The following is a 132309-nucleotide window of genomic DNA, read 5'->3' on the forward strand; positions in this document are numbered from 1 at the left end:
TAGATATTGTTCTCGTTTAACATAGTTCATTCATGCGCTTAGAGGTTAGCTTCTCTTATAAAATTGTTTGTGCATGACTTTTTTCTATTAGTTTTTGCGTGGACTCCTTGGTTAATCACTGTGAAAATGATGTTTGAATTTGAAATGGGTCAACATCAAACCTTAGTGACTCCTTCAACATACTGTCTTTAACTAGTGGGAGGAGTATATTGTTGCTCAAAGGTTATTCACTGGGATTACTTTTAATTTATAGTGTACAATGATTGGTTTCCAAGTCAATATTTCAAAAATTATCTGATAACATTCACGATAATATTTCGAATATATCTGTAATCTCTTAATGGAAAAATGGTCGAAGGGGATTTAACATGTGAATCGTCGACATACAAATAAATTGGGTTCATCAATATTATTACCAAGGACGATATATTCACTTACATCCTATGCTAGACAAGGGGGCTCTCATGATTGTTATTTTTATAGCTTGGTAATGCACTGGATACAGAAATTTGTTAGATAGTGTTACCTGATGCATAACATGATTTGTGATGGAGGAAAATTATTCTTCGTCGATCGATCATCGTTTCCTCGATCAAAACGTACCCATAATTTTCGTAAGGGAAGTTGGGACGAGAGTTGCTTGGAATTTATGGCGAGTACTCTTCGTTGGTTGAGGTATGATGTAAATAGGTGCTACTGGGCTATATCTGCACTGGTCTATGTATTGTCCTGATTAGTTTCTGATATGCCGTTCCAATTCCTGGAATAAAATAACGAGGCAGAGTCACACGTTGTTTAAAAAAAGTAGTCATAATACAAATAGGTCATGTACCTTTGGGTAAATGAATTTTTACGCTACATGACAATGTTACACAAATACACTAACATTATTACACACAAATTGATTTTTAACGAAACGATATTATTATCATGTTGGTTGAAACATATATGAAGTTTCCCTTGAGAACTCTAAAACATAAAAATTTCTTCTAAGTTGTTATGGCATAACGATGATATAAGAGATTAACTCTTTTAACTTTAAGTGAGGTCTCTTATTATGCTCTTTAGTATGCGCTATTACATACACTTTATTTTGATTTCTTGCAACACTTAATTAATTTTACATTATATTGAAAATAATCGTTTAAACATAGTTTACGCTACATTTTTAAATTTGAGGTCTAATTTTACAACATATTTCATGCCTGCATTGTTCACACACGTCCGTGCTGTTTGAGAAACGTATGTTGCAGCGTCGAAACCGCACGGTTTTGCGTAAACGACACTTACATTGAGGGAACTAGACATAGTAAGGATGAGTTTAGACCTCTATACCCCCCTCGTTTTCTAATGTCGTCTCTTTTTATTGGCTTAGACGTTTTCATGGGGTTCTGGGTTTAACTACTGCATTTCAACCATTTCCCCGTGTTTCTCCTTTGGGTTTTGCCTTCTTAGACCCAAAATTCTTCCATAATTAAAAGTCAGTAAGAGTCTAATAGTCCAGGAAATGGCGAATACGAAACATATAATCAGTAGTATGTTCCACCAAAGATTGGTTTAGAATAATCCGTACTTATTATCTACTTACGTTAGTCTCTGGTCTTCATTAGTAAATATGGGGATTCGGGAATCTAATGCTTGTCTAATTTTTATATGTGGCAACGTTCCTTTATTCTTCTCTATTTTGAACGATATTGTGGTTTTCCTTTCCTCACTTTATGCATTGGGAATAGTGTATGACAGGTTGATTGCCTTAAAATTGATTATTTTAAGACTTATTATATTTGTACTCGTGGTAATTATCGGCGTTTGAACTGTTGACTCTTTAGTTACAAGTTGACATCCTTTTCTTATGGTTATCGTACCCACGTCTTGTAATAATAATTCGGTCCTGTAACATGGATCGATTCTTAAATTTCGAACTGTTTTATGTCATATGCCAAACAAAACTGATTTATAAGTGCAGTATATAATTTCTGTTTATGAAAAATATGTTTCGATGTTTTAAATTATTTGTTGAACTTGTTTCAATAAATCTATCTTTGAATGCCGTTAACAATTTTTCTATTGTATTTATCGGCAAATTGGCAAATAGTATTTATCGGCAAATTCTAATGGGGGGAGGGAATACATTGGGTTGAATTTAAACTTGAATTTCCTCGCAAGGTCATCAACCCAAGAGTGCCATCATTCTTCGTAAAATTATCAGATTCCTTATGAGCACTTCCAATATAGTACAATTGAACTAGTTGTCTACTCTGGGGTTCTAGATACAGACACATAAAATAAAACAACACAAATAGAAAAGTAATAGATTTATTAGACTTACGTATCTAATCGTACAGCAATGTAGTTCAAAGCATAGATCTCTGAGCTAGAATAATCATAGTCAGAATTATTCTTAATCATCAATGTTACTGTCTCGAAAATACTTTTTCACTACCTTATAACAGAGGTTCTGATTCTGCGCAATAATCACTACTTCACAACTAGCCCAGCTCCTGTTGGACGGCCCGCTATTTTCTCATTATGCTGACAAACTGGGTTCATTATGTTGACTGCCTACCCAATAGTTTTTTCCGCAATATTTTGATCATTCAATATACACATTCCTAAGAGCACTTCTAAACTTCTAAACTAAGTTTTAAACAATGTCCCACTATGTTTTCCAAAATACTTAAGCAAAATTCCGATCCATCTCATTAGTATTGTACTTACAAAACAAACCATACTTTTTTGCCTTTCAAATCTAGCAATAGCGTCTGGGAATTTTTAAGACTCCTTTGTTTTGTAGAACAAAAGTTTCACAGAGTACCAAAGTGTGTTCTTTAATTAATCATGTCTTGCTTTGAACTTTTTAACGGGATATTTGGCTGATAAATAAATTTGGTTTTTCTTTCTCTGTTTGTGAATTTAGACGAGAGTTTGAAACGGAATTTAAACTCAATTAGGGGAGTTTAATTTACATCGGAAGTGTATATACAACGAATTTTTTTTTCATATTTTAAGCATATATTATACACAGTACAGTTCATATGGAAGAGATACTCGTATAAACTCCAAAGAGGGCTCACATGTATGGTTTTATGGAAGGAATGCTCCTATAAACTTCAAAGAGGGCTCATTTGATTGAAAATTGAAAGTTCTACTTCGTCTGCATTTTTCATCAAAATGGTTTTTGAAATCAGGGAAGAGATTTGGAAATGCTTTGATGTCAAATTCCTCTTAATAGATATCTAAATAGATATTCACCCCTAAACCATGCAATATTTTCAATTGAAATTGGTCATTCTCAATGTTTTTATTGTTCTTGAAGTCATCAATAAAGTCTTTTGGCTTTGACGAGTCAAGTGATTGCACAAAGAAATGCTCTACTAAGTATGATTTGACATCATTTGCAAGTTTTTCTAAAATATCCCCTCTGGTACTTCATGAGCACGAAATAAGTTATATGTTGGTTGTCCGTTGGCAAGTATCACAAAGCTATCAATATTTAGCAGCTCATCTGGTTGTACATTTGCATTTGCTTGAACATCTACAGGTAGATATACAATTTTTCCTTAAGAGCCTCAGTCAATTCGTTTGCAGGTCTTTTTGATGCCATGATTTGTCCAAGCCAAAAACAGTTAAACATGGCCTGAAAAATTATCTGATTATTCAACTGAAACTAGAATAGTTTCTAGAAAATTATATAAGAAATTTCACTTAACTGCAAACTGCAAAAATATTTATGGCGTACGAGCAATAATTTTAATTTTTTAATTAAACCAGAGAAATGGCTGAAAATTTTTAATTATTTTTTTTTAGGTTTTAGATTATTTTATCATATGCAGATAGTGTATTGCCCCCCCCCCTGACACCCTTTTTTCACAAATGTATTAAATATTAATTTTGAGATAGCCATTTTGTTAACAATGGTTGAATGATCCGATAACAAAAACTCCGGTGTCGAAAAAAGACCCAAAGGCCCGAGAGAAAGCTTTGTAAGATATACCCCGGTGGCATATATAGTACATATGGAAAGGATACTCGATTAAACTTCAATGAGGGCTCATATATATGGTTTTAAGGGAAGGATTGCTTGTATAAACTTCAAAGTGGGCTTATTTGAATAAAAATTGAAAGTTGTACTTCACTTTTTCAGAGTAAAAAGAAATTTGAGGGTAACCAGCCCCCTGCTCTTTTTTTCCCAAATAAATCAAATAAAAAAAATTTTATATCCATTTTGTTAAAATTCGTTTAAAGATTATATAATAAAAACACCAGTGTCGACACAACCCCCCAGGACCCAGGGGCACGCCTTCTTTTTCCAAACCCATCTGATGAAAATGTTGAAATATAAATTTTGGCAATAATAGCTCAAAGGTCAGATAAGAAAAACTCCAGCTTCAATGCAACCCCCCAGGGTCCTAGGGAAGCCGTTCTAAGTTATGCCCTGAATGTATGGTTCTTATGAACGGGATGCTCGTATAAACTTCATAAAGAGCTGTTTTGATTGGAAATTTAAAGTTCTAGTTCACTTTTAAAGAATCAAGAGATTGAAGGAGAACTAGCCCACCCCACACTCTTTTTTCCCCAGACCCATCCACTACAAATTTTGAGAGAGCTATTTTTTATAAATTGTTTCAAAATTAGATAACAAAAACTCCGGTGTCGAAAAACCTCCCAGGGCCCAGGGGTAGGCGTTGTAAGTGTTGTCCTGGGTTTTACATGGTTCTTATGAAATGGATTATCATTTAAACTTCAGAGAGGGCTCATTTGATTGGAAATTGAAAGTTCAAGTTCACCTTTTAAGAGTCAAAAGATATCCGAGGGTAACCAGCTAAAAAAACCGAAGGTTTTTGATGCAAAATGTGGATTATATCAAAGGGCGTCTTCTTAGTAGACACCCGCAGTTTAGTAGAGACAAAAACTATTGCAATATAACAAATTATGTTCAGGTTTCATTTACTCCTTGTATAAGGTTGGATTTTAATCCTCTAACGGTGTGTCATATTGTTTGGAATAAGTTAACTGAATCAGCTAAAAGGTGCCACTCAATCGCTTCATTTAAAAAAAAATTGTTAAAAACTCTTTAGCTTCTTAGAGGTCATTTTTATCCATGTATTTTTTTATTATTGTTATTATTTTTGGGAGTCTATTTAATCTATTTAATATACTTAATTAATTTAGTCTATTTATTCTATGTATCTATTTTTTCTATAGTTTTATTTTATTAATATTTTCTTTTCTTCTCCTATTTGCTCTTCTGTCTGTGAGTAGGTGATCATTTTAAATTTCCTTTTGTTTTTCATCTCTGATTAGTGACTCATTTGTCTTCCCCCTTCTTTACAGGCCAATGAGCCTTTGGGGGAATAGTTACATGTCATATTGTATGTGTATTTAAAGAAGAATAAATCTTATCCATCTATCTATCTATTGATAGTCGAAAGCGATCAGAGCTCTCCCTCCAATCATTTCCTCCAGAACTTCCGATCAACATTTTGATATAGCCATTCAAAATGTAGGCCTATTATGTACATTGCTTTGTTTTTCCAAAAAGGTATATTTAGCTGTTCTTACATTTAGGACTTGAAGTATGTGAAAGTAGATGCAAAATTAGATAAAAAAAGATATTATGTAACAGCATTCTATTTATCAACTAAAAAATTAATCTAAAATTAAGTAAATAGTCAGTCAATTCATTACCAGGTCTTTATGACGCCATGATTTGTGCAAGCCTAAAAACAGTTAGACATGGCATGACAAAATATCTGATTATTTAGCTGAAACTAGAATAGTTTCTTGAAAATTTAAATGAAAAATCTTATTTAACTGCAAACTGCAAAAATATTTATGGTGTCCGAGCAATAATTTTAATTTTTTATTCAAACCAGAGAAATGCCTGAAAATTTTAAATGAATTTTTTTTGCTAGGTTTTAGGTTATTTCATCATTTTACAAATAGTGTATATGCCCAATCATTCATATATTATTAATGTTCAAAAATATTCCCATATCACGTGTCGAGTATCTAAAACCTAGCAAAAAAACAACAAATTTTAAAATTTTCAGGCATTTCTCTGGTTTGAATTACAAAATAATAATTATTGCTCGGAAACCATAGATATTTTTGCAGTTTCCAGTTAAATAAAATTATAATATCGAAAAGACCGATGCCATGATTTTGATGCCATGATTTGTCCAAGCCTAAAAACAGTTAGACGTGGTATGACTAATTATCTGATTCTTCAGCTGAAACTAGAATAGTTTCTTAAAAAAATATAAATAAAATAATTTTATTGAACTGGAAACTACAAAAATATTTATGGTGTCCAAGCAATAATTATAATTTTTAAATTCAAACCAGAGAAATGGCTGAAAATTAAAAACTTTGTTGTTTTTTTTTGCTAGGTTTTAGATACTCGACACTTGATATGGGAATAATCTTGAACATTAACAAAAAATATGAATGATTGGAAATCTGAACTATATATTGCTGCATATTATAGGGCAAAGAGAGAGAAAGAAGAAGAGAGAGAGAGAGAAAGAGAAAGAGAGAGAGAAAGAGAGATAGAGCGAAGATTGAGAGGGATTTCGAAAGAGAGAACAATTTTAAGAGCTAGACGGAGGATAGTAAAATAATTGATTTAATTATCGGATGATTCCTAGTCCACGGAAAGTTTTCACTCTTATTTCCTGAAACCATCTATTATCTTTTGACCCTTAATTTTATTTTTTTTTTTTTTTGCTAGGTTTTAGCTATTCGACAAGTGATACGGGACTAAATTTAAAAATTAACAAGATATGAATAATTGGGCATCTCAACTTATTATTGGTGAATAATATAGGGTAAAGAGACAGGAAGAAGAGGGGAGAGAGACAGAGAGAAAAAGAGATAGAGCGAAGATTTAGAGAGGTGTTGAAAGAGAGACAAATTTTAAGAGAAATACGGAGGATAGTAAAATAAACGCTTTAATTAACGGATGATTCTAAGTCCACGGAAAGCTTTCACTCTTATTTACTGAAACACATCATTTAAACGATAAGTTTTTATCAACAAGAACTCCCAGGAATCACACATATCAATCCGGGGGGGTGATTTATGGAGTCTCTTGGTGCATGACGCCCAGTTATTGTGGGGAAGCTTATATTTGTATGAGAACATATAAGAAAATTCCAGAAGAATAAACTATTAAACACTAACATCAAATACAATGCAACAATATTTGCCTACAACAAATTAATCCATTTCATAATTAATGATTATTTTATCATTTCATAAATAGTGCATACCCTCCCTAACGCCCTTTTTCCCAAATACATTCGATAAAAATTTTGAGATAGGCTTTTTGTTCAAAATCGGACAATGTTTCTATAACAAAAACTCAAGTATCGAACACAACCCCCAAAGGCCCGGGAACAAGCGTTGTAAGATACGCCCTGAGGTCATATATGCCCCCAATAAGAAAGTACGACTTTTTTTACATTTAAAGCTAGTTTATTTACGTCGAACCAATTGAGTATGTTCTCAGTCATTGCTTGAAGCTTTTGAATAAGGGATGATTCATCCGGAGCCGCAGGACATAGAGTAATGTCATGTGCAAATGCCACCAATTCTTCTCGATTATCAGATATGAACGCTATATAATCATTTGTGCTCGATATTCATATGTACAACGCTGGTACAAAAATAAGAAGGCTCTGGATGCTGAAAGTTGAGAAATAGATAGTTTTTGTCTCAACGAAACTGCGAGTGTCTACCAAGAAGACACCCTTTGATATAGTCTGCATTTTGCCTCAAAAACCTACGGTTATTTAAGCTAGTTCCCCTCGGATATGTTTTGACTCTTAAAAGGTGAACTTGAACTTTCAATTCCCAATCAAATGAACCCTCTCTGAAATTTAAATGACTATTCGTTTCATAAGAAGCATATACGCCCCCAAGACAACACTAACAACTACTACCCCCGGGCCCTGGGAGGTTGTTCGACACCCGAGTTTTTGAATAAATTATAATTATTGCACGGAAACCATAAATATTTTTGCAGTTTCCAGTTAAATAAAATTATTCTATTTATATTTTTTAGAAATTATTCTAGTTTCAGCTGAAGTATCAGATATTTGGTCATGTCATGTCTAACTGTTTTTAGACTTGGACAAATCACAGCATCGAAATCATGACATCGGTCTTTTCGGTGTCATGATTTTTTAAGGGAATAAGTTAGAACGCGTTCCCCCGGGCTCTGGGGGGTAGTATTGATACTGGAGTTTTTCTTATCTTAACTTTTAGCTATTTTTAACAAAATTTCTATTTCAACATTTTCATCAGATGGGTTTGGAAAAAGAAGGCTTGCCCATAGGTCCTGGGTGGTTGTTTCAACACCGGAGTTTTTTTAATATCATCTTTGAACTATTTGAACAAAATGGCTATCTCAAAATTTTTATCGGATGTATTTGGGGAAAAAAGAGCAGGCGGGGCTGGTCTTTTGACTCCAATATCTTTTTCTCTTAAAAAGTGAAGTAGAACTTTCAATTTTCAATCAAATGAGCCTACTCTGAAGTTTTTTACGAGTATGTCTTCCATAAAAACCATATATATGAACCCTCTTTGAAGTTTAAACGAGTATCCCTTCCATCTGAACCATCTATACCCCCGGAGAATATTATACAATGCTTGTTCCCGGGCCTTTGGGGGTTGTGTCGACACTGGAGTATTGTTATAGGATCATTGAACCATTTTTGACAAAATGGCTATCTCAAAAGAGCTCATAACCTGTTGTTTTTTAGCATAAGAAATTGCTGAAGTGATAATGACATTTGCATCAGGTGATGTAGTAAGTATTTTTCTCAAAATGAAATTCGATGGAGCTAGTTGTAACTTTATGTCAATCTTGACACTGGGAGGCAACCATTGGGATATATTGAATATCTCATGATTTAATTTACCAACTAGATGATACTCCTGGGTCACTGCAGCTGTTAACTCACCGTCAGTATAAACTTACTTTACTTTACTTTCGGCGGGAACCAGACGATGAACTGTCCTGCCCGGCACCAAAGGATCTTGGGATGACTTCCGACGACCACTTGGACCTGTCGGCTGCAGCTTCTCCGGCAATCTTCAGCCAGTCTTTGTCCCATCTCCAACCGTGTCTTCTGAATCCCCCTCACGGTTCCAGGTTCTCATTGAATTTTTGCCACAGGTTTTTCTTATGTCCTCCTGGTTTACGTTTCCAGGAGGGGGCTGCTTTGCAGACAAGGACGTCTCGACATATCGTGCCTTCGGGACGGCGCAATTTGCGGCCGAGGAGCTTCAGGCGACATCTTTTAATGATAAGCGATAGCTCTTCTGATTGGCCACAGCGACTCCTTACTTCACTATTGGAAATCCTGTCCCATCTCTTAATGCGGAGGATGTAACGAAGGCAGCGGTGGTCAAACACGTCCAAAGTTCTCGCATCTTCAGTCTTGATCGGCCATGTCTCGCAAGCATACAGAAGTACTGCTCGAACAGTTTCACCATAGATTCTGACTTTTGTTTTGGTTGAGATCTCCCGTCTGGTCCATAATGCTTTTTTCAGACTAGTAAACACTCCCCAGGCTTTTGCTATGCGGGCAGAGATATCCCTTTCAGCTCCGCCATCAGGTGTTATGATAGAGCCAAGATACTTGAATTCCTCAACGCTTTCTATTGGCTCACCGTCGAGGGTAACTTGGCAAGGAGCAGGTTGGTTGAGAGCCAATACTGGTTGGGGCCAACCATAGCTTGGGAGCACTCGTGCTTATCATGCCCTGATTCTCACCTAGGAGGTCGGAAGGTTGGAGTTGGAGTATTAACACCTGATCTATATTCATAGCCCAATGACTGTCCCAATTAATTTGTTTGAACAAGTTTTGTAGGATACAGTTTTCATAGGACAGGCCATTGACAGCAGTGGGAGTTGTATTGTCTGACATTTTCTTCACCACAACATTTAAATCAATAAATGTTGATGATAAATCAATGAAATAGTCAGCTCTGATATTACATGCTCTGCTAGAACATCACTGCCTGTGTCCTTATGTACCCTTTTAATATATGCATGCACATAGGTTTTTGTTTTACTGAAACTCCTCCCACAAGGTCCCCGAAAGTTTCAACTTAATACCATTAATATTATTAGTTATAGTAACAGTAGAAGTAGCATTAAATGACTACACACAGTGTCTTCTGACTAGCGCAACATCCAAACCCTCCGAAGGTCTGAAGGTGATATTTTCAGAGAATATTTCTGCTGTACGGAAGACAACCTGCCATGCTTATGCAGGTTTTCAAAAGAGCCTATCATTGTTATCTTAGGAACTGTTTCGTGTGTGAAATGCTTGTGTCAAACTCACAATGCTTACTGTGGGGGATGTTGAACTAACCAAAAGACAATATCTGCATTGTAATACTAATGCTTCTACTCCTACAACTACTATTATTTCTACTACTACTTCTGCTACTAAAGCAAAGATCACTTCTCTTAACTGTAGTACTACTGCTACAACTATTTTCACTGGTGAAACTACTAAAACTAAGAAACATAAGGATCTTAAAGCCAAAATTTGGGCAATATTGTATCTTTAATGAAACAAATCGAAACACACAATGTCCACATAGGTTTTCAAGAGGATGTAGCAGCAATGCTTCAGTACTGGTTAATGGTATAATTTAAAATTTTATCTTATAATGAAAGGAATGTTGAAAAAAAGATACTATTTGCATACTACAACTAATGCTACCACATTTACTACACCTGTTGCTCGGCATAATTACTGAACCTTTCAACAAGGTTTAAAAAATTGATATCTAAAAACTTTGTTTAAATATTTTCTTATGGTAAATGATGGGCGTGAGTTGAGAGAGGTCTCTCTCAAATTACTTTGACACTTAAAAAGCGCACTATAACTTATGATTACTAATCCAATAAGTCCCATACAAAGAATATACGACAACCCTTTGTATATAAACTTATATTCCCCAAGGGCATAACTTATAACCCTTTGCCTGAGAGCTGTAGGGGGGAGAGTTGATCCTCAGAGAAGTAATTTTCGAAACCTTCAACTACCATAAATCAAATTGTTATCTCCAAATTTAAGGCAAATTCTTAGCGTGGGCGGGGCTGTTTGCTCTTAAATCACTTTGACTCTTAAAAATATCACTATAAAGTCCAACTTGAAATCAAATAAGCCTCACCTGATGTTTATACGACATCCCATTCAATAAAAACTTTATGTACTCTCATAAAATAACTTATGACCCTATCTCCAAGGCGCTGGAGGGGTTGTGTCATCCCTAGATATATTATTATATATTCCTTGAACTATTTTGAAAAAAATCGCTATCTCATAATTTCTATCAGATGCGTTTGGTGAAAGGAGGGGCTGTAAAAGAGGGACGGGGGGGCTAGACGCCATCTATAACCTTAGACGTTTAAAAAGGAACTAGAACTTTCAATTTTAAACCAAATGAACCTCTTCAAAAGTTGGACAACCATCCTTTCAATAAAAACCTGAAAGGCACCCTCGAGCTGATTCAGACCAATTATTCCAAAAAATATAACACACCATTAGAGGATTAAAATCTCACCTTATACAAGGAGTAAATGGAACTTGAACATGATTTGTCATATTGCAAAGATTATAATTATTTTTATCAGAGGTAATAGATAGCAGAATACTCGAGGACAGGGGGAGGTCACCATGAAGCTGAGAAAAAATAAAACATGCACATGAAAGAATGTATAGTGACTCGGGATCAAGTAATGGGATAACAAATGAATAATTAGTTTCCTGAATGATTTATTTAGCTTTATTGTAAACCTTAAAAAGTGGTTTTAACAGTAATGGAAAGGTTGAAATCCACACTATTTGGCGGTAAGAGACATAATATTGGATCAAGTAGTGAAAAAGGATTTTTAAAATTGATTTAGGAAAATGTATTTAAGTTTCCTTAGAATAACAAGACTCTTGCATATCACCATTGTAATAAAATCAATGTGATGTTTCAAAGATAAGTTTTCATCAATATCAACAACCGAAACGAACATATCAGTCTTCAGATCTGTGAATTATGTGAATTAATCAAGGCTCTGATTTGCAGTTCCCCGAAGTGTGAAGTCTGACGTCATCAGCAAAACAAACAAGGACATCAGAAGGAGGTGAACTATAGTTGCCATTATGGGCAAAGGAAGTCTTAGGATGACAAAGTCTACAGCAATTAATAATTTTCTGCTTTTCTACAATATAATAAAGATCATTTACATAAATTAAAAATAGCACTGGCCATAAAACACATACCTTGGGACGCCAAAATTCACTTGTGAGGATGACCGGAATAGAGGATCAATAGAAATTAACCTATTCTTCAAATAATACTGAAACCAAGAAAATACATTTTCCCTTATGCCAAAATGAGATATCTTCGATAGAAGAATTTCATGGGTTGAGGAATCGAAAGCCATGTGAATTTCCAGGAATATAGCAGCCGGAATCAATCCCAAATCTAGCGCAGAATGATTAAAATTCAAATGGGTCATTCAGAGATGGTCAAGGATGTTGATTTGAAAGAGACCTCCCTTACCTCCCACCCCCATCATTTACTATAAAAAAATAATTGAACGTAGTTCTGAGATATATTTTTTTTCAACCTTGTTGAAAGGTTCAGTAATTATGCCAAGTTATAGGTGTAGTAGGTGTGGTAGCATTACTAGTCGTAAGCAAATAGCATCTTTCTTTCAACATCCCTTTCAATACACACTGAAATTTTAACTTAATACCATCAACCAGTCCTGAAGCAATGCTGCTACGTCCTCTTGACTACCTATGTGGGCATTGTGCTTTTCGATTTATTTCAGTACACTTACAATATTACCCAACATTTCCGCCTTAATATCCTTATGTTCATTAGTTGTAGTAGCACCGTTGAATATAGTAGTAGCAGTAGAACTACAGTTAATAGTAGTAGTCTTTGCTTTAGTAGCAGAAGAAGTAGTAGCAATAATAGTAGTTGTAGGAGTAGAAGCATTGGTATTACAATGCAGATACTGTCTTTTGGTTAGTTCAACATCCCCCACAATAAGCGTTGTGAGTTTGAATTTCACACACGAAACAGTTCCTAAGATAGTACTGATAGGCCATTTTGACAACCTGCATACGGATGGCAGGTTGTCGTCCGTACAACAGAAATGTTCTCTGAATATTTCACCTTTATAACTTCATAGGTTATGGATTTTGAGCTAGCCAGAAGACAATACTACTTCTACGGTTACTGTGACTAACGATACTAATGGTATTAAGTTGAAACTTTTGGGGAACGTTTGGGAGGAGTTTCAGTAAAACAAAAATCTATATGCATGCAGATATTAAAAGGGCATATAAGGACACAGGCAGAGATGTTCTATCAGAGCCTGTAATATCATTGATTTTTTAAAGGAGATAATTTTATTAAATAGCAGGAAAAACTATTAATTCTTAAAGAAAAATCGGAAAGATTCAAACTATTATTTTTTTCAAACAGTTCATGGTAACGAACTGTAAGTAAGGAGCGACCCTGCTCAATGGTAACCTGAACTCTAAAAAACGGAATTTTGATACCAATAGATATTCTGTTTTTTAAAAGTTTCGATTACTATTGAGCCGTATCACTTGGTTTTTACTGTTTTTTTATTACGTATATGAGGGGGGTTCTCCCTTAGTCAATACCACATTCTCCATGCTAAATTTTAAATTTCATTTAAATCACAAACCCCTGAATCATTTTTAAATAATGTGGGGGGAATCCAGTGCCCCCCTCATAGAATTGACCCTTAACCCAAGCAAACATCCTCCACGGAAAGATTCTCCCGAGTAACCCCTCCTCAAGAAAAAATCCTTCCTGAGAATGTCTGTATACTTCCCAATAACCAATCCACGGGACAGGTTCCCTCCACCCCCGGAGGTGTAGACTGAAGACCCACCATAGGAGGGACCCCCCCCCTATTCCCCGGGGCCGCAGGCCGAAGACTGGCCACGGACCACGATCCCCCACCCCAGGGGCCACAGGCCGAAGGCGGCAGAGTCGGGTTAGGTTAGGTTAGGTTACCTAACATTTCTAGGGTTAGGTTAGGTTAGTTAGGCTACCTAACATTTCTAGGGTTAGCAGGTTAGGTTAGGTTAAGTAACCGGTCACTTAACCTAACCTAACCTAACCTGCTAACCCTAGAAATGTTAGTGTGATCTCTGTGCGTGTGTCGTCGCTATGTGTGTGTCATCTCTGTGTGTTTGTGTTGTATCCGTATGCGTGTTGTCTCTGTGCTTGTTGTCTTTGTGTGTGTGTGTGTGTCGTCTCTGTGCGTGTATCGTCTTTATATGTGTTTCGTATCTGTGTGTGTCGTCTCTGTGCGTGTGTCGTCTCTGTGTGCGTGTAGTCTCTGTGTGTGTCGTCGCTCTGCGTGTATGTCGTCTCTATGTGGGTGTGTCGTCTCTGTTTTTGTGTCTTCTCTGTATATTTGTCGTCTCTGTGTGTTTGTCGCATCTCTGTATGTTTGTCGTATCTGTGTGTGTTTCGTCTTTGTGTGTGTGTCGTCTCTGTTTGTGTGTAGTATCTATGTGTGTGTCGTCTCTGTGTGTGTGTTTCGTTTATGTGTGTTTGTCGTCTCTGTGTGTGAGTCGTCTCTTTGTGTCTGTAGTCTCTGTGTGTGTGTCATCTCTGTGCGTGTGTCGTCTCTTTGTGTTTCTCACATCTGTGTGTGTGTCGTCTCTTTTTGTGTGGTGTCTCTGTATGTTTGTCGTCTCTGTTTGTGTGTTGTCTCTGTATGTGTGTGTCGTCTCTGTGTCTTTGTTGTCTCTCTGCGTATGTCGTCGCTATGTGTGTGTCTTCTCTGTGTTTGTGTGTTGTCTCTGTGTGTTTATCGTCTCTGTGTGTGTGTCGTCTCTGTGTGCGTTTCGTCTCTGTGTGTGTCATCTCTGTGTGTGTGTCGTCTCTGTGTGTGTGTCTTCAATGTCTGTTTGTCGTCTCTAGTTGTGTGTCGCCTCTGTGTGTGGGTCGTCTCTGTGTGTGTTTCGTCTGTGTGTGTTTGTTTGGTCTCTTTGTCTGTGTTGTCTCTATATCTGTGGTCTCTGTGCGTGTGTCTTCTCTCTGTGTGTTGTCGTCTGTGTTTGTGTGTAGTCTCTTTGTGTCTTTCGTCTCTGTGTGTTTTTCCCTCTGTGTGTGTCTCTGAGTCGGCTCTGTGTGTCTGTCGTCTCTGTGCGTGTGTCGTCTCTTTGTGTGTTTCGTATCTGTGTGTGTGTCGTCTCTTTGTGTGTGTTGTCTCTGTGTTTGTCGTCTGTGTTTGTGTGTTGTCTCTCTATGTGTGTCGTTTCTGTGTGTTTGTCATCTCTGTGCTTGTGTACTCTCTATGTGTAACTCCTCACTTTGAGTTTGTCGTCTCTGTGTGTGTGTCGTGTCTGTTTGTGTGTCGTCTCTGTGTGTATGTCGTCTCTGTGTGGGTGTTTGTCACCGCTTTTGTCCTAAGCTCCTGCTGAAGATAACTTCGAATATTGAACTTTTTAAAAGTAAAATATCACAAAAAGGTATTTTTCAAAAACTAGGGGGGCAATTAATCTCTATCTCTCAATCGTCACCGCTTTTCTCCTAAGCTCTCTGCAGAAGATAGCTTCGAATATTGAACTTTTTAAAAGTATAAATACCACAAAAAAGTGTTTTTCAAAAACTAGGGGGCAATTGCTCTCTATCTCTCAATTGTCACCGCTTTTGTCCTAAGCTCCTGCAGAAGCTAGCTTCGAATATTGAACTTTTTAAAAGCATAAATACCACAAAAAGGTATTTTTCAAAAACTAGTGGGCAATTACTCCTCTATCTCTCAATTGTCACCGCTCTTGTCCTAAGCTCCTGCTGAAGATAGCTTCGAATATTGAACTTTTTATTTTTAAAAGTATAAATACAACAAAAAGGTATTTTTTCAAAAACTATGGGGCAATTGCTCCTTATCTCATAATTATCACCGCAACTGGTCTCAGTGATTTATTTCTCGCTCCAATTATATATCTCTGATATAATGTTTCTGTCCATAACAAGGGAAAATACAAAAACTAGGGGGGCACTAGATCATGTTATCTCAAGGGTAACCGCTTTTATCATAAGTTCCTTAATTATATATCTTATAATATTTTAATATTTATATTTAAAAAACAATACACATGTAATTATATAAATCTAGGGGGGCACTAGATACTATTCTCACACTATTAAACGCGTTTATCCTCATTAACTTATTTATAGATCTTAGAAAATATAAATTATGTAAAGTAACATTCAATAAAACGTAAAATTAACTCCTGGAGGGGGGCAAGTTCTCCTTTTCTTTCACTTGTCAACGCTTGTGTACTAATTTCCTGCTGAAGAGATCTTCGATTAAAGAACTTTTTAAAAGTATAAAACAATAAATAGGTATTTAAAACTAACTAGGGGGGCAATTGCTCCTTTTCTTTCAATTGTCACCGCTTTTGTCCTAAGTTCCTGCTGAAGATAGCTACGAATATTGAACTATTAAAAAGTAAACTAACACAACTTGTTGTTGTAAATAATATAGGGGGCACTTTCTCCTTTTATATCCATTTACACAGCTTTTGTCCTAAGTTCCTGCTGTAACTAGCTACGAATATTTAATTATTTAAAAGTAAAATAACAAAACACGTGTTTTTAAAAAATATAGGGGGCAATTGCTACTTTTCTCTCAATTGTCACTGCTTTTGTCCTAAGTTCGTGCTGAAGAGAGCTTCGAATATTGAACTTTTTAAAAGTAAAATAACATAAAAAGGTATTTTTAAAAAACTAGGGGGGCAATTTCTCCTTTTCTCACAATTGTCACCGCTTATATCCTAAGCTCCTGCTGAAGATTGCTTCGAATATTGAACTTTTTAAAAGTAAAATACCATAAAAAGGTATTTTTTCAAAAACTAGGGGGCAATTGCTCCTTCTCTCACAATTGTCACCGCTTTTCTCCTAAGCTCCAGCTGAATCTAGCGTCGAATATTGCTCTTTAGACAATTTAAATTCAACCCCCAGGGGATTTTAATACTAGTTTGGCGATAGAGCTCGTAGTATATCACGTTACACCGATTTTTTTATAAGTTCCTGCTGACACAAGATTAGATAATTTAAATTTATATATTTAAAAAACCACACACAGGTGTTTTTCAATAAATAGGGGGCAATTTCTCCTTATCTCTCAATTGTCACCGCTTCTGTCCTAAGTTCCTGCTGAAGCTAGCTTCGAATATTGAACTTTTTAAAATTAAAATACCAAAAAATGGTTTTTTTAAAAAATTTGGGGGAAATTGCTCCTTTTCTCTCAATTGTCACCGCTTTTTTCCTAAGTTCCTGCTGAAGATAGCTTCGAATATTGAAATTTTTAAAAGTAAATTAAAACAAAATGTTTTTTTAAAAAAACTTGGGTTCAATTTCTCCTTGTCTCTCACGTGTCAATGCTTGTTTCCCAATTTCATTATGAAGAGATCAACGTCAAAATTTAAATTTTATATAAAACTTCCACCAAAATTTGAATTAAATCATCTAGGGGAGCAATTGATACGTTGAAATATAGTTTATAAGATTTTTTCATCAGTTCCTTATGAAGCGCTAGACTATACTTTAAATATAATATTTTTATTAACACCACTAAGTTGATGTACAAATAATAGGGGGCCCGTTCTCCTTTTCTATCAATGGTCCCCGCTTTTGTCCTAAGTTCTTGCTGAAGATAGATACGAATACTGAACTTTTTAAAATTAAAATACCAAAAAACGGTTTTTTTCAAAAAGTTGGGGGCAATTGCTCCTTTTCTAACAATTGTCACCTCTTTTTTCCTAAGTTCATGCTGAATCTAGTTACGAATATTGAACTTTTTACAAGTAAAATACCAAAAAATGTTTTTTTTAAAAACATTGGGGGCACTTTCTCCTTTTCTCTCAATTTTCACCGCTTTTGTCCTAAGCTCCTGCTGAAGATAGCTTCGAATATTGAACTTTTTAAAAGTAAAATACCACAAAAAGGTTTTTTTCAAAAACTAGGGGGGCAATTGCTCCTTTTCTCTCAATTGTCACCGCTTTTGTCCTAATTTCCTTATTAATCGATCTAATAATATTTAACATTTTTAAAGTTAACTTCCACCCCCAGGTGTTTATATCAAAATATGGGGGCAAGTGATCATAGTATCTCACTTGTCACAACATTAGTCATATGTTAATGCAGAAGCGCGCTACTAATATATAACTATTTATATGTAAATAAAAAAACAAAGGTGTTTTTAAAAACCTAGGGGGGCAATTTGTCCTTTTCTTACAAGGGTAAACGCTAGGTTCCTAAGTTACATATTATGAGATCGACTTTTAAATATAAAAATATTAGTATAATTCAATAAAATGGAAAATTAATAAATCTAGGGGGGCACTTTCTACTTTTCACACTATTGAAAACGCTACTTGTCATACGTTCAAGAAGATGATAGCTTATAAAAGATAAAATTTTAAAATGAAAATTCAATAATCATGTATTTATAAAAAACTAGGGGGGCACTTGCTCCTTTTCTCTCAATTGACACCGCTTTTGTCCTAAGCTCCTGATGAAGATCGCTTCGAATATTGAACTTTTTAAAAGTAAAATACCATAAAAAGTTTTTTTACAAAAAATAGGGGGCAATTGCTCCTGTTCTATCAATTGTAACCGCTTTTGTCCTAAGTTCCTTCTGAAGATAGTTACGAATAATTAACTTTATAAAAGTAAAATACAACAAAATGGTTTTTTTCAAAAACTAGGTGGCACATTCTACTATTCTCTCCATTGTCACCGCTTTTGTCCTAAGTTCCTGCTGAAGATAGCTTCGAATATTGAACTTTTTAAAAGTAAAATACCATAAAACGGTTTTTTTCAAAAACTTGGGGGCAATTGCTCATTTTCTCTCAATTGTCACCTCTATTGTCCTACGTTCCTGATTAAGTTAGCTAGGAATATTTAAATTTTTAAAAGAAAATTACCAAAAAAATTTGATTTTCAAAAACTTGGGTGCACGTGCGACTGTTCTCACTAGGGGCCCCGACTTAGTCAGAAGCTACTTATTTTGCTATCTACGTATATTTTTCAAATAATAAGAATTATTAAAGACAATGGTGAAGTAAAAAAAAAAGGGGGGCAATATATACTGTTATCATAATTGTACCCGATACTATCAACACCTCCGTAATTCTCGATCTTCTTATATATTACATTATTAATTTTTATGAAATATAAAATTTTATGTTAAAAAACTAGGTGGCAAGTGAGAAAGTTATTAGCAGGATCTCCTATAGGTTCAAAAGCTAATTATGAAGCTATCTTCGAAGTTATAAAAATTAATAATAATATAAAACCCCACAGGAGTTGTAATAAATAAAGGGGGGCACTTTATACTTTTCTCATCAATTATCACCGCTGCTCTCCTAAGGTACTGCTGTATATATCGTAGAGTCGTGCACATTTATACAGTATTAATCAACTCCCTGTTGTATGTCAACAAAGTTGGTGTAAAGTTATCCTGTTATCAGAAGGGACACCTCTTTTTTTATACGTTATGTCTTTTGCTCTCAAAGAATATTTTTCTAATAAAATGTATATTTCAACTAAATGGTAAATTTCAAAAACTAGGGGGGCACGAGATACTTGTATATCACGTGTAAAATCTTGTTTCCTAATTGACTTATGTAGCGAGAGAATTATATATTAAAAATTAAATTTAAATTACCCCAACATTGAAAATAACAAAAACTAGGGGGGCAATTGATAATTTTAACTCAAGTGTCACCGCTTTTTTCAAAAGCTACATAAGTAGATATCTTCTTAGATATAAATTAATTAATGTATAATTAAATAAAAGGTGAATTTAAAAATATTTTTGGGACCTATCTACATTACTTAGAATATTAAACGCTTTGGTAAAACTCGACTGATGAATCGATCTTCGTATAAGTCACTATATTAAATAGTATAAAACTAAACAGTAAATTTTATAAAAATTATTGGCAATTTATACTTATATAATCAGTTTAACCGATACTCGACTAAGCGAGTGAAGAATAGATCTGAGAATATATAACAAGTTAAATAAAAAATAAAATAACAAGTTATTTATAATAATATAGGGGGCAATTTCTACTTTTCTCTGAATTGTCACCGCCTTTATCCTAAGCTCCTGCTTTAGCGAGATTAGTAGAAATATCTAATTATTTTTAATAGTAAATCACAAGTGAAATTAAAAAAACTAGGGGGCACGTTCTAAGGAGATAATACTTTTCACCGATAAACTACAACTCTCCTGCTTAATAGATGGTAGAATCTATACAAATTAACTCGAACAAAAAAATACAATGGAAAATAGAATAATATAGGGGGGCAATATATACTAATCTCTTAATTGTCAGCGCTTTTATTCTACGTTCCTGCTGAATCGAGGTTCTTATCTAGAACAAAATAAATGTTAAAGAACACACAAATGTTAATATACTGATATAGTTTTATCTTTATACTGATATAATAAGGTTCACCTATACTATCAGACTCGGCGTATGTATAGAGGTTAGTGGATATACAAATATAAAAGAACAATTAAACAAAATTGGGTATTAAATCAACAATGGGGATAGTTCTACTTATCTCTCAAGTCTCAGCGCCAATATACACCTTTACTGCTGTAGCGATCTTATTAGAATTAAAAAATTATTTGTAACATAAACTAAAAAGTTTATTGAAATTCACGAGGTTTTACGATATCATGAGATATTCAGTTTAAAATATACTCTCATAAGCACCAGAATACTAGCTGTTATAATAAATACAAAAAAACAAGTAAACAAAAAAACAATGGAGAATTAAAAAATATAGGGGGGCACTAGAGCCGTTTCTCACTCGTGAAAACTCTTTAGACCTAATCTCCGTATTTAGCTCTCGTATAATCTTTACAAAATAATTATAAAAATTAAATTCAAAGTTCTATTTAAATAAATAGGGGGCCCTTGCTCCTGTTCTCATACTTGTCACCGCTACTATCCTAAGCTCCTGCTGAAGCTAGCTTCGAATATTGAACTTTTTAAAAGTAAAATACCACAAAAAGGTGTTTTTCAAAAACTAGGGGGAACATGCTCCTTTTCTCTAAATTGTCAACGCTTTTGTCCTAAGCTCCTGCTGAAGATAGCTTCGAATATTGAACTTTTTAAAAGTAAAATACCATAAAAAGGTATTTTTCAAAAACTAGGGGGGCAATTGCTCCTTTTCTCTCCATTATCACCGCTTGTGTCCTAAGTTCCTTCTTAAGATAGCTACTAAAATATAAATTTAAATTATAAAATTTAAAAAACCAGTTTTTTTAAATAAACGATTGGTCACGTGCTAATGTTCTCTTACTTATCAACTCTATTGTAATACTTTCCTGAAGAAGCTCTGGGATAAGATATAAATTTTAAATATAAAATTAAAAAAAAAATTTTTTTTAATAAAAATAGATGGCCATTGCACCGTTTATATAAATTATAACCGCTGTTGTACTAAGTGCCTGATGAAGATAGCTTCGAAAGATGAACTTTTTAAAAGTAACATACCACAAACAGGTGTTTTTCAAAAACTAGGGGGGCAATTGCTCCTTTTATCTGAAATGTCAAATCTTGTTTTATTAGCTCCTGCTGAAGATCGCTTCGAATATTTAAAATTTTAAAAGAAATAAACAACAAAAAGGAATTTTTCAAAAACTAGGGGGGCAATTGCTCCTTGTCTAACTAGTATCACCTGTAGTGTCCTACTATCCTTCTGAAGCGAGAGTAGAGTTTCTAACTTTTCTATAGTTTAAATCCCCAAACATGTAAAGTTTAATAACGATGGGGGCAAGATCTCCTTTTCTAAAACTTGTAAACACTTTTGTTATTTCCTCCTGATGTTGATAGAGAATAAATTATAAATATTTAAAATTAATTTACAATAAACTGTTTTTTTTAAAGAAATAGTGGGCAAGTGCTCCTTTTCTCTCAAGTATCACCGCTTTTGTCCTAAGCTCCTGATGAAGTTTTGTACGAATCATGAAATTTTTAAATGTATAATACAAAATCTAGTTATTTTTAAAAAACTAGTGGGCACGTTCTAATGGTATCTAAATTATACCCGCTTATGTCCAACGTTCCATAAGAAGAGCTTAAAGTATTTATTTAAATTTAACATTTTTAAACCAAACACAGGTGATTTTAATAAAATAGGGGGGCACTTGCTCCTGTTCTCAGTCTTTTAACCTACTTTATCAAACGTAAATGAAGTTGCGATCGTAGAAGATATCAAAATTTATAATGAATATTAAATCAACAGGTAAATTAATAACACGAGTTGTTAATTGATACTGTGATAATAAGTTAACCATAAAAAATACACATCCAGGTATGACGAACTCTTAGAATCGATAAAAAGATAATTGAAAAAAAAAAACCACATGTATTTTTCATAATCTATGTGGTAAATGATCCTTATCTCTCAATTGTCACCGCTTTTGTCCTAAGTTCCTGCTGAAGATAGCTACGAATATTGAACTTTTTAAAAGTAAAATACCAAAAAAAGGTGTTTTTCAAAAACTAGGTGTGCAATTGCTCCTTGTCTCTCCTGTTTCACCTCTTGTTTTCTACGTTACTGATTTATAGATCGAAGTTTAAATCAAATTTTAAAAGTTAAAATCCACAACAAGGTGAATATCAAAAAATAGGGGGGCACGTGAGAATTGAAACTCACTTTAACCTCAGGTTTTTATCAGCTCCTCCAGACCCAAGCGTATATGAGATATAATAATAAATTTAATATACAATAAATAGTTGTATTTAAATATATAGTTTTGCACTTGCTCCTTGTCACTCAAGTTTCACCTCTTTTTTCCTAAGTTCCTGCTGAAGATAGCTACGAATATTGAAATTTTTAAAAGTAAATTACCAAAAAAAGTTGTTTTTCATAAAGTTGGGGGCAATTGCTCCTTTTCTCTCAATTGTCACCGCTTTTGTCCTAAGCTCCTGCTGAATATAGCTTCGACTATTCAAATTTATAAAAGAATATGCAACATTAATGGTTATTTAAATAAACTAGGGGGGCAATTGCTCCTGTTCTCTCAATTGTCACCGGTTGCTTCCTAAGCTACTGATGAAGAGAGATTCGAAAACATAAATAATAAAAATTAAAATACAACACAATGGTATTATTCAAAACACCGCTTTAAAATTTCGTATAGGAATTCTGGGAAATAACCATTTCTTGATGGAGACCATTTAAAATGCCTTCCCGAAAAATTAACCGCGGACAATTCCATCCTCACTGAATACCCCCCACACACACACACACACACAAACACACGTACATTTTTTTTTGCAGATGATTCCACCAGAAAATTTTTCCTCATACTGTCATTCGAAAAAAAAGGCTTTTTATTGAATTTCTGGTTGTTTTTTGTATTCACACTGGAAATCCCCCCTATGTGGAAGATTTTTCCTAAAAAAAAAACTGGAAACTTTTTAGTATAAGGTTAAACTTTATTTTAAATTGACAACACGCCCAAACACCAGTTGTGTATTATACAGTACACATCGAAGAAGTAAAGCTAGGTCAACTCATAAGACCATTTTATCATCGTTAACCGTTTCCAAGGATTGATATTGTTCCAAATTTATAATAAATAAGGTATGAATTAACATGCTCTTCAGGGTTACCTTAACTGCTAATCACTTTAACCCTTTTTTTTCTACATCTTCAATTCGCAAATGTTATCTAGCTCTTTTTCCCTATTATTCAAATAAGATCGTTCGCATAGTCCAATTCACGAATCCCTTACCCCTTTTTGCAAATGTCAATCAAACAATTCTAATTGTAACATCCATTTTTTTTTAAATAACAAACTACTCTCGGGTTAAGGCAATTAACATTTGTCAATATCTGCTAAGGCATATACCGGTCGTGATAATACTTGAATTATGTCAGAAACCTGTCCCTCATCGCATATTATGCAATCAGTGGTGAAACCAATATATCACTGTCCTTGGTAAGTCAATGCACAGGTTAGACTACTTTTTTGTGAAATTCAATGTATATTTTCATGTATATTTTCAATCAATTACACTTTTGAGCATATTCTTGTAGGCGTGAAACTGTACTGTATATTCTTGTAGGGGTGAATGTAGGTGTGAAACCTTTAGAATAGATACTACTAACATCTTCCTGGAGCTACTTCAGTCTGCATATTATTTCATTTAATTACATTTAAAACAGATGAGCTTTTTATTTTTTGCCAAAGAAAATAGCTGGCACTTCATTTTTCTTCATACCGAATAAACCATTAAGTGTTTTTTGTTTCATTGTAATTGAAATGTTCTCATGTGAAGTGTTCATCATGTATTTTTCAATTTGATAAATTTACTCCTTTTAGATGCAGTTTATAATTTGACTGATATTAGGTATTTATATGTTTATAATTTGGAATGAATCCCCAAAATAAAAAATGAATAATATCCAAAAGAGCAACCAAAACCAATAAAAAAGCAGCAGTTCAGCCTTAGCCTACATAACATATATTCTATAAAGAAGCCAAAAAAATTTCAAATGTATTTTTTTAAAATTATTATTAAAAACCAGTTTTTAATACAAGAAGGCTTTTTAGGAATCCAAAAGAGCAAAAAAAACCAATCAATATCAAAGTCACCCATTTCAACTGTTTTGAAGGTGACAAAACAGATATAGGCAAAGGGCAAATGAAAAAATTAAGCTTCTAAGTCCAAACTTATATTCATAGTTTTTACCCAGATAACTGACGAATTTTGTGATACGGCATTTGAAGTTTTGTATGCAGTAATGCTCGATGAGAAAAACTACTAGTTTTTATAATTGTTTATGTTAAGAATACATAGCTAATAGATACTTCAACTACTCGTATTATGCAAGGGTTCTGAAACGTCACAGCCATTTCGTTTCTACCAGATTTCTACTTCTCTTGATGAATAACGAAGAAGACCAGTTTCCATCCAGCGACTTGTGAATTTTTGAACTCATGAATAGGTTCGAAACTGTTGTAAATTTAAGCTGTGATTTGAAAAAGACTGATGAAAACATTAACGTTTGCGGTCAACATTGATCGCGCCGTCGGCGCGCCGTCGGCGTGCCGTCGGCGTGCCGCCGACATTTTACCGGAGGCGTGGCGTGGCGCGCTATTTTTTTCCCCACCGCCGCCGGTCTTCCCTCATCGGCGCGGCGCCGGGGTCTAACTTCAGAGCTTTTCCACTTAAGAAGTGGCGCCATAAGTTTTGTTTTCAGTGTTATATCGCACTTACGAATGTAAAATTTAAAAAAAGCACGTATGTAAGAGTAATAGATTTTAAAGGATTCATTGAACATCAGTTTTGTAAGTTCTGCAATCCCAATAGCCCAACACTATAAAAAAAATTGTGCGAGATTCAACAAAAATTGTTCGTATTGCTTTTCAAAAACATAATTGAAATTTCGATTGCTGATATTGAGTATTGAAGACCATTTTGGAATTCCATGGATCTTTATTGAATTTCTAATTTGTTGAGAAACAAAAATGTTGAATTCCCATACCCAAATTGAATTTTCATATTGTTGACAAAACAACATGTTGGATTTTAAGATCCTGATTGGATTTCCATCTTGTTTGCTGGATAGAAATGGATTTTAAAGCGTGGTTTGTTATTGGGTTTACAATATTTAAACTATTGTTTTTTTGGATTGAGGGTGATAAAAGGTACCTAGGTTTGGTTTGGTATTTAATATATGCTATGCTTTACACCCCATCCCCCCCTAATGTGCAAATATATAGCCGAAATTTGTTTCTAAACTATTATATTTTTATACTATTTTGTTTTACTTCATTAGCATCAACCAAACTTCACTTTTCGTGTGTGTTCCAGATAGAATATAAGTACCCATACCTTAGCGTGTATACCCATCCCTGACAGTTTCATTTTTCCTAACCTAACCCCTTTCCAAGATAGCCAAAACTGGCTACAGTAGAATTGGTATTGTTCTATTAGATGTAAGCCACGCAAGATAGATGATAAAAGAAGCTAGTCAAACAGGTTCTTTCAAACTAGGTTAGTTTACATATTTAATATATGCTATGCTTTACCCCCCAGCCCCCTAATGTGAAAATATATAACCGAATTTTGATAGTAAATTATTACATATTTATCGTAGCTTGTTTTATTTCATTAGCATTAACCAAACTTCAATTCTTGCATGGTTAACAGTTAATAGAACAGTACCGTAGAATTGTACCAAACTTCTTTTTTATTTATAAACATATTCTATCTTTAAAATTTTGGGAAACATAAGACACAAATTATCAATATTAATAAACTAAACTGAATACTTACCATGACAATCAGACTGTCTTCTCTCTCTGATATCTCTGAATCAGAATGTCTTCTCTCTCTGATCTAAATGCCCCCTAGGCAAAATCGTCACTTCGTCGTTTAAAGGTCTTAACATTAAATCTACTTTTGTATTATACGTTTGTAGGTAGTTGAAGGAGACGATTTTTTTTGTCAAATTGATCTCAAATTAAAACGTTCAAAAACGAAATAAGAGACAAATTAGGTCTTGGGAGGAGGTTTAGTCGTCCTCTAATCTTCACGGTCTCTTAAAAAGGACACTAGAACTAAAAAAAAAAAAAAAGAAACGCATCCGTGATCAGTCTTCTGGCAAAAACATACAATTCCACATTTGTGCAGATGTAGCGATACAAATTTATAGACTGAGGCAATTGCGGTAATGTAGATTGACCGCGTCAAATATAATATTATGCATAAAAGCGGTGTACCGATCGCGCCGCTCGCCGAAGGCGAGACAATAAAATATGTATGTAACCTCTATAAATGTAATATAAATGTAACCTCTTTTCCTTGAGTTATCTGGAAATCAATTACCTCTTATATTATGTAGAAATCAGATCCCTGGGAGTGCTACCTTGGAGGCATACGAACTAATTACCTGTCGTGCGACTAGATACATACATATAAAATAAAATAAACACAAATAGAAAGGCAATACATTTATTGTGACTTACATTTAGGTGTACAGCAATGCTCACTTCAATTGACGGCAATTAGGAGCAGAGATAATAAAAATCACTGAATTGCAATGCCTGAGTGCCGAAATAATTCTGATCTTAATAATTTTCCACAAAGCACTTTTTACCCCACTATCAAACATAGTTTTTTGTCCTGCGCTCTAAGAGCTGACCCACAATTGGCCTAAGTGGCCCAAGGATGCGAACTCCTCATCCAATAAACTGTTTTAAATATTTCTGATGATTCAAGCGTTCACATCGCTCTTATAATTTAAACTTCCTGAGATTCCCTTTTTTTATTGCCCACTATCTTAGCGAAATCCAAAACTGGATAGCGCCGTTCTTTGTCTGAGGCTAAAATGCAATTCTTCTTTTTGCTGATTAAGAACTTTTCTTTTTTTGAAACTAGATTTAAACTTAATTAGAGGAAGTCGGAATTATCTTTAGAAAGAAGGAACTTTATTTTTGTATTTTAAATTTATCACATTTTACTCACGGTACACAGATAGGAGATCAAAACCCCCACAATAACATTTTCTGATACGCTGCATCTGAAGGTCTGATTTACATTAAGATTTATTGCCTTTTTGGGAGGTGTTTCTCCCTTTTTCGAAAATCAGGCTCCCTGTTTTCCGAATCTCTTGATCCATGAAATTCCATTTTTCTTCTGATGCTTGGAGCCTTTGGTGGGTAGATATTAAACGTAATGAAATTTATATATTTACAATCTGCATAAAAACCCAATTCTTAACAATTATTTTCAAGTTCCATTTTTGAGTTTCGGTTACAATTGAGCTGAGCCGCTCCTTAATTACAGTTTAACACTATAAACTGTTTGATAAAACTTACTGGGCTAACTTCCTATTTTTTAAATAAGCATCTAATGCTGCCTGAAGTCTATTTATATGCACAATGTTCAGTTTCGCAGCAAAGCATGACTGCTCCTCAAATTTAAATTTGCTCAATGATATCACATATCTAGCATACATATCATCCCATTCAAGGCTTAGTCTACATCCTCGTGTTATTTCAACAGCCATGTTTGGTACCCTTCTATCATTGCTCTTACCTGCTCCACCATCAAGCTCCAATAGTGTAAATGTTCCACTCATTTTCTTTACTAATATCGTCTCAAATAAACTATTATCTCTGAATTCAAGTCTCTTACTAATATGAACTACAATGAAAATCACTCCATTTATTTGAATCCAATTACTAATCAAGTTATCGTATATGGATTAGCCTCCGCTCTCTCTGATTGACCCTAAAAAAATGGGTGTTGCCTCAGAAACCAGTCTAGCTGCATTATACCATCTCACTCCTAGTTCCAAGACGTGTTTGATCACTATATAGGTCTATAATATAAAAAGGATTGGTCGCTTTTTGCAATCTCGTCCCTAATCTCGTCCCGCGCCTTATACACTATCACTACTCACAACTGGTGTAAGATTATGAAAAGCTTTATAGATTCGTTTAGTGTTGTCAGGCTGCATACTCACTTTTGACTCTTATATCAATAATCCTGTTTTTTATACTTGACTTATGTGTTTTCAGTAAAGCGCTAGTTTTGTATAATCATAAGAGCATAGGGAAACATAATTAGTTGGTTTATTTGCACCAGTTATATTAATATATATTAAATAGGCTGTGAAGTAATAATTTTTGTCCGTTCTAAGTTTCAACTTCGCTCTTTACTTCCCTCGGAAAAGCTTTGTTTTTTTTTTAAATTAATTCAGAGTAAGCGACGATGAAACCATCTACAATAGTAGTGTTTTCAGCTTCTAACTAGCTGTATATATATATAACTAGCTGTATATGTATATGTATATATATATATATATATATATATATATATATATATATATATATATATATATATATATATATATATATATATATATACAATCTGCATAAAACCCATTATTATATATTTACAATCTGCATATAAACCCAATTCTTAACAATTATTTTCATGTTCCATTTTTGAGTTTCGGTTACAATTGAGCTTAGCCGCTCCTTAATTATAGTTTAACACTATAAACTGTTTGATAAAACTTACTGGGCTAACGTCCTATTTTTTAAATAATCCTGTAGCAAACGGGAGTTTTTGGAGCACGATTCATGCTATTTAAAGTGTAGTATTTCTGAGTCCAGTTGAAATGTGCACTATTTTAGAAAATTATCTTTTTGGGGGAAGCTTTTGGTTCCTTTACGTGTACGTAAAAGACTGAAACACCCTTACATGCGTCTTCTTTTTTCGATATATTTGCGTACTTGGTTATCCAGCGTAAGCAGCACATTTATGGCAAATCCATCGAAGAATTTTTTTTTAAACGCTTTTTGGGTCTCATTACAAAAATGACGTTCATCGCAAAAACATAAGTTGTTCCCACGAAAGGATTTTCGTTATTAATTAAAAAAAATTGAATTCAGAAAGTATTATTTTAACCGTTAGTACTGTTAAGATTAGAGTAGCATCGTAAGAAATTTTCTACTTACGGAAACTCACAAAAAATGTATTTAAAAAAAGCCAATGTAAAAGTTAAAAGATAATTTTTGTACATAAATTTCTGCGTGTTCATTTTGCAGACAAGAAAACTCAACTTATTTCAAAGTAAAAATATATTTCCTTATTTTTATAATTATCTTCGTATACTACAAATTCAATTAGCGTTCCCCCTTTTCTGCTATAATTCAAATATTTAAATTGAACTTATGCTGAACATATTACTTTCAACGGTCCAATAGTCAAATTTAAAATGATAATCAAGAAACTTCAAACTACTGTTGAAGTTCAAACCGTGTCGATTGATATAACATATTTACGGTGAAAATTACATTTTTCTACTGAAAAGTGCATAAATCTTAATAATTTCAATAATTTGTTGGAATTCAATTAGCAAGTCACAATTCCAACAGAAAAATTGGATTTTTTTTTTTTTTTTGGACTTGTTTGAATTCAATAAGCAAGTCACAATTCCAATAGAAAAATTGGATTTTTTTTGACTTGTTTGAATTCGAGCAAAACATTTTGTTGGAAATCAAATTTTTTTTACAGTGCAGCTTTTCCACTTGAGACAAGACACCAAAAGTGCCGTTTTTAGTGCCATTTTAACTTGATGATGGTGGAATATATATGAAGGACATAGATATGTGCAATATCTTTTATATTAGCTATAAAAGATCTGTCAACGATGCTCGGGTGGCCTTCTAGTACCACCCTCTGATAAATAGAAGAAAAAGTGACATTTTAGTGCCATATGGCACTTGCAGATGGCAGAATTTATAAACAGCACCTAAATATCAGAAATTGCTTTTGAATGAGCCATTAAGCATGTCTATGATGTTGTGGTAGCCCGCTAGGCCTGTTGAAAAAAAAAAAAAAGAAAGAAAAAAAAAAGAGAAAAAAAAAACGGGAGACAGATCAGTGCTACCGATGCAAAAAAGTGATGTTCCTTGCCTTTCAGGGAGGGGGACTGTAACTTCCCTGTACAAGGTTTCGACCATGTTGATTCCAATGGTACACTTTTCATTTTGATCTGACGCCATTTTCGAGGGGTTTGGGGCTTTTTTTCGAAATCACCATAAATTTCTTTTCACAATAAACTTTTACTTTTGAGACGAACCGAAATAATAGTTAACGTTCCTGAGTCAGTGTCAGATGGGAATTTTCTTACACTAGGCAGTTTTTTTCAAAACGCGTTTTTAACTTTTGCTTACTATGGGCTGTAGTTCGCTCTTTACTAGTTTGCAGCTGCCGCTGCAACCATGTGAAAATGTAGATGTGAAAAATAGCTTTTGAATGAGCCATTAGGAATATCTCTATGACTGATATCGGGTAGCCCGTCCTAGGACCTGTTGGAGAAAAGTAGAAGAAAACAAAAAGTTTTTCTAACAGAAAACGGGAGACAGATCAGTGCAATCGATGCAAAAACAGTGATTTTCCTTAGTTGTTCAGGGAGGAGGACTGTCAACGTCTCACCTCTACGCTAAGGTTTTGACCATGTTGATTCTAATGGTACACTTTTAATTTTGATCTGACGCCATTTTCGAGGGGTTTGAGGCTTTTTTTTAAATCACCATAAATTTCTTTTCGCAATAAACTTTTACTTTTGAGACGAACCGAAATAATAGTTGAAGTTCCTGAGTCAGTGTCAGATGGGAATCTTTTTTCACCAGGCAGTTTTTTTTTCAACTAACGCAGTTTTTAACTTTGAGTTACTATGGGCTGCTGGTTCGATCTTTACTAGGCTGCAGCTGCCGATTGTATACTATGGAAAACTCCTGCATGGAGAATTTAAACTTCTAAATCAGGGTTCTCAGATACGTTCAATCTGATGGTTTGATTTTTAATAAGATCCCAATATTGACTTTTAGAGGCGATTCACCCTTTATCAAAAATCAGCCAGATTTTCTCAGGTTTGTAGCTTTTTCTACGAACCTGCTCCTTATATTGCTCCTTATCCGCACTTCGTTACCATGAACTGTTTTAAATAAGTACCAAAATCCTAGTTTTAGGACCTTTGTACAACGTTGAACAAAATGGCTATTTCAAAATTTTGATTGGACAACTTTGGGGTTGGGGCTAGCTGCCCTCCAATCTTTTTGGTTCCTTAAAAAGGGCACTAGGAAATTTAATTTGTTTTCAAATGAGCAATTAAACATGTCTTTATTATGTTCTCTCACCCCCTAGTCCTTCTAGAAAAACATGAAAAAGAAGACACATCAGTGCTATCTGTGCAAAATATGATCTTTCTTGTTGTTCAAGGTGGAGGACTGTAATTATTCCATTTAAGGTTTTCTTCAATTGTGTACTTTTTATTTCGATACGACGCCATTTTCCAGGGGTTTCAGGCTCTTTTTCGAAATGACCATAATTTTGATTTCGTAAAAAACTTGTTCTTTTAAGATTAATCCGAAACACCAGTAAGCATTCCTGATTCAGTTTCAGATGGTATTTTTTATCATTGGGCAGTTTTTTTTTAAACGCGTTTTTCAACTTTTGATTACTATGGGCTGTGGTTCGGTCTTTACTAGGTTGCAGCTACCGCTGCAACCATGATCATAGCTTGAAATTCACTCTTGTATAGAGAGAAATAATCGGATTTCCAGAGTTCATATTATGTCTTATTTGATCTTCATTTCAATTGATACTAAAGCATTTTTCTTACAAGTTAAGACTATTTATTACCCACTATTGGTATTATAGCTGGTGAGAGCAAAATGCTGCTTGATAAATCAATCCAATATTTCTGTACGCTGTTCAATTACTTCGCGGTTATTAAAAAATATATAGTTTTACGCTTATGTTTTAAGATAATTTTAATTGTATACTGAAAGTTACTAATGTCACAACTGGTGTAAGATTTTGAAAAGCTTTATAGATTCTTTTAGTGTTGTCAGGCTACATACTCACTTTTGACTCTTAAATCAATAATCCTATTTTTTATACTTGACTTATGTGTTTTCAGTAAAGCGCTAGTTTTGTATAATCATAAAAGCATAGGGAAACATAATTAGTTGGTTTATTTGCACTATTTATATTAATATATATTAAATAGGCTGTAAAGTAATAATTTTTGTCCTTTTAAGTATCAACTTCGCTCTTTACTTCCCTCGAAAAAGCTTTTTTTTTTTTTATTAATTCAGAGTAAGCGACGATGAAACCATCCACCATCGTAGTGTTTTCAGCTTCTAACTAGCTGGACAAATTTATCACAAAATCAATTTAGTGGCGCATCTATCACAAACCCCCGTAGGTGATTTTGAAACACATTCATATAGCCAAATGTACTTTTTAGACCTCAGTGAAGCGGATAAAGGGCACCTTTCGTATCATTTAGGTCTTGGGATCGCTCGCAAGCCATGAGATCTCTTAGAAGAAATATTCCAAGATACAAACAACTATGCTAAAGGTTACATGAAAATGTGAGAAGTGGAGGGTTATTTAAATCAACCTGTTGCTTCACTATACCAACAATCTCGGATAATAGACAAGTGACAATAAGAATCAATATCTAAATGCCTGCCGCGTAGTTGGTGGTCTCCCGTTAGTATATATATATATATATATATATATATATATATATATATATATATATATATATATATATATATATATATATATATATATATATATATATATATATATATATATATATATATATATATATATATATATATATATATATATATATATATATATATATATATATACACACATATATATATATACATATATACATACATATACATATATATATATATATATATATATATATATATATATATATATATATATATATATATATATATATATATATATATATATATATATATATATATATATATATATATATATTGTCCGTCAGGAGTTATCCCAAAAATCTTGATCATCCCTTAGTTCTATGACTATCTATCTTGATTCTGCTCTAGGATGGATGGATGAATGGATGATAGACTATCTATCAACAAGTGAAATGACATCATTTTTATACAATTCTGAAAAAGGTTCATGCCAGATTTGCCCTCCAATTGCCATGGCTTGATGACAACTTGATTTCAATTCAAGTTGGTATAATAGTCTATCACAAATCATTTGTAACAGCAATATACCCAAGTTTGGTTTAGACTTTTTCTAAAATGTGGTATAGTCTAGTGCATGCATAATTTCATTTCCTTTTAAAAAGCTAAGTGTAGGTGCAATAGTAGTAAGTTTACACAGGTGGGAGTTGCGCAACGAAAGTAGAAAAGCTTAAGCTTACAATTTTTTCTACCCAGTCAGGAGTTTCACTTTCGCTATTTTAATTAATTTTGCCTTCTCTGTGGCAAACAAAAAAACGGAAATAAAAAAGAGAAAAGTGAAGGATTTGCATTTATCGTTTTACAACAATGTTTGTTAAAAACATGAAAATTAATTACCTTAAACTTTTAAGTGCTCTAACTAACTAATGTGAGAATAATGCCTGTTGTGATAATGGTAATAGGGACAAAAATAAAAGCAAATGTGAAATGTGAAAGCCCTAGCCCATTCGATGGGGATGAAAGCCCGAGCTACCGACAGAGTAATTTCTGTTCGTTTTGAGTTTCATTTATTTATCGATGCTGATTTGTGGTAGTTTCGAGCTTGGTAGATTATTTTTTTTTTTCTCATTTTTTGTTTAATGGAGTTCTTTACTTTTCTATGAAAAACTTATTTTGTGGAAAAAGTTTTTTTTAATTAATCTAACAAAGAGACAATAATATAAAATAGTTTTTCGTTTTCTTTGTTTGTAAGTTTGCTGTAATAAATTTTTTTGTACTAGAATTATTGTGTTTGTATTATTTTATAAAATAGAAGGGAGGCGCTGCGTAAATAGCAGTACAACCATGCATATTACAAGCTGTTATATTTTCACTATCTGATAGCCATGTCTCTGTTAAGCCAATTACATCAAAAGGGCAAGAATTATCAGACCACAAGTAAGATTTCAGACTATCCCACTTATCTCTTATCCCAAGCAGATTCTGACCAAATACGTTAAAGCTACTATTTAAAGAGAGTGAAGGCATAATTGTATCTCAATAATTTTTAAGGGATCTGTGGTAAAATGAAGGCTGGAAACTACTGGCGTACTCTAAGGTCGGCATACCATTCAATGAGAATAAATGCGAAATATCTGCATTTGATCCATATTCTCAAGAGTTTTCATACTTTTTTTTAAGCAGGGAACGCTTGATGATTCGTAGAGCTTTGAGTAGTTTTAGATATCTAGGGCTCCAAGCAGTCTCTAACCATATATTGACTCGGTTTCACTTATTCAACATTCAGCTGAAAAAGCTTGCCCGAGGCATAGACACCTTGCTAGTTAAATAGTAAATTATAGTTATTTTTTTTTATTTGCCTGTCTTTATAATGTTGTTGTCATCATAAATGTTTTGTAGCTTTCTTATTTCTAGCTATTTTTTTTAGGTAAGTGATGAACGAGCTCTGCAATCTTATTGTGATAAGTATACTGAATTTCTAATGTATCTTCCGCCTTTAGCCAGGAGTTATAAAGTAAAATTTAAGTACGTTGCCAGTTACTCTTTGACAGCTGTTACCGATAAGATTCAAAATTTAGATGTTTGATTGAACCAGTTCCATATTTCTTTCATATTTTCTCTTAATCTTTTTTTTAGATAGTATTCATGCCAGTAGCGGTTTTAGGCCTTAGAATCGGGGGTGAGGCAAGGTATACCACAGGAGTGTAAAAACATAACAAAAGCAGTTTAATGTCAATTGCCAAAAAATGGGGGGGGACAATTGCCCCCCCCCCTGCCAAGGCCTAGAAACGCCAATGAGTCACACCCTGAAATTATGACATTAAATGTAAATACACCCTAATATATCTTACGCCTTTAGTTATGAGTTCTTAAGTAACATTTAAGGGTGTTGCCACTTACTCTTTCACAGCTGTTACCGATAAGATTCAAAATTTTGAAGTTTGAATCACAGTAGTGGTTTTAGGCCTTATAATCTGGGTGGAGGGGGGGGTAGTCCCCGATGCCACGCCTGATTTCTTTTCGGCGGCAAATAGTTGGACCAGAGGGATAAATGATGGTGCATCGGCGATTTTTCTCCAGTGGTGCACAGCCTGTTGAGGCCGATTTTTCCTATTAGGAAAGAGTTTCAAACCTATCCAAAATACCACAAGGGACGTATCGTTCAAATAAAAACAAAACTCAATGAACTTTAGGATCAAGATTTTTTCTTCAGATTTTTTAGTCTCTCGCTTTTCAATAAAAGGTTGTGTTCGCTTTCCTCCGTGTCCTTGTTTTCGTGATGCTTGTCATTTTACTCAATGAAACCCATTTTCAGTAGCCAATGTTTGACGCGCAATGGGCCTCATTCATTTTTCGTCTTCAGAAGGTACTTCTGAAGGGGAAACTTGAAACTTTGGAAGTTAAAAATTAAAAGACTCGTCACAGGCGATAAAGTCTTTTCAGGGTAACTGCATTGATTTCCTAGAAGGTTTTTTTTAAGGTTTTTAAAGCCGATATTACGTGTTTTTTTTTTCTCGCCAAAAGCAAAGAGAAATACCGCATATTGATATGCCTCCTTCTTAGTCCTAGGCCACTGAATCTTCTATTGATCCATGTCAAGACGAAGTAAAGCAGGCCGATGATAACATGTTTTGTTGGAACATGGACATGGCGCCCGACTGGCGTGCTGCCGAAAACGGTTTTTCTTTTGCGGAAACGGATATGGATGCATAATATGCATGCAATTTAGTTTGTTTTGAATAGAAAAAAGAACAAAAAGAATGCTAATCATTTTCCTAGATGGACTTAATCCTGCACCAGCTTGTAGTTGTCATGGATGAACTGTAGCTGGTGATTCTCGTTGGAGCAATTGGGAATCTTTTAGCAGTGACAACCAGACCAATCTTTGAGAAGTGACGCTTGGCTGTCACGCTCGTGGCTGACAGAAGTAGTATGCGCCTTCTGGATTTGCCTAGACTATGTTCCATCCTGTGTATTTGTCCCACTTTATGTTCCATGGCACCTTCCCATGGCAGATTACTAGACTGATTATTGCTATTGTTGTCAATTGAATATGGAATTATACAAAACCTACCAGACAAGTTTCCGAGCCAACCAGACATGTTTCTGAGCCAAGCAGACAAGTTTGCAAAAAGGGATTCGCAAATTGGACACTATGAACGATATCAATTAAGGTTGTTAATAATAGAAGCGTGAATAATTTCAATTAGTGATTGGATAACAATAAGGGGGAGAAAAAAAAGGATTGAGCTGATTAGCGGTTAAGATAACCCTGAAAGAGATGTTAACTCAGGTAATTTGTTATAAATTTGATACATCATCAGTCTATTAAAACGACTAACGACGATATAATGATATTGTGACTTGACCTAGCTTTACCTTTCCGATGTGGTCTGTATAATACACAAGTGATGTTTGATAAGTATTGTCAATTTAAAATAGGGTCTAACGTTTTAGTATACTAAAAAGCTGATACTAAGAGAGATGTAGATGGTAAAAAAAGAATTTTAATAATGAAATTCAGAACAAACCTTAGAAATCCTTGCAAATCAAGTAGTAAGGTGTATGTGAGTACGAACCATCAAGGATCATAAGCACCAACGACTCTAACCAGCAGATACATCAACTCCCCAAAGGTCCCTTATCCCCCCACTCGAAGGGGGCCCCCTCCCTCCAACTTTTTGCCCCCCCCCCTCTTTTTTTTTCTTTTTTTTTTTTTAACATGATATATTTTTTTAAACTTTTTTTTTACATATCTTCGAATCAGATGAAACAAACTTAAATTCAGTAGTGTTTTGTCGTGGTTTACCTTGTCACAGTTACATTCTCTTAATTTTTCAAGGTTCATTTTGAAAATCTTTCATTGAAATGCAAGAGTTGGAATATTTCAGTAGTGTCTTGTTATGCTTTACCTTGTCACTGTCTTATTGTGGTATACTCTTTCAAACTTACATTTTCTTGAATTTTCAAAGCTCATATTGAGTTTTCTTCGTTGAAATGTAAGAGTTTGAATATTTCAGTAGTTTCTTGGCGATGTTTACATAGTCACAGTTATTTTATTTTGATTTTCAAGTGTCGATTTTGGATTTCTTTCATTGAAATGCAAGCGTTGGATTATTTTAGTAGTGCCTTGTTATGCTTTACCTTGTCGCAGTTACATTCAATTTTATCTGACATATCCGACAAAGGATGTTGATAATGAATTTATTCATTCTGAAATTTAGATTTTGTCAATTTTATTTGATGTATCTGACAAAGGATGTTGATAATGAATTTATTCACTCTGACACTTAACGAAAAATGGTATTCCAACTCTTGCATTTCAAGGAAAGAAATCCAAAACGAACTTTTGAAAAATCAAGCGAATGTAACTGTGACAAGGTAATCCATAACAAATCGCTACTAAAATATTCCAACTCTTGCATTTCAACGATATAAATCCAAAAATGAACTTTGAAAAATCAAGAGAATTTAACTGCGATAATGTAAGGCACGACAAAACACTACTGAAATATTCCAACTCTTGCATTTCAAGGAAAAAAATACAAAATGAACTTTGAAAAATCAAGAGAATGTAACTGTGACAAGGTAAAGCACAACAAGACACTACTGTAATATTAAAACTCTTGAATTTCACGTAAGAAATTCAAAATGAACTTTGAAAAATCAAGAGAATGTAACTGTGATATGGTAAACCACAACAAAAAACTACTGAAATATTCCAACTCTTGCATTTCAACGAAAGAAATCCAAAATGAACTTTGAAACATCAAGAGAATGTAACTGTGACAAGGTAAAGCACGACAAAACACTACTGAAATATACTTACTCTTGCATTTCAAGGAAAAAATATCCAAAATGAACTTTGAAAAATCAAGAGAATGTAAATGTGACAAGGTAAACCACGACAAAACGCTACTGAAATATTCCAACTCTTGCATTTCACGAAAGAAATTCAAAATGAACTTTGAAAAATCAAGAGAAGGTAACTGTGACAAGGTAAAGCACAACAAAACACTACTGATATATTCCAACTCCTGCATTTCAACAAAAGAAATCCAAAATGAACTTTGAAAAATCAAGAGAATGTAACTGTGACAAGGTAAACCACGAAAAAACACTACTGAAATATTCCAACTCTTGCATTTCACGAAAGAAATTAAAATGAACTTTGAAAAATCAAGAGAATGTAACTTTGACAAGGTAAAGCACAACAAAACACTAATGAAATATTCCAACTCTTGCATTTCAACAAATGAAACCCAAAATAAAAAATTTTAAAAAATCAAGAGAATGTAATTGTGACAAGGTAAACTTCAAGGAAAAAAAAAATCCAAAATGAACTTTTAAAAATAAATATACTGTAACTGTGAAATGTTAAACCACGACAAACCACTAATGAAATATTCAAAATATTGAATTTCACGAAATAAATTCAAAATGAACTTTGAAAAATCAAGAGAAGGTAACTGTGACATGGGAGAGCATAACAAAATACTACTTATATATTCCAACTCCTTCATTTCAACAAAAGAAATCCAAAATGAACTTTTAAAAATCAAGAGAATGTAACTGTAACAAGGTAAAGCACGCCAAAACACTACTGAAATATTCCAACTCTTGCATTTCACGAAAGAAATTCAAAATGAACTTTGAAAAATCAAGAGAATGTAACTGTGACATGGTAAACCACGACAAAACACTACTAAAATATTCCAACTCTTGCATTTCACGAAAGAAACTCAAATGAACTTTGAAAAATCAAGAGAATGTAACTGTGACAATGTAAAGCACAACAAAACACTACTGAAATATTCCAACACTTTCATTTCAACAAATTAAACCCAAAATAAAACTTTGAAAAAATCAAGAGAATGTAACTGTGACAAGGTAAACCACGACAAAACACTACTGAAATATTCCAACTCTTGCATTTCACGAAATAAATTCAAAATTAACTTTGAAAAATGAAGAGAATGTAGCTGTGACAAGGTAAAGCACGACAAAACACTTCTGAAAATATTCTAACTCTTGCATTTCACGAAATAAATTCAAAATTAACTTAGAAAAATCATGAGAATGTAACTGTGGTAAGGGAAAGCACAACAAATCACTGCTAAAATATTCCAACTCCTGCATTTCAACAAAAGAAATCCAAAATGAACTTTGAAAAATCAAGAGAATGTAACTGTGACAAGGTAAACCACGACAAAACGCTACTGAAATATTCCAACTCTTGCATTTCACGAAAGAAATTCAAAATGAACTTTGAAAAATCAAGAGAATGTAATTGTGACATGGTAAACCACGACAAAACACTACTGAAATATTCCAACTCTTGCATTTCACGAAAGAAATTCAAAATGAACTTTAAAAATCAAGAGAATGTAACTGTGACAAGGTAAAGCACAAAAAAACATTACTGAAATATTCCAGCTCTTGCATTTCAACAAAATAAATCCAAAATGAACTTTGAAAAATCAAGAGAATGTAACTGTGACAAGGTAGAGCATAACAAGACAATACTGAAATATTCCAACTCTTGCATTTCAACGAAATAAATCCATAATGAACTTTGAAAAATTAAGAGAATGTAACTGTGACAAGGTAAACCAGGACAAAACACTACATAAATACTCCAACTCTTGCTTTTCACTAAAGAAAATCAAAATTAACTTTGAAAAATCAATAGGATGTAACTGCGACAAAGTAGACCTCGACAAAAAACTACTCAAATATTCCAACTCTTGCATTTCAACGAAAGAAATCCGAAATAAACTTTGAAAATTAAGGATAGAGTAACTGTGACAAGGTATAGCACAACAAGACAGTGACAAGGTAAAGCATAACAAGACATTACTGAAATATTCCAACTGTTGCATTTCAATGAAAGAAATTCAAAATGAACCTTGAAAAATTAAGAGAATGTAACTGTGACAAGGTAAACCACGACAAAACACTACTGAATTTAAGTTTGTTTCATCTGATTCGAAGACATGTAAAAAAAAAGTTGAAAAAATATATCATGTTAAAAAAAAAAAAAAAAAAAAAGGGGGGGGGGGCAACAAGTTGGAGGGAGGGGGCGCCCTTCGAGTTTGGGGATAAGGGACCTTTGGGGAGTTGATGTCTCGGCTGGTTAGGGTCGTGGGTTCTTATGATCCTTGGTGGTTCGTAGCCATATACACCTCACTACTTGATTTGCAAGGATTTCTAAGGACTTTTCTGAATTTCATTGTTAAAATACTTTTCTTATCATCTACATCTGTCTTAATATCAACTTTTTAGAATACTAAAACGTTACACCCTATTTTAAATTGACAATACTTATCAAACATCACTTGTGTATTATACAGACCACATCGGAAAGGTAAAGCTAGGTCAAGTCATAATATCATTCTATCGTCGTTAGTCGTTTTAATAGACTAATGATGTTTCAAATTTATAACAATTACCTGAGTTAAAAACTCCTTCAGGGTTACAATAAATGCTAATCAGGTTAATCCTTTTTTTCTCCCCCCTCATGAAATCTAATTACTAATTAAAAGCATTCACGCTCCTATTATTCAAAACATTAATTAATATCATTCAGAGTGTCCAATTTGCGAATTCATTTTTGCAAAATTGTCTGCTTGGCCCAGAAACATGTCTGGTTGGCCCGGAAACTTGTCTGGTAGGTTTTGTATAATTCCATATTCAATTGACAACAATAGCAATAATCAGTCTAGTAATCTGCCATGGAAAGGTGCCATGGAACGTAAAGTGGGACAAATACACAGGATGGAACATAGTCTAGGCAAATCCAGAAGGCGCATACTACTGACAGACCAAGAACCGTTGGTGCAATGGCTGCCACCAAAGGGATGCATTCTCTTTGGTTCTTCCACAACGCAATGCATGGGTTTTCATTTGAAGATGGCTTTAAGCTCATGCTTCACTTGCTATATTTTATAGGCAGCGTAATAGCGCTGCGTAAGTAAAGAACGATGTGGGCACAATGTATTATATATATATATATATATATATATATATATTTTTTTTGGTTTCTTGGTCTTAAGCCAGGGCACTTTGTATCGAAGGAGTTGTCGTAGAAACTTCGAAAAGGGCTCATTCGATTGGAAATTGGAATGGATAGTGCCCTTTAAATAGTCGAAAGTGATTGGAAGGCAACTAACACCTCTTCCAAGCCCACCATTTCCCCAAACACATCCAATCAAAACTATGAGATAGCCTTTTTGTTCAGCGTAGTTGATTTCCAGCCATAAACTATGTTTTTGAGGAGGACAATCCCCCACAGCCCTCAGGGCAAGGGTTGTAAGTTATGCCCTGTGGGCATACAAGTTTTTATAGAAAGTGTTGTCGTAGAAACTTCAGAAAGAGCTCATTTGATTGAAAATTGAAATGGCTAGTGCCCTTTATAATAGTCGAAAGTGATTGGAAGGCAACTAACACCCCTTCCACGCCCACCATTTATCCCAACACATCCAATCAAAATTTTGAGAGAGCCAAAGTCGTTTGTTCATTTTGTTCAAAGTAGTTGAAAGGTTCGTAAATTATATCTTTGAGGATGACACTCCCCCCACAGCACTCAGGATAAGGGTTGTAAGTCATACCTTGGGGGCAAATAAGGTTTTTATTAAAAGCTTTGTCGTAGAAACTTCGAAAAGGGCTCATTCGATTGGAAATTCAAAAGGCTAGTGCCCTTTTTAATAGTCGGAAGTGATTGGAGGGCAACTAACCCCCCTCTCACGGCGACCTTTTCCCCAAACACATCCAATCATAATTTGTAGATAGCTATTTTGTTCAACGTAGTTAAAAGTTCTAAAAATTAGGTCTTTGAGGATGATAACCCACTCAGAGCCCTCAAGACAAGGGGTTGTAAGTTATGCCCTGGGGGCATATCAGGTTTTCATAGATAGTGATGTTGTAGACTGCAAAAAGGGATCGTTCGATTGGAAATTAGAAGGACTAGTACTCTTTTTAACAAACACATCCAATCAAAATTTTGAGATAGCCCTTTTGTACGATGTAGTTAAAAATACCGGAAATTATGTTTTTGAGGATGACACTCCCATCAGAGCCTTCAGGTTAAGGGTCGTAAGTTATGCCCTGGGGGTATATAAGGTTTTTTCTTATAGACAGCGTTGTCGTAGAAACTTCAAAAAGGAATCATTCGATTGGAAATTGAAAGGGCTAGTGCCCTTTTTAATAGTCGACAGTGATTGGACGGCAAGTTACCCCCCTCTCATGCCCGCCATTTTCCAAAACACATCCAATCAAAATTTTGAGATAGCCATTTTGTTCAACGTAGTAATATGGTCCGGAAATTATATCTGAGGATGACAACACCTCCCACAGCCCTTAGGACAAGGGTTGTAAGTTATGCCCTGGGGACATGTAAGGTTTTTATAGAAAGCGTTGTCGTAGAAACTTCAAAAAGGGCTCATTCGATTGGAAATAGAAAGGGCTAGTGCCCTTTTTAATAGTCGGAAGTGATTGGGGGGCAACTAAACCCCCCTCTCACGCCCTCATTTTCCCCAAGCACGTCCAATCAAAATTTTGAGATATAAATTTTGTTCAACTTAGTTGAAAGTTCTGGAAATTAGGTTTTTGAGGATGACCCCCCCTCAGCCCCCAATGCAAGGGTTGTAAGCTATGGCCTGGGGGCATATAAGGTTTTTATTGAAAGCGTTGTCGTAGAAACTTCAATAGGGCTCATTCGATTGAAAATTGAAGGGGTTAGTGCCTTTTTAATAGTTGGAAGTGATTGGAGAGCAACTAACGCCCCTCTGACGCCCACCATTTCCCCAAACGCATCCAATAAAAATTTTGAGATAGCCATTATGTTTAACGTAGTTGAGAGTTCTGGAAATTAGATTTCGGAGGATGACCCTTGCGAATGGTATCAAGTTTTCTATTTCATGTCAACTAGAGGAGGTATGAAACTAAGTTAAACAGTACTATTTGTGTCGAGATTTTCAAAAGGTTGTATGTTGTTAAAAATTGCTGAAAATTTTTCTCCAGCATGCAAATAGCAGGCCAAACTATAAAGTCTAAAAAAACGAAAAGATTTAAAGTATTACTTTTTCTTCCACTGAAAAGATTATGTCAATATAAAACGAACAGAAATTAATTTAAAAAAACTTCTTCCACAAAATAAGTTTTTTAAGAAAAAAGTAAAGAACTCCATTAAACCAAAACTGAGCAAAAATAAAATCAAATAATCTATCAAGCGTGAAACTACCACAAATCAGCATCGATAAATAAATGAAACCCAAAACGAACAGAAATTACAATAAATAACCGAGTCAAACTCAAAACGAGCAGAAATTAACATGAGTAGGACTCAAAACCTCTATGCTTTCCCAAGGCCAGAATATAATTTTCACTTTACTGAATAAAATACAAATGAATGTGCATTGTCATTTTAATATACATACACTGATATTTAGTAATCAAAATGTAAATATTATTTGATTTATTAAACTTATAAACGTAAAAACATTTATATTTCTCTGTAAAGTGCAAATTATGTTCTGGCCTTGGAAAGGCATAGGGGTTTTGAGCCCTACTCATGTTAATTTCTGATCGTTTTGAGTTTGACTCGGTTATTTATTGCAATTTCTGTTCGTTTTGGGTTTCATTTATTTATCGATGCTGATTAGTGGTAGTTTCACGCTTGGTAGATTATTTGATTTTATTTTTGTTCATTTTTGGTTTAATGGAGTTCTTTACTTTTCTTTGAAAAACTTATTTTGTGGAAGAAGTTTTTTTTAATTAATTTAGGTACAAGTCAACTTGTTTTCCAACAGCTTCATTGCATATACAGCCCATTACTTAATAAGAAGGAGTAAAACTGCATTTGCTTTAGTTTCAAGTTTCAAATCTCAAAATCTCCTTGAGTCGAAGTTTTTGATTAGTCTACTACCTAATCATTGTTTATTTCTTCTTCTTCTTCTTCTTCGTTTAAACTGAATAAGACGAGCTAATGCCGTCAGATTAAAACCACAGAATTCGCACTCCAACTCCAACAGCCAAACTGAACAGAAATTTCGACAAAAGCGAAAGATCGGACAGATCGGAAGCCCATCGCCGTACCGAAGGTACTGGTGGCGCGCCACTAGATTTTTTTCTACGCCAGTGCGTCTTTCATCGGTGGCGCACCGTCGATAAATCGGCATGGCGTTGGGGTCTACGGGGGGCGGGGGGAGGAGTGCAAGGTATAGCACAAGAGTGTAAAAATATAACAAAAGAAATTTAATGTCAGATGTCATAACTTTTCCATCGAGGTAGGGGGTATTCAGGGGATAATATCCACAAAAGGGGATTTCTGGCATAATTTTAAAAACCATCGAAACATGAAAAAAAAAATTTCACATGAAAGTAGGCTAGGGAGAATTTTCCAGGCGCATTGTCTGAAGAAACTTCCCGGGGGTAATTTTCAGCGAGGATCGAATTGTCCGGAGGAATTTTTGAGTGAGAATTTTGAACGAGAGAAACTATCCATCAAGAATTCTTTTGATGAGGGGATTATCCATGGAGGGGAAGGCAGATTTCCCAGCATTATTTGAAAAACGATCAGGAATCAAATTAAAAACAAATTTTTCAACTGAAAGTAAGGAGCAACTTTAAAACTTGAAACAAAAAGAAATTATTCCGTATGTGAGGGGGTCTGCCTCCCCCTCAATACTTTTCTCTGTACGCCAAAGTTCGACTGTTTGTCTCAATTCTGTAAGAACGACTCCTGAAACTCATGAGCCGTTTAATTAGAATAAGAAGATTTTATAAAGTACAAAAAAACTTTAGGGTGAAGAGTTAGGTATCGAGGAAGGGGTAGTCCCACTGTTGTACATAATAATTTCTGTTTGTTTTAAGTTACATTGTTGCTCCTTACATTCATTTAAAAAAAACTTGCATTTTGTTTATTTACTTTTAAGATTTAGCCGTAATGTGTCATTTCCTCGGCCATCTCATCCCTGTGTTTTAGTTTTCTGCGTATTTCATTGCAGAATTTTTGTTATTTTGAATTTTTATCTTCGACTGAAGTTTATCAGTTTTCGTCTTTCAAGTGACTCAGTATGTCTCGAAGCGGCAAAATACTTGGAATTTAGAGGATTACAAAGTGTCCTTATCTCTACATTTTCCTTTCTCCATAAAATGGCCTCACAACATCATTTATTAACAAAAGAACTGAACTACTTGAATTTATGATAGCATTGAAAGAGCTGCGACAATTTTAATTTGTTTCGAATTTTGGAAAGTAAATACGGGGGGGAAATACTTTCAATCGTTATGTTCGTTTTTCTTTAACGCAGATGTAAACCTTAGCTCTTGGTTGCAAAAGTTCAAGAGTATAACTTTAATTCAGGGCGTCTTAGAAATATTCTTAACTTAGAATTTCTCTGAGATTCTGTTGTAACCACCCCGTTTTTTCCCGAATTCAGGGTGATTTTGAACTTTGGTCCAAATTTCACCGAATCTCAAAATTTTGGTTGCTGCCCTCCCCCCTAAGTGACGTCCCTGCCTGTTACAATGGAGATAGAAAGCAGCATCCTTTTGCTTTTACATACATTGTTGCTTTCATTGTATAAACCTTGTCCTATTCAAAGTATCCAAACTATGTCTAACTTAAATGCCATAAGGTATTTGCAAGAAGTGGTTTTCTGCTGTTTTTCTTCCTCTTTTCCCAAATGAACTAAATCAGAGCCTCTTCTTTATTCTGCTGCATACGAATAACCAAAGCTGCTTCACTGTTGTGACACATACTGGGTTGAAAGGTGTGGTATCACAAAAATATGAACACGAAGGGAAGCAAAAACTATCGTTTATTGAAAAACAAGAGATTAAAAAGTCTGAAAAAAGATTTTTTTTATCCTTCAGTTTTTTTAGTATTGTTGCTTGTGTCTTGTTTTTCTCGAATTTAAATGTGTCATTATGTAGTAGGTGACTTTGGAGTTCTAAAGGGCTTTACCGGGCTTGTCTGGCTATTCGGATTTGAACAATATGTCACTTGGGGTGTTTTGAACAGATTTAAGACTCCTCCCTAATAAGAAAAATCAGCGTCCACCAGAAACGGCGCTGCATGACCGTTTCCCCTAAAAATCAGCCATTTGCCGCCCAAAAGAAAACCGGTGCGACGTTTGGGTCTAGCAACCTAGATAGAGTTGCAGGAAAAAATATAGAGGAAAATGAAAAAGTGTGATACCTTGGATGTGAAGGAAGATTTGTTTTGTGAGGAGGAATTAGCAACAGTACTAAAAGGATTAAAGAATAATAAGGCTCCAGGTGCTGATAGGGTAGTAAATGAGTTTCTTAAATATGGTGGCTCTGAGGTTAGAAATAAGTTATTGAAGATTATGAATATGATTTTTGAAAAAGGGGAAGTACCGAACAATTATAGGAAAACCTTAATTAAGCCACTTTATAAGAAAGGTGATAAAAGTGAGTGAGGTAATTATCGAGGCATTAGTCTGATCTCTGTAGGTAGCAAATTGCTTAGTAATATGATACTTTTTAGACTGAGAGATACTGTAGACAAAGTATTAAGAGAAGAACAGTGCGGTTTTAGAAAAGGTAGAAGATGTGTTGACCAAATTTTCACTCTTAGGTTAATAATTCAGAAGTGCCTAAGTTTTCAAACACCTTTGGTCCTCAGTTTTATAGATTATGAACAAGTGTTCGATTCTGTTGATAGAAGAGCTTTAGTAAAGGTTTTATCCTTGTATGGTATACCAGACAAATACATTAAAGTGATTAGTGCTATATACGAGAATAAAACTGCTGCGGTTAAGGTCGGACATGAGGTTCGCAGCTGGGTTTATATTAGATCAGGCGTTCAGCAGGGCTGTGTTCTGTCCCCCTGTGGCTGGAGTATTTTGATGGACTTTGTCTTAAGGAGCACAGGAAAGACAATGGGAGACCACGGAATCAAATGGGGAGGAAAAAGTCTCCTGGACTTGGATTATGCTGATGATTTAAGCATCCTAGATGAAAGTGTGAGCAAAATGAATGAAGTTTTAGAGGTTTTGCGAGTTCAGGGTGCTAGTATTGGTTTGAAAATTAATGTTAGGAAGACTAAGTCACTAAGGCTAGGAATAAGTGAAGATGAAATGGTGACGTTGGGTAATGAAAAGATTGATCAGGTGGGAAGCTTCACTTACCTTGGTAGTATTATTAGTAAAGATGGTGGGAGCAGTGAAGATGTTAAAAATAGAATAGCCAAGGCTCAGGGTGTTTTTTCACAGTTAAAAAAGTCTGGAAGAATAGAAAGATAAGTCTGCAAACCAAGATTAGAATATTAGAAGCTACAGTGATGACAGTGGTCAAATATGGCTCTGAAGCATGGACGCTCCGAAAAGCGGATGAAGATTTGCTAGACGTTTTCCAGAGAAATTGCTTAAGGATTGTTCTGTGTACCCGGCTGACTGACCGTATTTCAAACAATAGGCTATATGGAAAATATGGTTCAATACCGCTCTCTAGGTCTATAATGAAAGAAAGGTTGAGGTGGTTAGGGCATGTTGTGCGGATGAAGGATGACAGATTGCCGAAGATTGTTCTTTTCGGCCAACCATCTAGGGCTAAACGGAAAGCAGGTCGTCCCCGTCTGGGATGGGAGGACGTCATAAAGAAAGATTTAAAGGAAATGGGAACTTCGTGGGCGGGTGTAAAAAGGGAGGCTTTGAATAGATTGGGGTGGAGGAGGAGCGTGCGTGGCTGTGTTGGCCTCGGGCGGCTTGGTGCTGCGATGAGTTGTTAGTAGTGGTAGTAGTAATAACTACTATTGTGGTGTGAACGGTCTAAAACTAACAAAACGGCAAAAGAAAATGAGCACCGGGGAATGTCTTTTTGCGTATTTGCTGATGTGGCAATCTAACATTTTTTTATTTTTTTTTAGAGCGCGTCCAGACTATCAACTTTCCAGGAAATAGAACGGAGAACTGGGAGTCTAGACAAGCATTCTGGTCCTTTATTTTCATTTCCAAAATAGGTAGATCAAAGAGCCAGAAAATAGAAAATCGGAAAAAATGATAATGTGTACTGCTCTTCCTGAAAAATGACGGGAAAAAAAGATCAATAAATATACAGGTGGTTTAGAACAGAAGAGACTAGATATTCCTATTTCAAGTTTTCCGTTCCTGTTATCCAAAAAACGGATAGTTTTGACAAACTATCAGTTATGCCCAGGGGGCATATAAGGTTCTTATAGAAGGCGTTGTCGTAGAAACTTCAAAAAAGCCTCATTCGATTGGGAAATCAAAGAGCTAGTGCCCTTTTTAGAAGTCGAAAGTGATTGGAGGGCAACTAGCCCCCCCCCCCCACGCCCATCTTTCCCCTAAACACATCCACTCAAAATTGTGAGATAGCCATTTTGTTCAACGTATTTGATTTCCAGATAGAAAATAGATTTTTGAGGAGGACACTCCCCCTCAACCCTCAAGGGTTTTAAGTTATGCACCGGGGGACTATAAGGCTTTTGTTGAAGGCGTTGTCGTAGAAACTTCAAAATAGGCTCATTAGATTTGAAATTCAAAGGGATAGTGCCCTTTTTAATAGTCGAAAGTGATTGGAGGGGAACTAGCCCTCCCCACGCCCATCATTCCCCCAAAAACATCATATTAAAATTTTGAGATAGCCATTTTGTTCAGCATAGTTGATTTCCAGATAGAAAAGATGTTTTTGAGGAGGACACTCCCCGACAACCCTCAGGGCAAGGGTTTTAAGTTATGTCCTGGGGCATATAAGGTTATTATAGAAGGCGTTGTCATAGAAACTTCAAAAGGGGCTCATTTGATTGGAAATTCAAAGGGCTAGTGCCCTTTTTAATAGTCGAAAGTGATTGGAGGGTAACTAGTCCCACTTCCATCATTCACCCAAACACATCCAATCAAAATTTTGAGATAGCCATTTTTTTTAGCGTAGGCTAGTTGATTTCCAGATAGAAAATATATTTTTGAGGACACTCCCACACAACCCTCAGGGCAAGGGTTTTAATATATGCCCTGGGGGCATATAAGGTTTTTATAGAAGGTGTTTGTCGTAGAAACTTCAAAAAGGGATAATTCGATTGGAAATTCAAAGGGCTAGTGCCCTTTTTAATAGTCGAAAGTGATTGGAGGGTAACTAGCCCCTCCCACACCAATCAGTCGCCAAAGCATTACAAATCAAAATTTTGATATAGCAATTTGGTTCAGCGTAATTGATTTCCAGATAGAAAATATGTTTTTGAGGAGGACACTCCCCCAGAGCACTCAGGGCAAGGGTTTTAAGTTATGCCCTGGGAGCATATAATGTTTTTACAGAAGATGTTGTTGTAGAAATTTCAAAACAGCTCATTCGATTGGAAATTCAAAGAGCTAGTGCCCTTTTTAATAGTCGAAAGTAATTGGAGGGCAACTAGCTCCCCCCAAGCCCATCATTCCCCCAAACACATCCAATAAAAATTTTGAGATAGCCATTTTGTTCAGCGTAGTTGATTTATAGATAGAAAATATGTTTTTGAGGAGGGTACTCCACCACAGCCCTTAGGGCAAGGGTTTTAGGTTATACCCTGGGGGCATATAATGTTTTATAGAAGGCGTTGTCGTAGAAACTTCAGAAAAGGGTTCATTTGATTTGAAATTCAAAGGGTTAGTGCCCTTTCTAATAGTCGAAAGTGATTAGTATTATTTTTTGTTGTTGCTGTTGTTTAGACCAGGGCACTTCGTATCGAAGGAGTAGTAGTGAGAATGTCGAAAGGGGCTCATTCGATTGAAAATAGAAAGGGCTGATGCCCTTTTTTAATAGTCGAAAGTGGTTGGAGGGCAACTAATCCCCCATCCACTCCCACCATCCCATTTGCCCATTATGTTTAAAAACTAAATGTTGGCTTAAGATTAAATCAAAATGCACTGTGATAATGCTAATTCCCAATAAGGCATCTCAGCAGTATCCCAAGTTAGATAGGCAACACGCGAGACAGCCACTCGAGAAAAGCAAAGATCAAATAGGCATTACCCGGTAACTCCTATGAGACACTGAATAAACAAGGGGTTTCTCACTCCGGGAACTATATTTAAACTTTAGTTTTATGGGGTTTAGGAGGGAAAAGGTACCTAGGCTAGGTTACGTATATAATTATGCTATGCTTTACCCCCAACGCCCTAATGTGCAAATATATAGCCGAAATTTGTTTCTAAACTATTATATTTTCATCATATTTTGTTTTATTTCATAAGCATTAGCCAAACTTCACTTCTCGCGTGTTGCCTAGCTAATAGAACAGTACGAACACTACAACAAAGAATCATAGTAGGGGGGTCACACAGAAAGCATTATATCAAATACCTAACTTAACCAATCCAAAATACCATTTCTATATATTAAATATTTAATAAAAATATACATAAATATAGACTTCTACTGAGCCTAGGCTAATTTTCTTCAAATACTGACAGGTATAAATCTATTATTTTCTGATCTGTAGATCCAAATTCTCGAGTGTTTACCATATAATACACAAGTACCTAATTAAATTTATAAGTTTTGTGTCCCATTTATAAGCTAAGTCTCAAACTTCACTGGGGCTAAGTCGTACCAAAGAGGGGGAAGGTGGGGGTATTTTCTTCCAACCTTCGTGGAATTTTCTTGGTATTTTTATTGACAAATATTCTTTTTATGTGTTTGTTTAAAACATCAAAAAAATTGCCCCCATCCCTATGTTTTAAAAATATATTATGCCCCCTCCTCTCTACATTTTTGTGAATTGGCATTACTGGGTGGAAGATTAACTTAATTAACTCCTGTCTATATCGCTATAACGGTAGTCCTAGGACAATTGCAACATTTGCTCTAGGACAATTGCAAAAGTTACAACATAGATATGTGATGAACTTACATTCACTCTCGTTTTTTTTGCTGAGTCTCGATTTTCGTTGTCATCAGACTGAATGTTGCCTTCTAATCATATGACTTCTATATTTTATCAGCTCTTTGAATATCACATCATAACTTAGCCACGCCTCACGACATCACCAGACTGTACAGTTTTTCTCGTCCTTTTCTGCCATTAAATAAAAAAACAAACAAGTTCTTTAAACTGAAAGTAAGGAGCGACATTAAAACTTAAAACGAACAGAAATTATTCCGTATATGAAAGGGGCTGTCCCCTCCTCAACGCCTCGCTCTTTACTCTAAAGTTTTTTATTGTTTTAAAAAATAAATTTGTGAGACAGAGTCAAACTTTAGCGTAAAGAGCGAGGCGTTGAGGAGGGGACAGCCCCTTTCATATACGGAAAAATTTCTGTTCGTTTTAAGTTTTAATGTCGCTCCTTACTTTCAGTTTTAAAAACTTGTTTTTTTTTATTTAATTTCCCGATCGTTTTTTAGTTAATGCAGCTTTTATTTTGGCTCACCGTCATTGAATAAGTAAACAAAATTTGCATAAAAATTTTACTTTTCTTTTGCTAAATGGCTGTCTCTAAATTTGGGTCTGACGTAATCTACAAATTAACTTACGTAACGAACTTCTATATTCGTATATTTTTCTTCTGGCGAAAAATACAAAGTTGCAGATTTTTGCAGATATGAGCATGAAACCTATGTTATAGGGTTTTCTGATACACTGAATCTGACGGTGTAATTTTCATTAAAATTCTTTCACTTTTAGGGGATGTTTCCCCCCTCTTTAAAAAATCAGGTAAATTTTCTCAAGCTCGTACCCTTTGATGAGTAATACTAAACTTAATAAAATTAATATATTTAGAATCAGCATTATAAGCCCATTCTTTTGATACATTTATTGACATCAAATTTCCTTTTTTAAAAGTTTTGCTTACTATTGAGCCGTATCGCTTGTTTTTTTTTTTTTTGTTTTTTTTTTTTTTTTTTTTTTTTATTACGTATATGTTATTACGTATATGATGGGGTTCTCCCCTTAGTCAATACCACTTTCTTTACGTTAAAACTTAAAAAAAAATTAATTCACAAACCCCTGAATCACAAAGGCCGTTTAATTAGAATAGATAGCTCTTTTGAAAGCACTAAAAAAAAACTGTAGCGTAAAGAGCGAGGTATTGACTTGGGGGAGAACCCCCTCATATACTTAATAATTTCTGTTCATTTTAAGTTCTAATGTTGCTTCTTACTTTCAGTTGGAAAAACTTGTTTTTTTTAATTTAATTTCTGATCGCTTTTTAAATAATGCTTGGAAATCCGGCGCCCCCTTCATAGAAATGTCCCTTACCCCAAAGAAACATCCTCCACGGAAAGATTCTCCCGAGTAACTCCCTCCTCCCGCCCCCTTCCCCCCCACCAGAAAAAAATACTTCCTTAAAATATCTGTATACGTCCCAATAAACAATAAAATGTGTAAGCAATGGGCAAAGTTCATAACTTGCAGCCCTTCCCCTGGGAATTGTGGGGGATTAAGTAATCGTAAAAGACATATTTATTAAATTTTCGACTATGCTGAACAAAATGACTATCTCAAAATTTTAATTATATGACTTTGAGAAAAAAATGAGCGTGGGAGGGGGCCTAGTTGCCCTCCATTTTTTTTTTCACTTAAAAAGGGCACTAGAACTTTTAATTTCCGTTCCAATGAGCCCTCCTACGGTATTCTAGGACCACTGGGTCAATACGATTACCCCTGGGAAAAAGAAAAAAACAACAAAAAAAAACAAATAAACACGCACCCGTGATCTTTCTTCTGGCAAAAAATGCAAAATTCCACATTTTTGTAGATAGGAGCTTGAAACCTCTACAGTAGGGTTCTCTGATACGCTGAATATGTTGGTGTGATTTTCATTAAGGTTCTATAACTTTTAGGGGGTCTTTCCCCCTTTTTTCGAAAATCAGCCAAATTTTCTCAGGCTCGTAACTTTTGATGGGTATGATTAAACTTGATGAAACTTATATATTTGAAATTAGCATAAAAATTTGATTCTTTTGATGTATCTATTGGTACCAAAATTCCGTTTTTTAGAGTTTCGGTTACCATTGAGCCGGGTCGCTCCTTACTTACAGTTCAGTACCACGAACTGTTTGATAAAAAAAACACGTTTTTTTAACTGAAAGTAAGGAGCGACATTAAAACTTAAAACGGACAAAAATTATTCCGTATTTGAAAGGGACTGTCCTCTCCTCGGCACTTCGCTCTTTACGCTAAAGTTTGACTCTGTCTCACAACTTTATTTTTTTAAACAATATAAAATTTTAGTGTAAAGAGCGAGGCGTTGAGGAGGGGACAGCCCCTTTCAAATACGGAATAATTTCTGTTCGTTTTTAGTTTTAATGTCGCAGAATTCAATTAATGCAGGTTTTGATTTTGGCTCACCGTACATGAATATTATTGACTAAAAAAAACTTTAGCATAAAGAGCGAGGTATTGGCTAGGGGGCAAACCCAATCATATATGTAATGATTTCTGTTCGTTTTAAGTTTTGATGTTGCTCCTTACTTTCAGCTGAAAAACTTGTTTTTTCTTATTTAATTTCTGATCGTTTGTTTAAATAATGTTGGTAAATTTGGGGTCCCCTTCATAGCAATATCCCTTCCCTCATGAGAACTTCCTCCATGGAAAGATCCTCCCGCGTACTCCCGACCCAATCCCCTCTCCACTACCAGAAAATCCCCCTGAAACGTCTGTATACTTCCCAATAACCAATACTACATATGTAAACCTTGGGCGAAGTTCATAACTTGCAGCCCTTCCCCCGGGGACTGTGGGGGATTAAATCATCTTCAAAGACATAGCTATTATATTTTTGACCATGCTGAACAAAATGGTCATCTCAAAATTTAATTGGGTGACATTGGGAAAAAATTGAGCGTGGGAGGGGGCCTATTTACCCTCCATTTTTTTGGTCGCTTAAAAAGGGCAATATAAATTTTAATTTCTGTTAAAATGAGCCCTCCTGGGATATTCTAGAACCACTGGGTCGATACGATCACCCATGAGGAAAAGCAACAAAAAAACAAAACAAAAAAACACGCATCCGAGTAGAGAGGACCCAATAACTCCCACGAGTACAATATCCCTTCGAATCCCGATCCGGAAACTTTTTTAAAAACTCCCACGAGTGCACCATATATGGTCTTAGAGTCCATAGGGAGAACATCTGTGCTGTCAGTCCGACGGGGCACCATATATGGGCATGGAATCCACAGGGAGGACCATATAACTCCCACGAGTACACCATATATGGGCATAGAGTCCCTAGGGAGAACACCTGTGCTGTCAGTCCGACGGGGCACCATATATGGGCATGGAATCCCCAGGGAGAACACGTTTCCGAGAAATGTCTCCGGGTGAAGTTTATTAATGTCTTTGGTGTTCGTCCAGGAGAATTTTTTCCGGGCGAAGTTTATTAATGTCTTTGGTGTTCGTCCAGGAGAATTGTTTCCGGGTGAAATTTATTAATGTCTGACAGATGATGTCGAGATTAACGCGGGAAAGGGTTTCCTAGGAATTTCAAATGTGACAGCGCAGGGATTTCAAAACAAAAGGAACACGCTGAAATTACGTTTAGAGATTATTTGGACGAAACCATTTTAGGCATTTTAGGGATTATTTGGGCGAAACCGTTTTAGGCATTTTAGGGAATTATTTGGGCGAAACAGTTTGAGGCATTTTAGAAGATGATTTTAGAAAACAAAAGCTTAACTGTTAAAATAAAAACAAATAAAGTTAATTAAATAATTCAGTTGTTTTTTTTTTTTTGTTAAAAATTTGTGGTTTAAACTAGAGCGTAACTTGTAAATACCCACAAAGGTTAATTAATTATGTATTCTCTCTGTTTTTTTTTGTTAAAAACGAAGGTCTTTATTAAAATATGACATCTTATATTCGCAGCATATGAAGGTTAGTAAATGATTCCGTTTTTATTTTAAAAACGATTGGCTTAAATAAAATCGTAACTTTTAAAATAACAACAAATGAATGTCATTAACTATTTACTTTTTTTTTGTTAAATACGAGTGGTTTAAGCAAAATCATAATTTTTGTAAACGCACCAACCGAAGTTAAGTATAAATATTTCCTTTGTTTTTTTTGTTAAACACGATTGGCTTGTATAAAATCAGTAAATTAGAAATCAAAAAACCATATGGTCAGTGAGTGATTCCTTTTGTTTTTTTTTTGTTAAAAAATAGTGGCTAAAAAAAAAGCGTAAATTTTAAAATTATAACAACTGACAATAAGTCAATGGTTCCTTTTTTTTTGTTAAAAACGTTGGGCTTAAACAAAAGTGTAACTTTTAAAAAAAAAACGCCTGATGTTCAGTAAAAAATTCCTTTGTTTTTTTTTTGTTAAAAACTTTGTTTTTTAAGAAAAGAGTAAATATTAAAATAACAACAACTGAAGGCCATTAAATAATTCCTTTTTTTTTTGTTAAACACGATTGGTTGAAATAAAAGCGGAACTTTTAAAATCTTAACAACTGAAGGTCAGTAAATAATTCCGTTGTTTTTTTTGTTAAACACGATTGGCTGAAACAAAAGCGGAACTTTTAAAATCACAACAATTGAAGGTCAGAAAATAATTCCTTTGTTTTTTTTGAAACACTATTGGTTGAAACAAAAGCAGAACATTTGAAATCACAACAACTGAAGTCATAAAATAAACCCTTTGTTTTTTTTGTTAAAAAAGTTTGGCGTAAACAAAAAAGGAAATCATAAAATAGCAACAACTGAAGTTAATTAAATGATTTCTTTGTTTTTTTTTGTTAAACACGACTAGCTTTAATAAAAGTGGAAATTTTAAAATAACAACTGAAGGTTAGTAAATAATTCCGTTTTTTTTTTTTGTTAAAAACGATTTAATTAAATAAAAGCAGAACTCTGAAAATCAAAGCACCTGAATGTCAGTAAATATTGTCTTTGTTTTTTTTTGTTAAAAAATGTTTGCTTAAACAAAAGCGGTACTTTTAAATTCAAAACAAATGAAAGTCATAAATTAATTTCATTGTTATTTTGTTTAAAAACAATTGGTTGAAATAAAATCGGAACTTTTAAAATCACAACAACTGAAAGTAATTAAATAATTTCTTTGTTGTTTTTGGTATATACTATTGGCTGAAAAAAAAGCGGAACTTTTAAAACTAAAAAAAATGACGGTTAGTAAATAATCGCTTTGTTTTTTTTTTGTTAAACACGATTGGCTGAAATAAAAGCGGAACTTTTAAAATCAAAACAACTGAAGGTCAGTAAATAATTCATTTGTTTTTTTTCTTAAAAACTATTGTCTTAAAAAAAAGCGGAACATTTAAAATCACAACAACTGAAGGTTAGGTATTGATCTAGTTGTTTTTTTTTGTTAAACACGATTGGCTGAAATAACAGCGGAACTTTTAAAATCACAACAACTGAATGTTAGTAAATAATTCATTTGTTGTTTTTGTTATACACGATTGGCTGAAATAAAAGAGGAACTCTTAAAATCACATCTGAAGGTCAGTAAATGATTCCATTGTTTTTTTGTTAAACACAAGTGGCTTAAATAAAAGCTGAAATTTCAGAATCAAAAAAACTAAATGTCAGTAAATTATTACTTTGTTTTTTTTGTTAAACAAGATTGACTGAAACAAAAGCAGAACACTTAAAATAACAACATCTGAAGGTCAGTAAATAATTCCTTTTTTTTTTTTCGTTAAACACTATTTGGCTGAAACAAGAAGTAAATTTTAAAATCACAAAAACTTAAGGTAAGTAAATATTTCCTTTGTGTATTTTTTAAATCACGTTTTGATGAAATAAAAGCGTAACTTATAAAATAAAAACAACTAAATGTAATTAAATAATCCATTTTTTTTTTTTTTTAAACATGATTGGCTGAAACAAAAGCGGAACTTTTAAAATCACAACAACTGAAGGTCAGTAAATAATTCAGTTTTTTTTTTTATTAAAACCGATTTACTGAAAAAAAAGCGGAACTTTTAAAATCACAGCAACTGAAGGTCAGGAAATAATCCCTTTGTTTTTTTTTGTTAAACATTATTGGCTTAAATAAAATATGACATTTTAAAATCACAACAAGTTAATGTCAGGAAATAATTCCTTTTTTTTTCTCTTTAAACCCAATTGTCTGAAATAAAAGCGACTCTTAAAATCACATCTGAAGGTCAGTAAATAATTCCTTTGTTTTTTTGTTAAACACGATTGGCTGAAATAAAAGCTGAACTTTTAAAATCACAACAACTGAAGGTCACTAAATAATTCCTTTGTTTTGTTTGTTAAACACGATTGGCTGAAATAAAAGCGTGACTTTTAAAATCACAACATCTGAAGGTCAGTAAATAATTCCTTTGTTTTTTTTCGTTAAACACGATTTGGCTGAAACAAGAAGGAAATTTTAAAATCAAAACAACTGAAGGTCAGTAAATAATTCCTTTTTTTTTTTTTTAAACACGATTGGCTGAAATAAAAGCGGAACTATTAAAATTACAACAACTTAAGGTCAGTAAATGATTCCGATGTTTTTTTTGTTAAACACGATTGGCTGAAAGAAAAGCGGAATTTTTAAAATCACAACAACTGAAGGTCAGTAAATAATTCCTTTGTTTTTTTTTGTTAAACACGATTGGCTGAAATAGTCTCCGGGCGAAGTTTATTAATGTCTTTGGTGTTCGTCCAGGAGAATTGTTTCCGGGTGAAGTTTATTAATGTCTGACAGATGATGTCAAGGTTGATTGATTTGTTGGTGTTCATCCAGAAGAATTGACTCCAGGCGAATGTTTTGATCTTAGAGATGAAGAGATTAACGGGGGAAAGAGTTTCCTAGGAATTTAAAATGTGACAGCGCAGGGATGTCAAAACAAAAGGAACACGCTGAAATTACGTTTAGAGATTATTTGGGCGAAACCGTTTTAGGCATTTTAGGGATTATTTGGGCGAAACCGTTTTAGGCATTTTAGGTAATTATTTGGGCGAAACAGTTTGAGGCATTTTAGAAGATAATTTAGAAAACAAAAGCGGAACTTTTAAAATCACAACAACTAAAGGTCATTAAATAATTCCTTAGTTTTTTTTTGTTAAACACGATTGGCTGGAACAAAAGCGGAACTTTTAAAATCATAACAACTGAAGGTCAGTAAATAATTCCTTTGTTGTTTTTTTTTAAACACGATTGTTTGAAATAAAAGCGGAACTTTTAAAATCACAACAACTGAAGGTCTGTAAATAATTCCGTTGTTTTTTTTTGTTAAACACGATTGGTTGAAAATAAAAGCTGAACTTTTAAAATCACAACAACTGAAGGTCAGTAAATAATTCCGATGTTTTTTTTTGTTAAACACGATTGGCTGAAATAAAAGCGGAACTTTTAAAATCAAAACAACTGAAGGTCAGTAAATAATTTCTTTTTTTTTTTGTTAAACACGATTGGCTTAAAAAAAAGCGGAACTTTTAAAATAACAAAAAATGAAGGTCAGTAAATAATTAATTTTTTTTTTTTTGTTAAACACGATTGGCTTAAACAAAAGCGAAAATTTTACAATAACAATAACTGAAGGTAATTAAATAATTCCTTTGTTTTTTTTTTTGTTAAAAACTATTGGCTTAAATAAAAGCGAAACTCTTAAAATCACAAAAACTGAAGTACAGTAAAGAAATCCTTTGTTTTTTTTGTTAAACATGATTGGCTGAAATAAAATCAGAACTTTTAAAATAACAACAACTTAAGGTAGTTAAATGATTCCTTTTTTTTTTGTTTTTTTTTGTTAAACATTATTGGCTTAAACAAAAGTTGAAATTTTAAAATCACAACAACTGTAAATCAGTAAATAATTCCTTTTTTTTGTTAAACACGATTGGTTGAAATAAAAGCGGAACTTTTAAAATCAAAACAACTGAAAGTCAGTAAATAATTCCGTTGTTTTTTTTTTAAACACAATTGGTTGTCTTTTAACTGAAAGTAAGGAGCGACATTAAAGCTTAAAACAAAGAGAAATTATTTCGTATATGAAAGGGGTTGTCCCCTCCTCAACCCCTCGCTTTTTGCACTAAAGTTTGACTCTGTCTCAAAAATTCATTCTTAAAACAATAAAAAACATTAGCGTAAAGAAAGAGGCGTTGTGAAGGGGACAGTCCTTTCATATACCGAATAATTTCTGTTCATTTTAAGTTTTAATGTCGCTCCTTACTTTCAGTTACTTCTTTGTTTATTTAATCAAACAGTTCGTGGTAACGAACTGTAAGTAAGAAGAGTAGAGTAGTACATTATATTTCTAAGAGGCATATAGGAAAACATTTCTAAGAGGCATATACACCTTTTCAAAAAGAGTGAGTAGCCCTAAGAATCACAGTGCTATTTGCTTCATGCTCTACACTTTTTCAAAGAGAGTGAGTAGCCCCTCGCAACTAGGTAATACTTCTACGGGACCTCTATAGCTTTTCAAAGACAGTGAGTATCCCTTGCAATGTCGTATGGATTCTACGGGCTTATGTTCCTTAGCATGCATCAATTGATACGGACGGTACAAGTCTTGGCAGACATATTTTTTAAGTTCAATAACCAAAAACTAGAAATCGTCAAATTGCGTATTCAAAGGATGGTCTCATTCTAGAAATATTGGTTTACAGCTGGAGGGCTTATACTCGTGTTTTTTCGGTATAAATTAAGATGCAATTGGTCTTTCTGGATCAGTTGATTAATAGAACTTGTAATAAGCCTATTAGAATCAAATTCATTCGTTCTAATGGACAACAAAGGAATTATGGTGGTAAGTAAATACACATTATTCTTGATTTATCATAACCCCTTTTTTATTCCTATAGTTAGCAATTAACTATCTATCATCTGGGTTTCTCACAGAAAGCGAACTCCTGTAACTACATGACGCAAAACCTCGAAGTAAACAATCATAATTACATATCTACGATAAAATTTGCAGGCGCTATAACAGCTGTTTAGATATTTCAACTAAAAGGGTACTTTTGTCGCTTCTCGTCAAAATTCCAATCCATATTTCACTGCAGTCTTAATTAGGGAAACTCGATGAAAGGAACATTGTCTACTCAGCTAATAATCAGGGTAAATTATTGTAGAGAAAAAAGAAGAGTTGGGGAAGGGGTGCAATCCCCACCATTAATATTCTGAATAAATTTCAATCGTAACTAATACTTGAAATTGTATTTTTTTTTCATGTATCGTATTTAAAAATGTGTTTTATGGCATTCAATAGAGGTATAGGCTATTGGGCTTTAAATGTTTCTTATGTACCTTACAGAAATATCACGTTTTTAAGACCATAATTGAACAATACGTCTCCTTTAGATACAAACAATATCGTTAATGTATTTGGAGTGGGCTTTGGGGTGGTGGGAGGGGTGCAATCCCCACCATTAATATTCTGAATAAATTTCAAACGTAGCTAATAGTTGATGAGGGTAAAGTATTAGGTTAAATAATGCTAGGAGGGGGGAATTAAGTTTTGAGGGAGGTGTAAAATGGTACTTATTTAATACCCCGGTAAACATGTGACTAGAAAAGACTGAAATTGATTTTTATTTCCAGGACTCTGATATTCAAACATCGAGTCAAAAGCGATTAAAGCTCGATGGCGAAACTTGCACCACTGACACGGACACAATCAGAAGCATGAACATGGTGAGGAGAAGTGTGATCCATTTCGCACTTCGAATAGTTTATACCGAGCTACCTGTAATTTCCACGGTAAGCATCATTTATCAGATAGTTTTCAAGTTTATAACGCATTCATAATTTCGATTTGCAAATTCCCTTTTTAAACAAGTTGCTTTTCGCTTAAGTTTTACATTTGGCTCAGAGATGGCGTCCATGTAGCTATTTAATATCCGGTAAATACGCGAGTGGTACTATAACGAAATGGTTCATTGGAAAAGTGTGTTTGTGTGCTATTAACAAAATTTGTAATTTATTATGCACATGTTTTATAAATAATACTATAAGCAAAATTTTTAATTTATTATGCATTTGTTTGATAAATAATAATACGAATCCAACTAAGAAAAAAAAACATTTGTTTGATAAATAATGTGAATACAAATCCGACTAAGAAAAAAATAATTTCTAATCAGCTAATTTTATGCGCGCGTTTGTATTTACTCAAGGGGTAATTATTGAAGAAAAAAGAGTGTGGAGGGTTGGGGTAAAAAAAACCTTAATCAGATAGTGCCTTAACTTTGATATATAACTTTAGGTATTTATTTAGTAGCTGGTAAACATCTGACTAGACACGAAATAGACACGAAACCGGAAGAAAGAGTTGCTGTTTAATTTTTAAATTACATGAATTGTAAGTCCACCCTCAAAAGTTAATTTTCACCATTGAATTGAGATCGATAAGCTGATTATGATTCTGAACTGTATCTTTCGTGGTAAGGACGACCCGACAAACCCAACATATTGTCCCCTTTTCTAGTGCCCGTTGCTCCTTATCTGATAATGACATTGGGTAGTTGGTGTGACACAATCCTGAAATTGCACCGTTCGCTGTTTTTATTAAACACACCAATAATTCTTCCGTGCTACCCTCCTCATCCACAGTAAAAAAAAAACTCTTCCAATTGCATTTTATTGTTGGAATCGCGACGGGCATGCACATAGGAACACACAACAAGTTTGTGTCCCTTGACTATATTTGGCCTTGACGGGTCCGATACCTCCAACAGTCTTGATTCACAATCCAAAGATACTTTGTCAATCTGTAGCAGGGAATTTTGGAAGTTTTTAAATTGTAAAGTAGCTTTGTCCCCTGCCGGCATTTCTATTCTTTGATTGCCATGAAGTTTGCAATATCTCATGTGATTTGTGAATCTTCGTTCAGTTCTAAATGGGGAAAGACACATGGGGCATTAGTGACGTTCCCCTTTCTGAACGCCTTGATACATGATTCGACTTATTGACGTAACGGGGAAAAAATGACCATAGGAGTTTACATCTTTGGGGGGCTCATAGACAATCCAAACCCAATTTTTAAATTTATCTACCAACGGTGTCCTAACTGAATATAAAACCCTTTTTTATCTGGTTTCTTTCCCCCATTTACAAATTCCGTGTCATACTGAAGAACAACCACCCCCAACCCAAGATTTTTATTTGCTTTTTCAAACATGGTTATTTCTTTTAACAAAATCGAATACTTTCCCTCTAAACACTCAAAATTTAGTTTAGGAAAGCTTTTTCATCCATTAAGTCCAAGTCTGTCGAGATTTTTTATTGTTGACACATTTTTTAATATTATGTGGGCTTCCTCTAAAAATATGTACTTAAAGCATTGCAACCTTGTGTCAAAATTGAAACCCTGACCTCCTTTGGTAGCTGAACAATATTGGTGGCATTTTATTTGTCGATTACTACCCGCCCCCCTTAGAATAAAGTTTTTTTTTAATCTACTGAGATTCAGATCCATTTATTCAATGTATAAAATTGTGGACCCGCTCCCCCTCTCGTTGAATGTGTCCAAAGTTGATATTAGTTTATTGACCCAATTGAAAAAGTTACTCTCAAATTCATTTTGACCAGGGTAAAAAATTTGGTTGCCAGTTGAAAAGGAAAAATAAAAAATGTCCCCTGACGTCCCTTTTTGTAAATAAACTTTTTATTGATTGATGCCTTAATCCCCCCTGACCACTCCACATCTAAATCTGAATCTCAATAAGTGCTCGAATTCAGTCGATGTACGTATGACGAACATTTAAAGGATCTGTTAAAATGACACTCCCGTCAACCAAGTTTTCCTCAGGAGGATTAAAATCTACCCTATGTGTTTTTAAGTGACCTAGAGCAGATTCTAACCGATAAAATTCACGTAGTTCCGGGGACGCGACACTATTTGCATGTCCTGCACCTCTATGCACAGGACCCAATTCACTAATAGTAAATTCATCGTCAAAATGTCCCCGGAAACATTAGATCCAACAATTACCATAAGACTATTCATTTCTTCCGTTGTAAACTGGATATCCAGGGGGATACTAAATGACGTACCTTCACTAACATCATCATCTGATTGTTCCGACGAGAGTGGACAATTACCCATGATATTCTGAAGTCCTGGACCAGGGAAGGCAGTTGTTTTTGTAGCTTCCCCCGAAACTAAAATGAATGGAGTGAGTTTTTTTTCTTTGAGGAAAGTTTTATCACAGTTATTACACACTATTTATTTTTTTCTTAGTCGGATTTGTATTCACATTATTTATCAAACAAATGCATAATAAATTAAAAATTTTGCTTATAGTATTATTTATAAAACAAATGCATAATAAATTAAAAATTTTGTTAATAGCACACACACACACACATACACACATCGCAGCGTTTGACTAATAGCAATAAAATACAATAAGAAAATCAACTCAATAATTGTCTTAATACCCCATTTAAAAAAAAAAACCTGACTTTTTCCTGTAAATCTAGCCATCCATAAAAAATAACAATCAGACTAGAAACAGATTCCTTTTTCTACAAATCTACCCCCCGTCATTGATAATTCATTAGTATCAAGAGTGTTTAGCTAATAGCAATAAAGTAAAGTACATTATAAAAATATTTGTCAAGGAGCTGCCATTAGTTCAGTAAGAAGCAATAACTTATCTTTTTCGTAAATCATTTCGTGTCTAGTCAGATGTTAACCAGCTACTAAATAAATACCTAAAGTCATATATCAAAGCTAAGGCACTTTCTGATTAAGGTTTTTTTTACCCCACCCCTCCGAACTATTTTTTCTTCAATAATTACCCCTTGAGTAAATACAAACGCGCGCATACAAGTAGCTGATTAGAAATTATTTTTTTCTTAGTCGGATTTGTATTCACATTATTTATCAAACAAATGTTTTTTTTTCTTAGTTGGATTCGTATTATTATTTATCAAACAAATGCATAATAAATTAAAAATTTTGCTTATAGCATTATTTATAAGACATGTACATAATAAATTACAAATTTTGTTAATAGCACACACACACACTTTTCCAAAAAACCATTTCGTTATAGTACCACTCGCATATTTACCGGATATTAAATAAGTGCAAAAAGTCATGTAGCAAAGTTATGGTTTTCTTCCCCACCCCCCTTTTCTACAACATCCCTTTATAAAGTTAAAAGACTACCAATTTTTCATCCCCACCCTCAAAACTTAATTCCCCCTCCTAGAATTATATTGAGTAAATACTCGCCCCCCCCTGCCCCCTCACCCATATAAAGTACCCAAAGTAGAGCTTGATCAATTTTAACTTTCACCTTTTTTTATGATATTATTTTAACCGAAAATATTTGAGCAGAAAAAAGTCCGATACATATTCACTAGTTGCTATGACACACACACACAACACAACACAACGTTTGGCTAATAGCAATAAAAAAAAATATCTGTCGAGGGGTTAGCATTAGCTCAGTAAGAAGTGGTAACCTATTTGTCCAATGAACCATTTCGTTATAGTACCACTCGTGTGTTTACCGGGTACTGAACAAGTACCAAATGTCATGTAGCAAAGTTATGGTTTTCTTCCCCACCCCCCTTTTCTACAACACCCCTTTATAAAGTTAATAGACTACCAATTTTTCACCCCACCATCAAAACTTAATTCCCCCTTCTAGCATTATATTGAGTAAATACTCGCCCCCCACCCCCTCACCCATATAAAGTACCCAAAATATAGCTTGATCAATTTTATATTTCACCATTTTTTTTATGATATTATTCTAACGGAAAATATTTGGGCAGAAAAAAGTCCGATACATATTCATTAGGTGCTATGACACGCACACACAACACAACACAACGTTTGGCTAATAGCAATAAAAAAAAATATCTGCCGAGGGGTTAGTATTAGCTCAGTAAGAAGTGGTAACCCATTTTTCCAATTAACCATTTCGTTATAGTACCACTCGTGTGTTTACCGGGTACTAAATAAGTACCAAAAGTCATGTAGCAAAGTTATGGTTTTCTTCCCCACCCCTCCCCCCTTTTCTACAACACCCCTTTATAAAGTTAAAAGACTACCAATTTTTCACCCCACAAACAAAACTTAATTCCCCACCTAGCATTATATTGAGTAAATACTCGCCCCCACCCCTCACCCAATATAAAGTACCCAAAATAGAGCTTGATCAATTTTAACTTAGCTACATGGATTCCATCTCTGAGCCAAATGTAAAACTTAAGCGAAAAGCAACTTGTTTAAAAAGGGAATTTGCAAATCGAAATTATGAATGCGTTATAAACTTGAAAACTATCTGATAAATGATGCTTACCGTGGAAGTTACAGGTAGCTCGGTATAAACTATTCGAGGTGCGAAATGGATCACACTTCTCCTCACCATGTTCATGCTTCTGATTGTGTCCCTGTCAGTGGTGCCAGTCTCGCCATCGAGCTTTGGTCGCTTTTGACTTGATGTTTGAATATCAGAGTCCTGGAAATAAAAATCAATTTCAGTCTTTTCTAGTCACATTCTTACCGGGGTATTAAATAAGTACCATTTTACACCTCCCTCAAAACTTAATTCCCCCCTCCTAGCATTATTTAACCTAATACTTTACCCTCATCAACTATTAGCTGCGTTTGGAATTTATTCAGAATTTTATTGGTGGGGATTGCACCCCTCCCACCTCTCCAAAGCCCAATCCAAATACAGTAACGATATTGTTTTTATCTAAAGGAGACGTATTGTTCAATTATGCTCTTAAAAACGTGATATTTCTGTAAGGTACATAAGAAACATTTAAAGCCCAATAGCCTAGACCTCTATGGAATGCCATAAAACACATTTTAAATACGATACATGAAAAAAAAATACAATTTCAAGTATTAGTTACGATTGAAATTTATTCAGAATATTAATGGTGGGGATTGCACCCCTTCCCCAACTCCTCTTTTTTCTCTACAATAATTACCCTGATTATTAGCTGAGTAGGCGATGTTCCTTTCATCGAGTTTGCCTAATTAAGACTGCAGTGAAATAAGGATTGGAATTTTGACGAGAAGCGATAAAAGTACCCTTTTAGTCGAAATATCTAAACAGCTGTTATAGCGCATGCAAATATTATCGTAGATATGTAATTATGATTGTTTACTTCGAGGTTTTGCGTCATGTAGTTACAGGAGTTCGCTTTCAGTGAGAAACCCAGATGATAGATAGTTAATTGCTAACTTTAGGAATAAAAAAAAGGATTATGATAAATCAAGAATAATGTGTATTTACTTACCACCATAATTCTTTTGTTGTCCATTAGAACGAATAAATTTGATTCTAATAGGCTTATTACTAGTTCTATTAATCAACTGATCCAGAATGATCAATTGCATCTTAATTTATACCGGAAAAACACGAGTATAAGCCCTCCAGGTGTAAACCAGTATTTCTAGAATGAGACCATCCTTTGAATACGCAATTTGACGATTTCTAGTTTTTGGTTATTGAACTTAAAAAAACATGTCTGCCAAGTCTTGTACCGTCCGTATCAATTGATGCATGCTAAGGAACATAAGCCCGTAGAATCCATTAGACATTGCAAGGGATACTCACTGTCTTTGAAAAGGTGTAGAGCTTCCATAGAAGTATTACCTAGATGCGAGGGGCTACTCACTCTCTTTGAAAAAGTGTAGAGCATCAAGCAAATAGCACTTTGATTCCTAGGGCTACTCACTCTGTTTGAAAAGGTGTATATGTCTCTTAGAAATGTTTTCCTATATGCCTCTTAGAAATATAAGGTACTACTCTACTCTTCTTACTTACAGTTCGTTACCACGAACTGTTTGATTAAATAAAAAAAGAAGTAACTGAAAGTAAGGAGCGACATTAAAACTTAAAATGAACAGAAATTATTCGGTATATGAAAGGACTGTCCCCTTCACAACGCCACGTTCTTTACGCTAATGTTTTTTATTGTTTTAAAAATGAAGTTTTGAGACAGAGTCAAACTTTAGCGCAAAAAGCGAGGGGTTGAGGAGGGGACAACCCCTTTCATATACGGAATAATTTCTGTTCGTTTTAAGCTTTAATGTCGCTCCTTACTTTCAGTTAAAAGACTTGTTTTTTTATTTAATTTCTGAACTTTTTTGAATAAATGCAGCTTTGATTTTGGCTCACCGTACATGAATAATTAAAACAAAATTTGAATGTTAATTTTACTTTTTCTTTGGCTAAACGGCTCTCTCGAAATTTTGATCTGACGTAACTTACGAATTGACTTGCGTAACAAACTTCCACATTCGTATATTTTTATTACGTATATTAGGGGGCTCACCATCTAATCAATACCTCGCTCTTTACGCTAAAGTTCAAATTTTGTTCCAATTCTTTAAGAATGACCCTTAATCACAAAGGCCGTTAATTAGAATAAATAGCTTTGATGAAACAAAAAAAAATCTTTAGTTTAAATAGCGAGGTAATGACTAGGGGCTGAACCCAATCATATACGTAATAGCTTCTTTTCGTTTTAAGTTTTGACATTGCTCCTTACTTTCAGTTGAAAAAAAATTATTTAATTTCTGATCGTTTTTTTAAATAATGCCGGGAAATCCGGCGGCCCCTTCATAGCAATGTCCCTTCCCAAATCAAAATATCCTCCATGGAAAAATCCTCCCACGTAGTCCCCGACCCCACCCCCAAACTACCAGGAAAGATCTCCCCTGAAAACTTATGTGTACTTCCCAATAGCCACTACTATGCGTAAACATTGGGCAAAGTTTATAACTTGCAGACTTTCCCCGAGGACTGTGGGGGATTAAGTCATCCTGAAAGGCATAGTTTTTGTATGTCTCGACCATGCTGAACAAAATGGCTATCTCAAAATTTTGATCGGGTGACTTTGAAGAATTATGACCGTGGGAGGGGGTCTAGGTGCCCTCCTTTTTTTGGTCACTTAAAAAGGGCACTAGAACTTTTAATTTCCGTTTAAATGTGGCCTTCCGTGATATTTTAGTACCACTGGGTCAATACGATCACCCCTGGAAAAAAAAAATAAACACGCATCCATGATCTTTCTTCTGGCAAAAACTACAACATTCCACATTTTTGCAGATAGGAGCTTCAAACTTGTATAGAAGGGTTCTCTGATACTTTGAATCTGATGGTGTGATTTGTATTAACGTTCTATGACGTTTAGGGGGTGTTTCCCCCTTTTTCGAAAAAAAGGAAAATTTTCTCAGGCGCGTAACTTTTTATGGGTAAGACTAAACTTGATGAAACTTATATATTTAACTAGTACCAGGAACTGTTTGACATGCCACACCCCGCCCGGCCGGGAAGCTGAGTTTAATATTTTTGTTATAAGCAGGGTTGGCTGATACACTTTTGGAATCAAGTTCTCGTTGCTGAACTTGCATTCAACAAGTCCGTTTCATTCTCAGACATATAATATATTTATGCATATATATGGTACTTGTTTAGTATCCATTAAACACGCGAGAAGTGAAGTTTGGTTAAGGCTAATGAAATACAACAAAGTATGATAAAAATATAATAGTTCAAAAACAAATTTGGGCTATATATTTTCACATTAGAAAGGGGGAGGGGGTGGGGGTAAAGCATAGCGTATATTAAATACGTAACCTAACCTAGGTAACCTAGGTATATATATATATATATATATATATATATATATATATATATATATATATATATATATATATATATATATATATATATATATATCAGTGGCGGATCCAGGGGGATAAAGTAGTGTAATTTACTTAATTAACGCAAGTTTGCCCCCCCCCCCCACTAATGCTAAAATACATAGCCTAAATTTGTTTCTAAACTATTATATTTCCATCCTTTTTTATTTTAATTCCTTAGCATTAACCGAACTTGACTTCTTTCATGCATAGCGCGGGTTTAGTTATAATGCACAAACACTCAGGTTATAACAGTCAGTTATAATGCACAAACAGTCAGGTATATATATATATGTATTTAGCCTGTAATTTTTTCATAAGGTTTTTGCACTTTCATTAAAAGTGCAACATATTTAAACAACAGTTATTAAGTCAGTGTGTCTGGACATCAGAAATTGAGTGGACATCCGCTATCAACCTAAAAAGGGCTGTTGAATAATTACACTTGCCGCATTCACATTCGTAGACCTCTATAAAAATTCAGTATTTGATCGGGTACTGAACACTGAAGACTTTATTTGTCTGCTGGTTATACTGGAAGTAAAGTGATATGGTATAAGAGATGCAGTGAATGGAGACTGACCAAAAAGGAAACCGAAAACGTCGTTTCGCGGCTTTGGGATAAATTTCGTGCATGTTTATGTTCCAATACTTCCAAATAATATTGTCTTTTGGATACAATAATGATTTATGCATTGGTAAGTACTTTTTGTTCAGTATAAGGCAGCACATATGATTTTTTCGAGAAGTGAAGGCAATATTTGAAAAGAGAATGTGATAATCGTGACAAGATTCCAATTTCTTAGCTAATCACTATAATAACAAAAGAGTAGTGCCATTCGTTTTCCCATTCACAACATTTTCAAGTGTAATAATCAAGGGCAGATTTTATTCCAGGGGGGGGGGGATACCTAAAAATTTAGGTACTTATCGGTTATTAGAAACGCACCCAAAAAGTGAGGTTAGGTTAATTCTAATGAAAAATAACAAAACATGATGATAAAATAATACTTTAGAAACAAAATTATGGAAACCTTATCCAAACTAACCCAACTTAACCTAATCCGACATATCGTAACCTAACCCCCAACTCTAATCTGCAAATATATAGCCCAAATTATACAAGTCCAATGCATTCTGTCTAAGTCCAATGCATTGTATCATCCATTACTTGTTTTTGTAGCTATGAAACCGGTTTTCTGAGATGTAATCTAAGTGTAAATTTTGAATAGCCTATGTTCCCAATAGCCGACAATTACCAAAATTTAAATACGCATCAAAACTTTGTTTAAATGCATTTTTGTTATGTTTTACGAGTCGGAAAAAAATTTGAGGGGAAGGGAGTTCAAACCTGGTAATCCTCCCCCCTAGTAACCCGCCTTAATAATTGCATCTATCATGACAATTGTGTTCCAGCTCCCCAACCAATATTGGGGACTATTCTGTTGGTACATAAAACTTTGGTGTTCTGTTGCTCTGCATTAGTTCTTACAATAAGTTTTTGTATTCGAGAAAACAAAACAGATAACTTGTTTACACCCTAGGCTCTTTAGGTATACCTCTGACCTTATTAGGGGTGAAGGCTGCTACAGAATAATCATGGTAGTGATTTTATATTTGGAATGTTGTACATTGCCAGAATAACGACTATTATATTGCAAGGAACATAAAATAACGAATCTAATGGTGCTACTTTTATTTTAGGGCCTATTTACGTTACCTTCGGAGAAGCCCTAACTCCGTAGGGTTATCAACACTGTTTCCAAATGTATTGTTTGCTACCTGCAACTCCGTCTAATTGGGCCATATGTAGCCCAAGGCTATGTACAAAGCGTGGAAAAAAGTTAGGTTAATCCTAATGAAATAGGCCTATACCAAAATATGATGAAAATATAATAATTTGTTAACACAATTATGGAAACTACAACAGAGAATTGTGGAAAGTAGGCCGCCCAGGACACATTATATTAAATATCTAACCTAACCAACTCTCTGTTAGATATTTAATTAAAATATACCTGTAGAGTAGATTATCTCAGTGAGGCTAAGCTAATTATCTTCGAATGCTAATCGTAACCGAAATAAATGTAACGATAGCAACCGTTACATTTGGAAAAAGTGCTGATTGGAGAATATAATGAAACTATTCTTTTGTTATAATCGAGTTTATTCACGAATTTCAGCTTGGCGCATTATTATTCTGCCTTTTTCATTTTTGCTAGGCTAGTTTTACTAGGCTTAGTTTCTGTCCAGGTTTTGAACAGTTGATAACTCATTATAAATTTGAAGTAGGCCTACGTGTTACTGCATATTATACGACTGCGTACTTTAATTTAGTATTGGAAAGGGATCGACGTTTACTTGGGGTGGAGGGGTCCATAGATCCAGAGCTGATGAACCTGTGCGAAATAATGACCGACGAGGTAGGCATAGCCTATATTAAACACGTAACCTAACCTCACCTAGGTACCTTCCCCCCCCCCTTAAACCCAAAAATCGTTTAGATATTGTAAACTCAATGAGAAAACACGCTTTGCTATCAATTTAACTAGCAAATACACGTTTGTCTACTTTCGTGTCTGGTTTCCATGTACAGTCTATAGCGCTGGTTTAGTTATAATGCATAAGTTCCGACAACAATTATTACTTCATTATAAGCAGAATAATTGTTGTTATCACATTTCAAGTGCAGTTCCACTATACTTCATGCTTTTGGAAACAAGGCTAGGGAGAAAGTGAATAAATCACATGATGTCTTTTTATGCTCTAATTGCTCATGGAGAAATTTTTTTTCTTTAGCCCTTTAAGGGGCTTAAAACAGCCCATAGTAACCAATGTGTTAAAATATCACTATGCGGGAATTAATTAATTGGTGACAGAGCCAATTAGGTTTTAGAAATTTGTCGGTAAAAAATTTCTGAGTCAGAACACAATATTGGAGGGGGGTCAAGCCCTGTAAACCCCATGGATATGGCACTGCCAAGAAGGTAGGGATCCAGATACTTTTCCTTAAGAGACAAAAATATACAAAAAGCACGCAAGCGGTAGGCTAATATTCAGAAAATTTGCACCTTGCAACTTCGTATCGGTACCCTCCTCCAACAAAAAAAGATATTTGAAAATGTCCCTGAGTGCATTCCTTACTTTTTACGGTATTAATTTGTAGAAGCAAGATATTTTGGTTTAATTTGGCTCAAAATTATTGCTTTTTAGCACAGAAATGGTGAGAACGGCATTTAGTTGTGACACAATCTCATGTGCTGTTTAAAGAGGATACTAAAACTATAAGGTTATGTTTGAATATACCTCTTCTCTTTATTTTACCATTGTTTCGACCGACCCCCCAACCCCTGATAATAGTACAACCCTAAAATGATTTCAGGAGTGGGATCTGACAAAAAAAGACAATAAGTTAACATTTTTTCAACGGAAGTATTTTGTAAACAATACTCAGCCCATCAGAGTGAATGATATTCGTCTCGGTTTTACTACTACTATTACTACTGACGACTCACCGCAGCACCAAGCCACCTGAGGCCAACACAGCTACGCACGCTCGTTCTACATCCCAGTCTATTCAAAGCCTACTTCTTTACACCCTCCCAGGAGGATGACCTACTTTCCGTTTAGCCCTAGACGATTGGTCGAAAAGGGCGATCTATGGGAATCTGTCGTCATTCATCCATAGAATGTGCCCTAGTCGTCTCAACTTTTCTCTCATTATAGCCCTAGAAAGCGGGATTGAACCACACTTTTCGTAAAGCCTTCTGTTTGAAATACGGTCAGTCAGTCGGGTACCCAAAACAATCCGTAGTTAATTTCTCTAGAAAAGATCTAGCAAATCCTCCTGGGTTTTTTCGTAGGGCCCATGCATCAGAACCATACATGACCACAATGACTTCAGAACCATAGTCACTGTAATCACTGTAGCTTCCAATATTCTAATCTTGGTTCGCAGACTTATCTTCCTATTCTTCCAAACTTCTTTCAACTGGGAAAAAACACCTTGGGCCTTGGCTATTCTACTTTTAACTTCTTCACTGCACCCACCAACTTTACTAATAATGCTACCAAGGTAAGTGAAGCTGTCCCCTTGATCGATCATCCTCTTTCCAAATATATTCTAGGGCTACATCCGTTACCCAACGTCATCTTTTCATCTTCACTTTTTCCTAGCCTTAGCGACTAAGTCTTCTTAACATTAATTTTCCAACCTATTCTAGCACCCCGAACTCAAAAAACCTCTAAAAGCTATTCATTTTGCTCACCTTTCATCTAGGATGTTTAAATCATCAGCAGTATGTAATCTAAGTCTTGAATCCAACCAATAAAATCTTGAAGCAAATCCTAAATTTTGACTCTTTTCTTGCAATTGTCTTCATAAACCCCTTTACGATCGTCTTTGTGATGATCATCTCCTATCATTTATGCTCACCGGTATAAAATATAATCTTGAGACAGCCACGAAAAGAGACAAAGGGAGTATGCAAATAAGATATTTTTGTTATAGTGGGATGAGGGCTCTCTTGACAGAACCTAACTTTGTGTGTATCTCTCCCACTTCTGTGGAGATGAACGTATGAACTTCATATTCTGTTTCAAATTCACAATTTCCCCCATAAGGGGACTGCCCACATCAGCAACCATTCTTAACAGGTTGTCTAAATTCTTCTTTGAGATGAAATATCCTCTCTTGAGATAGATAGCCTATGGAGTACCTCCCGCTAAAACAAATGTTCTTAAAAGTACTTAATGTACCACTAAAAAGCTGATGTCCGTCAATGCAGTACTGAAGTCTCAAACGAACTACCTCTTTCAATTATAGCATCCCCAAATGCTTGTTCTTTCTCCAAGTGGCATAAAATCACCCTTACTGTATACTGTTTGCACAGCTTATTTCCTCCCTGCGAGGCCCCCCTTAAGATATAGTTCCTATTCCCTTAACTGCTTAACTTGAACGTAAACACCAAGAGACGTCGCCATGGTTCGAACTCATCTGCCCCGTTCTCTTGTAGTACTTTCTTTACCTCCCTAGACACAGAGCCTACTTCTATTTCTATACCTCCCATGCCACAACTATTCAACATTTTAATTGTTTGTTCCGGCCAAGAATCTTTCCTATTATCATGTATGATTTCTCTACAAACTACCTTAGCTAATCGATCCTCATGCGACAATAAAATCCTCTCCCAAAGCTTAACCATTCTCACTAGTTTCTTATTCTAAAGAACTTGAGTTCTGTTATTTCAGCCTACTAGACCTATCATTTATGGCTGGAAATATTTTAAAACTCTAATCCTTTCTAACTCCAGTCCTTCCTTTATCTCGGGTAATTCTAAACAGTAATCTACCGCCGAAATCAACCTCTCTAAAAAAATCTCTTCTGCGGTTTAGAATCCGTTTGACCTTGTTCCAGTTTAACCTGTTTGTTCCGTTTGACCTGAACTATTTCTAAGGAACATCTCCATTAATCTATTTTCTTGAATCTACTCATAGGAAGCCCAGAGGAGCGCTAGTGATGAATAACTTTACTGCTCTCTGGTCTTATTACGTTGTACTGTTAAAATTTCCATAAATTTATTTATGCAATATATTTTAGTATTAAGACTAACCAAAAAAATAGTTACCATCCCTGAATCGAAAAGTTCCTGCTAACGAACTGTAAGTAAGGAGCGACGCAGCTTAATAGTAGCCGAAGCTCTAAAAACGGAATTTTGATACGAACAGATATATCAAAATAATCGGCTTATTATGCTGATTCCAAACATATAAGTTTAATTAAGCTTAATGAAATATAAGTTTCATTAAGCGTGTTATCCATCAGAGTCTACCAGCCACAGAGAAGATGCCTTATTTTTGAAAAAGGGGAGAAACACCCTTTAAAAGTCAAGGAACGTTAATGAGAATCACACCATCAGACTCAGCTTATCAGAGAACCTTATTGAAGAGGTTTCAACCTCCTATCTGCAGAAATGTGAAATTTTCTATTTTTTACCGGAAAAAAGGTCACGGATGCGTTCTTTTTTTCCAGGGGTGGTCGTATTGACCCAGTGGTCTAGAATATTGGGAGAGGGCTCACTCAAACAGAAATTTTAAGTTCTAGTGCCCTTTTTAAGTGACCAAAAAGATTCGAGGGCAACTAGGCCCCTCCCCGTCCCTTTTTTCCCAAGATTGTCCGATCAAAATTTTGAAATAGTAATTTTATTCATCATAGTTGAAAGGCCTAATCACTTTGACTTTGGATATAACATGACCCCCCCCCCCCCGGGCCAGTCCTAAAGTAATAAAATTCGCCCGTTATTTACGCATAGTATTTGTTATTGCGAAGTATGCATACATTTTAGGGTAGGGGGGATGAATATTCTGCTGGGGGGTCACATATATGAAGGGGGTTGCCCTCTCCTCAACACCTCACTCTTTACGCTAAAGTTTGAATTTTGTCTCATTTCTTTAAGAACGACTCCTGAAACAAAAGAGTTATTTAATTAGATCAATAAGAAGCCTTCTTAAAAGTACTGACAAACTTTAGAGTAAAGACTGAGGTGTTGAGGAGGAGCCAACCCCTTCATATACGTAATAATTTCTGTTTGTTTTAAGTTTTAATGCTGCTCCTTACTTGTAGTTGAAAACGCTTTTTTTTTTGGTTTAATTACCTATAAAAGGGAATTTTTTTTCACTAGAATTTTTTTTATACGTCTTAAATGTTCGGTTACTACGGGTCGTGGTTCGTAGCTGTCGCTGCAGCCATGTTCGAAAGCTATGTCTGTCAGCACAATATTGAAAAGGAAGCACAGTACATGGATGCTGCCAAATGCGGACAGACTCGACCGAAAGTTGAAGAAAAGGCATATAGATTCATTAATAGGCAAAAATGAACTGCATCAAAATGAAAAAGCCTACCCATAAGGTTTCAGCCAAGAAGAGTGGCCAAAAAAGTAAACATGAAACTTTTCCTTTCGCTGATTCGAGATTTTGATCTGAAGAAACTAAAGTACAAAATAGTGGCATTAAATCCAAGAGAGATCACCCCTCAACAGCTCACGGATGTATGGAGAAAAAGAACGGTTCAGTATAGATACGTACGTAAACAGGAGGGGGGGGGCTGTCCTATCAATGAAAAAAAAGATAGAGGGTAGCAGTTTTTAATATTGTCGAGAATGAAACTGAATTCAAGTGCTTTAAACGGGTTGCTCCTTACCTCAAATTCATTGGAAAGAAAAGCTTCCTGTGAATTAGACAAGTAGAAACGTGCAAAGAAGTTGACAATCAGCAAGACTAACTAGTCCCACTGAAACCTTGTTGTATGCAATGCAAAATTAATGATGGATTTCGACAATATGGTGATAGGTAAGACTCATCTTGACTAGAACTTATCTTTACTTTGGTCAAAAACCGAAATGATGAGTAAAACAATGTCTGTTATCGCCTACACTCCGGTTATAATTGATGGAGTATGTCTCCCATTGCAAGTAAGGGATTTAGTATGTTGCAGGTAATTATTTGGTAAAAAAAAAAACTGTCTTCCTAATTTAGTAACTGACGTAACTGAGATTGTTAATATATGCCGTTTCAAGAGGATAAAAAAGAATAAATTAGAGGCTTGAATTGTATAGGAAACTGACAATTTCAATGAGAAGTATTTAGTTATCCTAGCTCTGATTTTTATCTTTATTTTTTATTCATTTACATCTGGAGCCCAGAATCGATAGAGTTTTTTTTTTATAAGTTTTTTTTTAAGACATGTAAGCTCTTTGAGCCGCTTGCAAAGGGTCACCACACATCCTAACTGTGCTGCTTAGATCCTCGTCTACAGCATCTTTTATCTATTATTTTGAATAGTCTAAAAGAGAATTGTCTCTAAAACTGGAATAAGAAGAATTTTGAAATGTCCCTTTGATAGGAATAAGGTCCAAGTGACCAGACTTAGAAAGATTTAGTGAATAACAACAACAAAAACAAATAAAAACACAACAAAATGAGTTGTCAACATAATGTTGAGTTGGTAAATAGTTTCACTTCTTTTGTTCTTTTAGATGCTAAGCCTAGCTGTTTACGTCGGTTTTATAAATTTGGCACTAGCTAGCTATGGAAAAGGAATGTCTAAGCTTTATCTGCCTGCACCTCCCGGTGAAAGGCCCCCTTGTGCAAAGGAAGGAGAAACATATTGTAATGAAGTTGACTATTATCCTGCGTAAGTATATATTTGTCGTTCGAATTTAGTACCTGAAGCTAAATAGAATTTGCATAGTTGAAGACAAGTAGACAAATTAAATTTGTTGTGTCTATGTCAAGATTGGGAGCAATTTTGTTCTTTTTATTCTTCATTTTTTTGTATTTTTTAGCCTTTTAAAAATATCTCGTCACTTTACCGTTGTAGTTGGTAGTTTTTAAAGTTTAAAATAAAGAAAGGGGCTTGACACCCCTTTGAAAAGTTCAGTGACGAGGAATATTGCTGAGAAAAAAAATGCAAACATCAACTAAAACTCAAAAAGGAAATTATTAGCAAACTCTGCTATTTAACCACGCCACAAGTCTAGAGATGCAAAGGTCATATTTATTAGTTTGTATTTTCAATTGCTCTCCTTTTAAAACGGCAAAAAGTGCCAAAGTAAGTATTATTACAGCAGATTTGCCAATTCAATGTTACCCAATATTTAGGTGACGCCTACAATCACGACCCAAGGGGAACTTTCTCCTCTTGTATACCCAATTTTAATTACTAGTCCAACAAGTATTAAATATCAAGTCATTCCTTGATTTTTTTTTTTTTTTTTGGTGGTTCATTATGTTTGATATTTGAGACAGTAAATCGTATTCCAGTCTACTCTCGAGTTGAAGCTTATGATAAAGTGGCGAATGAAATTAAGATTTATAATCCTTTGTGAAAGTCTTGTAAAACCTTGGTCCTGCTGGGAAGAACAAAATGGGTTGACCTTTTTTTATTCTCCTAAATTTCTTCAGGTTTTAACCCACACGCTTTTTCTGGGTCTGAATACAATTGCGGTTTCCAAACTAGATCTCAAAATCTAAAGCAGAACTTTAAAATACAAGTCTTGATTTTCATCGAACCCAATAAATATTGGTCTTTGGAATTCATGTTTTGCTTCCGATTTTGAAATCATGTGCGTTTGTGACTGCTGAATGAAGTGACTGCTGAGTGGAAATATACAAGAGTGGAAACTGGTGTTAGTGTCGACAAAACCACCAACGCCATCTAGCGTTTGGTTTGCCATCTCTTGGTAATTTGTTAGTGTATCAATAAGGTAAAATTGGTGGGCCTAATCTAGTTCAAAGAATTAGAGCAGTGGTAAATGTATCAAACCCAGCTGTAGCAAGATCTGATCTTTATTTATTTATTTTTTGTATTGGATTAACGACGCTTCTTGACTACTTAGGTACTTGCGTCGGCCCGGCGGTGTGTTGCTACAGCCAGGTTCTATCTCTGGGCACTACCAAGCTGAGTTCAAACCCACTGCGCCAATATAGGACAATCTAATCTATAAGAAAAACACAATTGCGAAGTTTGAAAAAATGCCAGTTGCCTTTTACCAGACTCTTTTGCTTTTTTAATGTGGTGCCATCTATGTTAAAGGCAACTTTAGAAAGCTTTTTGAGGGTACTTAGACTTCCCGCTTCACCAATATTTTCATAAACATGCTTTAAAACTTCATCAATTTTGAATGCAAACACATAGTGTAATGTCCACTCCCCTTTTGCACACTGGAGGGTGAATAAATCCGTCTTCGCTTTCGACTAGCCGTTGGTGTTATGAAATCATTGCTGCTGCTGCTGCTGCTAGTATTTTCGATAGGTCACTGGCAATAGGTTTCCAATTGTTGACACTATGGAATTCAATTCCTTCTCCTTTGATTGCACTGCTGCAGAATCTTGAAGAGATGTTTCCTGTTTAGGGAGATCGGTGATGACGGTGGGTCGCTCACGATAAGGTCTATGTTTGTCCACACGTCGCAATGCATCTTGAAGTAAAACTAGCTTTTTATCGTCGGCAATATTTTCGTCATTAATGAATTTGCTTAGATTGTCTTCAAAATGTTCTACGGGCGAGAGGATAAGTTCAAATGGCTTCAACTTATAGGGTTTGGCCATTCTCTAAAGAAAACTGTTTACAAGTCCTGCAATTATTGGCAGTAAAAGTGTAAAAAAGCTACCGCCCGCTTGAAGGAGACGTTTTCTTTTAAAAAATTTTCCCTTGTTTTTGCAAGTCAAGGTGCGTACAGTAGAACAATGTTGCTTTGACTGTTGTCTAACACTTTCTGGCAATTGTGCATTGCCATCAGTTAAATTTAAACAAGGTTCTGATATTATACTAATGAAATCATTATCAACACCATGTTTTAGTATAGCCTTCCTGAGTGGAGGTTTTGAAGTACCTTAAACGGAAAATAAATGCCATTGTTCGTGTAGTTTCTTCAATGTCATAATGGCAACTAATAGCTTTTTCTACTGTTCACCGGAAGATATACAGTAATTTCTGTGTCGAAAATATCTGTGACTACACGTAGATCCTCGGGTGCGCTCTGATTAAGATCTAGCAAAATGTACCCTTCGGGCTTATTTGTCTCCTGAGTGTACGCTGACAGCAGAAATTTGGGGGTGCCTGGATATATTTGCTTATTGAGGGTTATTAGCGAGCTAGAATCACGAACAACTCGGTAGATAATATAGATGGTGCAATTCAAAGCAAGGATTCTCATACATTAGCTCTGATGAAACAGATTGTGTAGAACTAGGGTTATGGAAATGTATTCATGATGAGAGCGAACGGTAAACAGCTGTAGCATTTCCTGTGAGAACTGTTCAATTGATTCAGCCAAATCATCAGTATTCAGCCATGAGTTTGGTTCAATACTATTGAAAACATCAAGTCCCCGTATGAATTGTATCGGTATTGATTTGGCAATAGCTTTTATTTGATCGTAGGACTCTTGTCAAATACTATAGCAATAATAAATTTTCTTTGGTTTTTCCAAAAACATTTTATTACAATTTTGTATTATTTTAGCTAAAAGTGTCGTTTTCCCAGACATTGATGGGCCACACAGAAACAACCTGAATGCTGTTTTAAATTGATACATACTGCTGTTGACAACAGTCAGACTGCAACTAACTGTAAACCATACATGTCTAATGAATAAATAGTAATTTTCCCATAGATCTATCTAGTACGTTAACAACAAAAACAATATTTCATTCATTTATTGAACAAAAACACTTGTTCAACAAGAACAAAAACACTTGTTCAACAAGAACAAAAACTCTATTTGTTCAAACAAGAACAACATTTATTAACATAAAAACACTTTTCTGTTCAAGAAGAACAACATTTATTAACATTTTTTTTCACTTTTTTTTGTTCAACAAGAACAATATCAAAAAACACTTTTCTGTTCAATAAGAACAACACACACTGTTTGTACAACATTTATTGTAAAAAAAAACACTTTTTGTCCAGCAGCACTATTTGTACACACGTGCATTTTTGTAGAATAGCACACTATTTGTACAATAGCACTTATTGACATAGAAAAACACAACTTAAAATAGCACAGTTGAACACTATGAATTTAATATGGAGACCCCCCGGGAGCCGTGGGCCGAAGGTCGGCCGCGGGCGGGACCCCCACCCTCCGGGAGCCGAAAGCCGGCCGCGGGCGGGACCCCCACCCCCCGGGACCGTGCGGAGGGCGGAACTGTATACAATAGTCGTCGTCACTGCTGCTGCTCTGCAGGTTGGGTTACATTTGAGCATTTGAGTTAATTTATCTGGTTAGGTTAGGTTAGGTTTGAGCATTTAAGTTAATTTATGGATTTGTTGTCTCCATAGAAAAAAAAATTTGGACCACAATTTGCTTTAAGGGTTAGGTTAATTTATCCAGACCAAGTTGTTTGCGATAGTCTACACATTCAACCCGGTCTGAAATTCTATAGTGGCCATGGGGGAGTACATTTACACCATTCTCGAGCACAAAGACTTTGTCAGATATACATGTCATTGCATTCTTTTCCACTCTTACAGTATAATTTTTATACTTTAGAGAGCGAATTGCAAGCACTTGTGCTCTTGGCACTAGGCTACTCTCTACACAGGCTCTGTACACACTCATGTTGAAATTGTTCTTTACAAAATGTGTACGCACCCCTTTACACGCCTGTTTTACATCTTTGTTGTGGGTTTCTACGGAATAAACTTTAGGACCCGGGAACACCCCATTGGCTATCAAATCACTCCCCGTCTCTGATTTTAACATGAGTAGTTGATTGGGGGCCTGAGGTTTCACCAACTCGGGGTAGAGGGACGGATTCCAGTTAGTGAAATCCATCCGTGAGCTGATGTGTTCCCAATTTTCTAAATCTCCCAATAAATCCCCGGTTTTTACTTTTAAAGGCAGATAATCTGTATCCCCATAGTAAACTTGAACCTCCCCCTCCCTGGGCCTTTGCACCTTGCAAACAGTGTAAAAAAACGAGAACATGAGTTTCTTGGAATTTTCAAGTACTGAACTACCTCCTGCTATATTCTCGTTCAGTACCCCATTTTTTTTTTTCCTTTGTAGAAGAACCATACTTGCCTTTATGCTCGTGAAGGATTTAAAATTGGGGTCGGCAATAACTCGTTCACACTCTTGAAGGTCAGTCACGACGTCGAAACGAGATCTGTTCCGTACGCTTTCACACATTTTGCCAAGCGCAGAATTTAGAATGAGCTTTTACATTTCCTTCTCTACTTTAGTGTTTGCCCGGGAGCGTTCATCAAAAAAGGTGTCGATAAACGTCTTTAAGTAGGAGGTTTGACTGAATTGCAGGACCCTATGTATTTTGGTGATCTTGAAACCATTGTTCACCATCCAGTGCAAAAGCACATGGTGAACAACGATATTCTCTTTAGGGTCCAGATCCGCAATCAGTTTCTTGCTGAAGGGGGTCCAGTGCATCCCCATATCCTCAACCAATGATCGATTGTCTGGACTCAGTGAGTCCTTGGTCACTGGTCGATTAATACAGGGGAAAATAAAATCACTGACTGAACCATGAAGTGCCAGTGGAATGTGACCATCAATTTCAAAGAACCATCCTTGTGGCCCAATGTCCTCGACGGTGTTAATGTCGGGGAACTGGCAAGGATTCTCAAGCCATTTATAGTTCCCACACAGCAAAGAGTAGTGAGACATTGCCGAAGGATACAATGAGTTCATGTCCATGAAAACTGCATTTGACTATGCACCGGTGCTGTTTTATTCGCTTGGATCTGTTGTCAAAACGCGATCTCCATGATAAACATACCCCCCCCCTCCTTGATCTTTCTACAAAAAGGTGTTGATCTAAATCAGTTATCCAGCCTATTTCTTCCCTACTAATTTTCAAAATCAAGTCTATCAGCAAATGTGGTGTGGAAAAATAATACCCTATATCTAGTCCAAACTCTGAATAGATTTGATCTGTGTTCTTGCAGACAATATCTAATAGGGTTAAAACGTCACTGGCCAAGTACAGTCTACAATAATCCCACCCATTTTACAATTCCCCTTAGCCCACACCTTCTTGGCAAATTCGTATTCCTCGGGAGTGCATTCACTGTTGGTGAGTGAAATAAAGAAAGCTTCAATTGGAGGTAGTTTCTCCTCGCTTAAGCGAGTGCCAGAACAGCAATAGTCATATGCATATACACCTTTACAGGTCAATAGGTCATACATTTCACTGTCTGGAAAGTGCTGTTTAAGCAAAGGAAAACTATCAAAATTGTCAATTTTCGGTCAATATCTACCAAATCATATTATTGAGTTAGGAGTAAAGTGAATACACCATTCGATGTCTTTTTTTATGTTGATTACGAATATAATAAGCATTTCTATCGGAAATGAATTTCAGCCCCCCCCCCCCCCTATATAGGCTATATCTAACCTAACCCAACCTAACCTAACCCTGAATGGGCATATATAGGGGTGGGGTTGAAATTCATTTCCGATAGAAATGCTTATTATATACGTAATAAGCATAAAAAAGGCATCGAATGGTGTATTCACTTTAGTCCTAACTCAATAATATGATTTGGTAGATATTGACCCAATTTTCTGCACTTGAATCAATTGACTCAATGCCTTGGGGAAAAAACTAAAAGAATCTGAAAACCTGATTTTATTCAGGGACGTATGCCCGTTATTCACTACCTGCAATTTCAACTAGAGAAGCACCAACTTCTCAGCTGATTTGGGGATAATGTTATAGGTAAATGAATTATTTACCAATGGACTATCTACTCCCCCTCCCTCCCTGTGTATACGTGCAAAAAGCCGGTAAAATAAATTTTAAATCATAATTTGAATTATGAATAAAAACTGGAATAAAAACCTCCTGGCTTACATTCACGTTGCATTATTGATGTGCTAACCTTCTAAAATGACTATCCCCAGATGATATTTCCTGCCACAAGTGATTATGATCTCTGACTTTCCTCTTCCCCCCTCTTTTCCCACTAGTCCCTTTCCCCTTATCCCCCTCTTGAAACTCCCCCTTACAAACCCAGCATATTTTTTTATTTTTAATCGCGAGACGATCCTCTGCAGACGATAGCATAGGGTAATGTGTATTTCTCAAACGAGAAATAGCGCCATTGGCGGTGCCAATTAGTTTAGTCAGTCCCTTGACCATGCACTCTCCCTCATCCAACGTTTCGACTATTTCTAACAACTGCATAGTGTTAGAACTGTCTCTTTGCGCGTGGGCGTAGGAGACTGCAATGGCTCGATGTTCTTTGATTCGATTTGGAAATCGAGGATCGTTCACTTCCACTAGCTCCACCTCACAATCCAAAGATTGTATTGCTCTGGAGGAGGGTATTTTGGAAATTTTTAAAGCGTAAAATGGCCCTATCCGCCGAAACCGTTTCCACTGACTGGCAGCCATGCCGTCTACAATGCTTCATATGATTCCGTAGTTTTAAATCACTAATAAATTGTGACAGGTATGTTGGACAGTAGAAACGTACCCCTAGATCCCTCCCCCTCCGAGAACTCTACTGATGTCTGTAATTGGGTTGAAATGGCCAATTGCATTGGGGTCACTAGGTGGTGTGTACAACAACCAAACCCAGTGCTTCACCACTTCAATCGACGGGCTCCTTACTGGGAACACCACCCCCTTCTTTTTAGAATGAGAGGAAATGAGGAAAGCGTACTTGAAACATTTTTGGCCTGTTTCAAAACGGATTCGCTGAACAAATTGACAACCATCTAAATCTGAATTATATCTTAAAACTAGCCCTCGGTTCACCTGCCCCCCCTCTTAAAATAAATTTTTTTTTTAATTTACAAATATTTACACTTAAATTTTCAACAAGTAAAACCACAGACCCACTCCCATTTTCGCTATAATTCTCAAGATGCGTAATAATGTGGTCTATCCAATCCATAAAAACACCCTCAAAATTTTCTAAATGCAGTTAGACCACTCGCATCTCGGTATGTATATAATGATGATAAACCTCGCTTTTTCCCCCATTTAAATAAAATACCTTTAAAACAATTGAAACCTTAATTGAATCCCTACCCCCACCCCCCACAACTGAATCTGGTTTTCTAAGAGTGCACTAATTCTATCTACATATTCATGGACAATTTCTATAGGGTCAAATACAAAATTACCCCCATAAGCTAATTAAAAGGATCCCCAAAAGTTGCAGTGTAAACGACTATCGTATTTAAAATTGAATTTGACAGTTGGAATTCGGGAAATGTTATAAATTGGGTATTGTTACCCCCCCCCTCCCCTCCCCCTCTTGTATATTATCACCACCCCTCCCCCACATTGTTCATCAATAGGATTGTTCGAAGCCATTTCATCCTCCTCCCCCTCTTGTATATTATCACCACCCCTCCCCCACACTGTTGAATAATAGGGCTATGGGAAGCCACTTCATTAGTTTGAAGTGTGTTCATGTAATCAGTGGGGGGAGGGTTCCCTGTTAATTCCCGGGTAAAATCCTCTAAAAGCTGTAAGATGTTCGGGCTTAGCAAAGGTAAGTCCCCCTGCTCAACTGTGCTATTATCAACATTAAAATAATCGGCTAAAAAATAGTCAATATAATCCGGAATTTCGTTAATTATACCATCCCGTGGTGAATTTTTAGAGAGCTCCACATGCGCGTCTTCTTCCCCAACTGACGAGCAGGAGGGAGATGGCAAATATGGTACCAATACAACCTATAAAAGAAAATAGCTTATTTTCAAAGTGTCTAAATCACCCTGTTTTTAAAATTGGATTATTATTTAAAACGCGCTTCTTAGTAGTAGCAGTATGTACATAGTAGTATTTGGTTAATTCACTGTTCCCTACTCTATATATATTCTGAAAGTTCCAACTTAATACGATCTAAAAGTTAACATAATAGGTTTTGATTTTGTTCAAACAACCCCTCAAAAAAAAATTTCATATAAATACTCTATCTGCTTTGAAAAAAAAATCGGGATCTTTACTTGGTATCGTATCCCTTTCAGACCATCTCCTCTCATTCCGATAGAAAATTGTTTTATAATATTTGTAGAAGCAAGATTAAGCATTCGTTAATAATGCAGTTTATATCGCAAAGATTTTGCTATTTACTATATCGAAATTATGACTTGAATATCCTGCTTTTTTTGGCTTCGCAACGAGAATTTAGCAGGGTAAATGCATGCACTTGGCCTGATTCAAAAGGGGGAACGCTATATTTCCTTTTTGAGAAAAATGCCTTTTAATATCTCTGACACGCTTTTACTGTGTTGATAAAATGGTAAAAATGCTTACATTTTTATATTCCGGCTGCAGTATAGTAGGTTTTGATTTTGTTCAAACAACCCCCCCCCAAAAAAATTCATATTAATACTCTTTATCTGCTTTGGAAAAAACCGGGGTCTTTGGATTATTATTTACATATTATTTAAAAAGTGCTTAGTAGTAGTAGTAGTAGCAGTATGCATATAGTAGCATTTGGTTAATTCAGTGTTCCCTACTCTTTATATATTCTGAAAGTTCCAACTTAATATAATCTAAAGGATATCGCATTTCTTATCAAAGCCTTTATTACGCAAAATAGAATCTGGAATTATTTCGAAGTCTAACGGTAAATTCTCTAACATTCAAATTGACTTGGGAGAAAATTCATTAGTGGAAATAATATTTAAAAACTTACATTATGATTTGCAGTTTGCATGTGGAGGGCTGAAGAAGGCTCATTCTCGCATTGTAGAGCCAGCGTTTGTCTTGAAGGCCCAGGCATTGCAGCTTGCATGGAGGGCACAGAGGGCTGGTAGAGCATGGTCCTGGATGGTTTTGGCATTGCATACTGGCGGGCAACCTCACGATCTTGCGTCGGTGAGGCTGAGATATTATGAGAAGCCGCCCATTCTCTTTTCGGTTTTCTACCTGGCTGCATAGGGGCTGGCACGGATGGGGCTGCCTCACCCTCTCTTGCTCTCTTTGATGAAGGAGGCGCGCATTCTTCATAATTGTCCTTAAAATGAATAAAAAATCTAGTATGGAAAAATGATTCCCTTTTTTACAGAAGAAAAATTAGTACCCCCCACCCCTAACTATAATTTTGTCTAGAAAGCATCCCTTTTCAATAAAGCAAAAAGTAAAAATTTGTGAGAAATATACTAGGCTTAGAAATCAAACGTTTTTATTACACAACTTGTGAAAAATAAACCTTGACAAACATTAGTCTGTAGCCTTAGGATAGAAATCAATGTTTCTATTTTTAACATTTAGAAAAAAATTTAAATGTTCCAGTCTATAGGCTTTAAATTACATAAAAAGATCGTTAACACACAGCTTAAAGACCTAAAATTTGCGATCATAGGTAAAAATGCTATTCAATTTACGCATAATTTAGTCTTCATCAACGCCTTTCAGACTTTTCTTTCTAGCCTTGTGTATCAAAGTTAAAAAACCATAGTTTTCACGCCCCCCTCCTGGGAATATAAAAGAAACTTTATCGATAGAAAGCTAGAAAAAAAAGGAATACATGCATGGAATACATGGACTGGTACTCCAAACGAAATGGACAGAGAACAATTCATTCAGCTGGAATTAAAATACTTACAGACAAGCGTTTAAATCTAGTCTCGCATTCGTGGCAGCCAACCTAGAATGTATATTCGTAATAGGTTGGGTGGAGTTATTTACTGGTTTTTTAATACGATCAGTTAAGTTGTTTTCAAATAAATTTATGTATAGGGCATTAATTGAAAATTCTCTAAAATCTCTATTTAAAGAAATATTACTATTTATTTTGATTTTAATTTCAATTGCCTCTCGAACAACCTGTTTTATGCCTAAATCATTGCCAATAATGCAAGTTTCTTCAAACATTATGTTATGTCTAGGATTATAATATGTGTGACTGCTTAAAGCAGAATCAAAGGACATATTTGTACTATTAGGATTTAAAGCTTTAGTTATGTCATCTTTGTGTTGTTGCAGGCGTTTTTCTAAATTTTAGTTGCAGGCGTGTGCAACAACACAAAGATGACATAACTAAAGCTTTAAATTCTAATAGTACAAATATTTCCTTTGATTCTGCTTTAAGCAGTCACCATATATGATAACCCTAGTCATAAAATGCTTTTTGAAGAAACTTGCCTTATTAGCAATGATTTAGGCATAAAACAGGTTGTTCGAGAGGCAATTGAAATTAAAATCAAAATAAATAGTAATATTTCTTTAAATAGAGATTTGGGGGAATATTCGCTTAATGCCAGTAGTATTGATATAACAGTTCCGAGCAGGCAGGTAGCCAATGTAGCTATAACGCTAGAGAGCGGGGTGTCTCCCTATATAGCTATAATAGTTAAGAGCGGACAGTCCCCCCATATAGCTATAATGGTAAGTAGCGCACACTCCCCCCATATAGCTATAACAGTTAAGAGCGGACAGTCCCCCCATATAGCTATAACAGTTAAGAGCGGGCAGTCCCCCCATATAGCTATAACAGTTAAGAGCTGACAGTCCCACCATATAGCTATAACAGTTTCAAGCGGACAGTACTCCCGCCATATAAGCAGACAGTGTAATGACCAGAATTCAACTTCCGTGAAAATTCGTGCCGATCTGTGTTCAAAGTGCGTGACGTTTCCTTTGCTTGAAATTGTGAAATTCTTTTTGTAATTCAATTTGTTCGGCGTGGTTGACTTATGTTTAACCTTGAACTAATTTACATAAATTAATTTATTATTATTTAATTTACATAATTACATTAATTTACATAAATACATTAATTTACATAATTACATTAAATTTTTTTTTAAATTAATTAATTTACGATTTTTTACATTCTAAGTATCTTCCTATTGATTTATATGAAATTTGTGTTTGATGTAGGAATCGAACGTGAGACCCGTGATTTCCTAAGGTAAAAGAACGACACGTTAATCGACTGAACCAACAAGCTAATGAACATATTATGATTTTAGAAATACATCCAATGAATTGTTTCTGGGACATTGCCCAACTGATGTTAAGCGTCACAATATCATAACAGGTTCAGTCCATTGAACTGGAACAAGTTCAAGCACATTCGATTTATCAATTGTATTTTTGATAGCTGTTAAAAGTTACCTGTTTCGGGGAATTTTTATGACATTATCATGAGAATATGCATATCACGATGATTTGAGATGCATACTAGACAAACAATTTCTTCTGATACTTGGGCCCCAAGTCCTACCCCTATCACTCAACCCTATCCCTCCACCCTCCCTCCAACCCCTCCCCCTCCTCCCTCCCCCCCCCCCCAAACTTTGTTTTTCTTAACTTTTTTTTTTAACTTTGTTTTTTAACTTCTTTTTTAAATTTTTTTAAACTTTTTTTTAAAGTTTTTTTTTTAAATTTTTTTTAAATTTTTTTATAATTTTTTTTTTATTTTTTTAACTTTTTTTTACATTTCTTAGAATGTCATGAAACACACTTAAAACACAAAAAATTTATATTTAATATTTTCCAACTTCAAAATGGGAATGATATAGATATGTGTGTCGCAACTTTTACTATTAGATAAATGATATTTGTAGTGACCACTTTTTTTTAGTTAGCCAGCATATCAAACGTTTAGAATGTCTATTAAAACATCGGAGATGTAAGAAAAGGAATTCTTATACATCATATGTCGGATAGATAGGTTAACATAGAGAAAATTGGTTAACATAGGTCAACAAAGGTTAACATAGAGAGATATCCAAAAAGTTGGGTTGATCTAGGTTCACTTATCGTGGCGCGCCACTCTAAGTCAACCTAGATCAACCCAACTTTTTGGATATATCTCTCCTTATGACTGTGCGTCTGAGCGAGAGTTTGCCTATCTCAATGCCTGTCATTTTTGGTTTGTATGTCAGAATCCATTTATTTATATGTCTTTTTTTTGTCTCTCTTTCTCACTTCCTCCGCTTATGTGTCTGGGCGGGTGTTTGCCTATCTCTAAGCCTGTCATTGTTGCTTTGTATGTCTGAATATATATATTTTCTTGGATTTTCGTCTCTCTTTCTCTCCGGGCCAATGTTTCTGGGCTCATATTTGCCTATCTCAGAGTCTGTCTTTGTTGGTTTGTATGCGAGAAACCATTTACTTGTGAGATTTTTTTCTTCTATTCCTTCCTCAACTTATTTTTCTTGGAGGATGTTGGTAGATCTCGATGCCACTTATCGGCGCTTTGTGTGTCAGAAACCAAGCATTAATATTTGTTTTGTGTCTCATACTTCATTTACACATTTGTTAAAGCGGGTATTTGAGTTTCTTAGTGCCTGTCCCTGTAAGAGTGTAAGCATTGCTCCATCTATTTATACTTTTCTTCTACTCACTCATGTCCTCTGTTTGTTTGTCTTGGTGTAAGTTTGCCAATGTCAATGCCTCTGTGTGCTGTTTTGTGGCTCAGAATCCTTAAATTTTCGTGCCTTTTTGTCTCTCCCTCTTGCGCCTACGAGTACGACTCTTTAATATCTTTTCAATTTGATGAATTTCACTAGTATTTCTAACTTTTTGTAGTTCATATTCATAAAAACCGCCGAGAATCTAATCATCTTTGGTGTCTCGCAGTCGATATGTCGTTGGTGTAGTGTCTAGGATTTGGGACACTTTAAAAAAGTTCAGTGCTCCATAAATAATTCCCCTTATTGGTGGTTCTATTAATTCGAATAGTATCGGCAACATTGAATTTCTTCTTTTTCTTCTTCTCATTGCCATTGGAATATTACTTTAAAAAAGCATCAAATGTATTTTCACTACAATGAACTTCCTGAGGGCTTGAGTTGGACAGAGATCGATGAGATCGTTGACTATATATCTCCATGATTTTATTTAAATCATGAATAAAAGCAGCAGTTTTTTTCAGTGTACAAGGTCTTGAAATTAATAGACGAATCGTTCTTATCAATTGTTCAGCCAATGCAGCCTTTATCAGGTTGTGACTATGATAAAGTGTTGTATTATATTTCAATAGAACCTTTTGCACATGAGGATTAACAAATCGCTACCGTGATCTGATTGAATTTTTCTATAGCAATCCTGTTCAAGAATACTTTCTAAAGCATGATCAACTTCAACACCTCTTCGATTGCAATCGAATGGCATAGGCATAGCGACTAAAGACACTGATTGCCACTAGAATATATTTGTAGGGTGCATTGTCACGCCGTTGAAACGTGTTTAAAGTTAAAAGATCAGTTTGCATTATATGCAGAGGGAAAACGGCTTTAGTTTGTCGATATTGTTTGCCACGAAGCTTGCGATTCCGATGCAGTGTGTAACTCGGCTAATTCTGTAGATACTCTTTTGCTTTTTTTAATGTGCTGCCATCTATGTTAGAGGCAACTTTAGAAAGTGTTGTGAGGGAACTTAGACTTCCCGCTTCACCAATATTTTCATAGACATGTTTCAGAACTTCAACCATTTTGAACGCAAACACGTAGTGTAATGTCCACTCCCCTTTTGCACACTGGAGGGTGATTCAATCCGTCTTCGCTTTTGACTAGCCATCGTTGGTGTTATAAAATCATTGCTGCTGCTGCTGCTGCTGCTAGTATTTTCGATAGGTCACTTGCAATAGGTTTCCAATTGTTGACACTATGGAATTCAATTCCTTCTCCTTTGATTGCACTGCAGAATCTTGAGGAGATGTCTTTGTCGATTTGTATGTCAGAATCTATATATTTATAGGTGTTTTTGTCTCTCTAACTTCCTCTGCTTATGTGTCTGGGCGGATGTTTGCATATCTAAATGACTGTTTTTGTCGGCTTGTATGTCAGAATCTATATATTTATGTGTTTTTGTCTCCCTCACTTCCTCTGTTTATGTGTCTGGGTGGGTTTTTGTCTATCTCAATGCCTGTCTCTGTCGGTTTGTATGCCTGAATCAAGATATTTGCATGTGTTTTTGTCTCTCTCACTCTCCTTGCCTATGTGTCTGGGCGGATGTTTGCTTATCTCAGTGGCTGTCTTTGTCGATTTGTATGTCAGAATCTATATAAATATATATATATATATATGTTTTTGTCTCTCTCACTTCCTCTGCTTATGTGTCTGGGCGGATGTTTGCCTATCTCAATGCCTGTTTTTGTCGGCTTGTATGTCAGAATCCATATATTTATATGTGTTTTTTGTCTCCCTCACTTGCTCTGCTTATGTGTCTGGGTGGGTTTTTGCCTATCTCAATGCCTGTCTCTATCGGTTTGTATGCCTGAATAAATATATTTGCATGTGTTTTTGCCGCTCTCCGTCTTCCTGCCTATGTGTCTGGGAAAATGTTTGCTTATCTCAGTGACTGTCTTTTTCGATTTGTATGTCAGAATCTATATATTTATATATGTTTTTGTCTCTTTCACTTCCTCTGCTTATGTGTCTGGGCGGGTGTTTGCCTATGTCAATGGCTCTCTTTGCTGGTTTGTTTGTCAGAATCCTTAAATTTATGTGTGTTTTTGTCTCTCACACTTCTTCTGCTTTTTTGACTGGGCAGTTGTTTGCCGATCTCTTTGTCAATTTGTACGTTAGAATCTATATATTTATACATGTTTTAGTCTCACCCACTTCCTCTGCTTATGTGTCTGTGCGGGTGTTTGCCTATCTCAATGCCTGTCTCTGTTGGTTTGTATGCCTGAATCAATATATTTGCATTTATTTTTGTCTCTCTCACTCTCCCTGCCTATGTGTCTGGGCGGACGTTTGCTTATCTCAATGCCTGTCTTTGTCGATTTGTATGTCAGAATCTATATATTTATAGGTGTTTTTGTCTCTCACTTCATCTGCTTATGTGTCTAGGGCGGATGTTTGCTTATCTCAATGCCTGTTTTTGTCGGCTTGTATGTTAGAATCAATATATTTATGTGTTTTTGTCTCCCTCACTTCCTCTGTTTATGTGTCTGGGTGGGTTTTTGCCTATCTCAATGCCTGTCTCTGTCGGTCTGTATGCCTGAATCAATATATTTGCATGTGTTTTTGTCTCTCTCACTCTCCTTGTCTATGTTTCTGGGTGGATGTTTTCTTATCTCAGTGACTTTCTTTGTCGATTTCTAAGTCAGATTCTATATATTTATACATGTTTTTGTCTCTCTAACTTCCTCTGCTTATGTGTCTGGGCGGATTTTTGCCTATCTCAATGCCTGTTTTTGCCGGCTTGAATGTCAGAATCCATATATTTATATGTGTTTTTTGTCTCCCTCACTTCCTCTGCTTATGTGTCTGGGTGAGTTTTTGCATATCTCAATACCTGTCTCTGTCGGTTAGTATGCCTGAATCAATATATTTGCATGTGTTTTTGTCTCTCTCACTCTCCTTGCCTATGTGTCTGGGTGGATGTTTGCTTATCTCAGTGACTGTCTCTGTCGATTTGTATTTCAGAATCTATGTATTTATATATGTTTTTTTCTCTTTTACTTCCTCTGCTTATGTGTCTGGGAGGGTGTTTGCATATCTGAATGACTGTGAGTGTTCCTTTGTGTGTCTCAATCTATATATAGATATGTGTTTTTGTCACTCTCGCTCTCATTGCCGATGTGTCTAGGCAGATGTTTTTATATCTTAATGATGGTGATTGTTTCTTTGTATTTCAGAATCCTTACATTTATATGTGTTTTTGTCTCTCTCACTTCCTCTGCTTATGTGTCTGGGCAGGTGTTTGCTTATCTCAATGCCTGTCTCTGTAAGTTTTGATGCCCGGATCCATATAACTACTAGCGTTTTTTTCTCTCCACATCTCATTGAATGATTGTTAGGGTGGATGTTTTCTTGTTACAATAACGTTGTATGATGCTTTTCAATATAGAATCCTCTCAGGTCTATTTGATGTTTTTTCGGAAACTTTTTCCACTTATGGGTCTGCGCGGATTTTAGCGCACCTCCGTTTATGTCTCTGTCAGTTTGTATGCATAAATTCATTTATTTATGGGTATTTTTGTCTCTCTGATTTCCACTGCTTATATGTCTTGGAAGGTGTTTGCCTATATCGCTGACCGTCTTTGTTGGTTTGTTTGTCAAAATCCTTACATTTATATATGTTTTTGTCTCCCCCACTTCGTTTAATTTGGTTTCTGTGTGGATGTTGGAATTTCTAAATGCCGTTCCTCGTTGTTGTGTAAATCATAACCCCCATATTTTAACAAGTTTCTGGCTTTCTAACTATTACTGTTTATGAGTCTTAACAGATGTGTTATTATTTACGTTGATTACTTATGTAAGTTTTATTGCTTATTCTCTATATTTATATTTGTTTTTGTCTCTCTTACTTCCTCTGCTGATGTGTCTGGGCGGATGTTTGCCTATCTCAATGCCTGTATTTGCCGGCTTGTATGTCAGATTCCATATATTTATATGTGTTTTTTGTCTCACTCACTTCCTCTGCTAATGTGTCTGGGTGGGTTTTTGCCTATGTCAATGCCTGTCTCTGTCGGTTTGTATGCCTGAATCAATATATTTGCATTTGTTTTTGTCTCTCTCACTCTCCTTGCCTCTGTGTCTGGGCGGATGTTTGCTTATCTCAGTGACTGTCTTTGTGGATTTGTATGTCAGAATCTATATATTTATATATGTTTTTGTCTCTTTTACTTCCTCTACTTATGTGTCAGGGCGGGTGTTTGCCTCTCTCAATGCCTGTGATTGTTCCTTTGTATGTCTGAATCTATATATTTATATGCGATTTTGTCACTCTTACTCTCGTTTCAGATGTGTCCATTCGGATGTTTGTCTACCTCAATGATGGTGGTTGTTGCTTTGTATGTCAGAATCCTTCCATTTATGCGTGTTTTTGTCTCCCACACTTCCTCTGCTTATGTGTCTGCGCGGGTGTTTGCTTATCTCAGTGACTGTCTTTGTCGATTTGAATGTCATAATCCATATATTTATATGTATTTTTGTCTCTCACTCCTTGCCTATGTGTCTGGGCGGATGTTTCCCTATCTCAATGCCTGTGATTGTTGCTTTGTATGTCAGAATCCTTACATTTATATGTGTTTTTGTCTCTCTCACTTCCTCTGCTTATGTGTCTGGGCAGGTGTTTGCCTATCTCAATGCCAGTTTTTGTCGGTTTTTGTGTCAGAATGCTTATATTTATATGTGTTTTTTGTCTCCTTCATTTCCTCTGCTTATGTGACTGGGTGGGTTTTTGCCTATCTCAATACCTGTCTGTGTCGGTTAGTATGCCTGAATCAATATATTTGCATGTGTTTTTGTCTCTCTAACTCTCCTTGCCTATGTGTCTGGGCGGATTTTTGCTTATCTCAGTGACTGTCTTTGTCGATTTGTATGTCAGAATCTATATATTTATATATGTTTTTGTCTCTTTTACTTCCTCTACTTATGTGTCTGGGAGGGTGTTTGCATATCTCAATGCCTGTGATTGTTCCTTTGTAAGTTTGAATCTATATATTTATATATGTTTTGTCTCTCTCTCTCTCCTTGACGATGTGTCCAGGTGGATGTTTTTCTATATTAATGATGGTGATTGTTTCTTTGTATTTCAGAATCATTCCATTTATGTGTGTTTTTGTCTCCCTCACTTCCTCTGCTTATGTGTCTGGGCGGGTGTTTGCTTATCTCAGTGCCTGTCTCTGTCAGTTTGTGTGCCTGAATCCATATATTTATATATGTTTTTGTCTCTCTCACTCTTCTTGCATATGTGTCTGGGTGGATGTTTTCCTATCTCAATGCCTGTGATTGTTGCTTTGTATGTCAAAATCCTTACATTTAAATGTGTTTTGTCTCTCTCACTTCCTCTGCTTATGTGTCTGGGTGGGTGTTTGCTTATCTCAGTTCCTGTCTCTTTCAGTTTGTATGCCTGAATCAATATATTTATATGTGTTTTTGTCTCCCTCACTTCCTCTGCTTATGTGTCTGGGAAGGTGTTTGCTTATCTCAATGCCTGTCTTTGTTGATTTGTGTGTCAGAATCCTTACATTTATATGTGTTTTTGTCTCTCTCACTTCCTCTGCTTTGGTTTCTGGGCGGATGTTTGCCTATCTCAATGCCTGTCTTTGTCGGTTTGTATGTCAGAATCAATATATTTGCATATGTTTCTGTTTCTCTCACCCTCCTTGTCTATGGGTCTGGGCAGATGTTTGATTATTTCCGTGACTGTCATTGGAATTGTGTATGTCAGAATCTATAGATCTATATATGTTTTTGTCTTCTTCACTTCGTCTGCTTATGTGTCTCGGCGAATGTTTGCCTATCTCAATGCCTGTCTTTTTTGGTTTGTATGTCGGAATCATATATTTATATGTGTTTTTTGTCTCCCGCACTTCCTCTGTTTATGTGTCTGGGTGGGTTTTTGCCTATCTCAATGTCTGTCTCTGTCGGTTTTTATGCCTAAATCAATATATTTGCATTTGTTTTTGTCTCTCTCACTCTCCTTCCCTATGTGTCTGGGCAGATGTTTGCTTATCTCAGTGACTGTCTTTGTCGATTTGTATGTCAGAATCTATATATTTATATATGTTTTTGTCTCTTTTACTTCCTCTACTTATGTGTCTGGGCGGGTGTTTGCCTATCTCAACGCCTGTGATTCTTCTTTTGTGTTTCTGAATCTTTATGTTTATAAGTGTTTTTGTCACTCTCACTCTCCTTGCCTCTGTGACTAGGCGGATGTTTGTCTACCTCAATGAGGTGGATTGTTGCTTTGTATGTCAGAATCCTTCAGGTTATATGTTTCTGTCTCTCTCACTTCCTCTGCTTATGTGTCTGCGCGGGTGTTTGCCTATCTCAGTGACTGTCTTTATCGATTTGTATGTCAGAATCCATATATTTATATGTATTTTTGTCTCTCACTCCGTGCCTATTTGTCTGGGTGGATGTTTGCCTATCTCAATGACTGTGAATGTTGTTTTGTATGTCAGAATCCTTACATTTATATGTGATTTAGTCTCTCTAATTTCTTCTGCTGATTTGTATGGGTGGATTTTAGATTATCTAATAAACTGTCTAAGTAGGTTTTTATGAGAGAATCAATATATTTATAAGTGTTTTGGTCTCAATCACGTCCTCTGACTATGTGTCTGGGCAGGTGTTTGACTATCTCAATGCCTGTTTTTTCGGCTTGTATGTCAGAATCCATATATTCATATGTGTTTTTTGTCTCCCTCACTTCCTCTGCCTATGTGTCTGGGCGGGCGTTTGCCTATCTCAATGCCTGTCTCTGTCGGTGTGTATGCCTGAATCAATATATTTGCATGTGTTTTTGTCTCTCTTACTCTCCTTGTCTATGTGTCTGAGCAGATGTTTGCTTATCTCAGTGACTGTCTTTGTCGATTTGTATGTCAGAATCTGTATACTTATATGTGTTTTTGTCTCTGTCACATTTTCTATTTATGTGTCTGGGCGGATGCTCGCATATCTTAATGCCTGTTAATATTCCTTTGTATGTCTGAATCTATGTATTTATATATGGTTTTGTCACTCTCGCTCTCCTTGCCTATGTGTCTGGGTGGATGTTTGTCTATCTCAATGCCTGTGATTGTTGCTTTGTATGTCATAATCCTTACATTTATATGTGTTTTTTGTCTCTCACTCTTCCTCTGCTTAGGTGTCTGAGCGGGTGTTTGCTTATCTCAGTATCTATCCCTCTCGGTTTGTATGCCTGAATCCATATATTTATATTTGTTTTTAACTCCCTCACTTCCTCTGCTTATTTGTCTGGGCGGGTGTTTGCCTATCTCAATGCCTGTCTTTGTTGGTTTGTGTGTCAGAATCCTTACATTTATCCACTCCCACTTCCCACTCCTACTTCCTCAGCTTATGTGTCTGGGTGGATGTTTGCCTATCTCAATGCCTAATTATTTTTTTTCTAATTTCTGTATTGTGTATGCAAGAGGTGAATTCAAGAAAGAGTTTGTTACTTACTTAAAAATTTTTTTCATAATGACAAATCCGACAACGACTGATGATAAAGAATTTATTCATTCTAATAGATATATTTTGTCAATGTTATCTGAGGTAGCCAACAAATGATATCGATACCGAATTTTAATAAAAAAGTTGTTCAATTTGATTCTTAAATTATGTCAGTGTTATCAAACGTATCTGTCAAAAGAGAATTTATTCATTCTTATACTTAGATTTTCTCTATGTTAACCTATCTATCTGACATATGATGTATGCAAATTCCTTTTCTTACATCTCCGATGTTTTAATAGACATTCTAAACGTTTGATATGCTGGCTTAGTAAAAAAAATTGGTCACTACAAATATTAATTTTCTACTAGTAAAAGTTGCGACACACATATCTATATCATTCCCATATTTAAGCTGGAAAATATTAAATATGAATTTTTTGTGTTTTAAGTGTGTTTCATGACATTCTAAGAGATGTAAAAAAAGTTAAAAGAAGTTAAAAACAAATTATAAAAAAAGTTTAAAAAAAGTTTAAAAAAAAAGTTTAAAAAAAGTTTAAAAAAAAGTTAAAAAAAAATTTTAAAAAAGTCAAAAAAAAGTTAAGAAAAAAAGTTAAGAAAAAAAAAGTTTGGTGGGGGGGAGGGTGGAGGGATAGGGTTGAGTGATAGGGGTAGGACTTGGGGCCCAAGTATCAGAAGAAATTGTTTGTCTAATATGCATCTCAAATCATCGTGATATGCATATTCTCATGATGATGCCATAAAAATGCCCCGAAACAGGTCACTTTTAAAACCTATCAAAAATCCAATTGATAAGTCAAATGTGCTTGAACTTGTTCCAGTTCAATGGAATGAACCTGTTACGATATTGTGATGCTTAACATCAGTTGGGCAATGTCCCAGAAAAAATTCATTGAATGTATTTCTAAAATCATAATATGTTCAATAGCTTGTTGGTCCAGTCGATTAACGTGTTTTCTTTTACCTTAGGAAATCGCGGGTATCACGTTCGATTCCTAAATCAAACACACATTTCTTATAAATCAATCGGAAGATACTTAGAATGTAAAAAACCGTAAATTAATTAATTTAACAAAAATAATTAATGTAATTATTTAAATTAATGCTTTTATGTAAATTAATTTAATTATGTAAATTAATTAATAATAGATTAATTTATGTAAATTAGTTCAAGGTTAAACATAAGTCAACCACGCCTAACAAATTAAATTACAAAAAGAATTTCACAATTTCATGCAAAGGAAACATCACGCACTTTGAACACAGATCAGCACGAATTTTCACGGTAGTTGAATTCCGGTCATTACACGGTCGGCTTGAATGGCGGGAGTACTGTCCGCTTGAAACTGTTATAACTATATGGTGGGACTGTCCGCTCTTAACTGTTATAGCTATATGGGGGGACTGTCCGCTCTTAACTGTTATAGCTATATGGGGGGACTGTCCGCTCTTAACTGTTATAGCTATATGGGGGGAGTGTGCGCTACTTACCATTATAGCTATATGGGGGGACTGTCCGCTCTTAACTGTTATAGCTATATAGGGAGACACCCCGCTCTCTAGCGTTATAGCTACATTGGCTACCTGCCTGCTCGGAACTGTTATATCAATACTACTGGCATTAAGCGAATATTCCCCCAAATCTCTATTTAAAGAAATATTACTATTTATTTTGATTTTAATTTCAATTGCCTCTCGAATAACCTGTTTTATGCCTAAATCATTGCTAATAAGGCAAGTTTCTTCAAAAAGCATTTTATGACTAGGGTTATCATATATGGTGACTGCTTAAAGCAGAATCAAAGGAAATATTTGTACTATTAGAATTTAAAGCTTTAGTTATGTCATCTTTGTGTTGTTGCACACGCCTGCAACTACGGGAATCACGGGATTCTAGTAGTTGCTAGGAAATCACGGGTCTCACGTTCGATTCCTACATCAAACACAAATTTCATATAAATCAATGGGAAGATACTTAGAATGTAAAAAATCGTAAATTAATTAATTAAAAAAAAATTAATAATATAATTATGTAAATTAATGTATTTATGTAAATTAATGTAATTATGTATATTAATTAATAATAAATTAATTTATGTAAATTAGTTCAAGGTTAAACATAAGTCAACCACGCCTAACAAATTAAATTACAAAAAGAATTTCACAATTTCATGCAAAGGAAACATCACGCTCTTTGAACGCAGATCAACACGAATTTTCAGGGTGGTTGAATTCCGGTCATTTCACTGTCTGCTTGTATTTGCGGGAGTACTGTCCGCTTGAAACTGTTATAGCTATACGGTGGGACTGTCCGCTCTTAACTGTTATAGCTATATGGGGGGACTGTCAGCTCTCTAGCGTTATACCTATATGGGGGGACTGTCCGCTCTTAACTGTTATAGCTATATAGGGAGCCACCCCGCTCTCTAGCGTTATAGCTACATTGGCTACCTGCCTGCTCGGAACTGTTATATCAATACTACTAATGCCCTATACACAAATTTAATTAAAAATGATTTGACTAATTATATTAAAAAACCAGTAAATAACTCCACTCAACCTATTACGAATAGACCTTCTAGGCTGGCTGCCAAAAAGGCGAGACTAGCTTTAAAAGCTTGTCGGTAAGTATTTTAATTCCATCTGAATGAATTGTTCTCTGTCCATTTCGTTTGGAGTATCAGTCCTGGTTGAACTTCCTTGAAGTAATGATATTAGGGCTGTTTTAAAACTTTTTTTTTAAACAGTTTTAATGATTGAATTTTAATGTAAGTTTCTTTTAGAGTGTTTTTATTCTCTTCATCTGTTTTGCTGAGAACGGACCTTGGATATAGGGTCGAAATATTCATTTAAAGTTGCGTTCCACTGTCTTGTATAAAAATTTTCCTGTTGTTCTACTTATTTGTTTATAACATTCCCTACTGGTTTGAACCCAAAGTTTCCAAGTGTAGCCTCGTCCATTGCACTGTCAAAGCAGGTTCGGATCAAGGGGGGGGGGGAGCTAGAGGAGGCAAGCGCTCCGGGGGGCCAGCCCGGGAGGCAGTAAAACAAGCTGAAATTGTAATATTTTTGGGCGAAAATTGTAATATTTACAGTATTGATGGTGTGGGAGCGGCCGATAAAGAATATATTTGCCTCCCCTGAGAAAAAACCTAACTCCGACTCTGTGTCACAGACCAAATGATGCAAGCTAAAGTAAAATTTTACCTTTTTGTCACGGTTACAAGACAATATTTACTAAACGATATCGTATTCTGATAACGGAACATTTTTAAAGTACGGAGTGCAGTGAACATGAAATCTAATTTTTGAATGGGTTACGTGAAAACTTACACAGTCATACAATGCTTAAAGATTGTGAAAAATCCGATTTTAATGAAAAAAGACCTCCACGTGCAGTTATGCAGATTTTGGTAAAAAATGATGCTAAATAAAAAAATCAGCACCTAGACACCGTCGTAACTGGTCGAAAATTGATCAAGCCCTATTCATCGAGTCGGTAGATTCAGTCCTGAATAAAATCAGCGTCCTCTCCGCTTCGCAGATAAACAAGCTGTTCCTTTGCAGCGAATTCAAAAAGGAATCATTCCTGGGGGGTCGCCAAATCCAGATCTCGTTATTTCCTGTATTGAAGCAAAATTTTGGTTTTCAGTATGGAAAGAGTTTGGACGTCTGAAAATGGGTCTTGTGAACAGCCTACGGATTTTCACGAAGCGAAAGTTTTCTAAGGCCCTGGTTCGGCATCGGAAAAATCTAGTCAATCGTTATTCTGCCCGTGCCAAACAAGATAGAAACATGATCTTCAAGTTTGTCTCTCATTCTGCAAAAAAATTTTCGTCACCATCCCCAGCTGACATCCCTGAAGATGAATGGTATGCCCATTACGAATCGGAGTGCTCAGCTTCTGACCCCTCCATCGAACAATCTTACGAGGCTGCCTTAGATCAGTTTCTATCTTCTCATCCCGATAAAAATTCTATCGTCAGTACCCGCACTTTTGAAGATACAATCTGTAAACTCAAATGGAAATGCTCTTTGGGCATTGACAAAGCCAGTGTGATCCACTTGAAACATGAAAGCAATCTTCTTGCGGCAAAACTTTCTCTTCCTGTGCAGATGATTTTCTCTCAAGGGATTGTTCCTGCCTCTTTCTGCATCGGAAATCTGACTCCCATTTCTAAAAAGGGAAAATCTGAAACTCAATGTAAAGCATTCCGTCCGATAACTGTAGCTACGTCACTGTGCAAGCTCTTCGAGTTATTGTTTATACAGGAACTCGAAAAACTATGCTACACTCCTCCACATCATTTTGGCTTCACGCGAGGAACTGGAAGTGTTGATGCCTGGACATTCGTTGCTAATGTCTTGATAGATGCCGAATCTTCTGGAGAGAGCCTTTCTTTGGCAGGACACGACATTAAACGTGCATATGACTCTCTAATCCATGCTGCGATGCTTTTGAAGGCCTGTAAACGTGGGTTGAATCTAGCTGTCATTCGTTCTCTCGGGAATCTGTATTCTAGATTACGGATCCGACTAAAGCTACCTCCTGACAAGGGTTTGACCCCCATTCCGCGCACCCGACTAGTTCCAGTGAAGAAAGGAGCGCGTCAAGGAGCCTCTCCCGACCTTTTCAATAACTGTGTCTTTGATGCACAAGATCAATGTCCATCTTCGCTGATTCTGTCATCTGCTAACTTGTCTTTGGTATGTTACGCGGATGACATCTTGAATCTTAGCCGAAACCTTCAGCGGACAATTGATATCTTCGAAATCCTTGAAGCCGAATATCTTAAAGTTGGACTTCAGTTATACTCTTCAAAATCGGAAATCGTCCTATTCAATTGGAAAACTGATTTTTGTGTTCCTACTATTGCCCCTGGTTCTAGCTCTGTCCAGCCAGTAGATTACCTCATTTATCTAGGTTTACCCATAGGTTCGTCTATCCGTCACACCCTAAAATTTCTCCTCGAACAGCTTAAACGACGAATTTCAGCGTCTTACGCTTCAGTTGTATCGTGCAAACTCCAATTCAACTGGCCGCTTCTAGCAAGCTTGTATAACATCATTGCTCTTCCTCACATTTTATATGCCACGCCCTTCTGGAAAACTTCTCACTAAAACTGACCAAAATATAATCAGAGTGATGTATTTTCGTTTTGCGAAGTATTTGCTTCGTCTACCTCCGTGGTATAGGAATTATAATGTAATTAAAAAATTTAAAGTCGCAGACCCTGACATCGCCGTCGCTAAACGAATAACGAAGAATAATAGAAAAATACGCTAGAATCTACACGAATGGTCCCATCTGCTCATTCAGTGAATCATTTATTCGTTTTCTTAGTTAGTTCAGTTTGTTGTAGTTTGTGTCTTCTTTTTTCTTTTTTTTTTGTTCTTTTTATTTAGTGCTCCGTCTTGTTAGTAGTAATCTAGGTGCTGATTTCACACCTACAAGAATATACAGTACAGCTTCAACCCTACAAGAATATGCAGCGTAGCTTCACGTGGACATTTTAAAAAAGCTGGCAAACCTATAAAGTGGTCAAACACGTTTTGAGAGTATTATTGTTTGTTCGTTTTTTTTTTAAATCGAAAACTAGAGATTGTCAAATTGCGTATTTAGGAATGATTTTGTAGGAAAAGCTGTCTATCACCCATGCGTTATCCACTGTTCAATTTTTTGAAGTATGTGCTATCAAGAGCGGTTTCTGATTTTTTTTTTTGGACAATTGCCTTTAGCCAAGAATGGTTTGATATGAATGTGTCGGTAGATAGCATTTGCGAATTGGATCCTATGAAGGTGGAGAAAAAAAGGGTTTAGCATTTGCGAATTGGACTATACGAACGATATTAATTGAATAATAGGGAAAAAAATAGAGCTAGGTAACATTCGCGAATTGGATCGTATGATGGTGGAGAAAAAAGGGTATAGCATTTGCGAATTGGTGATTATCAGTTAAGGTAACCCCTCGGGGTTGTTAACTCATACCATATTTATTATAAATTTGGAACAATATCAATCTACGGAAATGGTTAACGATGATAAAATGGTCTTATGACTTGACCTAGCTTTACTTCTTCGATGTGTACTGTATAATACACAAGTGGTGTTTGAACAGTGTTGTCAATTTAAAACAGAGTTTAACGTTATAGTATACTAAAAATTTGATACTAAGAGAGATGTAGATGGCAAGAAAAGAATTTTAATAACGGATAGCTTTACTTCTTCGATGTGTAATGTATAATTCACAAGTGGTGTTTGAACAGTGTTGTCAATTTAAAATAGACTTTAACGTTATACTATACTAAAAAGTTGATACTAAGAGAGATGTAGATGGCAAGAAAAGAATTTTAATAACGGAAAGCTTTACTTCTTCGATGTGTTCTGTATAATACACAAGTGGTTGGGTGATGGGATCGGGGTGTCTTAGAGTACTTATAGTGCTGTACTCTGGGCCGAGTTGCTAGCGAAAAACACGTGTGGATGACTTGAAATTAAAAAAAATTTAACAAGAAATCTCTGAAAAAATATTTTTGGGGGGATGGGTTGATGGCAGAAGGATCTCTTAGAGTAGTTATAGTGTGATAGTGGGGGGGGGCGAGTTGCTAGCAAAAAACCCGTGTGGATGACTTGAAATAAAAAATTTTAACAAGAAATCTCTGAAAAAACATTTTTTGGGGGGGATGGGTTGATGGCAGAAGGATCTCTTAGAGTAATTATAGTATGATAGTGGAGGGCGAGTTGCGAGCGAAAAACCCGTGTGGATGACTTGAAATAAAATTTTTTAACAAGAAATCTCTGAAAAAACATTTTTGGGGGGATGGGTTGATGGCAGAAGGATCTCTTAGAGTACTTATAGTGCGATAGTGGGGGGTGAGTGGCTAGCGAAAAACCCGTGTGCATGACTTGAAATAAAAATTTTAACAAGAAATCTCTGAGAAAATGTTTTTGAGGGGATGGGTTGATGGCAGAAGGATCTCTTATAGTAGTTATAATGTGATAGTGGATGGCGAGTTGCTAGCAAAAAACCCGTGTGGATGACTTGAAATAAAAATATTTAACAAGAAATCTCTGAAAAAATATTTTTTTCGGGGGGGGGGGGGTGGCTTGATGGCAGAATGATCTCTTAGAGTAGTTATAGTGTGATAGTGGGGGGCGAGTAAAATATTTTAGGGGGTATTGGTTGATAGCAGAAGGATCTCTTAGAGTACTTATAGTGTGATAGTGTAGGGGAGAGTTGCTAGCGAAAAACCCGTGTGGATGACTTGAAATAAAAAATTTTAACAAGAAATCTCTGAAAAAATATTTTTGAGGGGATGGGTTGATGGCAGAAGGATCTCTTAGAGTTGTTATAATGTGATAGTGGGGGGTGAGTTGCTAGCAAAAAACACGTGTGGATGACTTGAAATACAATTTTTTAACCAGAAATCTCTGAAAAAATATTTTTGGGGGGATGGGTTGATGGCAGAACTCTTGATTTTTCAAAGTTCATCTTGAATTTCTTTCGTTGAAATGCAAGAGTTGGAATATTTCAGTAGTGTTTTGTCGTGGTTTACCGTATCACAGTTACACTCTCTTGATTTTTCTAAGTTCTTTGTGGATTTCCATCGTTGAAATGTGTTTCGTTTTGCTTTACAGAGACATAGTTAAATTTTCTTTATCTTTCAAATTTAATTTGGATTTATTTGCTTGAAAAGAAAGAGCTAAAGAATTAGAGTACTTTTTTGTTGTGCTTCACCTTGTCACAATTACATTCTCTTGATTTTTCAAAGTTCATTTTGGATTTCTTTCGTGAAATGCAAGAGTTGGAATATTTCAGTAGTGTTTTATCGTGGTTTAGCATGTCATAGTTACATTCTCTTGATTTTTCAAAGTTAATTTTTAATTTCTTTCTTGAAATGCAAGAGTTGGAATATTTTAGTAGTGTTTTGTCGTGCTTTACCTTGTCAAAATTACATTTTCTTGATTCTTCAAATTTAATTTTGGATTTCTTTCTTTGAAATGCATGAGTTGGAATATTTCAGTAGCGTTTTGTCATGGTTTACCTTGTCGCAGTTACATTCTCTTGATTTTTCAAAGTTCATTTTGGATTTCTTTCCTTGAAATGCATTGAAATGTAAGACTTGGAATATTTCAGTAGTGTTTTGTCGTGGTTTACCTTGTCAAAGTTACATTCTCTTGATTTTTCAAATTTCATTTTGGATTTCTTTCTTTGAAATGAAAGAGGTGTAATATTTCAGTAGTGTTTTTTCGTGGTTTACCTTGTCACAGTTACATTCTATTGATTTTTCAAAGTTCATTTTGAATTTCTTTCGTTGAAATGAAAGAGTTGGAATATTTCAGTAGTGTCTTGTCGTGGTTTACCTTGTCTCAGTTACACTCTCTGGATTTTTCAAAGTTCATTGTGGATATATTTCGTTGAAATGTGTTTTGATGTGCTTTACCTTCTCACACTTACATTCTATTTATTTTTCAAAGTTCATTTTAAATTTCTTTAATTGAAATGCAAGAGTTGGATTATATCAGTAGTGTTTTGTTGTGCTTTACCTTGTCACAGTTACATTTTCTTGATTTTTCAAAGTTCATTTTGGATTTCTTTCGTTGAAATGCAAGAATTGGAATATTTCAGTAGTGTTTTGTCATGGTTTTCCATGTCACAGTTACATTCTCTTGATTTTTCAAAGTTAATTTTGAATTTCTTTCCTGAAATGCAAGAGTTGGAATATTTCAGTAGTGTTTTGTCGTGGTTTACGGTTTCATAGTTACACTCTCTTGACTTTTCAAAGTTTAGTTTCGGTTTATTTCATTGAAATGCCTTTAAATGCAAGAGCCGGAATATTTAAGTAGCGTCACGTCGTGGTATACCTTTTCACAGCTTCATTCTCTTGGTTTTTCATAGTTCGTTGTGGATTTCTTTCCTTGAATTGCAAGAAGTGTAATATTTAAGTAGTGTCGTGTCTTGGTTTACCATGGCACAACTACATTCTCTTGATTTTCCAAATTTAATTTTGAATTTATTTCGTGAAATGCAAGAGTTGGAATATTTCAGTAGTGTTTTGTCGTGGTTTACCGTGTCACAGTTACACTCTCTTGTTTTTTCAAAGTTCATTGTGGATTTCTTTCCTTGAAATGCAAGAGTTGGAATATTTCAGTAGTGTTTTGACGTGGTTTACCTTGTCACAGTGACATTTTCTTGATTTTTCAAAGTTCATCTTGAATTTCTTTCGTTTAAATGCATGAGTTGAAATATGTCAATTGGGTTTTTTCATGGCTTATCTTGTCAGAATGAGATTCTCTTAAGTTTACTAAACTAAATCTGTACTTACTTTTTCGATATATGTTTTGCTTTGCTATACCGTATCGCAGTTACATTCTCTCGATTTTTCAAATTTCATTTTGGATTTCTTTCATTGAGAAGACAGAGCTGGAATATTAGAGTAGTTTTTTTTCTGGCTTTAGAGTATCACAGTTACATTCTCTTGATTTTTCAAAGTTCATTTTGGATTTCTTTCATTGAAATGCATGAGTTGGAATATTTCTGTAGTGTTTTGTCACTGTTTACCTTGTCACAGTTACATTCTCTTGATTTTGCAAAGTTCATTTTGGATTTATTTCCTTGAAATGCATTGAAATGCAAGATTTAGAATATTTCAGTAGTGTCTTGTCGTGGTATACCTCGTCAGAGCTACATTCTCTCGATTTTTCAAAGTTCATTATGGATTTCTTTCGTTGAAATGCAAGAGTTGGAATATTTCAGTGGTGTTTTGTCGTGGTTTACCTTGTCACAGTTACATTCTCTTGATTTTTCAAAGTTCATTTTGAATTTATTTTGTGAAATGCAAGAGTTGGAATATTTCAGTAGTGTTTTGTCGTGATTTGCCTTGTCACAGTGACATTCTCTTGATTTTTCAAAGTTCATCTTGAATTTCTTTCGTTGAAATGCAAGAGTTGGAATATTTCAGTAGTGTTTTGTCGTGGTTTACCGTGTCAAAGTAAGTTACATTTCTTTCGTTGAAATGCAAGAGTTGTAATATTTCAGTAGTGTTTTGTTGTGCTTTAGCTTGTCACTGTTACATTAACTCGAATTTCCAAAGTTCATTTTGAATTTCTTTCGTTGAAATGAAAGAGTTTTATTATTTCAATAGTGTTTTGTTGTGGACTACCATTTCACAATTACATTCTCCTTATTTTTCAAAGTTCATTTTGAATTTCTTTCGTGAAATGCACGAGTTGGAATATTTTAGGTGGGTTTTGTCGTGCATGAAATACAAGAGTTGGAATATTTCAATTGTGATTTGTCGTGGTTTATCTTGTCACAGTTACATTCTCTTGATTTTTCAAAGTTCATTTTGAATTTATTTCGTTGAAATGCATGAGTTGGAATATTTCAGTAGTGTTTCGTCATGGTTTACCTTGTCACACTTACATTCTCTTGATTTTTCAAAGTTCATTTTGGATTTCTTTCCTTGAAATGCAAGAGTTGGAATATTTCAGTAGTGTTTCAACGAAAGAAATGCCTTTCAACGAAAGAAATTCAAGATGATTTTTGAAAAATCAAGAGTTCTGCCATCAACCCATCCCCCAAAAATATTTTTTCAGAGATTTATTGTTAAAAAATTGTATTTCAAGTCATCCACACGGGTTTTTCGCTAGCAACTCACCCCCACTATCACATTATAACTACTCTAAGAGATCCTTCTGCCATCAACCCATCCCCCCCAAAATATTTTTTCTGAGATTTCTTGTTAAAAAAATTTATTTCAAGTCATCCACGTGGGTTTTCCGCTAGCAACTCTCCCCTCCAATATCACACTATAAGTACTCTAAGAGATCCTTCTGCCATCAACCAATACCCCCAAAAATATTTTTACTCGCCCCCCACTATCACACTATAACTACTCTAAGAGATCCTTCTGCCATCAGGCAACCCCCCCCCCCCCCAAAAAAAAACAAAACATTTTTTCAGAGATTTCTTGTTAAAAAAATTTATTTCAAGTCATCCACACGGGTTTTTCGCTAGCAAATCGCCCCCACCTATCACTTTATAAATCCTGTAAAAGGTTCCTCTGTAATCAACCCCTCCCCCAACAAATATTTTTTCTGAGATTTCTTGTTAAAAAATTTTATTTCAAGTCATTCACACGGGTTTTTCGCTAGCAACTCTCCCCTCCACTATCACACTATAAGTACTCTAAGAGATCCTTCTGCCATCAACCCATCCCCCAAAAAATATTTTTTCAGAGATTTCTTGTTAAAATTTTTTATTTCATGTCATCCAGAAGGATTTTTCGCTATCAATCTGCCCCTCCACTATCACACTTTAACTACTCTAATAGATCCTTCTGCTATCACCCCATCCCCCCACCCAAAAAAAAAAATTTCAGAGATTTCTTGTTAAATTTTTTTATTTCAAGTCATCCACACGGGTTTTTCGCTAGCAACTCGCCCCTCACTATCACACTATAACTACTCTAAGAGATCCTTCCGCCATCAACCCATCCCCCAAAAATAATTTTTCAGAGATTTCTTGTTAAAAAATTTGTATTTCAAGTCATTCACACGGGTATTTCGCTAGCAACTCGCCCCCCACGAGCACACTAGCACTCCGCTCAGAGATCAGTCTGCCATCACCCCAGCCCCCCACAAATAATTTTTCAGAGATTTCTTGTTAAAAATTTTATTTCAAGTCATCCACACGGGTTTTTCGCTAGCAGCTCGGCCCACAGTACAGCACTATAAGTACTCTAAGACACCTCGCTCCCATCACCCCACCACTTGTGTATTATACAGAACACATCGAAGAAGTAAAGCTTTCCGTTATTAAAATTCTTTTCTTGCCATCTACATCTCTCTTAGTATCAACTTTTTAGTATAGTATAACGTTAAACTCTATTTTAAATTGACAACACTGTTCAAACACAACTTGTGTATTATACAGTACACATCGAAGAAGTAAAGCTATCCGTTATTAAAATTCTTTTCTTGCCATCTACATCTCTCTTAGTATCAAATTTTTAGTATACTATAACGTTAAACTCTGTTTTAAATTGACAACACTGTTCAAACACCACTTGTGTATTATACAGTACACATCGAAGAAGTAAAGCTAGGTCAAGTCATAAGACCATTTTATCATCGTTAACGATTTCCGTAGATTGATATTGTTCCAAATTTATAATAAATATGGTATGAGTTAACAACCCCGAGGGGTTACCTTAACTGATAATCACCAATTCGCGAATGCTATACCCTTTTTTCTCCACCATCATACGATCCAATTCGCGAATGTTACCTAGCTCTATTTTTTCCCTATTATTCAATTAATATTTTTCGTATAGTCCACTTCGCAAATGCTAAACCCGTTTTTTTTCTCCACCTTCATAGGATCCAATTCGCAGATGCCATCCACCGACACATTCATATCAAACTATTCTTGGCTAAAGGCAATTGTCCAAAAAAAATCAGAAACCGCTCTTGATAGCACATACTTCAAAGAAATGGAACAGTGGATAACGCATGAGTGATAGACAGCTTTTCCTACAAAATCATTCCTAAATACGCAATTTGACAATCTCTAGTTTTCGATTTAAAAAAACAAACAAACAAACAATAATACTCCCAAAACATGTTTGACCACTTTATAGGTTTGCCAGCTTTTTTAAAATGTCCACGTGAAGCTACGCTGCATATTCTTGTAGGGTTGAAGCTGTACTGTATATTCTTGTAGGTGTGAATGTAGGTGTGAAATCAGCACCTAGATTACTACTCTTGTTGTATGTTGATTTGACGGGTTTATCAATAAATAAATAAAATAAATAAATAAAAAATGAAACGTGGGTGGTAAATCAGCCAACATTTAGTTAAAACCGAGTCTAGGCGTCTCCCTGGAAAATTCCCCCCTGCGGAAAATTCCCCCACATAATAATTCCCCCCTGAGAAAAATTTTCTCCGGATAATTCCCCCCCCCCACCGCATTCCCTCTGGATAATTTTGGATGTTCACTAGAAGGGAAATTGTAACTTCTACTTACCTGTTTAAGTCAGAGGCAATGCTATAATGTTGCTTATAGTAAAGAGCCCTTTTTAAGAGTCAAAAGTGATTGGAGGACAACAAGCCACCACCCACACCATTTCTTATCCCAAACGAATCCGACCAAAATTTTGAGATATCCACTTGTTCAAAAGAGTCCAAAGATCAAATAACCATGCCTCCAGGTTTGACATCCGTCCTTCCAGCCCCTGAGGCAAGGGCTGTAAGCTATGTATGCTACCCATTGTTAAGATATATGGTTTTTATTGAAATGGTGGTCGTATAAACTTGGGAGGTGGCTCATTCAATTAGAAATAGAAAGTTCCGGTGCCCTTTTAAGATTGAAAAGTAATCGGATGGCAACCACCCCCTCCTACACCCCTTTTCACCCAAATGTATCCGATTAAAATTTTGAGATAGCCAGTTTGTTCAAAGTGGTTCAAAGGTCCAGAAATTAGGTTTAAGAGGATGACAGGCCCCCCCCACAGCCCTCAGGGCAAGGGTCTTAAGTCCCTCAGGGCATATAAGGTTTTTTAAAGAAAGTGTTGTCGTAGAAACTTCAAAAAGGGTTCATTCGATTGGAAATTGCGAGGACTAGTGCCCTGTTTATTAGTCCGAAGTGATAGGAGGGAAAATTTTGATATAGCCAGTTTGTTCAAGGTAGTTGAAAGCATGGGCGCCCATATGGGGGGCAGGGGGGGGGGGCTCCCCCCCCCCCCCCCTTGCTGAATGATGCTGCCTTATTTTTATATTTTTGTTCTGAGATTTCTATTATATAGAATTAAAAGTGCCAATTAGACGAGGTTTGCCCCCCCCCTGGAATTCAGTTTATGGGCGCCCATGGTTGGAATTTCCGGAAATTATGTCTTTGAGGATGAGAACCCCCACAGCCCTGGGGCAATATTATGTTTTTATAGAAAACGTAGTCATGTAAACTTTGGAGGGGGTCATTGGGTTGGTAATCAGAAACTCTAGTGCTCTTTTTAAGAGTCAAACAGATCAGAGGACAGCTAACCCCCCCCCCCATACACGTCGTATTGTCCCGAAATGCATCTAATAGAAACTTTGAGATAGGTATTTTATTTAAAATAGTCCAAGTATCGTATAACCAGGCTTTTGAAATTGAAACAAACCCCCAGGGCCTGGGGGCAAGGATTGTAAGTTATGCCCCGCAGGCATTTAAGGTTTTTATGGAAGGGACGGCTGTATAGCTTATAGAAGATCCTCACTTCGTTAAAAGTTGCAAGTCCTAGTTCCTTTTTAAGAGCAAAAAGTGATGGAGGGCAGCTAACCCCCCCCCCCCCCTCTACTACCCCTTTTTTCACCAAACGAATTTGATTGAAATTTTAAGTAACGATTTTACTCAAAATATTCCAGAGAAAATATAACAATGTTCCAGTCTATAGGCTTTAAATTAGATAAGAAGATCGTTAACCCAGCGAATAGGCCTAAAATTTGCGATCATAGGTAAAAATGCTATTCAATTTACACATAATATAGTCTTCATGCAACTCTTAAAGACTTTTCTTTCTAGCCTTGTGTATCAAAGTTAAAAAACCCTAGTTTTCACGCCCCCTCCTGGGAACATAAAAGAAACTTTATCGAAAGAAAGCTAGAAAAAAAGGAATATTTGCTCTCGTTTTCCTGCGAGACATTTCAAGATGTATCTAAAAAATATACACTCAAAGGGTTGTTAGCACCACCCCCCTCCTCCCCCTTTCACTTTAATTCCCCCCCCCCCTTTTTTTACATAATGTCATAAAAATATTTGTTAGAGCTTAATTTTGGAAATAACTCGTATCCCTCTTACATAGAACATAGAATTTCGCAAGCTTAATCAACAGTAATATCTGTCCGTGTGAAACTGTTTTTAATTTGACGGGAAAAACTATCCTTTTCAGTGGAAGCTTTTGCTATTCAAATTCTTGTATATTTAGCAAAGCCGGATGTACTCTAAAGGGTTCAATAATTGCACCTGTTTAAATCTTCGCGGGATATATGTAAGTCAGGTCAGCGGCTTAAAAGCTAAGGGTTGACAGAAGTTGACTGTCACTTTTAGGTAAGAATAAATTTATCAAAAACAGAATTAAAGTCGTAAACAGGGGGGAAGGGAGGATGGGGTTTACATTGTAAAAAAGAGTGTATTTTACGCTTTCTAGCGAGTATAAACATTATATAGTAGAGTTTGTATTGTGGGGGAGGGGGTGTACCCTGAATTTGAATTTACTGGAGGGGACTATGTAAAAATGATTTCATTTGGAAATAAACAATGAAAATTTACTAAACAGAAGTCATATTATAAATCAATGTAGCCAGAGTTTCCACATCAATAGTATCCGATGCTTGTTCCATTGTGTCTTAAAACTTTATGATAGTTTAATCCCAACGCATGTCTGTTTTATACAAAATCTCAAGGGCAAATTGTGATGTAATGGGAAACCTTACGTAACTTCCCTGATTGGTTTAAAAAGACAAATGTGATCCTGTTCCCCTTTTGTGGATCAATAATTCACCGTCAGATTATGTAATAAATTTATCAGAAATCCAGTTCCCCTCGAGTCGATCAATACATTGTCCCGTTAGAATTCAATGCGCATGTGCAAACTTCGTCCCGGAGTCATTACACCTAGAAACAACAAATAAACCGACCTTGAAAAAGGGAGCATTGACCCCATTAGACTCGATCAATAATCCTTGAATAAATTATGTAAGTCTCGGAACTCTTGATAGCTCCCTACTCTTAACATGCTAAGGTGAAACTTCCAGGGCATCATGAAAGCGATGTTCAAGTGACGAAAAGGCAATATGCACATGCTACTACCCCTATTAATACTGCTGCTACTACTGCTACCACTAATACAACACTAACACTGCAACTACTTCTACTACCACCAAAACTACTGTGATAATAGTACTATTAAGGCTAAGTCTATGAAGGTAAATTTTGAGAAAATGTTGATGGTAAATTCCAACTAACGAAAGACACTATGTGTATTTAGATTATCAAAGTAGCGTATCTTAAGAATTGATTTGTGTATTAAGTTGGAACTCTCAGAGAATACTTAAACGGGAAGATCAATTGTCAAAAATACAATATTTGCACACTACTGCTAATACTACTACTACTGCAACATCTACTAATTCTACTACTACTATTACTATTGCTTGAGCTATTAATTTTATCTCAACTACTTGTAAGGCTAAGAGCTTTAAGATGAAAATTTCAAGAATTATATGAATATACATGTTATCAAAAAAGCCAGTAGACAATGTCATAGCAATGGCTAATTGTATTACGCTGAGTAGTGATATTACTGCTTTGACTGTTATTACAACTATGCCTACGGGTATGAAGGTGAAATTTTCAGAGGATATTTCTTTCTGAAAGTTTTTGTTGCACGGATAACAACCTCCCATCCGAATGCAGGTTTTCAAAATGGCATATCAGCAATACCTCTAACTGTCTTAGAGACAGTTTCCAAAAGCAACCCAATGTACATCTTGGAATCGATATCAGCCGAAGCTCTTACTGATGATATGAAAGTCAACCCTTTAAAGTCAACTGTTCTTACTATTAATTTCCTTAAAACTCCTCCTTCTTTCTCCTGTCCAATCCTCCCTGAAATGTCCGCTACCACTATGAAATTACTGGGCGTTACCATCTCAAGCGACTTAAAATGGGATTGTCATATTAATAACATCTTAAAACGTGCAAATGCCGCATTTTCTCCTCCTGAATTACTTGAAAGATTTAAATGCCCTAAATCGCACTGTTTGAGGATTTTCCTGTCATTTTTAAGCCCAGTCCTTGAGTACACCTGTCCTGTTTGGCCCCCTGGCATCTCCATTGAGTTGTTGGACGGAATAGAGGCAGTCCAAAAAAGGTGTGTAAGAATTATCTTCAATGAGGGTAAAGTACCTTATATTTCCCTTCTTAGGAGAGCTAATCTTGTCACCCTTAAGGAAAGGAGAGCAAAAATTACCTTGCGTTTTGCTAACAATATCCTTCATAATCCTCGAACAACTCCCCTTTTCCCCGGTCAATATTCACCCCTTCGACACCACCTCCCACGGTTTGTTTAAACAAAAATACCCCTTCTTGCCCCAATCATAATTTGCACGGAAATATATTGAATAAACTTTTTCACTTACCTTGTTGAAATTTTCACCCCGTTAATCACCTCTGCCCCCCCCCCCTCACTCGCTAATTACCTCATAGTTATTAATTTAATGCCCCTTTTTCAAATTTGGAGGTTTTGTATTTATGTCTGTTAGTCACCAACTAATTTATGTTTTTGTTTTAATTTTACTTTATTCCCTTGTTAATTTTACGATTTTTTTTTTTGGGGGGGGGGCATTTTTGCTGACTTGGCGTTGGCCTTCTAATTTTATGAGTTTACCTTTTTTTTTTTCTTAACGTTTTTACGTATTTGACAGTTACCTTTTTAAAGTTTTATATTGTTGTTTGATTGTTTGTTTTTGATGTTCTTTCTTTGCTATATTTGACGCTAAAGTGCAAATTTGGCCTTTTTGGGCTTGTGATCGCCATTTTTCAGCAATAAATCTTATCTTACCTTAGTAACAGTTTTGTGTGTGAAATTAAAACTTACAACGTTTTTTGTGGGGGGTGTTGAACTAACCAAAAGGTTAAATTTGCATCATAATACTACTGTTTCTACTCCTAAAACTACTTATACTGCTACTATTATTATTACTGCTACCACTGCTACTAAAGTTAAGACTACTACTGTTAACTCTACTCCTACTGTTACTGCTATAACTACTGGTGCTACTACTACTGATTAAGGCGAAAATTTTGGGCAACATTGTAACTGTATTGAAATAAGTATCGAAACACACTATGCCCACATATTTTGTCAAGAGGTCGTATCAGCAATGCTTCAGGACTAGTTGATGGTATTAAGTTAAAAATTTCATTGTGTATTGAAGGGGATATTGAAAAAAAGGTGCTGTGTGCATACTGCTACTACACAAGCGAAGGGTATTAAGGTGAAGCTTTAAAGGAATATTTAGGCGGATGCTGAAATATATCAAAACGAACTATGATCATGCAGATTTTCAATAGGGTGACAAATCAATATCACAATAACGGCTTACATCATTCAGTTAGACCCTTCAGGGTAAGTTGTGACAGATTTTGAACTAGCCAGAAGACACCATGTGTATACTTTTGATACTGCTTGTACGATTACTGTAACTAATGGCACTAAGTGTATTACGTTGAAACGTTTTGGGGAGTTTCAATTAAACGAAAAAACTATACGTATGCAGGTATTAAAAGGGCATATAAGCAATATCATAGGCAGCGCTGCTCTATCATAGCTAGTAATATCATTGATATTTTAAAGGAGCTAATTGGAGGTCCTTCTGTTTAGCTCATAAATTTCCAAAAAATTCCAATCAAATTTAAGTTAGTCATTTTGTTCAGCATAGCTTGTAATTGTAATTGTGTCTTGTAATTGTATCTCTAGGGCTGTTGCTAAGGTCAACCCCCCACAGTTATGCAATTTGCCCATTATGTTTAAAAACTAAATGTTACCTTAAGAATAAATCAAAAACACTGTGTGTATGCTGGTTGCCAATAAGACATTTCAGCAATATCCCAAAAACGACTGAGGGTATCATGTTCAAACTTTCGGGGCTACTTCTATTGCTACTTCTGTGCTTAAAATTCAACTAAATCCAAAGAGTGTAAGTGTATACAAGCTATCAACGAGCATAGATATTTTTTTTTCGAATGGTATTAAGCTTTATTTTTCAGGTCAACTAGAGGAGGTATAAAATTAAATTAAATACTACTATTTGTGTCCAGATTTTTTAAAGGGTGTACGTCGTTAAAAATTGTTAAAATATTTTCTCCAGCACGCAAATAGCAGGCCAAAGTATAAATTCTTAAAGAAAAGCCGAAAAGATTTAAACTATCATTTTCTTTTTCCCTGAAAGGACTATGTCAATATAAAACGAACAGAAACTAATTTTAAAAAAAATCCACAAAATAAGGTTTTCAAATAAAAGTAAAGAACTTAATTAAACTAAAAATGAGCAAAAATAGAATCAAATGATCAATCAAGCGTAAAACTACCACAAATCATCATCTATAAAAAAAAATGAAACCCAAAACGAACATAAATTGCAATAAATAACCGAGTCAAACTCAAAACGAGCAGAAATTAACATGATTAGGGCTCAAAACCCTCTATGCCTCCCCAAGGCCAGAACATAATTTGCACTTTACTGACAAAATACAAATGAACGTGTGTTGTCAATTTAATATACATATGCTGATATTTATTCCTTAAAATATTAATAAAATTTGATTTATTAAAGTTATAAAAGTGAATTTTTTTTTTAAAATCTCAGTAAAGTGCAAATTATGTTAAGGCCTTGGGGAGGCATAGGGGTTTTTTACTTGGTAGATTATTTGATCCTAGTTTTGCTAATTTTTGATTTAATAAAGTTCTTTAGTTTTATTTGAAAAATTTATTTTGTGGAAAATATTTTTTAATTAATTTCTGTTCGTTGTACATTTTACGCTTGGTAGATTATTTTATTCTATTTTTGCTCATTTTCGGTTTAATGGAGTTGTTTACTTTTATTTGAAAAAAATATTTTGTGGAAAAAGTTTTTTTTTAAATTAATATTAAGAAAAGAGGACATGTTTGATCCTGCATATCCCAAAAAGCCTTAGAGTTTTAAGCTGAAAATTTAAGGAAATGTTGAGAGGGATGCCAAACACAATCAAAACGCACTTTGTCCTTGCTGGTTGCGAAAAGGGAATATTAGTACTATATAAGCAACGGCTAAAGGTATTACGTTGCGATGGGGAGTTGAAGAGAGACCGAAGGGTAACCAGCCATGGGCGCCCATATTGGGGGGGGCCTCAAAACGTGAATTTTAACGCTAAAAGATCCTAGATCTCATTCAGATTTCAGATAAATACAGAAATAACACTAAGGAAGGGGTGGGGGGGGAGTTAGAAATTCATATACAATCCCTCTTGATTTCTAGGAACATTTCTAGGCCACGCTGTTATCATGAAAGTAAAGAGTAACATTAAACCCCAAAATCAGCAAAATTCATTCCGTGTAGGAGAACGACTACCCCTTCCTCATCCCCAGCCTCTCCCTCACGGTCATAGAAACTTCGGAGGATGCTCATTCGATCAGAAATTATAAGTTCTAGTCCTTTTTTCAAATCGAAAGTTCAAATTCTTCAAATTTTTAGCCAACAAGCTCCTGTCCTAGAACCGTTTTTGATTGGTTCTCTGATTGTTTTGTTGCTAGGGAGGAGGGCAGATGCCTCAAAGGATGCATTTTAATTTCAAAACATTCTAACTCTCATCGAACCTTCATGCAAATACATAATTAGTTCTAAGGAAGGACGGTGGGGGGAGGGAGGTTGTAGGTAGAAATTGATTTTAAATCCCTCTTGATTTCTGAGAATATTTTCTAGTCTACGCTGTTACTATGAAAGTAAAGAGTAACATTAAACTCCAAAATTAGTAGAACTTATTCTGTATAGTAGGGAGGCTGCCCCTTCCTCATCCCCAACCTCCCCCTCGTGGTCGTAAAAACTTCGGATGATGGTCATTCTGTCCCAAGTTGAGAGTTCTATTCCTTTTTTTCTAAGTCAAAAGTGATCATGAGTGAGTGATCCTTTTGTTGCCCCTTAGGACATTTTATCAGCATCTTGAGGTACTTATTTTGTACTTTCTCTGTGGCTGCTCAATTTGCGTGAGAGTAAATTTTTCTTGGGGGAGAATTATCCTGGGGAACTTTTCTGGGGGGAATCTTCCGGGAGGAATTTTCTGTGGGGGTGAATTTTCCGGGAGGAAAATGCCAGCTCCCATCAAAACCGTATGGAAACCAACACTTAAAAAGGTGTAGCTTGCCGTTGAAGGTTTAATTGACTCTGTGAATCAACAGTTTGATAATGTTTGAATTTACGTACGAAAAACGTTGTCAGATTTAACTAACTAGTTTACTTTACCTATTTTTGCAGTTCAGTGTTGCAACAATGACAAAAATGTGGCACTGCCCAGAACACTTTACAATATTTGAAACAACCCAATAAAAATAATAATAATAATCCAAGAAAACCAGCGTTTTCAGGTATGAATAAACCTAAGATGGGTTAAGATTAAGATGGATTCAATAAAACAAAAAACGCATTGTTTTATTTGTTATTCTTGGTACTTTCGAGTCCTTTAGCACATAATTAAGAAACTGCTCAAGAGCTCGAGAAGAAACAGGTTCTCAAATTAGTAAGAACAAGTTTTGCACGTGCCAAGAATAAACACTTCCAAAGGAAACTAAATATATTAATGTATGTCAGTGGTTCTAGTCATCTAGTCTATGGCACAGAGGTACTCCTGGGGGAAGGTGCTGTTAACGAAAAATTTTCTTGTGATGATTTGAAGAATTCATACTAGGGAATTTGCTTATTTCTAATCTAGCCACCTCGATGTTTCATCGTTGATTTTCCGATAAACTATATTTGGGCAAATGTGGAATGAGAAACTGTTCAGACCCACGTCCTTTCATTGAAGGTACTCATGTATTATAGCGGTAACACTCAAGTTCTTTGTCTAAGCGCTCAATCCTAATAAATACCAAAATATGATGAATATATAATACTTTATTAACAAAGTTATAATAATTTAGAAATAGTCTGCATGCAGAATGTCTTAGCTACTCTTAATCTGCATATTATGAAGTAAGAATTGTTTTCTAACTTCACGTTGTCCAAATACTTCACCCCAATGTGAATTCAAAAATACTCCCCTGGTGTGCAAAAATATAGCCTGAATTATATAAGTCCTATGTATTCTGTCATACGCCACTTGCTTTCCACTGAGCGTAAGCTAATTGTCTCTTAAAACAGATCTAGATCGTTTTTTAAGGCCAGAATACCCTAGGATGTCAATTTTCTTGAAAAAATATGGAGCCGTTTTCGAGAAAAAATAAATAAATATATAAATACAATTATTGCTCACTTATATAGTATAACCTACTGATTATTGTAATGATGAAGTTGAGTATTTTTAGCTATATCGTGTGAGAAATTAGGCTCATGTCTAGATAAAGTTAAGAGCTTTGAGTCGTCTTATCTAGTAGCCAGCGATTTTAATTGTAATTTAATTGAAGTTGATATACAAGCATCTCTGTGAACGATCCTTATTAAGGAAATGTTTAGTGATTGGTTGCTTATATTCAACATCAATTCGAAAATCTAATCTTGATCACATTGCATTATCTTGTAATATGGTAACTGAAAAAGTCAGTGTTCCAATTGAAATTCGATTATCTGACCATTTTCCGCTGCTCTTTCGCTCTAAATTCACCTGTCGCCTCAGCAATCAATCCAAACGAATCCTCGAATACGTCTGCTTTCTCATAACTGGTCCAAAATCAACAGGGATCTCTTTCTAGAATTTCTCTACAAGTTCTCTTTCATGTCTTCTCTAGATTATTCTGAATAAAATCTTAGTTCCTTTCCACCTCCTACGCATTTTAGAATACCCTTCAAAGGAGGAAACACATCTTAGACATAACATATATTTTGCTGAGATTTATCACGATATCCGCTTTGCCGAAAGCTAAGCTATCCCCCACTAGTCCCTATCTATTCGCGTCTTGAAGACAAGCCAAATTTGGGTTTAATCTGTAGAAAGATCGCCACGGCATTAATTGTCTGAGAACCATGCATTTAAAGAATGGCAGTCCCCTTTTGACTCAGCACCTCACACTTTTGATGCAGATTATATTCTCGCAGTCCGTTGTACCTTCAACATTTTATATTGAAGACCTTATTCCATTTCCGAAGAAGGGAAAAGCCAATCCCAACGTATCTCTTTTCGACACATCACCGTTCCAACCTATTTCTGAAAACTTTTCGAGCTTCTTTTTCAGATCAATGCTTCCTTCCTTGGTACCGGAACTTTATCAATCTGTCCTTAGTATGTTACTGGAATACTATCTTGAATCTCAGCCGTACGCTGCAGCGGATCGACGAAATTTTGCAGCGGACCGTCTTAATCATCGAATATCTGCATTTTATACTTCTTTTGTCACATGCAAGTTCTGTTCTGACCGTTATCTACTAGCTAGCCTTTACAATGCAGTAGTCCTCCTTCATATCTTCTGTATTGCACTATTCTGGAAGGTCTTCACAAAATCAGACGAGTCAAAAATCCTTTCGTTGTTTTTCTCGTTTCTCAAAATATTTATTATGTTTACGGTTTACCAAATTGACACAGAAACACACCAATAGTTAAAAAAAAAAAAATGAAGACCATTTACTAGCTATCTCTCAAATTATTGCAAAACATAACAACAATTAGCTGACCACGAATTGGACTCACTTCTAGTGCACTGATATATATATATATATATATATATATATATATATATATATATATATATATATATATATATGTGTGTGTGTGTATTAATTAAATTGGTTTGTATATTTCTAATGCAGGGGTTTATGTATACTTTAATATTACTTCAACGTGATAGTAGCTGTTTGTATTATTTGCTTTTGTTGTGTTCTGTTTTTTTTGTTTGTTTTTTTTTGTCAGTGCACTGTCCTTTCTTCGTGACGGGTTTTCAATGTAGGCAATTATTGATACTAGAGGTATTTGGGATATTTTTAATTTTATCGATTAATTTTCAGCTCCTTTATTCTTTTTATGGTCTATATGGTGGGGAGGAAAAGGGGCTCTTCTCACCTCTCTTCCGCCACTGTTTGCTACTGCCTATACGTCCTATTTTTTCTTAAGGATCAATATAAAGTCTTTAGATTTGTATTCAAGGCTGGCATCTAGCTTTTGCTATGCTTGAAATTGTCATACTGTCTCATGTATTGCAGCCAAACCTGTAACAATTGTTTAATTGGAAGTTTTTTTTTTCAGAGAATTAATTCGTTATCTACTCGATAATTTGGAGTACGACTTTGATTCTCTTTTGACGAGTGAAAGCAGTGAAAATTCACCAATTTTTATGTAAGTATTTGTACCTACTTTTTTTTTAATTAGTTAGGCCTACCTATTGTACTTAATCCTTATGCAGCTGTTTCTTTTTGCTTTTGTTTTTCATATTCGAAAATACAGCTATCTTTCGACTCCCGTGCAGGACTACGAATTATGTCTTATCTTTCTTTTTGGATAGAAGTAGAAAGGGGGGTTCTACTCCCGTACGAACCACGTGGTTTATGGTTTTTTCACTGAGAATGAAAAAACAGGAATTTTCTCACTTGGAAAAACAGGAATTTTGTCACATTTATGGTTGTTTTCTTGGATGGTTATGTGTGTTGGTCAATTTATTTGATGTTTTACGGTTTTTGTCAGTGAGAATTTAAAAAACAGGAATTTTGTCACATTTATGGATGGTTTTATGGTTTTTGTCAGTGAGAATAAAAAAACAGGAACTTTGTCACATTTATGCATGTTTTTATGGACTTTGTCAGTGAGAATTTGAAAAACAGGAATTTTGTCACTTTCATGGATTATTGAGTCATTAACCAATTCGTTTCCGGGCAAAGTTAATGACATTTCCTTCCTGTTGTTGTTCGAGGCAAAGTTAATGACACTTCCTTCCTGTTGTTGTTGTTCGAGGCAGATGTTATGAGTTTCCGGGAAACAGTATTTGTTGTTGTTGTTCGAGCAAATGTTTTGATCTTAGCGCGCGAAAAGGTTTCTTTGTAATTTCAAATGTGTCTGCGCAGGGATGCTAAACAAAGGGAACACGCTGAATTACGTTTAAGGATTATTTGGGCGAAACCATTTTAGCCATTTTAGGGAATTATTTCTGCGAAACAGTTAGAGGCATTTTAAAAGATGATTTAAAAGAGGTTTTAGAAGAGGTTTTGAGTGTGGTCGTTATAATACACAAGTTCCATTTGAACAGTGTTGTGAGGTCCTCTACCCCAACCCCAAAGGGTTCCAATCCCTCTACCCCAACCCCGAAAGAAGCCACCGGTCCTCAAAGGTCCACTGGGCTCCCAAAGGGCCCCCCCGGCCCTCAAGGTTCCCCCAGACCCCCCCCCCCGGGGCCCAAAGGGCCCCTCCCCCCTTTGGCCCCCCAAAGGGGCCCCTCTCCCTCCATCTCCTCCCTCCTCCTCCCCTTCCCCTCCCCTCCTCCCCCTCCCCTCCTCCTCCCCCTCCCCTCCTCCTCCTCCCTCCTCCTCCTCCTCCCCTCCCCTCCTCCCCTCCCCTTCCCTCCCCCATTTTTATACTTTTTTTGTGCATTGAGACACAGAACGACCCCCTCCCCCCGGCCCCTCCCCTCTCCAAAGGTCTAATTTTTCAAAGTTCACTTTGAATTTCCTTCGTTGAAATGCAAGAGTTGGAATATTTCAGTAGTGTTTCGTTGTGGTTTACCTTGTCACAGTTACATTTTCTTGATTTTTCAAAGTTCATTTTGAATTTTTTTCGTTGAAATGCAAGAGTTGGAATATTTTAGTAGTGTTTGGTTTACCTTGTCACAGTTATATTTCCTTGATTTTTACAAGTTAATTTTGAATTTCATACATTGAAATGCAAGAGTTGGAATATTTCAGTAGTGTTTGGTTGTGGTTTATCTTGTCATGGTTACATTTTCTTAATTTTTCAAAGTTCATTTCGAATTTTTATTTTTGAATTGTATTAGTTGAAATACTTCAGGTGTGTTTGGTTGTGGTTTACCTAGTCACAGTTATATTTTCTTGATTTTTCAAAGTTCATTTCGAATTTCTTTCGTTGTAATGCAAGAGTTGCAATATTTCAGTAGTGTTTGGTTGTGGTTTACCTTATAAGATTTATATTTTTCTTATTTTTCAAAGTTCCTTTTGATTTTTTTTTAGTTGAAATAAAAGAGTTGTAATATATAAGTAGTGTTTGTTAGTGGTTTAACTTGTAACACTTAAATTTTCATGAATTTTCAAAGTTCATTTTGAACTTCTTTCTTTGAAATTAAAGAGTTGGAATTTTTCAGTAGTGTTTGGTTGTGGTTTACCTTGTCACAGTTACATCTTCTTGATTTTTCAAAGTTCATTTTGAATTTCTTTCTTTGAAATGCAAGAGTTGGAATATTTCAGTAGTGTTTGGTCTGGTTTACCTTGTCACAGTTACATTTTCTTGATTTTTCAAAGTTCATTTTGAATTTATTTCGTTTAAATGCAAGAGTTGGAATATTTCATGAGTTTGCTGTTTTAGTTTAACATGTCAGATTTAAATTAACTTAATATTTAAAATTTCATTTTGAATTTCTTTTGTTGAAATGCAAGAGTTGGAATATTTCAGTAGTGTTTGTTTGGGGTTTATCTTGTCACAGTTACATTTTCTTGATTTTTCAAATTTCATTTTGAATTTTCTTTCGTTGAAATGCAAGAGTTGGAATATTTCAGTTGTGTTTCGTTGTGGTTTACCTTGTCACAGTTACATTTTCTTGATTTTTCAAAGTTCATTTTGAATTTTTTTCATTGAAATGCAAGAGTTGGAATATTTCAGTAGTGTTTGGTTGTGGTTTACCGTGTCACAGTTACATTGCCTTAATTTTTCAAAGTTCATTTTGAATTTCTTTCGTTGAAATGCAAGAGTTGGACTGTTTCAGTAGTGTTTAGTTGTGGTTTACCGTATCACAGTTACATTCTCTTGATTTTTTAAAGTTCATTTTGGATTTATTTCATTTAAATGAAAGAGTTGGAATATTTCAGAAGTGTTTGGTTGTTGTTTACCTTTTCACACTTAGATTATCTTTATTTTTAAAATTAAATATTTAATCTCTCAATAAGAATTTATATTTATTTTATAAGACTTGTTTTGTTCTTGCGTGTGGTAGGTGTCCAAGTTTATTTTTATTTATTTTTCAAATGTCATTTATAATTTCTTTCCTTGAAATGCAGGAGTTGGAATATTTCAGTTGTTTTTTGTTGAGGTTTACCGTGTCATAGTTACATTTTCATGATTTTTCAAAGTTAATTTTGAATTTCTTTCATTGAAATGCAAGAGTTGGAATATTTCAGTAGTGTTTGATTGTGGTTTACCCTGTCACAGCTACATTTTCTTGATTTTTCAAAGTTTATTTTGAATTTCTGTAATTTAAATGCAAGAGTTTGAATATTTCAGTTGTGTTTGGATATGGTTGACCTTGTCACAGTTACATTCTCTTTATTTTTCAAAGTTCATTTTGAATTTCTTTCGTTGATATGAATGAGTTGGAATATTCCAGTAGCGTTTGGTAGTGGTTTATCGTGTCACGGTTACAATTTCTTGATTTTTCAAACTTCATTTAGAACTTTTTTCTTTGAAATGAAATAGTTGGAATATTTCAGTAGTGTTTTGTTGATTTTTACCTTGTCATGGTTACATTTTTTTAATTTTTCAAAGTGCATTTTGAATTTCTTTCGTTGAAATTCAATAGTTGGAATACTTCAGCAGTGTTTAGTACTGGTTTACCGTATCAAATTTAAATTTTATATATTTTCAATGTACATTTCGAATTTATTTCGTTTAAATTCAATAGTTGCGAAATTTCAGTTGGGGTTGGTTCAGGTTTACCCTATCACTGTTACATTTTCAGGAATTTTAAAAGTTACTTTTGTATTTGTTTTCGTTGATAATAACTAGTTTTAATATTTCATAATGTTTTGTCCGTTTTTTAAATTTTAAAATTTAAATTTTTATGAATTTTAGATTTTAATTTTGAATTTATTTCGTTGAAATGCATGAATTGGACTATTTCAGTAGTGTATAGTTGTGGTTGACCGTGTCAAGGTAACATTTTATTGTTTATTAAAAGTAAAGTTTAATTTCTTTCGTTGAAATGCATGAGTTGAAATACTTCAGGAGTGTTTGGTTGTGGTTTAACATTTCAGAGTTACATTACCTTTATTTTTAAAAATAAATTTTGAATTTCTTTCATTGAAAATCATGAGCTGGAATATTTCAGTAGTGTTTGGTTGTGGTTCACCTTATCACAGTTACATTTTCTTTATTTTTCTAATTTTATTTTGAAATTATGTCGTTGAAATGCGAGAGTTTGAATATTTCAGTAGTGTTTGGTTGTGGTTTACCTTGTCATGGTTATATTTTCATGATTTTTCAAAGTTCATTTTGAATTTCTTTCGTTGAAATGCAAGAGTTGGAATATTTCAGTTGTGTTTCGGTGTGGTTTAACTTGTCACAGTTAAATTTTCCTGATTTTTCAAAGTTCATTTTGAATTTCTTTCGTTGAAATGCAAGAATTGGAATATTTCAGTAGTGTTTGATTGTGGTTTACCTTGTCACAGTTACATTTTCTTGATTTTTCAAAGTTTATTTTGAATTTCTTTCGTTGAAATGCAAGAGTTGGAATATTTCAGTAGTGTTTGGTTGTGGTTTACCCTGTCAGAGTTACATTTTCCTTATTTTTCAAAGTTCATTTCGAATTTCTTTCTTTGAAATGCACGAGTTAGAATATTTCAGTAGTGTTCGGTTGTGGTTTACCCTGTCAGGTTTACGCTGTTCTGATTTTTCAATTTTTATTTATAATATCTTTCATTGAAAATCAAGATATGGAATATTTCAGCAGTTTATGGTTGTTGTTTACCGTGTCACAGATACATCTTCTTGATTTTTCAAAGTTCATTTAGAATTTCTTTAGTTGAAATGCACTAGCTGGACTATTCCATGAGTGTTTGATTATGTCTTAAATTATAATAGATACATTTTCTTTATTTTTAAAAGTTCATTTTGAATTTCTTTCATTGAAATTCAAGAGTTGGAATATTTCAGTAGTGTTTGGTTGTGTTTGACCTTGTCACAGTTTCATTATTTTTATTTTTCAAATATAATTTTGAATTTCTGTCATTGATATGCAAGAGTTTGAATATTTCAGAAGTATTTGGTTGTGGTTTACCATGTTAAACTTGAATTTTCTTGATTTTTCAAATTTTATTTTGAATTTGTATCATTGAAATGCAAGAGTTTGAATATTTCAGTAGTGCTTGGTTTTGGTTTACCTTTTCACGGTTACATTTTCTTGATTTTTCCTAGTTCATTTTGAATTTCTTTCGTTGAAATGCAAGAATTGGAATATTTCAGTAGTGCTTGGTTGTGGTTTACCTTTTCAAATTTAAATTTTCTTAATATTTCAACGTTCATTTTGAATTTCTTTCTTTGAATAGCAAGAGTTGCAATATTTCAGTAGTGTTTGGTTGTGGTTTAACTTGTCACAGTTACACTTTATTTATTTTTAAAAATTCATATTGAATTTCTTTAGTTTAAATGGAAGAGTTGGGATATTTCAGTAGTGTTTGGTTGTGGTTTACCTTGTCACAGTTAAACTTTCTTTATTTTTCAATGTTCATATGAATTTCTTTCATTGAAATGCAGGAGCTTTAATATTTAAATAGTGTTTGGTTGTGGTTTAACATGTCAAGGTTACATTCTCTTTATTTTTCAAAGTTTATTTTGAATTTCTTTCGTTGAAATGAAAGAGTTGGAATATTTCAGTAGTGTATTGTTGTAGTTTACCTTGTCACAGTTACATTCCCTTTATTTTTCAAAGTTCATTTTGAATTTCTTTCCTTGAAATGCAAGAGTTGGAATATTTCAGTAGTGTTTTGTTGTGGTTTACCTTGTCACAGTTACATTTTCTTAATTTTTAAAAGTTCATTTTGAATTTCTTTAGTTGCAATGCAAGAGTTGGAATATTTCAATATTGTTTCGTTATGGTTTACCTTGTCGGAGTTACATTCTCTTGATTTTTCAAAGTTCATTTTGAATTTTTTTCGTTGAAATGCAAGAGTTGGTATATTTCAGTTGTGTTTTGTTGTAGTTTAACGTGTCACAGTTAAATTCCCTTTAATTTTTCAAAGTTAATTTTGAATTTCTTTCTTTGCAATCCAAGATGTGGTATATTTAAGAAGTGTATCATTGTTGTATACATTGTCACACTTAAATGTCCATGATTTTTCAAAGTTCATTTTGATTTTACTTCATTTCATAGCAAGTTTTTTAAAATTTTATTTGTGTTTGTTTGCTGTTACATTTTCACATTTACATTTACTTTATTTTTCATACTTTATTTTGCATTTCTGTCGTTTAAATGCAAGAGTTTTAATGCGTCAGAAGTTTTTTTTTTTGTTTTACCTTTTTACTTTTAAATGATATATTTTTTTATTTTTTCTTTTTTAATTTCTTACAATTATTTTAAATTTTTTTACCATCAAAGTGTTGAAGGTTTGTTGGTTACCTGGTCACAGTTACATTTTATTGATTTTTCATAGTTCCTTTTGAATTTCTTTATTTGAAATGCAAGAGTTTGAATATTTCAGTAGTGTTTGGTTGTGGTTTAACTTGTCAAAGTTACAATTTATTGATTTTTCAAAGTTTCACTTTGAATTTCTTTATTTGAAAAGCAAGAGTTAGTATATTTCAGTAGTGTTTTGTTGTGGTTTACCTTGTCACACTTAGAATTTCTTGATTTTTCAAAGTTCAGTTTGAATTTCTTTAGTTGAAATGAAAGAGTTTTAATATTTCAGTTGTTTTTTGTTTTTTTTTACATTTTAAATTTTAAATTTTCTTTTTTTTTAAAAGTTAATCTTAAGTTATTTCCTTTAAATTTAATATTTGTAATATATCAGTAGTGTTTGGCTGTGGTTTACCTTGTCAAAGTTATAATTTCTTGATTTTTCAAAGTTCATTTTGAATTTTTTTAGTTGAAATGCAAGAGTTGGGATATTTCAGTATTGTGATATTGTTTTTTACTTTGTCAGAGTTACATTCTCTTTATTTTTCAAAGTTCATTATGGATTTCTTTAGTTGAAATATGTTTTGTCGTGCTTTACCTTGACAGAGTTAAATTTCCTGATTTTTGTTAGGTTAGGTTAGGCTAGATCAAGTTAGATTAAGGTTAAGTTAGGTTAGGTTAGGTTAGCCTACGTACGCATGCGCAAGTAGGCGAACCTAACCTAACTTAACCATAATCTAACTTGATCTAGCCTAACCTAACCTAACAAAAATCAGGAAATTTAACTCTGTCAAGGTAAAGCACGACAAAACATATTTCAACTAAAGAAATCCATAATGAACTTTGAAAAATAAAGAATATGTAACTCTGACAAAGTAAACAACAATGAAACACTACTGAAATATTCCAACTCTTGCATTTCAACGATAGAAATTCAAAATGAACTTTGAAAAATCAAGAAAATGTAACTGTGACAATGTAAACCACAGCCAAACACTACTTAAATATTCCAGCTCTTGAATGTCAAGGACAGGAATTCAGATGAACTATTAAAAATAAATCAAATGTAACTTTGACAAGGTAAACCACAAGCAAACACTACTGAAATAGTCAAACTCTTTCATTTTAATAAAAGAACTTAAAAATGAACTTTGAAAAATCAAGAAAGTCTAACTTCGACAAGGTAAGCCACAACCAAACACTACTGAAATATTCCAACTCTTGCTATTCCACAAAAGAAATACAAAATGAACTTTGAAAAATCAAGAAAATGTAACTGTGACAAGGTAAACCACAACCAAACACTACTGAAATATTCCATCTCTTGCAATTAAACGAAAGAAATTCAAAATTAACAAAGAAAAATCAATAAAATGTAACTGTGACAATGGAAACCACACCCTGACACTACTGAAATAGTCCAATTCTTGCATTTCAACAATAGTAATTCAAAATGAATTTTGAAAAATCATGATATTGTAATTGTAACATGTTAAACCACAACCGATCACATCTGAAATCTTCAAACTCTTGAATTTCAACGAAAGAAATTCAAAATGAACTTTGAAAAATAACGAGAATGTAACTTTGACAAGGTAAACCAAAAACAAACACTACTTAAATATTCCAACTCTTGCAGTTGAAATAAAGAAATTAAAAATGAACTTCTAGAAATCAAGAAAAGGTAACTGTGACAAGGTAAACAAAAACGAAACAAGACTGAAATATTCCAACTCGTTCATTGCAACAAAAGAAATTAAAAATGAACTTTGAAAAATTATGAAAATGTAACTGTGACATGGTAGACAACAATCAAACCCTACTGAAATATTCCAACTCTTGCATTTCAACGAAAGAAATTCAAAATGAACTTTGAAAAATAAAGATAATGTAACTGTGACAAGGTAAATAACAACAAAACACTACTGAAATATTCCAACTCTTGCATGTCAAAGAAAAAAAATCAAAATGAACTTTGAAAAATTAATAGAATGTAAATTTGACACGGTAAACCACAACAAAACACTACTGAAATATTCCAAATCTTGCATTTCAAGGAAAGAAATTCAAATCAACTTTGAAAAATCAAGAACATGTAACTATGACAAGGTAAACCATAAGCAAACACTACTGAAATATTCCATCTCTTGCATTTCAACTAAAGAAATTCAAAAATGAGCATTTAAAAATCATGAAAATGTAATTGTGATAAGTTAAACCACAAGAACACACTAGTGAAATAGTAAAACTCTTGCTTTTCAACGAAAGAAATTCAAATTGAACTTTTAAAAAAACTGAAAATGTAACTGTGACACGCTAAACAGCCAAAACAGACAACTGACCACCAAAATAAAGTGATTTAATACTCAATAAATAAAACCAGCACAAAGAAAAATCACCACCAAGTAAATGAGAAAGGGACCTAACCAGCAAAACTATAATCAAAAATTAAAACTCTTGATTTTCAACAAAAGAAATTCAAAATGAGCTGTGAAAAATCAAGAAAATGTAAGTGTGACAAGGTAAACCACAACCAAACACTACTGAAATATTCCAACTCTTGCATTTCAACGAAAAAGATTAAAATTTAACTTTGAAAAATCAAGAGAATGTAACTGTGAAAATGTAAACCACAACCACACACTACTGAAATATTCCAACTCATGAATTTCAATTAAAGAAATTAAAACTGAACTTTGAAAAATAAAGAAAATGTAACTGTGACAAGGTAAACCACAACGAAACACTACTGAAATATTACAACTCTTGCATTTCAACGAAAGAAATTCAAAATGAACTTTGAAAAATTAAGAGAATGTAACTGTGACAAGGTAATTCACAACAAAACACTGCTGAAATATTCCAACTCTTGCATTTTAACGAAAGAAATTCAAAATGAACTTTGAAAAATTAAGAAAATGTAACTGTGACAAGGTAAACTACAACAACACACTACTGAAATATTCCAACTCTTGCATTTCAACGAAAGAAATTCAAAATGAACTTTGAAAAATCAAGAAAATGTAACTGTGACAAGGTAAACCACAACCAAACACTACTGAAATATTCCAACTCTTGCATTTCAAGGAAAGAAATTCCGATGAACTTTGAAAAATCAAGAAAATGTAACTGTGACAAGGTAAACCACAAGCAAACACTACTGAAATATTCCAACTCTTGCATTTCAACAAAAGAAATTCAAAATCAACCTTCAAAAATAAAGAGATTGTAACTTTGACAAGGTAAACCACTACAAAACACTACTGATATATTCCAACTCTTGCTTTTATACGAAAGAAATTGAAAATGAACTTTGAAAAATCAAGAAAATGTAACTGTGACAAGGTAAACCACAACCAAGCACTACCGAAATATTCCAACTCTTGCATTTCAACGAAAGAAATTCAAAATGAACTAGGAAAAATCAAGAAAATGTAACTGTGACAAGGTAAACCACAACCAAACACTACTGAAATATTCCAATTCTTGCATTTCAACTAGAGAAATTCAAAATGATCTTAGAAAAATCAAAAACATGTAAGTGTAACAAGTTAAACCACAACCGAACACTACTGAAATATTACAACTATTTAATTGCAGAGAAATAAATTCAAAATAAACTTAGAAAAATAAATTGAATGTAACTGTGACAAGGTAAACCACAACCAAACACTACTGAAAGCTTCCAACTCCTGCATTTCAAATAAATAAGTTCAAAATTAAATTTTAAAAATTGTGAAAATGTAAATGTGACAAGGTAAACAACAGCCAAACACTACTTACATATTCCAACACTTGCATTGAAACGAACGAAATTCAAAATGACCTATAAAATATAAAGAAAATGTAACTCTGACAATGTAAACCAAAACAAAACACTACTGAAATATTACAACTCTTGCATTTCACAGACAGAATTTCAAAATGGACTTTGAAAAATCAAGAAAATGTAAGTGTGACAAGGTGAACCACGACCAAACACTACTTAAATATTCCAACTCATGCATTTCAACGTAAGAAATTCAAAATGAACATTGAAAAATAAAGAGAATGTAACTGTGACACGGTAAACCACAACCAACCACAACTGAAGTATTCGAAATTTTGATTTTAAACGAGAAAAATTCAAAATAATCTATGATGTATCAAGGGAATGAAAGCGTTACTAAGCAAACCACAACGATAAGTATCTGAAATAGCCCAACATTTGCTCCTCGAGGTCAGATATTCAATATAAAACTCGGAAATTACGGTAACTGTAGCCGCGACATGTCACAAACCAACCAAAAACTCGTTAAATATTAACACTCTTGCATTTCAAATAATTAAATTAAGAATGAATTTTGAAAAATCTAGATAATGTATCTCTGACAAGGTAATGAACAACCAAACACTACTGAAATATTCCGACTCTAGCATTTCAACAAAAGATATACAATATGAACTTTGAAAAATCAAGAAAATG

At 34.9% G+C, this 132309-nt stretch overlaps 1 protein-coding gene across 1 annotated transcript; it reads left to right on the plus strand.

The window, feature by feature from the left end:
• The first annotated feature begins 69598 nt into the window (after nucleotides 1-69598).
• LOC148952122 (protein spaetzle 5-like) lies at nucleotides 69599-121640 on the plus strand. The gene is made up of 3 exons (XM_089089138.1): nucleotides 69599-69899; nucleotides 77235-77392; nucleotides 121547-121640. The coding sequence occupies exons 1-3, from the start codon at nucleotides 69885-69887 to the stop codon at nucleotides 121638-121640; spliced, it is 267 nt and encodes an 88-aa protein (XP_088945264.1). The 5' UTR covers nucleotides 69599-69884.
• The last annotated feature ends 10669 nt before the right edge of the window (nucleotides 121641-132309 follow it).

This window comes from Artemia sp. Qi Xiang Cuo, chromosome 5, assembly GCF_049724085.1.
Source record: "Artemia sp. Qi Xiang Cuo chromosome 5, ASM4972408v1, whole genome shotgun sequence".
In the NCBI taxonomy this organism is placed as follows: Eukaryota; Metazoa; Arthropoda; class Branchiopoda; order Anostraca; family Artemiidae; genus Artemia; species Artemia sp. Qi Xiang Cuo.

What these genes read in the sequence shown, in the direction of transcription:
- LOC148952122 (XM_089089138.1), top strand. An exon ending in GAAGTTGACTATTATCCTGC is followed by an intron (nt 77,393 to 121,546) that starts GTAAGTATATAT and finishes TTTTTTTTTCAG; the next exon opens with AGAATTAATTCGTTATCTAC.